The 103,292-nt window shown below is 43.0% G+C and overlaps 2 protein-coding genes across 3 annotated transcripts; both read left to right on the top strand.

Annotated features, from left to right (window-relative positions):
- The first annotated feature begins 11,056 nt into the window (after positions 1 to 11,056).
- Positions 11,057 to 35,451, top strand: selenol (selenoprotein L). 2 transcript variants are annotated; one of them, XM_060821410.1, is made up of 9 exons: positions 11,057 to 11,199; positions 16,061 to 16,139; positions 16,880 to 16,933; positions 19,607 to 19,652; positions 22,778 to 22,902; positions 24,017 to 24,131; positions 27,642 to 27,764; positions 32,421 to 32,558; positions 34,514 to 35,451. In XM_060821410.1, the coding sequence occupies exons 1-6, from the start codon at positions 11,058 to 11,060 to the stop codon at positions 24,087 to 24,089; spliced, it is 519 nt and encodes a 172-aa protein (XP_060677393.1). In that variant the 5' UTR covers position 11,057; the 3' UTR covers positions 24,090 to 24,131; positions 27,642 to 27,764; positions 32,421 to 32,558; positions 34,514 to 35,451. The 2 variants fall into 2 exon arrangements, with proteins under 2 accessions (XP_060677393.1, XP_060677401.1); XM_060821418.1 differs by lacking the exon at positions 16,880 to 16,933.
- An 8,770-nt stretch (positions 35,452 to 44,221) lies between these two features.
- epm2a (EPM2A glucan phosphatase, laforin) lies at positions 44,222 to 79,692 on the top strand. The gene is made up of 4 exons (XM_060821402.1): positions 44,222 to 44,840; positions 68,933 to 69,107; positions 74,857 to 75,098; positions 78,169 to 79,692. The coding sequence occupies exons 1-4, from the start codon at positions 44,600 to 44,602 to the stop codon at positions 78,447 to 78,449; spliced, it is 939 nt and encodes a 312-aa protein (XP_060677385.1). The 5' UTR covers positions 44,222 to 44,599; the 3' UTR covers positions 78,450 to 79,692.
- The last annotated feature ends 23,600 nt before the right edge of the window (positions 79,693 to 103,292 follow it).

The following is a 103,292-nucleotide window of genomic DNA, read 5'->3' as shown; positions in this document are numbered from 1 at the left end:
GATTTCAGCCATTACTTGAACACGATCACACAGAATGAAGGAGTCATACACCATTGAACTGGCCAACCAGCTTTCCTAAAATGAATTAGTACCATTTGCCTGCCTTTGGTGCATATCCTTCTATTCGTGTACCTGTCCAAATATCTTCTAAATGCTGTAACTGTACACACCTCTACTACCACCTCTGTCAGCTCGTTCCATATATGCACCATCCTCTGTGTGAAAAAGTTCCTCTTCAGGTCTCTTTTAAATCTTTCCTCTCTCATCTTAAACATATGCTCTCTGGTTCACCTTACCTATGTCCCTCATGATTTTATAAATCTCAAAGGTCACCTCTTATCCTGCCTTTCTCTAGGGGAAAAAAATGTCCCAGCTTCTCCTTATAGCTCAAACTCTACAGGTTCCATAACATCCTTGTAAGCCTTTTCAGCACCCTTTCTAGTTTAATAAAATCCTTCCTATAACAGATATGCAATACTCCAAAAGTAGCCTCACTAATGTCTTGTACTGCCACAACATGATAAGACCATAAGACATAGGAGTGGAAGTAAGGCCATTCGGCCCATCGAGTCCACTCCGCCATTCAATCGTGGCTGATGGGCATTTCAACTCCACTTACCAGCGTTCTCCCTGTAGCCCTTAATTCCTCGAGACAACAAGAATCTATCAATCTCTGCCTTGAAGACATTTAGCGTCCCGGCCTCTACTGCACTCCGTGGCAATGAATTCCACAGGCCCACCACCCTCTGGCTGAAGAAATGTCTCCGGATTTCTGTTCTGAATTGACCCCCTCTAATTCTAAGGCTGTGTCCACGGGTCCTAGTCTCCTCGCCTAACGGAAGCAATTTCCTAGCGTCCATATGATGTCAGATACCTATATTGAATGCTGTGACCAATGAATGCAAGCGTACCAAATGGCTTCTTCAACACCCCATCTACCTGTGATGCCACTTTCAAAGAACTGTGTACTTAAACCCCTAAGTCTCCCTGTTACCTCTGGGTTGAACTTTGAGTCATGTATTGCAGAGCCCTCACTATTTATTCTGTCAATAATTTCATATCAATGCAATGACTGATAATTATATAATTGCAGCAGTTCAAATATTCCTGCCCAAGGAAAACTACATCAAACTCAATAGAGGGACATGCCAGTAAATAACAATCTGGTTGTTTGTGTATCAGGATATTTTTTTTTTGAGCATAAAACAGAGTAGAGATTAAAACTGTCAGATAGACTTCAAATTATTTGCAAGATATCATGGAATAGACAGTTCTTAAAATCTTGTAAATCAATGGCTAAGTTTCAAGCATCATAATGTATTTCACATCAAGCGTCAACAACTCATAAAAAGGTTCACTGCTGTCCTTCAGGGAAAGGATTCTGCTATCCTCACTTGGTCTGACCAGCATGGGATTCCAGAGTCACAGCAATGTGATGACTCTCAACTGGCCTTTGAAATATCCTAGCAAGCCACTAAGTTGTATGAGTTGCTATAAAGATCAATGAGAAAATGAAACCAAGTGTATAACCTTGCATTGACAATGGGAAAAATAGTCCTGTCAATCCAGTAAAGTCCTCCTTACCAACTTCTGTGGGTTACTGCCAAAGTTGAGAGAGCTATGCAACAGCCTGACATAGTCTTACTCATGGAATCATATCTTAGAGACAATGCCCCTGACATCATCACCATTTCTGGATATATCCTATCCCACTGGCAGTACAGACTCAGCAGAGGTGTTGAAAATGTGGTAATTCGGTTAGGATGGAGTTGCCCTGGGAGTCCTCAACATTGACTCCAGACCCGGTGAAGTCTCATGGATTCGGATTTCCTGCTGATTATGGTGTATTGTCTTCTCTCGGTACTCCTTCTCTATGGTGAATATACTTACAAGAAGCACCTAGGGTGACAAAGGCACAAAATGTACGTTGTCTTTAATGTCCATCACCAAGTGTGGCCTCACAGCAGCGCTACTGATTGAGCTGATGGGGTCCGAAAGGACGTAGCTGCTAGACTATGTCAGCAGCAGGTGCTGAGAGAAAAGCACACTTGACCTAATTCTCACCAATATGCCTGCTGCTGATGCATCTGCTCATGACAGTATTGGTAAGAGTGACCACTACAAAGACATCTTGAAGATGAAGTTCTGCCTCCATTTTGAGAAAACTCTCCATCGTGTTGTGTGGTACCATCCTAAATGGGACAGAATTCAAACAAATTTAGCAACTCAGGACTGGGCATTATTGAGGCCCTGTGGGTCATCAACAGCAGATTCATACACCAACACAATCTGCAAATTTGTGGCCCAGAATAATCCCTCAAACAACCCTGGTTCAACAAAGAGTGCCGGACAGCATGTCAGAGCAGCACGAGGCACAACTAAAAAATAAACATCAACTTGGTGAAGCTACCAAACAGCATTACCAGCAAGTGATGGACAGAGCTAAGTGATCCCACAACTAACAGACCAGATCAAAGTTCTGCAGCCCTGCCATATCCAGGCTTGATAGTGGTGGACAATTAAACAACTCACTGGAGAAGGAGGCTCTACAAATACCCTCATCCTAAATGATGGAAGAGCACAGCACATCAAGTGCAAAAGATAAGGCTGAAGCCTTCACAACAATCTTCAGCCAGAAGTACCAAGTAGATGATTCATTGAAGCCTCCTTCAGTGGTCCACAGCATCACACATGCCAGTCTTCAGCCAACTTGATTCACTCCATGTAATGTCAAGAAACAGTTAAGACACTGGATACTGCAAAGGCTATGGGCCCTGACAACTTTGCAGCAATGGTACTGAAGGTTTACACTCCAGCACTTGCCACCACACAGGCCAAGCTTATCCAGTGGCGACAACAATGGCATCCATCTGACAATATCCCAGGTAATCATGTCCACAAAAGACAGGACACACTTGCACCAAATCCTTTTTCACTAATGACTTCCTGTTTAATGACAAACATCAAGTCCAGCTCAAGGAAAGTTTTGATTTTAAAATTCACATCTTTTTTGCAAGTCCTTCTATGGCCTGGCTATTCCCTACCTTTGTAAAAACAATGACTGCAGTTCTGGAAACCAGAGTTTAGATTAGAGTGGTGCTGGAAAAACACATCAGTTCAGGCAGCATCCTAGCAGCAGGAAAATTGACGTTTCGGGCAAAAGCCCTTCATCAGAAATACAGGCAGACTGCCTGAAGGGTGGAGAGATAAATGAGAGGAGGGTGGGGATGGTGAGAAAGTAGCATAGAGTACAACAGGTGAGTGGGGGAAGGGGATGAAGGTGATAGGTCAGGGAGGAGGGTGGAGTGGATAGGTGGAAAGGAAGATAGGCAAGTAAGACAAGTCATGGGGACAGTGCTGAGCTGGAAGTTTGGAGCTGGGGTGAGGTGTGGGAAGGGGAAATGAGGAAACTGGTGAAGTCCACATTGATGCCCTGGGGTTGAAGTGTTCCAGGGCGGAAAATGAGGCGTTCTTCCTTCAGGCATCAGGTGGTGAGGGAGCGGTGGTGAATGAGGCCCAGGACCTCCATGTCCTCGGCAGAGTAGGAGGGGGAGTTGAAATGTTGGGCCACAGGGCAGTGTGGTTGATTGGTGTGGGTGTCCCAGAGATGTTCCCTAAAGCACTCTGCTAGGAGGCATCCAGTCTCCTCAATGTAGAGGGGACTACATCGGGAGCAACAGATACAATAAATGATATTGGTGGATGTGCAGGTAAAACTTTGGATGTGGAAGGCTCCTTTAGGGCCTTGGATGGAGGTGTGGGCGCAGGTTTTGCAACTCCTGCGGTGGCAGGGGAAGATGCCAGGACAGGAGAGTGGGTTATTGGGGGGTGTGGACCTGACCAAGTAGTCACGGAGTGAACGGTCTTTGCGGAATGCGGAAAGGGGTGGGGAGGGAAATATATCCCTGGTGGTGGGGTTCGTTTGGAGGTGGCGGAAATGTTGGCGGATGATTTGGTTTATGCGAAGGTTGGTAGGGTGGAAGGTGAGCACCAGGAGGGTTCTGCCCTGGTTACGGTTGGAGGGGTGGGGTCTGAGGGCGGAGGTGCGGGATGTGGACGAGACACGTTGGAGGGCACCTTTAACCACGTGGGAAGGGAAATTGCCATCTCTAAAGAAGGAGGCCATCTGGTGTGTTCTGTGGTGGAACTGGTCCTCCTGGGAGCAGATAGGGTGGAGGCGGAGGAATTGGGAATAGGGGATGGCATTTTTGCAGTAGGTAGGGTGGGAAGAGGTGTAATCCAGGTAGCTGTGGGAGTCGGTGGGTTTGTAGAAAATGTCAGTGTCAAGTCGGTCATCATTAATGGAGAATGAGAGGTCCAGGAAGGGGAGGGAGGTGCCAGAGATGGTTCAGGTAAATTTAAGGTCCGGGTGGAATGTGTTGGTGAAGTTGATGAATTGCTCAACCTCCTCACGGGAGCACGAGGTGGTGCCAATGCAGTCATCAATGTAGCAGAGGAAGAGGTGGGAAGTGGTGCTGGTGTAATTACGGAAGATGGACTGTTCTATCTAGCCAACAAAGAGACAGGCACAGATGGGGGCCGTACGGGTGTCCATGGCTACCTCTTTGGTCTGGAGGAAGTGGGATCCATTCCCATAACCTTCTGAAATGTCAGTGCTTCTTGCGGGTCTGGGCAGCTGAGGGCAGCGCAACTACGGTGGAGCAATAGAATCAAAGCTCAAGTTCTGGAATACTTAGTTTCCTATCTTAAGGCATTCTTTAAAATCCATTTCTTTAACCAAGCTTTTGATTATGTTTAGATTCCCTACAGCCCAACAGGTCCACATCAACCCTCCGAAGAGTAACCCACCCAGACCCATTTCCCTCTGAATGATGCGCTTAGCGCTATGTTTCACTATGGGCAATTTAGCATGGCCAATTCACCTAACCTGCACATCTTTGGACTGTGAGGGGAATCCAGAGCACCCGGAGGAAACCCACACAGACACAGGGAGAATGTGCAAATTCCACACAAACAGTCATCCAAGGCTGGAATCGAACCTGGGACCCTGGTGCTATGAGGCTGCAGTGCTAACCACTGAGTCACCATCCTGCCCTGATGTTTTCTTACATAGCTCACTGCCTTATTTTGTTTAATAAAGCTCCTGTGAAATGCTTTGGGGTGTGTTTTAGGTCAAAGTACAATATAAAATTAAATTGTATTGCTGAATTTATTTACCATATATACTCATATATAAGATGAGTTTTGAAGACCATTTGTGAGCTGAAATTGGGTGGTCAGCTTATACATGAGGTATACTTTGAGGGGTTGAAATTCATGCTTGGGGTGAGTCAAAAAATGGACAAACAAGAGCCAGGTCTGTATATAAAATTGTAAACAACAAAAGGAAAAATAGTTATGGCCTTTATTAAATATCTGTGCACAAAATAACTGTCTCCATTCTGCCTGCTATGGTAGTACTGGAAAGTGCATGTAGGTCTACACGTATCAGTATGTACAAAAGTTAATACACACACCAGCAACGCACAGTTCATGAAATAAAAACAAAGAGCAGTAAAACAAAACTGATAGTTTTTTTTTGAAAGGACAGCATGAAACATTTTACATCAAAAAATTATATTCACAGCAAAAAAGCTCTTCTCACTGTATATCACAAATATTATGGGATAACAGCTTTAAACAAAAGTTACTGGTACATGCAAAAGTCCATTAAATCCTTTAAATTCACCGTCCTCATCAGTTGCAGCTCCAAATAATTCATTCCAGTCATCTGATCATCTTCATATGGATCATCTTCGTCTGCACTCTCAAGGGCATCATCAATTGATTTGTCATCACTCCCATTCTCACCATAAATAATTCCACATTTTTTTAAAGGCTTTCACAATAATTTCAGTTTTTATCTCCTTCCAGAACTCAACAATCCACTCACATACAGTTGCAAGTAATGGAGCACACATGTCACCACCCTTTGTGAAGCTTTTCTCCCCCTTCTTGCATCCAAGTGTCCCATTTTTTCTGTACTAAGTCTTTAAAAGTTTTATTGATGCTAACATCCAGTGGCTGCACCATGCTCGTAAGGCCTCCAGGAATTATTGCAATGTCAGTTTTATTAGTTTAAAGTTCACTGATAACACTTTTCACTCTGTGATCTGAACATATCCCAAACCGTTAAGCTTTTTTCCTTTTTAAGTCCACCTGGTTGCACATGCCAGACCTCCCTAATCCAAGTCTTCCAGCCACCTTCATGTTAGTCAAGGATAATATTACAGTTGCAAAAACGATGATTGAGGACTCGTAGTATGGGCTGAGATTAGAAACAGGAAAGGAGAGGTTAACCTGTTAGGAATTTTCTATAGGCCTCCAAATAGTTCCAGAGATATAGAGGAAAGGAAAGCAAAGATGATCCTCCTCGATAGGTGCGAGACTGACAGGGTAGTTGTTATGGAGGACTTTAACTTTCCAAACATTGACAGGGAATACTATAGTTCAGATGAGTTAGTTTTTGTCGAATGTGTGCAGGAGGGTTTCCTGACATAGTATGTAGACAAGCCAACAAGGGGCGAGGCCACATTAGATTTGGTGCTGGGTAATGAACCTGGCCAAGTGTTAGACTTGGAGGTAGGAGATCACTTTGGTGATTGTAACCACCATTTGGTTATGTTTACTTTAGTGATGGAAAGGGATAGGTATATACCACAGGGCAAAAGTTATAGCTGGGGGAAAGGCAATTATGATGCGATTGGGTGAGATTTAGAATGCATAGGATGTGGAAAGTAACTGCAGGGGATGGGCACAGTTGAAATGTGGAGCTTATTCAAGGAACAGCTACTATGGGTCCTTGATAAATATGCACCAGTCAGGCAGGGAGGAAGTTGTCAAGTGCGGTAGCCGTGGTTTACTAAGGAAATTGAATCTCTTGTCAAGAGAAAGAAGAAGGGTTATGTTAGGGTGAGATGCAATGGCTCAGTTAAGGTGCTTGAAAGTTACAAGTTAGCCAGGAAAGACCTAAAGAGAGAGCTAAGAAGAGCCAGGAGGGGACACGAGAAGTCATTGGCATTTAGGATCAAGAAAAACCCTCAGGTTTTCTATAAATATATTAAGAATAAAAGAATGACTAGAGTAACATTAGGGCCAATGAAGCATAGTAGTGGGAGGTTGTGCATGGAGTCAAAGGAGATAGGGGAAGTGCTAAATGAATACATTTCGTCAGTATTCAAACTAGAAAAAGACAATGTGTTTGAGGAGAATACTGAGATGCAGGCTACTAGACTAGATGGGATTAAGGTAGATAAGGAGGAGGTGTTAGCAATCCTGCAAAGTGTAAAAATAGATAAAACCCCTGGGCCAGATGGGATTCATCCTCGGATTCTCTGGGAAGTCAGGGAGGTGATTGTCGAGCTTTTGGCTTTGATCTTTGATCATTCTACAGGAATAGTGCCAGGAGACTGGAGGATAGCAAATGTTGTTCCCTTAGTCAAGAAGGGGATTACAGACAACCCTGGAAATTATAGTCCTCTGAGCCTTATTTTGGTTGTGGGTAAAGTGTTGGAAAGAGTTATAAGAGTTGGATTTATAATAATTTAGAAAGGAATAAATTGATTAGGAATAATCAACATGGTTTTGTGAAGGTTAGGTCATTCCTCACAAAACCTTGAGTTCTTTCAGAAGGTGACCAAACAGGTGAATGAGGCCAAAGCAGTTGATGTGGTGTATATGGATTTCAGTAAGGTGTTTGATAAGGTTCTCCAAGGTAGGCTATTGCACAAAATACAAAGGCATGGGATTGAAGATGATTTAGCGGTTTAGATCAGAAATTGACTAGCTGAAAGAAGGTGCTGGTTGATGAGAAATATTCATACTGGAGTTCAGTTACTAGTGGGGTACCGCAAGGATCTGTTTTAGGTCCACTGTTGTACGTCACTTTTATAAATGACTTGGATGAGGGCATAGAAGGGTGGGTTAGTAAATTCGTGGATGACACTAAGGTGTGTAGGATTGTGGATAGTGATGAAGAATGTTAGAGGTTACAGAGGGACATAGATAAGCTGCAGAGCTGGGCTGAGAGGTGACAAATGGAGTTTAATGTGGAAAAATGTGAGGTGATTCACTTTGGAAGAAGTAACAGGAATGAAGAGTATGGGGCTAATGGTAAGATTCTTGGTAGTGTAGATGAGCAGGGAGATCTCAGTGTCCAGGTACATAGATCCTTGAAAGTTGCCACCCAGGTTGATAGGGTTGTTAAGAAGGCATACAGTGTGTTAGCTTTTATTGGTAGAGGGATTGAGTTTCGGAACCATGAGATCATGCTGCAGCTGTACAAAACTCTGGTGCAGCCACATTTGGACTATTGCATACAGTTCTGGTCACCACATTATAGGAAGAATTCAGATTTCTCCAGCTTCCTCATTTCCCCTCCCCCCACCTTGTCTCAGTCGGTTCCCTCAACTCAGCACCGCCCTCCTAACCTGCAATCCTCTTCCTGACCTCTCCGCCCCCACCCCACTCCGGCCTATCACCCTCACCTTGACCTCCTTCCACCTATCCCACCTCCATCGCCCCTCCCCCTAGTCCCTCCTCCCTACCTTTTATCTCAGCCTGCTTGGCTCTCTCTCTCTTATTCCTGATGAAGGGCTTATGCTCGAAACGTTGAATTCTCTATTCCTGAGATGCTGCCTAACCTGCTGTGCTTTGACCAGCAACACATTTGCAGCTGTGATCTCCAGCATCTGCAGACCTCATTTTTTACTTATAGGAAGGATGTGGAAGCTTTGGAGACAGTTCAGCGGAGATTTACCAGGATGTTGCCTGGTATGGAGGGAAGGTCTTACGAGGAAAGGCTGAGGGATTTGAGACTGTTTTTGTTACAGATAAGGTTAAGAGGTAACTTAATTGAGACATATAAGATAATCAGAGGGTTAGGTAGATTGGATAGTGTGAGCCTCTTTCCTCGGAAAGCGATGGCTAGTACGAGGGGACATAGCTTTAAATTGAGGGGTGATAGATATAGGACAGATGCTAGAGGTAGTTTCTTTACTCAGAGAGTATTAAGTATGTGGAACGCACTGCCTGCAACAGTAGTAGACTCACTAACTTTAAGGGCATTTAAATGGTCATAGGATAGGCATATGGACGAGAATGGAATAGTGTAGGTTAGATGGATTTCAGATTGTTGCGCTGACCTGTGGGACCATCAGGGACCAAAGGGCCTGTACTGCGCTGTAATGTTCTACGTTCCAAAAAAAACTGAGGCAACAGCTGGAAGACAAGGTCGAGGGCTGCCATTAGGTACCCGAGGTGGTTGTTACAATGCAGGTATTGCATTTGAATCAAAAATATGCAAATCATGCCCTTAAAGGCTGTATATATGGTCAAGTAGGGACCCCTAAAAAACTGGGGTTGACTTATACACGAGGTACCTGGATATGAAAAATCCTGGATTTTGGGGCAAAAAAATAAGGAGTCTGTTTATACATGAGATCGACCTATACATGAGTATATACAGTATGTAATGACATAAGCTACATTTCAACATTACTCCAATGTTAATGGATTGGGCACAGTGAAGGCCTAAGTCTTTCCCAGGAATTGAATCAACAATGCTGGCATTTTCCTGAATCCATCTCCCATTTGACTTTTCTGGACACCTCTATTATTCATGTAATATAAACATTTTTTGGAAAGGTGTGAACGTCTCACTTTGACACCCAAATCATTTTCTGTCATTAGCTACCTGATGAAGGAGCAACGCTCTGAAAGCTTGTACTTTCAAATAAACCTGTTGAACTATAACCTGGTCTTGTGTGAGGTTTCATTCTATCCATCCCAGTCCAATACTGGCACTTCCACATCATCTCTGTCACTTGACAGACAACTATACTGCATCCATTTTTTTTCTTGAGTTTCTCACAACTGTGTAAGGTGAGACTTCTCCCCAGGTAAACAAATGTTCACCCCAAAGGGTGCATTAATTTCTAAACACCTAATTGTCAGTCAGTGTGCAAGGACTTAACTGAAATATCTTAACTATACTTTGACAGAACTGTCAATCAAATCTTAGATATTTGGAACATTTTAAGTAATAACAAAAATTAAGCCATGGAATGGCAATGAGAATTTAAGTATGCTTAGTGGAAATAGAAATATCTAGCAATGTTGATCTCGACAGGTACTATTCAATTCACTTTTAAACCGAAAACTGATTGGTAGGAATTTACTCACCACAGTAATTCTCTAAACTTGCATTTTCAATTGATTATTATAACATGGCAATTATTACCAGTCTTACAGGACAAAAATTTATTACATCACACATTTTGGGACATTTCTACAGTAAACATCCTTTGGTAGTGTTGATCACTTGGCCAGAACAGCTCGAAGTCGAGTGAGAACTCAAGACTACCATACTACGGCCAAACGCTGACCTTGAAACTAGACTGCAAACTGCTTTAGTCTTGTAATCCATCTCATTTCACACATTCCAAAAGATTCAAATTGAAATGCTTTTGTTACTTTTTTTCTTACAAATTTTATGAATGATGTATCCTTTGAGTGAGAATAAAATATCCCTGCAATCTCACTAATGTAGTATCAGGCACCAGATATAAGAAAAGTAACTGGCAATAGAACTTGAAGGAGATGAGGATCTTAACAGAACTTCTGAAAAGGAATACTCGATCAAAAAAGAACTAGGAAAGTACAGCCAGTAAACATCTGCATTGATATAGTATCTTTGAAAACCGCATCATCCTCTGTTTGATGTTAAATAGTCAAGGTGCTGGCACAGATTCGATGGCCCGAATGGACCTCTATGTTCAATTCGACTTATCCTTCCCTCCATCACAAAGCAAGCAAGATCAACCCCTCGACCACTGCATTGGACCCCCCCCCCAAAAAAAAACAGGGGGTTTGTCTCATCTGGGCTGTAACAGAAAATGTGACCGAAAATAAACTTGCAGCAAAAGGGGGAGTGGAAATAAAGCGGAACCAACATTATACACTTAACTGCCACCAGGAGGGAAACAGTGAATAAAGTTACAGAGAAACCGGTCCCGCCTTCCTCTCCCAGAGAAAGGTGCAGCCTGGCACTGATGGAGATGGAGCTGGAGCCGCAGCCGGAGCATGGCACCGCGGAGGAGCAGCTGCTGCGGGCCCTGAGCGAGCTGTCCCGGGCCGGCAGGACGATCCTGGCGGGGGCTAAGGCGGACAGCTGCGGAGGAGGAGGAGCAGCAGCTGTCGGTAAGAGACCGGGGTTGGAGCACGGGACCACTGGTGCTTCACGTTACACTCGGCAGAGTCTGCAGGCACCATGCTTACCCCGCCCCCAAATCCCAGCCTCTCCCCCTCCCCCAAATCCCAACCTCTTCCCAAATCCCAACCTCTTACCTCTCCCCCAAATCCCAACCTCACCCCTCCCCCAAATCACAACCTCTCCCCCTCCCCCAAATCCCAACCTCACCCCCTCCCCCAAATCCCGACCTCACTCCTCCCCCAAATCCCACCTCACCCCCTCCCCCAAATCACAACCTCTCCCCCTCCCCCAAATCACAACCTCACCCCTCCCCCAAATCACAACCTCTCCCCCTCCCCCAAATCCCAACCTCACCCCCTCCCCCAAATCCCGACCTCACTGCTCCCCCAAATCCCACCTCACCCCCTCCCCCAAAGCGCAACCGCACCCCCTCCCCCAAATCCCAACCTCACCCCCACAATCCAAACCTCTTCCCCCTCCCCCACAACCCAACCTCACCCCCCTCCCCAAATCACAACCTTTCCCCTCCCCCAAATCCCAACCTCATCCCTCCCCCAAATCCCAACCTCTTACCCCTCCCTCAAATCCCAACCTCTTACCCCTCCCTCAAATCCCAACCTCTCCCCCTTCTCCCAAATCCCAACCTCTTACCCCTCCCCCAATCCCAACCTCTTAGCCCTCCCCCAATCCCAGCCTCTTCCCCCTCCCCCAAATCCCAGCCTCTCCCCCTCCCCTAAATCCCAGCCACACCCCTCCCACAAATCCCAGCCTCTTCCCCCTCCCCAAATCCCAACTTTACCCCCTCCCCCAAATCCTAACCTCTTCCCCCTCCCCCAAATTCCAACCTCTTCCCCCTCCCCCAAATCCCAACCTCTTCCCCCTCCCCCAAATCCCAGCCTCTCCCCCTCCCCGAATCCCAACCTCTTACTCCTCCCCCAAAGCCCAGCCTCTTCCCCCTCCCCCCAAATCCCAGCCTCTTCCCCTCCCCTAAATCCCAGCCTCTCCCCCTCCCCCCAAATCCCAGCCTCACCACCTCCCCCAAATCCCAACCTCACCCCCCAATCCTGACCTCTTCCCCCCCAATCCCAACCTCACCCCTCCCCCAAATCCCAACCTCACCCCCTCCCCCCCAATCCTAATCTCTTCCCCCCCCAAATCGCAACCTCACCCCCTCCACCAAATCCCAGCCTCTCTCCCTCCCTCAAATCCCAGGCTCTCCCCCTCCCCCAAATCCCAACCTCACCCCTCCCCCAAATCCCAACCTCACCCTACCCGAAATTCAGCCTCTCCCCCTCCCCCAAATCTCAATCTCTCCCCTCCCTCAAATCCCAGCCTCTCCCCCTCCCCCAAATCCCAGCCTCTCCCCCTCCCCAATCCCAATCTCACCCCTCCCCCAAATCCAAGCCCCTTCCCCCTCCCCAAAACCCAGTCTCTCCACCTCTTCCAAAACCCAGCCTTTCCCAGACTGTCCCCCTCCCCCAAAACTCTGATTTTCCCAGACTGTCCCCCTCCCCAAAACACTAATTCTCCCAGATTCTCCCTCCCCAAAATCCCACCTCTCCCAGACTCCCCCTCTCCCAAAACCCAGCCTTTCCCACACTGCCCCCTCCTAAAACCCAGCCTCTCCCAGACTGTCCCCAACCCCCAAAACCCAGCCCCTCCCACGCTGTTCCCCCACCCCCAAAACCCTGCCTCTTCCAGACTCCCCTGCCTCTTCCCCCTCCCCTAAAGCCCCGCATCTTCCAGACTGTCCCACTCCCCGAAATCAAACTCCCTCAGATTGTCCCCTTGCCCAAAACCCAGCCTCCCCCATACTCTTCCCATCCCCCTAAACCCAGACTGTCCCCCTCCCCAAAATCAAGCCTTCCCATACTGTCCCCACTCCCCAAAATCCACTGTCCCCATTGCCCAAAAATCACCCTTCCCCAGACTGTCCCCATCCCCAAAACCCAATGTCTCTCAGACCCACCCATCCTCAAAACCCAACCTCTCACAGACCGCCCCTCTCCCCCAAAATCCACCCTCTCATAGACTGCCCCCCATCCCCCAAAACCCAGCCTCTCAAAACTGTCCCAATCCAAAACACAGCCAAACCCAAAACTCAGCCTCCCCCAGGCTGTCCCCATCTCTCAAACCCAGCCTCTATCAGACTGTCCCCTCCCCCAGAACACAACCTCCTCCAGACTTTTTCCCCTCCACAGACTGTCCATTCCCTCACCGACCTCCCCCCCACCTCTCTGCCACCCCCCATCATGAATTATCCACCCCTCATCAGACCTTCCCCTCCCCGCAGATGTTCCCATCCACCACCAACTAACCCCTCCCTCCCAGCCTTCACCATTCTTGCCCACACCCCCAACCCAGACTTCTCCTTAATAGCTCCCTCTCCCCAACCCAGCCTTCCACATCCCAGCCTCCTCACCCCAACCAGTCTTCCCTATCCCTGCCACCAGCCCCCAACCCAGCCTTTTCCATCCCTGCCCCCTACCCCACAACCCAGCCTTCTCCGTCCCTGCCCCCTCCCCCTAAACCCAGCCTTCCCTGTCCTTGCCCCCTACCCAGCCTTCCCCATCCCTGCCCCCTCCCCCCAAACCCAGCCTTCCCCATCCTAGCCCCCTCCCCCTAAACCCAGCCATCCCCATCCCTGCCCCCTCCCCCTAAACCCAGCCTTCCCCATCCCTGCCCCCCCTAAACCCAGCCTTCCCTATCCCTGCCCCCTACCCTGTCTTCTCCCAACTACCCCCTAAACCCAGCCTTCCCCATCCCTGCCCCCTCCCACCTAAACCCAGCCTTCCCCATCCCTGCCCCCTCCCACCTAAACCCAACCTTCCCCATCCCTACCCCCCAAACCCAACCTTCTTCATCTCTGCCCCCTCCCCCCAACCCAGCCTTCGCCCCCAACTCAGCCTTCGCCCCCAACTCAGCCTTTCTGCCCCAACCCAGCCTTCCCCATGCCAGCCCCTCCCCAACCCAGCCTTCCCCATGCCAGCCCCTCCCCAACCCAGCCTTCTCCATGCTTGCCCCCCCCCAACCCAGCCTTCCCCAACCCAGCCTCCTCACCCCAATCCAGCCTTCCCCAGACCCCAGCCTTCCCCACCCCTGTTCGCCCCAGACACCCCAGCCTTCCCATTCCCTGTCACCTCCACCCCGACCGCCAACCCCAACAATTGTACAAGACATTTGATAAACCTCATTCAGAGTATTGTGTATAGTTCTGGGCTCTACATTATAATAAAGATGTGCATGTGTAGACAGAGTGCAGAACAATTCATAAGAATGATTCCAGGAGGTAGTTTTCCAAAGTTGGGAGTGCTGTTCTTAGAGAAAAGAAGGGTGGGAAGAGATCTGATAGTTTTCAAAATCAGGGGCAAACTGGATGGAGTAGATAGGGAGAAAGTGTTCCTGCTTGTAAAAGAAAGGGCGGGAGGGCATAGATTGAAAGCTGTGTGGTCAAGTGCCCACATTCCAGAATTGGACAATTCTAAATTGACCCACAGCCAGAAAAATCAAGCCTGTTAATTTAATTTGGCAAATTTTCTAACAGAGCCAGCAGCTATTGGCTGCAGAGAACATGGAAACCAATGTTAAAGATGTTCAAGGGTAACTAGTTACATCCAGCCTGAGGATTGTGTATGGGAGCAGTGTCAGATGTTCTGGCACCTTGACTGCCTTAGTATGTGCATTTTATACCTCCTGGCATGGCAACGTGATGGGTGTTGGCTCAAATCCATTAGTTGATTTGATCCCAGTTCATGTCCCCATTGCTCAAAGGCCACAGAACATTCTGGAAGGCCTAGTGCAAGGGGTGATTTAAAACATACATACCTGGAAGCCAGGTCCACAGGGAAGATGCAGCGAAGACCTGACCTGGCCCAGAAGGGGAAGAGAAAGAGGAAAAGGATCCACCTGCACGACCCAACTTCAAGGAAGAGAGCCATTCCTGCATTGAAGAGGAAGAAGATTACTTCGGTCCAGCTTAGATATATAGATTTTTGCGGGTAATATCCTTTCTCAGACAGATAAAATTATATAGAATGGATATTGTGGGAATTTGGGAAACGTGAAATTGAGTTTAACCATAAGCTGAATTCTGTGTCTTTTCATTCACCTCACTGACAAGAGCACTTGGATAATGTTGTTAATGCTTAAACTAAATATGAAGTGTCAAAAGCATGAACAACAGTGGTGTGCAAAAGAAGAGGAGGAAGTGAGGAAAAACTTTTTCACTCAGCAAGTATTTAGGATATGTGATAGAAAGTTCATTTGAGGCATTCAAAAGGGCCATGGATGATCATTTGGATAGAAATGGTGTGCTGAGATAAAGGGAAAAGGCAGGAGATTGGCACTAGATAATAGACCTGGTGTAGGCATGATGGACTGAATGGCCTCTTGCACCATCACAATTTTGCGATTCTGTTTTCCACCCTCTGTCCCCACCCCATTGCCCCTGCCCACTGTCCCTATCATCACCTTCAGACGAAACTGGGGTGGACTAACTGAAGGCTGAAATTTGTGTTGGCAAAGAGTCTGCAGTTTCTGAGAGAGTAAAATATTTACCATGTGCAACCAGTGTATTAAGTTTGGGGGGGTGCGGGAAGTAAGAGTTGGGGTCCAAAGATTGCCCACATATGTTTTTACTGTTCTGCTGATTTCTCTTAAGATTAAGCCTTGACACGTTTTGGAACCACTTCACCAGAGACAGTCAAGGTAAACATTCCTTGCCTGCCTAGTTGTGCCCTGTACCAACCATGTATAATCTTAATCCCTTTTAACCCACTTCAGTTTCCCACGTTCCCCTGAATTTATCGAATTTGCCTGTCTTCCTTTGCCTGTTTTTTGATTTTTCAGAAGTGTTGCAAGAGTTTGTTTCTCGGAAGATAGGACGCATGGCTGGAATGATTCACTTGTATGTAAACTTTCTCAACAGGTAAGCAATGGGACCAGTTGCTTCAGCCTAACTGAACATTTGATGATTTTTACATGTTGGTCATCAGCATGAAGAATCTGTATTGATATCGCAGTGCCTATCACAACCTCAGGATGTCCCAAAATGTTTGTGGCCAATGATGTCCTTTTTGAACTGCGATAGTATAGGGAATATGGCAGCCAATTTGAATGTAGAAAAGTCCCAATGATCAGATAGTCAGTTTTAATGATGGTGGTCAAGGGATAAATATCGCCCAAAACTTGAAGGTGAACTTCCCCACTGTTCCTAGGGAACAAAGGGTGTCACTTCTGATGGTGTAGAATTCCCCTATTACAGGTTGTTCTTTTCTAAACCCACATAATAAAAATTTGCGCTTTAAAAACAGCACTTAAAGTGTTGGTAATGTAATCGCATTACATGTCAACACACGTTTTTAAAAGTTTGCGCTTTAGAAACAGTGTCCCTAATTTATCAATTGCATTACAGCAAATTCATGCGAACAAAACCCACATTATAGCAGAATGACCTGTACTGCAGTAGGATTGTCAGCTCAAGTGATACGTATGGGACCTGAACTCTCAACCTCTGACTCCAAGGCAAGAGTGCTCCTCACTGACACAGGACTGATACATATAATTTGTCGTGGGTGTCAGCTTAATGTATATCTCAACAAAAAAGAATCAAACTCTTCAATTTTTTCTTTCAAAACTAACCAAAGAATATTTTCTTCCTCACTAAAGTTTGCATGTGCACAAGAGAAGTGAGGCTGAAGACCTATGGGAGACATTTTATCAGTGAGTGTTCTGAGAGATTGTAAGATGCTGAAACGATGTGTGGGTTTATGTTGATTCTCTGGTCGGTGGAGAAATCATTGGAACTGGAGGAGGCTATTCAGTCCATTGAGCCTGTTCTGTCATTCACAAGATCTTGGGTAGTCTGTGTGTTAAGAGTCATAGAGTCATATAACATAGAAACAGATTCTTCGGACCAACCAGTCTATACCGATCATAATCCCAAACTAAACTAACCCCACTTGCCTATGCTTCACCCATATCCCTCCAAACATTTACTCATGAACTAATCCAAATATCTTTTAAATGTAACTGTACCTGCATTCTCTGGATGTTCATTCCACACATGAACCACTCTCTATAAAAATACTTGCCCTTCATGTCTTTTTTAAATCTTTTTCCTTTCACCTCAGTATGCAACTTAGTCTTGAAATCCCTCAATTTAGGGAAAAGACACTTGCCATTCACCTTATCTATCCTTCTCATGAGGTCACTCCACAATCTCTGATGCTCCAGTGACAAAAGTCTCATACTATCCAGTCTTATCTTATAACACAAACTCTCTATTTCCGGCAATGTGCTGGTAAATCTTTTCTGAACCCTCTCATATTTAAGAAAATCTTTCTAAGACAGGGTGATCAAAACTGGGCACAGTACTTCAGAAGCAGCCTCATTAATGTCCTGTATAACCTCAACATGACAACCCAACTTCGATACACAATGTTCTGAGCAATGAAGGCAAGCATGCTTAATGACTTCTTAAACACTCTGTTCACATGTGATGCAAACTTCAAAGAATTATGTACCTGAACCTCTAGGTCTCTCTATTCTACAACATCATCTATTTGCTCACTTTATTTCTGTAGCCATTCATTCATTTGCTGAATAAGATTGAACAAAGACAAACGGTGGTGGTGGGGGGTTGTTTTTCAGACTGGAAGCTGTGACCAGTGGAGTCTCACAAGGATCGTTGCTGGGCCCTCTACTTTTTGTCATATACATAAATGATATGGATGCGAGCGTAAGAGATAAAGTTAGTAAGTTTGCAGATGACACCAAAATTGGAGGTGTAGTGGACAGCAAAGAGGGTTACCTCAGATTACAACAGGATCTGGACCAGATGGGCCAATGGGCTGAGAAGTGGCAGATGGAGTTTAATTCACATAAATGCAAGGTGCTGCATTTTTTTTTAGATTAGATTACTTAGATTACTTACAGTGTGGAAACAGGCCCTTCGGCCCAACAAGTCCACACCGACCCGCCGAAGCGCAACCCACCCATACCCCTACATTTACCCCTTACCTAACACTACGGGCAATTTAGCATGGCCAATTCACCTGACCCGCACATCTTTGGACTGTGGGAGGAAACCGGAGCACCCGGAGGAAACCCACGCAGACACGGGGAGAACATGCAAACTCCACACAGTCAGTCGCCTGAGGCGGGAATTGAACTCAGGTCCCTGGCGCTGTGAGGCAGCAGTGCTAAGCCACCGTGCCGCCCAAAGCACGTTGCTTTCCCTGGGAAAGCAAATTTTAGCAGGACTTATACACTTAAGATCCTTGGGAGTGTTCCTGAACAAAGAGACCTTGGATTGCAGGTTCATAGCTCCTTGAAAGTGGAGTCACAGGTAGATAGAATAGTGAAGAAGGCGTTTGGTATGCTTTCCTTTATTGGTCAGAGTATTGAGTACAGGAGTTGGGAGGTCATGTTGCAGCTGTACAGGACATTGGTTAGGCCACTGTTGGAATATTGTGTGCAATTCTGGTCTCCTTCCTATCAGAAAGATGTTGTGAAACTTGAAAGGGTTCAGAAAAGATTTACAAGGATGTTGCCAGGGTTGGAGGATCTGAGCTACAGTGAGAGGCTGAACAGGCTGGGGCTGTTTTCCCTGGAGCATCGGAGGCTGAGGGGTGACCTTAGGGAGGCTTACAAAATTATGAGGGGCATGGATAGAATAAATAAGCAAAGTCTTTTCCCTGGGATCGGGGAGTTCAGAACTAGAGGGCATAGGTTTAGGGTGAGAGGGGAAAGATATAAAAGAGATCTAAGGGGCAACTTTTTCACGCAGAGGGTGGTACATGTATGGAATGAGCTGCCAGAGGACGTGGTGGAGGCTGGTACAATTGCAACATTTAAGAGGCATTTGGATGGGTATATGAATAGGAAGGGTTTGGAGGGATATGGGCCGGGTGCTGGCAGGTGGGACTAGATTGGGTTGGGATAGCTGGTCGGCATGGATGGGTTGCACCGAAGGGTCTGTTTCCATGCTGTACATCTCTATGACTCTATAATTGATAATGTCCACAGCCCACAGCTTTAAAAGCATTTTTGGAATGGAGACAAGAGGAAATATTTACAAATTCTCCCTCCCTTGTGTTTGGAGCAGTGCATTTTGATATTAATGCCTGAATAGCCGAGCACTAAATTTTAAGATTTATGACCTTTGTTCTGTACTCTCTTATGAAAGGGAATAGTTCCTCAATACCTTAATCCTTCTAATATTTAAAAATTCTTAATCTTTCTAAACACCTCAAATCAATCGGGCTTTAATCTTCTATCCTCAGAAGTGTATAAACCATGCAGGGTGAATTGGGAAGGGTTTGGTGGTTGTGAGTAAAGCAGTATTTTGGGGACCACTTTTATAAAACTATCTATTTATTTTGTAAATGACAGCTCAGCTTCTGTTCGTGATCATGTGGAAGATTTGATGCAATTTGAGGTAATATGATTTTAAGCTTTCTATGTATCGACTAATACACAGTTATTATTTTGAACGTTGTCATTATTAAAGCCATTCAGACTTGTTTGAACCGGGGCGTAATAATTGCTGTTCTCCAGTCCTCTAGATCCTTGCCTGAGTCTGAAAATGGCCAGTGCTTCCATAATTTCCACACTCTCTTCCCCCAATGTCCTTGAATGTATATTATCCAATCTTGGTGCCTTGACACTTCCGGTGGAAGCACCTATCCAATATCTCCTTTTCAATTTTAATCCCTTCCAGTGTCTGAAATACCTTCTTTTTCACCATGACCTGCATAGCATCTTCTTGCTTGGTAAAAAAACAGATGCAAAGTATTGATATAATGCCTCAGCTATATACACTGTTTTGGTGCATAAATTCCCTTATTTTTTCCCTAATTGGCCCCACTCGTCTTTCATTCACCTTGACTATTTATTTGCTTCTTCAAGACTTTGGGATTCCTTTTTATGTTTACTGCTAGTTTCTTCTTATGCCATCTCTTTGCTTCTCTTATTTACAGTCCCAAGTTGTCTCTGAACCTTCTATAATCAGCATGGTTCTCAGTTGTATTATCTACTTTTTCTTCACCTCAACCTCTACCTATTTTGTCATCCATAGAGCTCTGGATTTGTTTACCTCATCTTTTCCCCTTTCACCTTGACTGTGCCTGAACTGTAATTTCTTTAAAGGTAAAGTTTAACTTTAACAATTCAGTTACAGTGACTGATAATCTTTTGTTTCCAATAGATACAGGATAAATCCTTTCTTATCTTATTAATGTAGATTTCTCTCCAGTTGATTAGCCTTAATTTAGATTGTTCCTTATCCTTTCCTTGAGCCAACCTAAACCTTTTGATACAATGATCACCTTTGGCTAAATGTTCTGCTATTGACACTTGATCCCCCTCATTCCCAAGACTGAGGTATAGAAATTTCTCTTTTCTCATTGGATTACAGAACATTCTTCTGAACACAATCTAGAAACTTTTGCCTCTCTCTGCCCATTACACTACTACTGTCGCCATCAATATTGAGCTGGAATGAGTTGCCAGATGAAGTGGTGGAGACTGATACAATTACAACATTTATAAGGCATCTGGATGGGTATATGAATAGGAAGGGTTTAGAGGGGTATGGGCCCAATGCTGGTGAACAGGATAGACTTAATTAGGATATCTGGCCAGCGTGAATGAGTTGGACCAAAGAGTGTGTTTCCGTGCTGTACATTTCTATAACTCTATATATGATGCTATGTTTAAAGTCCCTTATTATAAATCCTCTATAATTTTTCCACATTTCTGTTATTTCCCTGTAAATTTGTTCCTCTACATCATTCACACTAGTGAGTGACCTGAAGGCTACACCAAGCAATGTAATTACAGCTTGCTTTTCCTTAGCTTGAGCCAAATAGGTTTTACCTTACTCATGTGGGCCATTTTTTGTCGACAGAATGGCAATCTTCTTGTTAATCAAAACAACCACCCGACCCCACCCCCCCTTTCCTTCCTTTTTTATTTATCCTGCAGACTTTATATGCTGAAATATTCAAAACCCAGTCCTGTCCAGGTCACTGTGATCATTACAATCTCTGTAGTAGTCCAAACATCCACTGATTTAACCTGTAATACACCCTACAACCATCGAGACTTGATGATGATAAGTAAACCCAATTCGAAGAATTAGCCACCTAGAACCTCAAGAAGAATGAAAGAACTTAAATTTATATAGCATATTTCACATCATGAAGCATTTTGTAGTCAATGAAATACTTTTGAAGTGGAGCCTTTGTAACGTAAATGGCTAATTCACATGGAGTAAGTTAGTTAGTCCTTTTAATTTCTTGCTTTTGCACAATCATCAAATTAGAGTATCTGTATGGATACGTTCTTTTATTGATGGCATGTTTGTTCTTGGGATTTGGGCACTATTAGCAAAGCTGACATTATTGCAATTCCCTAGTTGTCAGATGTGCAGATTGTATTGGTCCTCTCCATGACCTGCAGCCCTTGTGATATTGGAATTCGTCAAAAATCACACAAAACCAAGTTATAGTGCCACAGGTTTACTTGAAAACACAAGCTTTCAGAGCCTCCCCTCCTTCAGGTGCTAGTGAGAAAGGGCAACCTCAACACAGAGTGTATAAATAAAAGATCAAATGATCATACGATTGATGCAAATGAATTGAACACACCCAAGATGGCTGTTAAATCAGTTAGAATGGAGGTGCAGGTTTCAATTGAGTAATACGCAAATGCCAGAATTTCTTTCAAGTCACTGCCCTGCGATAACTTAAGGTTTTATCAGAATAAAAGAGGTGACATCTCAGGTCAGACAATGCATTTTAGGTATGAAGTCTTGTATCTTAACCTGGAGTCAGACTCGTTATATTTCCAAAGTAGGAATTTGTAAAAATGCCACATAGATTGACTGTCTACAAATTGGGTGCTTTTTGAACAAAATAGCATGTATCTGCAAATACAAATATGCAAGTGCAAATTCATCCCATAGATTTATGTGTGTGTGTGTGTGTGTGTGTGTGTGTGTGCGCGCGCGCGCGTGCATGTGTGAGGAAGTATATGTGTGTGCGTGTGACTATGTGCTTGAGAGAGAATGTGCGCGAGTGTGAGGGAGCATGTGCGGATGAGTGTGTGTACATGTGAATGTGTGTGAGACAGAGTGTGTCTTTAAGATAACGACTGTGTGTCAGTGTGTATGTGTGTAAAAGTGTATAGTGTGGTGGGGTCACCTGTAGTGTGACATGAACCCAAGATCCAAGTTGAGGTCATCCTCATGGTAATAACATTCTATCAGAGATGACTCTGCGTTATTGCGTATCCCGAAATCTGCCTTGGAGGATGTTGATCTGTTGACTTGTAACCTGGTGTTGTGTGATTTTTGACCTTGTCCAACCCAGTCCAACACTGACACCTCCACATTATGGATATTGGAATTTATAGGATATTCCAGGAGTTTACATATATCCAAGTCATTTATGGTCCAATGACATTCATGACCGTGGATCAGCACAGGGGACTGGATTGATTTTTCAATTAAAACCCTCTTGTCACACTAACTGGTACCTATTATGTCTCTGTTGATCCTAGCTGGAATGGAACAACTTCCTGAGTGAGGTGGATGCCAGATTAAAGACCAACTGTTTCCATGCCCAGCTGAAGTTGGGAACACAAGTTCCTATGCACATGACATTCACTGATGTGAGAAGTGGAAGGTAAGGGCGCATTCTAACTCTGGGTACACGATGGAAAAATATCCTGGAAAATTCTTTCCACATGTGTGATAGGAAAAATTGCCAATTAACCACCTAATAATCCATTGAAAACACACCTGCTTAGTAAATTAAATAGGTAACAATTAAAAATGACCAATTAACCACCTAATAATTCCTTTGAAAACACACCCGTTTTAGTAAAATGCAATGGCTGCTCGCCTAAAAAAAAATTCAGACTTTTATAAAACCATAAGCGCAGTCAGGATTGAAGAAAGGCCATTGGGGAGCCTTTAGTAGATTGTGGGAGACAGGTATTGTTGGAATGTCACTGTACTGATAATTAAGAGGCCTACACTTATACTGGGGGGGAAATGGGTTTAAATCCCATCAAAGCAATTGGTGGAGTTTAAGTTTTATTAAAATCTGGAATTGAAAACTAACTTTGGTAATGGTAACCATAAAACTTTATTGATGTAGAGGCACGATGTTGGACTGGGATGGACAAGGTCAGAAGTCGCATGACACCAGGTTCTCGTTCAACAGGTTTATTTGAAATCACAAGCTTTAAAAGCATTTCCCCTTCGTCAGGTGAAGGAGTACCACTCCAAAAGCTTATGATTCCAAATAAACCTGTTGGACTAGAATATGGTGTTGTGTGACTTTTGACTATAAAACTTTATTGCTTGTCGTAAAAATCCATCTGGTTCTTCTTGATGTCCTTTAGAAAGGAAATCTGCCATTTACTAATCTGGCCAGCATATAACTCTAGACCCACAGTAATGTGTTTGTCTTTTAACTCTTTGGAATATCCTAGCAAGTAACTTACGTCAGGAATGGGAAAGCTAGTTCTGACTTTGATCCATTCCTATCAAAGATAACTTTTGTTTTTCAAAATAATTTTCCATCAAAGTTCATCAATTTAAGTTTCACAGCTATTAAAGTCCAATTCTTCCCCTCCAACTTTCCAAGTAGATTCCGTCTCTTTATGTCCCTGCATCTCCTTTGGGAAATTCCTTTCATCCCTGAATTCCTATTCTTTCTTAGGAAGAGTGTGCAGTAAGTAGAAGCTCAGTGTTTTAACCTGGCTTCTTCTCATTTTTGGTTTCCATTTTAGAGAAGTTCGATTTGAGGAGATCCTCCAGCATCGGAAGAAGCTGCTGCTGGTCTTGCTCAGACATTTTGCCTGATTACCATGACGTGATCATTTGGCACAGCTTCAGAAGAATCAGGTACAATCTCCACCTCTTGAGAGTATCCACATGAAATTGAGCAGTTCTTTAAAATCGGACAAATAATACAAACTGTATTAAGTGTTAACTGTGGCCATTTTGGGCAGAGGTGAACAATTTGCACCTGGTTGTGGTACACATACCTTACCAGCTTCCTCCCCCTGCTAACTGGTATTGGGCAATACTGAAGATGTCTGAATAAATAGTGCACATTCATTTTCAATATTTCTGATTCAATGTTTAATTATTTCAGATTATTATGAGAGCACATACAATTAAAGTCACTCCTCCAATTCCCCTTGTTTACTTTCACAGAGTGCAAGATATCAGGTTTTCCAACAATATGGGAATTCTTTTATTCTTTCCTGGGATGTGAGCATTGCTGGTTAGGACAATATTTATTGCCTACCACCAATTGCTCTGGACAAGGTGGTGGTGAGCTGCCATTTTGAACCACTGCAGTAGTGACAACATGATAGTTATAGGGAGGGAACTGACCCAGCAACCTCTGAAGGAACGTATTTTTCAATATATTTCCAAGTCAGGATGGTGGATGGCTGGGAAGGGAATTTCCAGGGTAGTAGTGTTCCCATGTATCTGCTGTCCTGACCTTCTAGATAGCAGAGCTCTTGGGTTTGGACAATGCTTTCTATGATATGGTGAACTGCTGCAGTATATTTTGTACATAGTCTGCACTGCTGCTCTGTGTGTCAGTGAAGGGAATGAATGTTGAAGATGAAAGACGAAATGCCAGACAAGCAGGCTGCTTTGTCCTAGATGGTGTCAAACTGTTTGAGTATTGTAGGAGCGGATTTCATCCAGGTAAGTAGAGAGTATTTCATCACACCCCTGACTTGTGCCTTGTCGACGATGGACAGACTTCGGAAGTCAGGATGTGAGTTACCTGCTGCAGTATTCCTAGCCTTTGATCTACTTTGAAGCCACTGTATTTATATTGCCAGTCCAGTTCAGTTTCTGGAAAATGCTAACCTCCAGGATACTGACTGTGGGGGATTCAGTGATGGCAATAATATTGTATTTTAAGGGACGTGCATATATTGTAATCCACTGTATCCATTGCACCCAATGCGGTCTCCTCGACATTGGGGAGACAGGATGCCAACATTGGGTTGTTTCAGAGAACATCTCTTGGGCACCCGCACCAACTGATCCTACTGTTCCATGGCTGAATACTTAACTCCCCCTCCCACTTCACAAAGGATATTCAGGTCCTGGGCCTCCTCCATCGCCAAACCCTAACCACCTGATGCCTGGAGGAAGAATGCCTCATCTTCCGCTTTGTAACCTTGCAACCATACGGGATCAATATAGATTTCACCAATTTGCTCAGTTCCCCTCCCCCAACCTTATCCCAGTCCCAAGCCTCCAATTCAGCACCGCCTTCCTGACCAGTCCTACCTGTCCATCTTCCTTTCCACCTATCTGCTCCATCCTCATCTACCTATCACTTGCGCTCCCATCTTCATCTACCTATCACATTCCCAGTTACCTTCCCTCCCGCCCCACACCCCCCTCACCCCAGTCCCCTCCCATTTATCTCTCAGCCCCTAGCCCACAAGTCTCATTCCTGATGAAGGGCTTATGCCTGAAACGTCAATTCTCCTGCTCCTTGGATGCTGCCTTACCAGCTGTGCCTTTCCAGCACCACACTTTCAAAATTGTACAATATTTTTAATGTCCATTTTAATTTGCTGGTATAAGAAAAAAAAGCCTAATTTGTATCAGTATAAATGTGTAGACAAACATCCACCTGGATTTATACAGCACTTTCATTGACCAAATCACATCATAGATATAAGTTGACATTGAGCCACTTCAGAAGTTAGGACACATGACCAAAAGCTGAATCAAGGAAGTAGGTTTTAGCGGATAAGGAAGCAGTTGTGACTTTAAGGAAGGAATTTCATGACTTCATGTCTAGACAGCTTAAGACATGGCCACCAGTCATGGCGATTAACATTGTTTTGATGAAGGGTCACTGAATTTGAAACGTTAACTCTGTTTTTCTTCCACAGATGCTGCCAGATTTGCTGAGTATCACCAGCAATTTCTGTTTTAGTTTCAGATCTCAGCATCTGTAGTTCTTTGTTTTCTTAAAGTACTCTTTGAAGTTTTGTCATTTTAATGAAGTAACACAGCAGCTAATATTCTCACAGCAAAGTCTTACAAACAGCAATGTGATAATGACCAGACAATCTGTTTCAGTGTTGTTGATTGTGCGATCAGTATTGACTAAATCACCAGGGAAAACTCTCCTGGTTGACAAAATAATGCCATTGAATCTTTTACTTGTAACCAAACAGGCAGATGGGGCCTCAGTTTCATGTTTCACCTATAAGATGGCGCTCCATAGGATAGCGTATCATTTCAAAGGGCCGAATGGCCCACTCCTCCTATTTTCTGTCCTAACAGTGAAGGACTGTACTGCACCAGTGAGCCAGCCTTGGTTTTTTTTGCGTTGGAGATCTCAAGCAGACTTGAACTGGAATTTATGATTCAGTGATTGTGTTTTTTTCTCAAAATCATGAGGGAACTGGGCAGAGAAAATAGGGAGAAAATGTTCCCTCTCATAAAAGGATTGAGAATGTGATGTGAGAAAATCTTACCAAACAATACATGTTTCAGATATGGAACACACTACCTGAAGGATGTTTGTCTCTCACCTGTAGTCTCGATACTACTTTGAACTTGTACTAATTTTATGTTTGGTATTAAGCTGAAATATGTTTTTGAGAATTTGTTTCAGACAGAAGCTTTTTTTAATCAAATGAAGCTGAAAGTTTGTAGCAGTTCTGTTTTTCTCTTGCAGGAGTTTGGAGGCAAGATCAATTAGGGCAATCAAAAGTATGATATTTAAATTGAAACAATATTCAGAGTTATGAGGAAAAGGCAGGAGAATGATACTAAGTGAGAATGTTCATTCAGAGATCGACAGCAGAAACAATGGGCCAAATGGCCTCTTCTCTACACCATAACAAATCTGTAATTCAGAGGCAGGTCCAGATAGTGAGCTGTTGAAATTTGGTAGATGGTTGGGAAATTCAAGGAAGTTACAGAGATAAAGAGACCTAAGGCAATGGTGAGATTTAAAAATGTGAATGAAGATTTATGTATCGGGGCATTACAGGGCCAGGAGCCTTCAAAGCAGACAATGCCTAATTTCTGCTGCCTCACCATTGGTGGCTGCGTCTTTGGCCCTTTGCTTTGGATTCCCTCCTTAAACTTTGCCGCCTCTTTGCCTTCCTCTATGAGGTACCTCTTTAGCTCAAGCCTTTCTGTCCCAATACCTCCAAGTGACTTGGAGTTTCGTCTGATAACCAATGTTTTGCTAAACTAGGATCATGCTGCACAGTGCAGTGAACAGGCCCCACATAACAAAGAAAATTTTAAAGCAACATTGTTGATAGCATTCTGAGGTGCTACATAAATGCAAGCTGTTATCAATCGGGAAGCTCTGTTAATTATTGGTTTTTGTTATGTTTGGCACAGAGCAGTCTGGATGCTGTGCCACTGAAAGTTTTGGTGATCTCGTTTGGCTGCCGTGAAGGTGCACTCCAGTGGCTTCAGGAGACTAAGTGTTCCTACGACATGTTGTTGGATCCCAGTCGCCAGGTATTTCACTCTCCTCACAGTTTCCAATGTAAACACAGCAATCCCAGGAGATGTGATAGCATTTTATTGCACTCAAGGGGACCATTCTATTTTTAAAAATTAGTTATCATTTCTGGGCTGGTGTTTATTGATCATTTGTGCTTGAGAAATCTCTGTGATCTGGGTACAGGGACCTTCCAGGATTTTGAAGGGACGAAGGTAAATTTCTATATCAGGGTAATGAGAGACTTGGAGGAGACTGTGTAACTGATGGTGTTCCCATGTATCTGCTGTCCTTGTCCTAGTGATAGAGTCACAGGTTTGAAAGGTGTATTGAAGAAGCCTCGGTGAGTTGCTGGCCCATTGTACCTGGAGCAGTTGTTTACCTGAGCTACCCAAATAATTCCACTCTCCCTACTCTTTGAATAGCTCTGTAAATTTACCAATTTAACTGTGTTTTAAAAGTCTTCTTTGAATTTGCTTCAACCATTCTTTTAAGCAGTGTTTTCCAGATTATAATAACCCACTGTGTAAAAATACAATTCTCCTACATCCCCAGCTCATTTAGAAGTTATGTAACATCAGTGTTATCTGGATACTGATCTTTCTGCCGGTGGATACAATCCTCACCCACCCACCTCCCATCCATACTATCCAAACATTGTTTTCAACACCTCTGTTAAATATTCACATATCTGAAATCCTTCATTCCTGCTTATTACCTTCATATCCTATTGATGATTAATTCTACATGTTTGTCTCTCATCTGTAATCTCTGTACTGCTTTGACCTTGTACTAACTTTATGTTCGGTATTAAGCTGAAATATGTTTTCGAGAATTTGCTTCAGGTGGAGGCTTTTTTAAACAATGAAGCTGAAAGTTTGTAGCAGATGTGTTTCTCTCTTGTAGACTTGAGCATCTTTTCTTACAAGAATCAAAGAACTGTTGATACTGGGAATCTGAAACAAAAACAGAATTAACTGGAGAAACTCAGTAGGTTCGGCAGTGCCTATGGAAAGCAGAAGGGTCTGACGAAGGGACACCACCCTCAAAACGTTGACTTTGCTTTCTCTTCACAAATGCTGCCAGACCTGCTGAGCTGGGTAGCATGGTGGCTCAGTGGTTACCACAGCTGCCTCACAGTGCTTCGATTCCACTCTGGGGCGACTGTCTGTGTGGAGTTTGCACATTCTCCCTATGACTGTGTGGGTTTCCTCTGGGTGCTCCAGTTTGTTCCCACAGTCCAAAGATGTGCAGGTCAGGTGAATTGGCCATCCCAATTGCCCATAGTGTCCTGAGTTTTGTAGGCTAGGTGGATTAGCCATGGGAAATGCAGCATTACAAAGATAGAGAAATGGACTGGGTCTGGGTGGATTGCTGTTTGGAGAGTCAGTGTGGACTCAATGGGCTGATTAACCTTCTTCTACACTGCAGGGATTCTATGATTCTTTCCTCACACCCGCTTCATTTTTTTCCTCTACAACTTTTCGTTCTCCACTTTCATCTCTCCTGTTTTTATTTTGTGTTTCTTTTTTCTCCCCATCAGTCTTTCTTTCCTTTTCTCTCCTCTTTCTATCTCCTGTGCTGAGATCCTTCATTTTAACTGCTTTATAGACGATAGATGCAGGAGTAGGCCATTTGGCCCTTTGAGCCACACCACTATTCATTATGATCATGGCTGATCATCCACAATCAGTATTCTGTTCCTGCCTTATCCCGATTACCCTTAATTCCACTACCTTTAAGAGCTCTATCCATCTCTTTCTTGAAAGTATCCAGAGACTTGGCCTCCACTGCCTTCTGGGGCAGAGCATTCCATGTGTCCACTGTTCTCTGGGTGAAGATGTTTCTCCTCATCTCTGTTCTAAATGGCCAACCCCTTATTTTTAAACTGTGTCCTCTGGTTCTGGACTCACCCATCAGCGGAAAAATGCTTCCTGCCTCCAGAGTGTCCAATCCTTTAATAATCTTGTACGTCTCAATCAGATCCCCTCTCATCCTTCTAAAAATCAAGTATATACAAACCCAGGCGCTCCAATCTTTCTAGTCCCGCCATTCCAGGAATTGGCCTCGTGAACCTACGCTGCACTCCCTCAATAGCCACAATGTCCTTCCTCAAATTTGGAGACCAAAATTGCACACAATACTCCAGGTGCGGTTTCACCAGGGCCCTGTACAACTGCAGAAGGACCTCTTTGCTCATATACTCAATTCCTCTTGTTATGAAGGCTAGCATGCCTTTATCTTTCTTCACTGCCTGCTGTACCTGCATGCTTCATTGACTAATGTACAAGAACACCTAGGTCTCGTTGTACTTCCCCTTTACCTAACTTGACTCCATTTAGATAGTAATCTGCCTTCCTGTTCTTGCCACCAAAGTGGATAACCACACATTTATCCACATTAAACTGCATCTGCCATGCATCCGTCCACTCACCTATCCAAGTCATTCTGTATTCTCATAACATCTTCCTCACATTTCACCCTACCACCCAGCTTTGTGTCATCAGCAAATTTGCTAACATTACTCATTATCACTTATTTAATCATGTATGGTGGAGGTGGTTGCATTTACAACATTTAAATATATGAAAAGGAAAGGGCTAAAGGGATATGGAGCAAATGTTAGCAAATGGGACTGGGTTAGATTGGGATGTCTGGTTGGTGTGGATGAGTTGGACGGAAGGGTCTGTTTCCATGCTGTATGACTCTGATTCTATGACTATGTGAGAGAGAGAGAGAACTTTCTAGACTAGGTTTACTCCTGTCTAGTTCTAATTGGTTTCTATGACTACTGCATTCCACACAACATAACTGTTCGACCTTTTATGGTGCCCTATTGGACCCTGAGTAAAACTTGTAACTCCATATCTGCTGTGTTGCTAAGGCCACCAAGGACACCACTTGTGTAACATCACCCATCCCTGTCCCACCTCTTTGGCTGCGGAAAGCCTCACATCTACAGTCTCAACTGTTCCCATGATATCTTGTGATTACTTATGATATCCTTATACCTTCCACAAACTGAAGCTCATCCAAAAAGTAGCCGCCCTTATCCTAACTCACACCAAGCCTCGCTCAGCCACCAATATGTGCTCACTGACTCACATTGACTCCTAGTCCAATAACCTAGTCCAAATTTTAAAATTTGAGCCCTTGTGTCTAAATCTGTCCATGGCTGTTGTTTCAGTTTGTCTATCTTCAGTGCTCACCCTGCCTTGTCTCACAACAAAAGCTGCTCAAACAGTTCCATGGGTGATTGCACTATTTACCTTCACAAACGTTCTGAGGTGCCTAGACATGCTGCAAGGTTCTGTAGATTTGAGCTGGCAAGTTGACTGGCCTTAAGAGGAGGAGAAGATATAATAGAGGTGGCTTCAATCAGGAATGGTTATAGGATGTTGCTTCCAATGCTTGGGGGTTTTGGGAATAAGAGGAACATAGGTTTAATGTAATTTAGGTAAAGGAACCAGGAGCAAGATCAGAATGTTTTTCACAGAGTGAAGTGTTATGATCTCAAAGTTACTGCCTGAAATCGTGGTGGAAACCGATTCAGTATTAAGTTGGAAAGAGAGTTAGTTAAATATGTAAAAAAAAAAAGGAACATTTGCAAGGCTTTGAGGAGAGAGCAGGAGAAAGTGAGGACTGCAGATCCTGGAGATCAGAGTCAAAATGTGTGGAGCTGAAAAAGCACAGCAGGTCAGTCAGCATCTGAGGAGCAGGAGAGTTGACGATTCAGACATTCCTGATGAAGGGCTTATGCCTGAAACGTCAACTCTCCTGCTCCTCAGATGCTGCCTGACCTGCTGTACTTTCCCCGTGCCACACGTTTTGACTTTGAGGTATAATGGACCAAATGGCCTCGTGTGCTGTATGACTTGATCACGACAGGATTATGGCTCTCTGCCTTCCAGAACCCCTTCACTAGAGCCAAAGGTCTAGGCTAAAAGAAAGAGCTATGGAGATTGGTTACTCCAGTTGGGCTATCACCTGTAGGCCCTCCAAAGGTCTACATGGAACAAAAACATTTACATGCATCTCAAGATTACTAAACTGCCACTAATTTGGGATATTTTCCCCTTGGATCACACCTGATCTTGCTGGATTCAAATTAATTCTGGATTCTTGAGAAGGCAAGAATTAAAACCCGTTATCTGGGGACTGATTGAGAACAGCCAGGTTTGAAGGAAAGTGCTCACCTTCCTAACATAAGAACTTGCCTGATAACCCAGGTAGGAAGAGAAAAACGATGGCGACAGATTTCATTTTCATAGCACCTTTGAATGTAAAAAGGCCTCAAGTGCTTCACCTTCAAGCAAAATTTGACATTGAGCTCCTAAGTAAGAAGATTTTACAGTGGGTGACAAAAAGCTGTGCCCAAGAGGCAGATTATGACCAGCATCTTATAGTGAGAGAGATACAGAGAGGTTTAGAGAGGGGAAATTCCAGAGTGAAAAATCTTAACAGCTGAGGGTGTGGCTATCAGTGTGAAGTGATGAGAATCCAAGATGCCCCAGGTTAAAAGAAGAAGGAGCACAGTTATGTCGGAGAGTTAGAAGATTAAGAGACCTTCAGATTTATGGAAAGTGCAAGGCCACAGTCTGGGGTGAAACTTCATGCCCATCATGGTCTGCAGAGTTCCAGTAACACTTAAATCTCACCTGTTTCTTTTACAGTTGTATCATGCATTTGGTTTGGGAGCATCCGTTGAAAAGGTCTGGAATGTCAGCGTACTTACTTACTACGCCGAACAAATAGTATGCAGTCGCTCCTTACCACGGAAAATGGAAAACATTGTGGATGATCCTCACCAGGTCAGTTATGCACACCCAAATTAAATAGCCAAATAAAAAATATGTACTGACATCCCTGATACTTGGCATAATGTTGAATAACTCTGAACAGGCATTTCCAAAATAAAGAATCGCAAACCCGAGCCTTTTGTCAAGATTTTGCTGGTTGTTCCTTCTTCCTTTGCTACTGCATGTGATCAGCTGTGAGTTGTAATAAATGAAAATGGAGTGAGAAAAGATACAACATTATATGAATTTTCTAATGTTCCCAGTCCTTTGCTGTGAATGATAGTGTCACCCTTGGCCCAGTTGGGAACACTGTCACCTGATCAAGTTCTGCTCCAGCGCGAGCATGGGGTGACAGACCTGGGACAAATCGGGAAGAGTGCTACATTTTTGGAGGTGCCACCTTCCAAATGAGGTATTCAGCCAAAGCCCACCATGAAAGGTCCCACCACAGTATTTGAAGAAGAACAGGAGACTTATTCCAATGCTCTGGTTTATAGTTATTTTCAGTCAGATTTCTCGATCAGATTATTCTGTTATTACCATATTGTCATTTGTTGGACCTTGCCAGCTGCATTTCTTACATTACGTTGGAGTGAACACAGTTCAAAAATGATTTGTTTGACTGGAGATGCTTTAGGACACTCAGTGATTGTATATGGTGCTATATAAATGCAACTCTCTTTTAGAATTTACTTTAAAAACATGCCATAATCCGATAGATATCTACTTTTTCCCCTAGTTTATTACCTAAGTTCTTATCTGTCACTAGGTCATCTCTTTAGTATTTTAACTGAATTTCTCCTATGTATAACAAATGCATTGATGGTTTAGAGGCATGTAATAGAAGTATTCCAAATGATAAGTGGGTTTTGGTAGATTGAGTAGAGAGAAGCTGTTCCCATTAGCTAAGGTGTTGGTAACCAGATTTGAAATTTTTTTTTATGAAGTGCTTTAAGTCATCCTGAAATCACGAAAGATGCCATCAAAGTTAACATTTCTTTATGTAGCACTTTTCACAGATGCCAGATATCTCATCATTTGTCAGTCAAGCTAAATTTTATTAAATGTAGTTAATGTAGGAAACCGGCAGCAATTTACATTCTGCAAGCTCCCACAAACAGCAAATAAAGATAATTTAATATAAATTCATAGTCATAGAGATATACAGCAAGGGAATGGATGCTCAACTCATCCATGCTGATCAGATATCTTAAATTAATCTAGTCCCATTGCCAGCACTTGGCCTATATCCCTCTAAAGCCTTTCTATTTATATACCCATCCAGATGCCTTTTAAATGTTGTAATTGTACCAGTCTCCACCACTTCCTCTGGCAGATCATTCCATACACGCACCACCCTCTACGTGAAAAAGTTGCCCCTTAGGTCCCTTTTAAATTTTTCCCCTCTCACCCTAAACCCATGCCCTCTAGTTCTGGACTCCCACAGCCCAGGGAAAAGACTTTGTCTATTTGCCCTATCCATGCCCCTCATGATTTTATAAACCTCTATAAGGTCACTCCTCAGCCTCCGACACTCTGGGGAAAACAGTCCCAGACTATTCAGCCCTATAGCTCAATTCATGTAATGTGAGTTGAGGGATAAATATTGACCTGGTCGCCAGGGAAAACTTTCTGTTCTTTTTCAAGGTAGGAGCGAAGTAGCCATGGGATCTTTCACATCCACCCAAGCTGGTAGCTGAAGCCTTGAATTAACACATCACTTGAAAGACAACATACCTTTGACAGTACAGCGTTACAGAAAGTCTTTCCAAAATAAAACCAGAAAATTCGGAAAATATTTGGTAGGTGAGGCAGCATCTGTGTGGATAGAGGAACAGCGATCGTTGACTTTTCATCAGAATTTTCTTCCTGACATGCGCTGGTGTCTAAGTGATGGTTGGGTTTTGCTAATCCAAATCTCCCCCCAAGGTTTGAAGGAGAATCTCATATATTTTTCTTCCCAACAGCTTGGTGGTGACTTCGGTTTGAATCAAAATGGGACCGTGATCTTCTTCCATCCCAGCAGTAATCCAACTGACAGACCTGACATTTCGGAAATACTGCTTGCCATGCAATAAAGCTGCTCGTGTAGCACAGCAAGAAAATTTTTACTTGGAGAGGGGGAAAGGGTTTTCATGATTGTTCACTCCTAAGTTGTATTTAATTAATTAATTCAAGACAACAGTTATTTGGCTGACAAATAATTAGTGATAGATTTGACTGCCTTAAAGGAGCAAGGGTTGTGTTTTGTTCAGGGGTGCATTTGGCAGTGGGAGATGGTGGGATGTGGTTGTGATCCATTGACATCCTAGAGAAAATTGTGGTCATTTGATTTTCAGACAATTTCACTGGGGCTGATTCGTGTCAGAATTTCCTCATGGTTCTTCGGAAAATTGACTGGGATCAAGAAGGGTCAAGAATTACTTGCTCATTATGATCTTCTGTCTCTTTAAGCAGAACACTGAGAAAAACTGGAGTGGGCCTGAATATAGTATCTGAATTGAGATGGGCCAAGCATTTTGGCAAAATTGGCTTGGAAAGTTTAATTGTATTTTTCTTTGGTTGCTGTTCATTGAAAAATTAAATTAAATCATTGTCAAGAATTTGGTGTTTTTAGTAAGATGTGCAGAAAGTGGTGAACAGCTCCTAAATGGTGGTATAAAGGGTCCTGGCTTCTTTTGTGTGTATGAAGGCAGTGCTATCACTCAGGGTGTCTGAATGGTACTGCTTGATGTAATTGTAAAACAGGTCAGCATGACTCTTTAAAACACGAGGCATCTACTTACAAGTTCACTCACTGTGATTGATAACTTGGCATTGAAACAATTCAATATTAAAAGGTTGAATACGTCCTGACTTTATGACTTGATTCACTTTGCTGCAGCAAGTCAAAGATTATATCTTCTGTGATGGTCCTAAAATATTTTGTAGGTGAATCAATAAATACTTATTCACAAAGTGCTAACCATTCTCTGTCTGTGTGATATTTGTTCTATTTTCTCTCTATTGACTCAAAGTCTCTGACCGTACAAAAGTTTCAGTTTCAACACATTTTATTTCAGTTAAGCTGGCGAGAGATTGGACGTCAATCCCCAGAGTAGCAATCAAGCTATCTTTGGAGAACTATTAACAGACCTCTGGTCTCTAGCTTAAAAGCAATATGTTTTATAATCTTCATGTGTGTCACTAATTTACTCTTTCTCATTCCCACATGATTTAAAGTAGAGTTCTCATAAGTAAAAAGTAGATAAAGCAAGCCGATTAACAATGTTCTATTATTCAGCCTAATCATGGTACTGGGAAGAAGCATACACAGAAACATCTCCAAGGTTATGTAGAGACTCTTGCATTCTTGCAATTCATGTTCTCACAGTCACTGTGGCTGCAACTGCCATTTTGAACCTGTAAGACAAATTATTATTGCAAAATAGAGATTTACAAAATGGAGACTTTTAACTGTTGATTCCCCAATACTTTTTCATTCCCTCCTTTTAATCATTTTATGATCAACCAGGCTGTTCGTAAAGCTTATAATGACAGTAATCAGATATCAGTGGCCATAAGCATCTGAATGTGAAAATGTAGGCAATTACAGTAAGTATTATAATCCCAAAATGTAACAACATACCCCCAATATTCCTGAAGAGACCCCAAACAACCACCATCCCATGTCACTAATAAATCCATGTAAATCATAATCAACGTCTTGGAATTTCTGGATCTCCTGGGTAATGTGCTTGGAGAGATCAGTGATATTGGAGGATTTGTCAGGAACATTCCTACAATAGCACAAGTGCCGCTCACCCAGGTCTGGCATAACCATCCTGATGCTGTGTCTAACCAGGTTTTGCTGAGAACCCAATGGAACCAGAAGTACGGAGTGTAAGGCCACCTGTTTGGCAGCAGCATTTACCTGAACATTGCCCTTGGAGACCGTAGCCATTGCACCAGCGTAAGCCGAGCGCTGGCAATTGCAAAGCCTGTAAGAGGTTATGCACAAAAACAGCATTACTGATAGGCTGCCCCGTGAATTTAAAAATCCTCCATGTTCCCACAAAGCTCCATAATTGTGGGCCACGGCAAAAACATAACAAGAGTCAGTATACATATTTGCTGATATTCCTTTGCTAATGTGCAAGTCTGAGTGAGGGCAAACAAATTCAGCTTTCTGTGCCGGTAGTGGAGTTTCGAAAGCTGCTTGCTCAACAATCACAGAATCGGCAGCAACTGTATATCCTGAATGGTGTTATCCTATCCTAGGGAGGGCAAGAAGTTCAATAAAACTGCGGTATTGGTTTCACAGCTGGACACGCCATTGCTGATGAGATGGAAATCATCCACATACTGTACTACCTCCAATCCCTGCAGTAATTCCACCATGACGATAAGGACACTTTGCTCTGCAGTGGCCATTTCTCCCACAGTTAAAACAAGGGCCTGCCATTCATCCCTGGGGAGATTTCGCTGTCTTATTCTGTGTCCCAAAGGTGTAGCACTGGGGCCTGCCTGACCCCCTTTCCAGGGTCCCCTCAGAAAAAGAGTCTTTTGAAAAAGTAACAAAGAGGATTGATTAGGGCAGAGCAGTGGATGTGATCTATATGGACTTCAGTAAGGCGTTCAACAAGGTTTCCCATGGGAGACTGATTAGCAAGGTTAGATATCATGGAATACAGGGAGAACTAGCCATTTGGATACAGAGCTGCCTCAAAAGTAGAAGACAGAGTGTGGTGGTGGAGGGTTGTTTGTCAGACTGGAGGCCTGTGACCAGTGGAGTGCCACAAGGATCGGTGCTGGGTCCTCTACTTTTTGTCATTTACATAAATGATTTGGATGTGAGCTTAAGAAGCGCAGTTAGTAAATTTTCAGTTGAAACAAAAATTGGAGGTGTAGTGGACTGCGAAGAAGGTGACAACCTCAGATTACAATGGGATCTTGATCAGATGGGCCAAGAAGTGGCAGATGGAGTTTAGATAAATGTGAGGTGTTGCATTTTGGGAAAGCAAATCTGAGCAGGACTTATACACTTAACGATAAGGTCCTAGGGAGTGTTGCTGAATAAAAAGACCTTGGAGTGCAGGTTCATAGCTCCTTGAAAGTGGAGTCGCAGGTAGATAGGATAGTGAAGGAGGCATTTGGTATGCTCTCCTTTATTGGTCAGAGTATTGAGTACAGGAGTTGGGAGGTCATGTTGCAGCTGTACAGGATATTGATTGGGCCACTGTTGGAATATTGCATGCAATTCTGGTCTCTTTCCTATAGGAAGGATGTTGTGAAACTTGAAAGGGTTCAGAAAAGATTTACAAGGATGTTGTCAGGATTGGAGGATTTGAGCTACAGGTAGAGGTTGAATAGGTTGGGGCTGTTTTCCCTGGAGTGTAGGAAGCTGAGGGGTGACATTATCGAGGTTTATAAAATCATGAGGGGCATGGATAGGATAAATAGACAAAGTCTTTTCCCTGGGTGGGGGAGTCCAGAAGTAGAGGACATAGGTTTAGGGTGAGAGGGGAAAGATAAAGATATAAAAGAGACCTAAGGGGGAACTTTTTCACACAGAGAGTAGTATGTGTATGGAATGAGCTGCCAGAGGAAATGGTGAAAGCTAGTACAATTGCAACATTTAAAAGGCATCTCGATGGGTATATGAATAGAAAGGATTTGGAGGGGTTAGGGGCAGCACGGTGACTGAGCGGTTAGCACTGCTGCTTCATAGTAGCAGGATCCCAGGTTCGATTCCAGCCTTGGGCGACTGTCTGTGTGGAGTTTGCACATTGCGTGGGTTTCTTCCAGGTGCTCCAGTTTCCTCCCATAATCCAAAGATGTGCATGCCAGGTGAAATGGCCATGCTACATTGCCCACTGTGTTAGGTGCATTAGTCAGAGGGGGGGTTGCTTACTCTTCGGAGGGTCGGTGTAGACTTGTTGGACCAAAGGGCCTGTGCCACACTGTAGGGAATCTAACCTAATCTAATCAGGGATATGGGCTGGGTATTAGCAGGTGGGACTAGTTTGGGTTGGGATAATTGGTCAGCATGGACAAGTTGGACCAAAGTGTCTGTTTCCTTGCTGTACATCTCTATGACTCTACTCAGCAGTAGTCACTGGGCCAGCATCTGAGGTAGGTTCTGCCCCCAGTGGGTAACCTGGTCCCAATCAACCTTGTTGGGGTTGGCATAAGGATATAGGGAGTAAGGTCTCTGGACATATTCAGTTTGTACCTGTAACTTGGAATGTTGTTTGGGCTTGTTCTGGCCATCCCAGTAAAAGACCAACAGTCACCTCATTTGGGACTGGGAATTCTTGGACCAGTTCATATTGTTTGTCCGGATTGCGTCAGTAACACCAGAAGGAATACATGCAAAAGCATAGCATTAAACAAAGGTGAGTCATCTTCTCAAATAAAGGCTTGATCACCTGCAAATGTTCTGTAACAGGCCACAAATTGCTCCCAATAATCATCTCTCGAGCCCCCAGGTTTGGGTTTGCATTCCAGTACTTCACTAATTTTTACAGGTTGTTGTAAGGCTTATTCTAATGACTGGATTAAGAGGACCATGTGGGCATCATTGTGAGGGAATCTCTCCTTCATGACTTTTTAACTGTTCCTGCTCCTCAGATGCTGCCTGACCTGCTGTGTTTTTCCAGCACCACTCTAATCTTGACTCTCATCTCCAGCATCTGCAGTCCTCACTTCCACACCACCCTGGCTCATCTGTTCGTGCCACTTGGTATCAAGGCCTGAGGAGTGACATTATACATCTGTATTGCCTTTTGGACATATTGAGCAAATAGGTCTGGTTTCTCCTTGCGGTCAGGGGCTTGATTCATTATCATTATCATTTCTTGAGGTTTCCAGGGGACATAAACACCAAGAGTAGGTGGTTGGGTGGCTTCAGTAGCCCAAGGATTCAGAGGTCATAGATGAAAATTGCCCCCTGCCCCCTCAAGGTTTACTGGACTCTGTTTCCCCATGATGTCAGCTATGAACCCAGTGACAGATACCGGACCCTTCGTCTTCAGAGTAAGGGGGAGATTTAGAATCAAGGAGTGAGCTGGGACTATCAGGAGATGTTCAGGGCCCAGTGGGTATCCTGGGATAAAATCCCCATTCCTCATCCTTATCAGTGTCATCTCCTTCCTCACATAGTGTCAGTATATCAGACATAAGATCGAGATCCTGAGTGGAACTTAGGTTCTTTTTACAGTGCTGTTGCTTTAACCCTTTTTTTAATCTTCCTCAGCCTTATTGTCCTTACACTGTTTCTCCTGTTCCCTATTTCGGCTCCCATTCACACTCAGCTTTTAACATCTCCCAGCTTTTGGGAGTTCCATCTGCTGTACATACCTCTCTCCTCCTATCACACGTATTATTCCTCCAACTGGCCAGCAAGATATCTTTCCATTTACTATCGACTTTATCCTTCTATTCTTTAATTAATAATTTACACTTTTTCTCACAATTTCTCTTTCAAATTAGGTTTACCACTTGTTCACAAGAGACCAAATCCCAGGTCCCTAATTTCCTGACTAATACAGGGGGTACAGAATCAAGACTTTAATGTCATATAGGTAGTATAGTTAAATGTTTAAATAATAAATTTACAGTCATTAGTAACATTCCTAATGCTTCCATTTTACATTTTCTAAAGTTTTAGAATACTTTGATTAACTATTGTTCTGTCCTAAAAGTTTCAATGTGTCCACTGCATCTGATATTTTGCTGCTGATCAGTTTGTTCATGCTCAATGTTGCAATTTCCCCAAGAGTGACCTTTCTTTTGCAACTTTTGCTTTTAATTCTTTAAATTTTCCTTTTTGCCCAGTCATTAATACATTCAATTTGAACATCCAAGAGAATTCATGCCTCCACACTATCCAGAAACAGCTGTGTATTCGAATTACTTTAAAAAATTCAACATTTAGATTTTTCATACTCTAAGCAAGCTAATCATATAGAACAAAATCAAAATGGCTACGGCACAGAAGGTTATAAAACCTGTTGTTCCAGTGCCAATTCTTTGCATGAGGAAAACAGTAAGGTTCACTCTCCCTTAACGTTTCTTCTCTTCCTCTGCTTCCTACACTTTCCTCATATTGTTTTACCGTTTATTGCCAATTGCATGTACAATGTTCAATTTGTTTTAAAAGATGGTCTAGGTGAACATTAATCATTATAGCCATGCTTCAAATTAACCATGAGGCAATGACACAGATCACTGACAATGTATAAAGGTATAAAAACCAATCAAACTTGCAAATTAATTCTGATTTTGTAATTCAGGACTAATACAAATTGTTGAAACCATATTTTCTAACTGATAGATGGAAATTGAACAATTGGCTGAGGCATTTCACTGTTATTAATAAGAACAAACAGATTTTAATGTCACAAAATGATTCAAATCTGCTTAGGACAGTATACAGAAAATTGTATCAGGATTGTCCTATTATGTGCACACTAACCAACATGTGGTCCATATTAAAATAACAAATTCCACTCAGCTATTAAATTACACATTTTCCTCCAAAATATGTTACAGAAATATTATGTTACAAAATATTGATATTATAATTACAAAATTATAAATGTTACAAAATATGTTACAAAATATTAATCAAAATTAATCTGAAACACTTGTGCTACTTCCTATGGATCACTAACATAAGTCTAGTTAGTTAATTAAACTACCTAACATATCTCGAATGAAACTGGACAGTGCCAACCCCACAAAGCATGGATCCAACAATTAGAAATCCATTTTATACCACACCCACAATTTCCTTTTCCACTACCTTCAAAGAAAAAGCAATTTAAAGCATTCTGAACTGCTGTAGGTCTGATTTACACTACTGGCACTCCAATTTAACTCTCATTAATTTCACAGATTTTTAAAGGCACCAAACCCAGAAATACAAATCAATATGGTCAAGCCAACATAGGAAATGAATATTTTCATATCTGTGGACACAAACATACCAATTTAAACCTTAGAGATAGTTGGTTTATCATGCCTGTTTTTACATTCACAGTAATAGGACAAACTCAAAACTGAATAAAATGTTATATTTGCACAGCAACTGATCTGAAAGAGTCCAGAAGAAGTCACTCTCCATAACTAGGTATTCTGGTTGAAATGCCTACATCTTAATTCCACAGCAGCAGACTACTTTTTCTTTCCAGAAGAGAAAAAAATTTTTTAAGACTAGCTTAGTGAGATTTTTATTAGGCTAACATCACTGATTACAGATCTACAATAGCACTGACAAGGGCAGGAGTCCTGCATCCGGAATTAAAGATTAACTTACCCGTTAAAAGAGAATTTGGAAATTCACTCTGTCCAGAAAATGAAATTCCAAATGTGATACATTCCAATTCCAAGAGATAATTTTTACCAATCTTTACGACTGAAACTTTTAAAATCAACATTACGTGGCAGATTTTGCTTTACCCTAATAGTTCCTCAAAAGGACATTACATTAATCATGCATGATCCACATTGATACAGGCATATAATAAATTTCCAAATCAAAACACTCCAGGATCTCCAGCTCCAGAGAACGTGGCTGAAAAGCTTCTGGGCAGAGGAGATGATCTGGGGTCACCTTAACCTCCTTCCAACTATCGCATTTCCAATGCCCTTCCCCCAAGTCCCTCCTCCCAATCTTTTATCTTAGCCTGCTTGGCACACTCTCCTCATTCCTGAAGAAGGGCTCATGCACGAAACGTCGATTCTCCTGCTCCTTGGATGCTGCCTGACCTGCTGCGCTTTTCCAGCAACACATTTTCAGCTCTGATCTCCAGCATCTGCAGTCCTCACTTTCTCCTAGTTGACTTTAACCTACTGTGAATCCTCTTGCAAGGATGCCTTCCTTGAAAAAGCTCTCTTCCTCCCTCTACAAGGATTTCACTGAGTCCCTCTCTCGCTGAACACCCCAGGTCATCTCCTCTGCCCAGAAGCGTTTCAGCCACGTTCTCAAACAGACTCGCTACCACAGCCACATCTCCTTCCTCAGCACCTGTCTCCTAACCTGCAATCTTCTTCCTGACCTCTCCGCCCCCACCCTCACTCTGGCCTATCACCCTCACCGTAACCTCCTTCCACCTATCGCATTTCCAGTGCCCCTCCCCCAAATGCCTCCTCCCTACCTTTAATCTTAGCCTGCTTGGCACACTCTCCTCGTTCCTGAAGAAGGGCTCATACTCGAAATGTCCATTCTCCTTCTCTCATACACAGTCTGAAAGGGAGTCCCCATTCTAACTACATAGATGGATTATCCCATTATCCCTTATGACTCCTTACTTTACTATAAACAAATTTCAACCGGCCATATCAATACTACGGAGTGAGAAATTTACTGAGCCTGCCCTCCTTTTTCCAAGATCTCATAATTTCAACTGTCCATATCTGAGTGAGGCAACTCTCTAAGTTGAATCCATCAGATAGTGGCAAGTACAGGTCCCCGGTCCTGACTCTTTATCTCAGGAAATATAGAATAACCAATGTCACCCCGCAGCAGCCTAGGGCAACCTCATTAAAAAAAGACTTTCTTACCTTATAACCCTGGTCCGGGTAGTTTGTTCAGTCCTTTCAAGGTACCAGTCTCACTGGGCGAGGGGCAGATAGGCTGTTCGAACACAAGGAGTGGTCTGAGGTAAAATTCCTTGGGTGCCCTATCACTCTAATATGGTTGATTCAAACTATTGGTCACTTATTCAGCCCAGAGAAACATTCCTTACAAAATGGAGACTTTTAACTGTTGATTCCCCAATACTTCATCATCTCCTTTTTGTAAATGTGTTTTTCTTTCTAGAGGCTCATTCACTGAACTGAAACACTCTGCTGCTTTGTTATTGGTAGACTGTTAGTGACCAGCACCTGACCAGTATGTCTGTTAATGCCCACACTTAGTGACCAGCATCACTGATCCGTGTCTGTAACAGCGCAGTGTCACTGACCAGTGTCTGTAAGTGCCCACTTGTTATTGATCAATGTCAGTCAGTGTCACCTCTAGTGACTATAAGTGTGGTGCTGGAAAAGCACAGGCGGTCAGGCAGCATCTGAGGAGCAGGAGAGTGGATGTTTCATTAGGACATTCAGAGCTTATGCTGGGGACGTTGACCCCCCTGCTCCTCAAGTGCTGCCTGACGGCTGTGCTTATCCAGCACCATACTTTTCTACTCTGATCTCCAGCATCTGCAGCCCTCACTTTCTCTTAGTGGTCACCTGTTAGTGCCCAGCATCACTGAACTAGCAAAGCACCTTATCCATCTTTCTGGTCTAACTAGAATAGTCCTAGTTAAATGGTATAAAACCTGTTGCATTATGCACCTGTTTACAGTATATGATTTTAACTTGCATCACTATAGAGTTAAAGTGCTGCAGAAACTCAACAGGTCTGGCAGCATCTGTGGAGAGAGAAAAACAGAGTTAATGTTTCAAATCCAATATGACTCTTTCAAACAGTGGATTTGAAAAGTTAACTCTCTTTCTGAGGAGCAGCCTAATCCAGTTCTGCCTGTTCCCTCCCCTCACTGCTCGGCTGTGAATTTTGGCAGAATGGGCGAACCTCTATATTTGGATCACTTTCCTCAGTCAACCTTTGCAGGAGCGGGGTCAATCTTTAAATAGATACATCTGAGAGGGGGGGGGGGGAGGTCTGGTTTCAGAATGATCAGAGGATTACACACAGTAACATTCGGGGAGTAAAACTGGAAGCAATACAGACAGCAAAACACAAGAAAGACGCCATAAAGCTGGATAAATGTTTAGGAGGGGAGGGGAGATGCAGTAATGGTAGTGAGCACTGAGCAACTGCTGAGATCAGATTGTGAGCAGTGCTGGCACTCGTCCTCATGTGTTTCCCTGGAAGTATTTCAGCGTTATTTTGATTTGTTTGGGTGAGTTCCAATCACACAGTGCCTCCCCCCACCCCCAGCCCCCAGAGAGCCTGCCCCAGTGAGACAGGGCGAGGCTGGGAAGCCCCTGTGCTCCCTGAGCCTGGTGTATAGTTTGCAGACTGCCCACCCCTCTCCCTGGCCGGAGCCTGCCGTGTCGCCATGCTGCTGAGGTTTGGTCTGGTGGTGAGCCTGGAAGAGCACGGCGTGCAGCCCTTTGTGTGCGGATCCAGGCCGGAGCTGGGCCACTGGGACCCAGAGCGGGCGCTGCCCATGGTCGCGGAGAGCAGTGCGGTCAATGAACCGTCCTTCTGGACCGCCGAGGTCCTGCTGCAGGAACCCAGCAGGGAGACCTTCTGGTTCAAGTTCGCCAAAAAGATCCGCGGAAATTTCATCTGGGAAGGTACTGCGCACTGTCACTGCAGGCTGTCGCTGGGCATTCACTGGCATTGACACTGAACACTGGGCATTGACTGGCACTGACTCTGAACACTGGGCATTGACTGTCATTGAATACTGGACATTGACTGACACTGAACACTGGGCATTGACTGGCTCTGACACTGAACACTGGGCATTGACTGCACTGAACACTGGGCATTGACTTTCACTGGATACTGGAAATTGAGTGACACTGGGCTCTGGCTTTCTTTTATTCATTCACTGGATGAGGGTGACTCTGGTAGGCAGCATTTATTGCCCATCCCTAATTGTCCAGAGGGCAACTGAGAGTCAACAACATTGCTGTGGGTCTGGAATCGCATGTAGGCCAGACCAAGTAAGGATAGCAGATTTCCTTCTCTCAAGGAAATTAGTGAACCAGATGGGGCTTTCTGACACTTGGCAATGGATTTACAGTAGATGTTAGATTCTTAATTTCAGATATTTATTGATTTCAAATTTCATCATCTGCCATGGCAGGATTTGAAACCAGGACCCAAGAACGTTACCTAGCTCTCTGGATTAACGGGCCAGCGATAACACCACTAGGCCAGCAACTTCCCCTGACTCTTGGCTCTGGGCTCTGACTAACTGTGGACACTCTGAGTGACACTGGACTATGGCAGACACTGGGCATTGACTGGCACTAGGCACTGACTGACACTGGTCACTGGTACTGGGCACTGACTGACACTGGCACTAGATGCTCATTGACACTAGTCACTGATGCTGGGCACAAACTGACTGACAGTGGGCACTGACTGACACTGGCACTAGGTGCTGACTGAAACTGGTCACTGACACTGGTCACTGACTGACATTAGGCACTGACTGCGGCATTTGTGTGGAGCCGCAGAAAATGGGGGAGATACTAAATGAGTATTTTGCATCAGTATTTACTGTGGAAAAGTATATGGAAGATATAGACTGTAGGGAAATAGATGGTGATACCTTGCAAAATGTCCATGTTACAGAGCCTGGATGTCTTGCAATGCATAAAAGTGGATAAATCCCCAGGACCTAATCAGGTGTACCCGAGAACTCTGTGGGAAGTTAGAGAAGTGCTTGCTGGGCCTCTTGCTGAGATATTTGTATCATCGATAGTCACAGGTGAAGTGCCGGAAGACTGGAGGTTGGCTAACATGGTGCCATTGTTTAAGAAGGGTGGTAAGGGCGAGCCAGGGAACTCAGGACCAGTGAGCCTGATGTTGGTGGTGGGCAAATTGTTGGTTGGAATGTTGAGGGACAGGATGTACATGTATTTGGAAAGGCAAGGACTGTTTAGGGATAGTCAACATGGCTTTGTGCATGGGAAATCATGTCTCACAAACTTTATTGAGTTTTTTGAGGAAGTAACAAAGAGGATTGACGAAGGCAGAGCGGTTGTTGTGATCTATATGGATTTCAGTAAGGCGTTCAACAAGGTTCCCCATGGGAGACTGATTAGCAAAGTTAGATCTCACGGAATACAGGGAGGAATAGCAATTTGGATACAGAACTGGCTCAAAGGTAGAAGTCAGAGTTTGGTGGTGGAGGGTTGTTTTTCAGACTGGAGGCCTGAGACCAGTGGATGCCACATGGATCGGTGCTGGGTCCTCAACTTTTTGTCATTTACATAAATGATTTGGATGTGCGCATAAGAGGTACAGTTAGTAAGTTTTCAGATAACACCAAAATTGAAGATGTAGTGGATAGTGAAGAAGGTTACCTCAGCTTACAACAGGATCTTGACCAGATGTGCCAATGGGCTGAGAAGTGGCAGATGGAGTTTAATTCAGACAAATGCGAGATGCTGCATTTTGGGAAAGCAAATCTTAGCAGGACTTTTACACTTAATGGTAAGGTCCTAGGGAGTGTTGCTGAACAAAGAGACGTTGGAGTGCAGGTTCATAGCTCCTTGAAAGTGGAGTCGCAGGTAGATAGGATAGTGAAGAAGGCATTTGGTATGCTTTCCTTTATTGATCAGAGTATTGAGTACAGGAGTTTGGAAGTCATGTTGTGACTGTACAGGATATTGATAAGGCCACTGTTGGAATATTGCATGCAATTCTGGTCCTATCGGAAAGATGTTGTGAAACTTGAAAGGGTTCAGAAAACATTTACAAGGCTGTTGGTAGGGTTGGAAGATTTGAGCTATAGGGAGAGGCTGAACAGTCTGGGGTTGTTTTCCCTGGAGCATCGGAGGCTGAGGGGTGACCTTATAAAGGTTTACAAAATTATGAGGGGCATGGATATGGTAAATAGACAAAATCTTTTCCCTGGGGTCAGGGAGTCCAGAACTAGAGGGCATAGGTTTAGGTTGAGAGGGGAAAGATATAAAAGTGACCTAAGGGGCAACGTTTTCATGCAGACAGTGGTATGTGTATGGAATGAGCTGCCAGAGGAAGTGGTGGAGGCTGGTACAATTGCAACTTTTAAGAGGCATTTGGATGGGTATATGAATAGGAAGGGTTTGGAGTGATATGGGCCGGGTGCTGGCAGGTAGGACTAGATAGGGTTGGGATATCTGGTCGGCGTGGATGGGTTGGACTGAAGGGTCTGTCTCCATGCTGTACATCTCTATGACTCTAGGACTCTGACTGACAGTGGGCACTGACACTGGCACTTGGTGCTGACTGACATTAGGCACTGACTGACACTGGGCATTGACTGACACTAGGCACTGACCGACAGTGGGCACTGACTGACACTGGCACTAGGTGCTGACTGACACTGGTCTCTAATGTTGGGCACTGATGTACACTGGTCACTTATATGTAGAGGCCACTGACTGAACCTGGGTACATGCATTTGTCACTGACTGATATTTGACATATAACAGACACTGAAAAAATACTGACCTAAAGTGAATAATCTCTCTGTACATTGTTAAAAATCACACAACATCACGTTATAGTCCCAACAGCTTTATTTGGAAGTACTAGCTGTCAGAGCGCTGCTCCTTCATCAGGTGACTAGTCAGTCGATGAAAGAACAGCATTTTGAAAACTAGTATTTCCAAATAAACCTGTTGGGATTGTAATCTGGTGTTGTGTGATTTTTAACTTTGTCCACCCCAGTCCAACACCAGCACCTCCACATTTCTGTACATTGACCAAGACTGGATATTATCTGACACTGGGCACTGACACTGAGCTGAAAATGTGTTGCTGGTTAAAGCACAGCAGGTCAGGCAGCATCCAAGGAATAGGAAATTCGACGTTTCGGGCATAAGCCCCTGTCAATATAAATGACCTGCAGTTTGGACATTATTCTTTATGGTGTGACAGGGAGAGTACATTCTGAAAAGATTTTAATCTAAGATTGTTGAAAATCGGGCTTCTTTGAAAATAGAACTTTCCTAGTATTTACTGGGTGCTGCAGGGATCAGCTTAGTACAAGGACCCAGCTATTCACAAATGTGCTAATGATTTAGATAAGGGAGCTAAATGTAATATTCCAACATTTGCAGATGACACAAAGCTGGGTAAAAAGGTTAGCTGTGAGGAGGATGCAGACATGTTGCAGTGTGATTTGGACGGGATGAATAAGTGGGCAAATGCATGGCAGATTTAAAATAATGTAGATAAATGTGAGGTTATCCACTTTGGTAGCAAAAATAGCAAGGCAGATTATGATTTGAATGGCTGTAAATTGAGACAGGGGAATGTTGGCAGAGTCCAGAGCCAGGGGTCATAGTTTAAGGATAAGGGGTAAACCTTTTAGGACTGAGATGAGGAAAATTTGATCACCCAGAGAATGGTGAGTGTGTAGAATGTAGTAGCAGAGGAAGTGTTTGAGACCAAGACTTTATGGGTTTTCAAGAAAAAGATAGCTAATAGTTCTTGTGGCTAAGGGGATCAAGGGATGTGGGAGATGGTGAGTTTCGGATATTGAGCTTGATGATCAGCCATGCTCATAATGAATGGTGGAGCAGTCTCGAGGGGCCAGATGGCCTACTCCTATCTTCTGTGTTTCTCTGAGTTCATATCCAGATGGAAAATGGACCAGAGGAAGAGGATGAAGTATAGGGAAAAGTACCCTAACACACCAGATGGAGAGCAGGATAACTTTAATGAGACCAACACACAGCCTGTTTGTCATCTGATATCAGTGAATCATTCCCAATTGTCATGGTTTTTTTTTCAATAATCCACTTTACTGATGTATCATATCTAAATTTCACTTTTTAACAAACTCAAGAAATTTACGAATTGTTGACCTCCTATATTAGATAACTGTGACCATAAACTTTTTAATATCAACCAGCTCTGCCAGCAGGAGTCAGCAATTAACAGACGTAGATTTAAGATAATTGGCAAAACATTTAGGGAAAGAGCCAGCATAGGTACAATGGGCCAAATGGCCTCTTTCTGAACTCTATCATTCAATAATTCAATCATGTGCATAATTCCTAAAGTTGAAGTGGAATCTGAATATTCTGTCTCTGTTAGGATTATTGCAATGTGTACAATTATACAAACTTATTGAGAATCAGCTGTGGTCCAGTGGCTGGAGTTCTTGCCATATCTAATGGTCTTCAGTTCAATCCTCACTCCAGAGATGTGAGCACATGATGCAGGCTGGCATTCCCAGTATAACACTCACAGGGAGTGCTGGCTGAGAGAGATACTGCTTTTCAGAGGAAATGTTAGCAGGCAGATGCAAAAAGTGTCTGCAGCAATTTAGTGTCACAAAGCTAGTCCTTTTTTTTCTAAAAGCTGTTCTTTGGCTCAAGGAGACTCTGTCCTTGATTTTTTCAGAGGGGAAATTAACTAGGCCGGACTCCTATCAGACAGTTTTGGTGCAGAGATGGAAAGGATTTTGAGATGCCTTTTGTTTATATGTAAACAGATGAGACTTCAGGCCAAAGTGGTCACGCTTTAGAAGTGATCTGTGTAAAGAGAGGGGAGTGGTCAACTATTTAGCTAGCTGAGCTAAGCAGGTTTTAGTTCAGTCTTGAACTGGAAAGTTCAACAGGGAGCTGTGTTGAAACTCTCGCTCTCTTTTCTGCCCTTCAACTTCAACCTGTAAGCACATGATCCATTTAAACTGGGTTTTAAAGGGAGTTTGCTCATTGGGACTGTTCTGTGTATTTGGAACAGCATAATTAAGTCTAGCTGGATAGGTTGAGTTCTGTAGGCATTCTTTATTCTGTTCATTGTGTTTCATTGTGTGATTTTTTAAATAAATGTTTTGTCTGTTTTAAAATCTAGTGGTCAATCTTACTCCAGGTAATTTTCATTGTACACTCACCGAAACAAATTGCAAAGTTAGGTCTAGGGCTGCCTGCGTAAGAATGTTTTGAGTGGTCTGGTCTAATCCATAACAGTCTGGGGGCTCTTTGCAGGATTTTAAACAGCAAGTGGTAGGTGCTAGTGTCTTTATTTCTGGTGTTGGTTTGGTTGAGTAGACAAAGCTTGGGATAGTAATGGCTCTTTCAATCACCAAAAGTTTTCTGGATGGGGATACGGTGACTTTGGAGGTTTTGCAAAAAGTGAGTAAGACCAAGTTGCAAGAATTAACAGAGAAGCTGGAATTGTAACTGCCTACTTCTGTGAGGAAAGGAGAGAGATAATTACAATAGTAACTCAGCAATTAAACTGGCTGGAGAAACTATCAGAATCTATAAAGATGGCAAGAATTCATTTGCAAATGAAGCAGCTCGAGTTAGAGGCAAGAGATAAGGAAAAGGCAGCAGAAATGAAACAGTTTGAGTTACGATTAAAAGTAGAAGAGAGGGACTTGGCAAGATGGCGGCGATTCTGTAGAACTGCTGTAGACAGCTCTGTCTAACACCCAAGGCACACTGGTGTTTTTTTGCCATCCTTGGCCAACTTATGTAGTGGAATTATTATTATAAAACCTTACAGAACACATACTTGTTCATATTTGAGAGTGGGAAGGGTGCCAAAGAGAAAAGGTGTGAGTAAGCGGCAGCAGGGAGGACACTCCCCTGCAGCACCTACCACACCAGAGACTGCAGCGGGAGCAACCTCTCCTGAGCCCCCCGGGGACCTGACAGACTCACAGGAATTGGCTGCGGCGATGGAGAGACTTAACTTGAAAGTTGGGGCTGCGATTGAGGAGATCCGTGGGGAGATTCCTGCCCAGTCCAACCTATTGCATCCATGCTACGGAAGCATTAGCAGGAGATGCAGGGCCTCGGGGAGTGGCTGGAGGAGGTGCAGGATCATACTAAGGCTTCAGAAGCTGCGATGGAGTCCTCATCCAGTCGGATCCAGGTGCTGGAGCGAGAGGTGCGGGCCTTGCGAAACCATATTGACGACCTCAAAAATCAAGGTCAAAGGATAAATCTCCGAATTGTCGGGCTCCCTGAAGGTGAGGAAGGTGAGCAGCCTGTCAGTTTCTTTGAAAGCTGTTTGCCGAAGTTTTTGGGCCTTCACATCAAGTCCAGCAGGCTGCAGATTGAAAGGGCGTATTGGGTTACAGTGCACAGGTCAGGGTTAATGCAGCGCCCCCGCCCGGTCCCAGTGCGCTTTCACTCATATAAGGACAAGCAAAAAGTCATAGAAGCTTCCAGGTCCCTGGGAAATGATCCATAGGCACTGCTGTACAAGGGGTCTAAAAATCATGTTTTTCCAGGATTTCTCTTCAGCTTTAATTTGAAAGAGGAACTCCTTCGATTAAGTTTAGATTAAATTAGATTACCTACAGTGTGTAAACAGGCCCTTTGGCCCAACAAGTCCACACCGACCCTCCGAAGAGCAACCCACCCAGACCCATTTCCCTACATTTACCCCTTCATCTAACACTATGGGCAATTTAGCATGGCCAATTCACCTAACCTGCACATTTTTGGACTGTAGGAGGAAACCAGAGCACCCGGAGGAAACCTATACAGACACGGAGAGAATGTGCAAACTCCACACAGACAGTCGCCTGAGGCGGGAATTGAACCTGGGTCTCTGGCGCTGTGAGGCAGCAGTGGTTATCTCAGAGACCTTGATCAGATGGGCCAAGGAGTAGCAGCTGAAGTTTAACTTAGATAAATGTGAAGTGTTGTATTTTGGAAAGGAAAATCAGGGCAGGACTGAAACACTTAATGGTAGGGTCCTGGGCAGTGTTGCCGAACAAAGAATAACTGGGTGAAGATTCACTGTTCCTTGAAAGTGGAGTCACAAGTAGACGGGGTAGAATGGCATTTGGTATGCTTGCCTCTAATGGTCAGTGCATTGAGTACAGGAGTGGCGATGTCATGTTGCAGCCATACAGGATATTGGTTCGACCACTTTTCAATACTGCATTCAATTCTGGTCTCCCTGTTACAGGAAAGATGTTGAACTTGAAAGGGTTCATTAAAATATTTACAAGGATGTTATAGGGCTTGGAGGTTGTGAACTATAGGGAGAGGCTAAATACCCGAAGGCTATTTTCTCTGGAGTGTCAGAGGCTGAAAGGTGGCCTTACAGAAGTTTATAAAATCATGATGGGCATGGATAGGGTGAATAATCAATGTCTTTTTCCCACAGTAGGGCAGTCAAAAAACTAAAGGGTACAGATTTAAGATGAGAGGGGCAAGATTTAAAAGAGACCTAAGGGGCAACTTTTTCTTGCAGAGGGTGGTGCGTATGTGGAATGAGCTACCAGAGGAAGTGGTGAAGGTGGGCGCTGAAAAAGCGCAGCAGGTCAGGCAGCATCCAAGGGGCAGGTCAGGGAGCATCCAAGGAGCAGGAGAATTGATGTTTCAGGCATGAGCCCGGAACTCCTTCACTCCTGAAGATGGGCTCATGTCCGAAACATCGATTCTCCTGCTCCTTGGATGCTGCCTGAACTTAGTGGCCCTAAGTTGTTATTTTCTGGGTCTGTAGATCGTGAAGGAGCAAAAATGGCCTTCGCAGTGATATGTACTTCTTGTTAGATTGGGAGTTTAAAGAGAGTTTAAGGGTTACTGCGGATTATATCTGTCACAAATGCTGTTGGATGCGAATCTTATCGGATCGAGTGGATCGGTTGGAGAGACAATTAGAAGAGATGAGGAATTTGCCACAGCAACAGTATGTGATGGATGGCAGTTATAGGAAGGGGGAAAGTCTCAGATACAGTCACATAGATGGGTTAACTCCAGGAAGGGTAAAGAGGTAGGCAGCTAGAGCAGGAGTCTTTTGTGGATATACCCATTTCAAACAGGTATGCTGTTTTGGAAAATGTAGAGGGTGATGGATTCTCAGGGGAACGTAGCACGAACAGCCAAGTTTCAGGTATTGAGACTGGTTCTAATGCAACAAGGGGTACGTCGGCTTCCAAGCAATCAATTATGTTAGGGGATTCTGTAGTCCGAGGTACAGACAGACGTTTCTGTGGCCAGCAGAGAAAATGCAGAATGGTGTGTTGTTTCCCTGGTGCCAGGATCAAGGGTGTCTCAGTAAGGGTGCAGAATGTTCTCACAGGAGAGAGGGGTCAGCAACAGGTCATTGTCCACATTGGAACCAATGACATTGGAAGGGAAAAGGTTGAGACTCTGAAGGGAGATTACAGAGAGTTAGGCAGAAATTTAAAAAGGAGGTCCTCAAGGATGGTAATATCTGGATTACTCCCAGTGCTATGAACTAGTGAGGGCAGGAATAGGAGGATAGAGCAGATGAATGCATGACTGAGGAGCTGGTGTATGGGAGAAGGATTCACATTTTTGGATCATTGGAATCTCTTTTGGGGTAGAAGTGGCCTGCACAAGTAGGACGAATTGTACATAAATTGGAAGGGGTCTAATATACTGGCAGGGAAATTTGCCAGAACAGCTTGGGAGGATTTAAACTAGTATGGTGGGGGTGGGGTGGGGGTGGGGGGCAGGGGGGGAGGTGGGGGTGGGCAGTGGTGATGGTGGTGGGACCCAGGGAAATAGTGAGGAAAGAGATCAATCTGAGACTGGTACAGTTGAGAACAGAAGTGAGTCAAACAGTCAGGGCAGGCAGGGACAAGGTAGGACTAATAAATTAAACTGCATTTATTTCAAGGCAAGGGGCCTAACAGGGAAGGCAGATGAACTCAGGGCATGGTTAGGAACATGGGACTGGGATATCATAGCAATTACAGAAACATGGCTCAGGGATGGGCAGGACTGGCAGCTTAATGTTCCAGGATACAAATGCTGCAGGAAGGATAGAAAGGGGGGGTCAAGAGAGGAGGGGGAGTGGCATTTTTGATAAGAGATAACGTTACAGCTGTGCTGAGGGAGGATATTCCCGGAAATACATCCAGGGAAGTTATTTGGGTGGAACTGAAAAATAAGAAAGGGATGATCATCTTATTGGGATTGTATTATAGACCCCCTAACAGTCAGAAGGAAATTGAAAAACAAACTTGTAAGGAGATCTCAGCTATCTGTAACAATAATAGGGTAATTATGGTAGGGGATTTTAACTTTCCAATCATCGACTGTGACTGCCATAGTATTAAAGGTTTAGATGGAGAGGAATTTCTTAAGTGTGTACAAGACAATTTTCTGATTCAGTATATGGATGTACCTACTAGAGAAGGTGCAAAACCTGACCTACTCTTGGGGAGTTAAGGCAGGGCAGGTGACTGAGGTGTCAGTGGGGGAGCATTTTGGGGCCAGCGACCATAATTCTATTTGTTTTAAAATAGTGATGGAAAAGGATAAACCAGATCTAAAAGTTGAAGTTCTAAATTGGAGAAAGGCCAATTTTGTCAGTAATAGGCAAGAACTTTCGAAAGCTGATTGGAGGCAGATGTTTGCAGGTAAAGGGACGGTTGGAAAATGGGAAGCCTTAGAAATGAGACAACAAGAATCGAGAGAAAGAATATTCCTGTCAGGGTGAAAGGAAAGGTTGGTAGGTATAGGGAATGCTGGATGACTAAAGAAATTGAGGATTTGGTTAAGAAAAAGAAGGAAGCATATGACAGGTATAGACAGGATAGATCGAGTGAATCCTTAGAAGAGTATAAAGAAAGTAGGAGTATACTTAGGAGGGAAATCAGGAGGGCAAAACAGGGACATGAGATAGCTTTGGCAAATAGAATTAAGGAGAATCCAAAGGGTTTTTACAAATATATTAAGGACAAAATGGTAACTAGGGAGAGAATAGGGTCCCTCAAAGATCAGCAAGGTGGCCTTTGTGTGGAGCTGCAGAAAATGGGGGAGATACTAAATGAATATTTTGCATCAGTATTTACTGTGGAAAAGGATATGGAAGATATAGACTGTAGAGAAATAGATGGTGACATCTTGCAAAATGTCCAGATTACAGAGGAGGAAGTGCTGGATGTCTTGAAACGGTTAAAAGTGGATAAATCCCCAAGACCTGATCAGGTGTACCCGAGAACTCTGTGGGAAGCTAGAGAAGTGATTGCTGGGCCCCTTGCTGAGATATTTGTATCATCGATAGTCACAGGTGAGGTGCCGGAAGATTGGAGGTTGGCAAACGTGGTGCCACTGTTTAAGAAGGGCGGTAAAGACAAGCCAGGGAACTCAAGACCAGTGAGCCTGTCATCGGTGGTGGACAGTTGTTGGAGGGAATCCTGAGGGACAGGATGTACATGTATTTGGAAAGGCAAGGACTGATTAGGGATAGTCAACATGGCTTTGTGCTGGGAAATCATGTCTCACAAACTTGATTGAGTTTTTTGAAGAAGTAACAAAGAGGATTGGTGAGAGCAGTGCAGGAGATGTGATCTATATGGACTTCAGTAAGGCGTTCGACAAGGTTCCCCATGGGAGACTGATTAGCAAGGTTAGACCTCATGGAATACAGAGGGAACTAGCCATTTGGATTCAGAACTGGCTCAAAGGTAGAAGACATAGGGTGGTGGTGGAGGGTTGTTTTACAGACTGGAGGCCTGTGACTAGTGGAGTGCCACAAGGATCGGTGCTGGGTCCTCTACTTTTTGTCATTTACATAAATGATTTGGATGCGAGCATAAGAGGTACAGTTAGTAAGTTTGCAAATGATACCAAAATTGGAGGTGTAGTGGACAGCGAAGAGGGGTACCTCAGCTTAAAACAGAATCTTGACCAGATGGGCCAATGGGCTGAGAAGTGGCAGATGGAGTTTAATTCACATAAATGTGAGGTGCTGCATTTTGGGAAAGCAAATCTTAGCAGGACTTATACACTTAATGGTAAGGTCCTAGGGAGTGTTGCTGAACAAAGAGACCTTGGAATGCAGGTTCTTAGTTCCTTGAAAGTGGAATCACAGGTAGATAGGATAGTGAAGAAGGCATTTGGTACACCTTCCTTTATCGGTCAGACTGTTGAATATAGGAGTTGGGAGGTCATGTTGTGACTGTACAGGACATTGGTTCGCCTACTGTTTTAATATAGCGTGCAGTTCTGGTCTCTTTCCTATCGGAAAGATGTTGTGAAACTCGAAAGAGTTCAGAAAAGATTTACAAGGATGTTGCCAGGGTTGGAGGATTTGAGCTATAGGGAGAAGCTGAACAGGCTGGGGCTGTTTTCCCTGGAGCGTCGGAGGCTGAGGGATGCCCTTGGAGAGGTTTACAAAATTATGAGGGGCATGGATATGATAAATAGACAAAGTCTTTTCCCTGGGGTGGGAGAGTCCAGAATTAGAGGGCATAGGTTTAGGGTGAGAGGGAAAAGATGTAAAAGAGACCTAAGGGACAACGTTTTCATGCAGAGGAAGGTATATTTATGGAATGAGCTGCCAGAGGAAGTGGTGGAGGCTGGTACAATTGCAGCATTTAAGAGGCATTTGGATGGGTATATGAATAGGAAGGGTTTGGAGGGATATGGGCCGGGTGCTGGCAGGTGGGACTAGATTGGGTTGGGATATCTGGTCGGCATGGACGGGCTGGACCGAAGGGTCTGTTTCCATGCTGTACATCTCTATGACTATGACTATGACTAAGTGGTCACGGGCAGGGGTCCAATACCTATGCATTTTTATTACCCCCAAGTTTGATCTTTAATTTCGGACTAACTTTGCTCACTTGCTTGACAATCTTAGGTAGGATCTCCAGAGATCGGAGGCTCTTCCAATTTCATGGCTAGGCCGAATATCTCTCATTAAGATGAATGTTCTTCCTCGTTTGCTTTGTCCCATGCATATGCTCCCTATAATGTTTCCCAGGTCAACGCTGCGGAAGCTTGTGGGGTGGTTTGGTTCCTTTGTCTGGCATCATGTGTGGCCCCTCATCAAACTTACTAAATTGCAGTTGCCTCAAGGAGGGGGAGGAGTTGATTTCCCAGACATCTGGAGGTATCAACTGAGTTCCCTGCTTTCCTTTGTCAATGATTGGGTAGGTAACGATCCAAATTCAATACAATTGGATATTGAGGCCTCCCAGGTAAAGTGCCCTCCTATTAACCTGTTGTTCATGGATAAGATGAGGACAGTTATGGACCACTGCCGGAACCCTATTGTCATTAGTACAGTCAATGCATGGAGGGCAATGTGTCAGAGTGAGGGTTGTTTATCCAAGACTTCGCCACTTACTTCTATAGTTGGCATGCCAGGGTTCCGACCAAGGATGATGGACTTAGGGTTCAAACTATGGGCAGCGAGAGGAGTTTCTAGTTTGGGAGACTTATTTGAAGGGGGGGTTATGACGTCTGTTAAGCAACTGAGCCACAAATATGGGTTGCCCAGCAGAGATGTGTTCCGTTTTTTTCAGGTTAGGGATTTCATCAAGAAGAAGACTACGCTTCTCACTCAGCCCTATAAGCCCGATACAGAGAGGATATTGCTACGTTCCACAAGCACCCTTTCAGTTGGTACCATCAATCGCCTGCTGGGTAGCAGGGTCTGGCAGGATATTAACTGGTTATATAAGGTCTAGGAGCAAGAGCTAGGAGTGGAGATCTCTTCTGAAACTGGGAGAACATATGGGAGAATGCTCAAAAGATCGCAATTTGTAATAGGACATGCGCTACGCAATTAAAACGTCTGTCAGGGTTCATCTGGCACTAGAACGTCTGCATTTCTGCCACCTCCAAACGGACCCCACCACCAAGGATATATTTCCCTCCCCTCCCCTATCAGCGTTCCGCAAGGACCACTCCCTTCGTGACTCCCTCGTCAGATCCACACCCCCCACCAACCCAACCTCCACCCCCGGCACCTTCCCCTGCAACCGCAGGAAATGTAAAACTTGCGCCCACACCTCCACACTCACTTCCCTCCAAGGCCCCAAGGGATCCTTCCATATCCGCCACAAGTTCACCTGTACCTCCACACACATCATCTATTGCATCCGCTGCACCCGATGTGGCCTCCTCTATATTGGGGAGACAGGCCGCTTACTTGCGGAACGCTTCAGAGAACACCTCTGGGCCGCCCGGACCAACCAACCCAACCACCCCGTGGCTCAACACTTTAACTCTCCCTCCCACTCCACCGAGGACATGCAGGTCCTTGGACTCCTCCACCGGCAGAACATAACAACACGACGGCTGGAGGAGGAGCGCCTCATCTTCCGCCTGGGAACCCTCCAACCACAAGGTATGAATTCAGATTTCTCCAGCTTCCTCATTTCCCCTCCCCCCACCTTGTCTCAGTCGGTTCCCTCAACTCAGCACCGCCCTCCTAACCTGCAATCTCCTCTCCGCCCCCACCCCACTCCGGCCTATCACCTTCACCTTGACCTCCTTCCACCTATCCCACCTCCATCGTCCCTCCCCCAAGTCCCTCCTCCCTACCTTTTATCTTAGCCTGCTTGGCTACTCTCTCTCATTCCTGATGAAGGGCTTATGCTCGAAACGTCGAATTCCCTATTCCTGAGATGCTGCCTAACCTGCTGTGCTTTAACCAGCAACACATTTTCAGCTGTGATCTCCAGCATCTGCAGACCTCATTTTTTACTCGAAGTTTAAAAAAGGGTCATCTTCAGTGTGCCTCAAATGTAAAAAAAGTGTAGGTACACTTACCCATTGCTTCTGGACATGCCACAGGCTCCGTGTTTATTGGAGCACTGTGGCGGGAGAGATAGGGAGGGTATTGAGGACTGAAGTCAAAGTAGACTGCATATCCCTCCTCTTAAGTCTACCGAATTTACCATCTGTAGACACGCATGGGAAGAAACTATTTAATATTCTTGCATACTGTGCACAGAAGAATATTCTGGTGTCTGAGAACCTGCCAGCCTTGCTGGGATGGCAGAAATTAATTATAGTGCACATTCCCTTAGACATTTTTACAAACATGATGCACTATACAACAGACCATTTTTATAACAATAGCAGCCCTACTGGTATTATTTGGATATACATTTGCCAGTTATCTTGACTAGGGTGTTTGTTTAACCAAGATGGTTAAGTTTGTCGAGCCCTGGACCATGGAGGGGATCTCTTGAGTTAATACAGGTATATATGCAATGCTCCCATTGCTTTGTTTGGGAGCTTTGCACCGAGCATAGCTGTTCTGTATTCTGTGTCTTTTTTTGTTTTTCTTTCTTTTTTTTGATCCAGTAGTTATTTACTTCTTTATTGCTGTTGCTTTGCACAGTTAGGGTTTGTTTTGTATTATAGGGTAGGTTAGTAGTTAGTAGACAGTAGTTGTATTGTAATTTGTGTTTTTCTTTCTTTTTATTATATTGATTTTGTTATTGATTGTATTTTTCAATAATTTTATATGTTTGTAAAGTTAAAAATATTTGCTAATATTTACAAAAATAAAGAGGGAAAGGAGAGAGCAGAGAAAGAAAAAGAGAGAGCTTTTGAACTTCAAAAACTGTCACTCGAAAAGGAAAGTCAGCTTAAAAGACTGGAGATAAAGGCTGAAGGTAGGCTCAGTGAGGAAGTAGTGCAAACCCATGTGGAATAGCAGAGAGTTAAAACAGCAAGGTTAGCAGCTGAAGTAGCTGATGATAATGAGCTGATGCATAAAACACAGTTTGGCTTCTAAAATCAATTTCAGTCCATGAGGGATAGAAACTAGGTCAAAAGAGAAATCCTCACGTGAAAAAGGAAAGGTAGATCTCAGTGACGATCTTAAGGATAATTTACCGTAGGGTAAAAAAGAAACCCTTGAGGGGGAAAAATAGGTTAAAAAGCTTTGTTGTTTTCATTGTAATAAAGTGGGCCACATGAAACCACAGGGTTGGTGGGCTAGCAGAAAGCCAGATGTAGGAAATCCAGACAAGCCTGTATGTTTTCTTGGACTAGTAACAAAAAGCGCAAGGGAAGCTAAACAACTGCCTCACAGTGTACAAGATGATCAGAGGTTGATTAAGGAGGCAGTGCCAGATCTGCTTAAAAAATATACATGCAAGGGTATTGCTTATTCACATAGGCCAGGAGTAGCAGGTAAAGAGGTTACAATATTGAGGGACACAGGATCCTCTCAGTCTACGAAATTGAAAAATGAGGAGATATGTGGGATGAGGGATTATTGCCAGAAAAGGTACTGGTAACAGGAATTCATGGTGAGACAAGAAGTGCTCAATTATGTAAAGTGAGGCTAGAGAGTGCAGAGAAGAGTGGAGAATTGGTGGTAGGAGAACTAGACAAACTCTCAGCTCCAGGAATACAATTTGTCCTTGCAAATGATAGAGCTGATTCACCGGTAAGTGTGCTGTCTACTCTAATTGAAAAGCCAGTGGAGACGGAGGCAACTGAAGATATGGAGAATGTTTATCCAGAAATTTTCCCTGATTGTGTGATCACAAAATCACAGAGTCACAAGCTGATGCAGGAGGGAAGCAAAAGGCACAAATAAGGAAGCTGACCTCGTGTTATCTGAGACTTTTTTTGATCAGGTAAATGGCACAGAGAAACAGCAAATAGGTAAACATGCAAGTATCTTTAGCTCTGCTAAGCTGATTGAATTACATCAAAAAGATGAGAACTTAAAACAATTATATCAAAAGGCATTTACAGAGAAGGAAAGTTAATGCATTCCTGTGTGTTATTATTTAACAAATGATGTCTTAATGAGGAAATGGAGACCATCACACATTCAAGCAGATAAGAAATTAGATTAGACTTACAGTGTGGAAACAGGCCCTTCGGCCCAACAAGTCCACACCGACCCGCCGAAGCGCAACCCACCCATACCCCTACATCCACCCCTTACCTAACACTACGGGCAATTTAGCATGGCCAATTCACCTGACCCGCACATCTTTGGACAGTGGGAGGAAACCGGAGCACCCGGAGGAAACCCACGCAGACACGGGGAGAACGTGCAAACTCCACACAGTCAGTCGCCTGAGTCGGGAATTGAACCCGGGTCTCAGGCGCTGTGAGGCAGCAGTGCTAACCACTGTGCCACCGTGCCGCCCATATTAGACTTACAGTGTGGAAACAGGCCCTTCGGCCCAACAAGTCCACACCGACCCGCCGAAGCGCAACCCACCCATACCCCTACATTTACCCCTTACCTAACACTACGGGCAATTTAGCTTGGCCAATTCACCTGACCCGCACATCTTTGTGACTGTGGGAGGAAACCGGAGCACCCGGAGGAAACCCACGCAGACACGGGGAGAACGTGCAAACTCCACACAGTCAGTCGCCTGAGTCGGGAAATGAACCTGGGTCTACAGGCGCTGTGAGGCAGCAGTGCTAACCACCGTGCCGCCCACAAAAGGCAGAGATTCATCAAATTGTTTTGTCAGTAGGGTATAGAAAGGAGGTGCTGAGAGTGGCGCATGAACTTCCACTTGGAGGTCATTTAGGAGTGAGGAAAACACAGGCTAAAATACAAAGACATTTTTACTGGCCTGGACTACACAAGAATGTAGTTGAATTCCTGAAGAAGGGCTCATGCCCGAAACGTCGACTCTCCTGCTCCTTGGATGCTGCCTGACTTGCTGCGTTTTTCCAGCAACACATTTTCAGCTCTCTTCTCCAGCATCTGCAGTCCTCACTTTCTCCCTGTAGTTGAATTTTGCCAGATGCATCATACATGTCAGCTAATCGGAAAACCACAGGGAGTAATAAAACCTGCACCTTTAATAACATTCCAGGATTTGAGGAACCTTTCACAAGTGTCTTGATTGATTGCGTGGGTCCCGTACCTCAAACAAAAAGTGGGAATAAATATTTATTAGCAATAATGGATGAGGCAATCCCATTACGCAACATCAAATCAAACTGGACAATGAGGAAGTTGTCAAAAATTGGGATATTTTATTGAGTTACCTTCCACAAGAAAATCAAAATGACCTGAAAGAATTATTACTGTCACATGGGGTTTATCAGAGAAATTAGCCTAATAAAGCAGAGACCACACAAACCAGATCGGGTGACATTGACAAGCTGTTTATTACAAGCCATATCACTGGAAGAGAAATTGACTAGGCTGACCCAGAACTGACAGTCTGTACAGGTAGACCAAGGATTCTCTACCTCAAGCTGAGGATGAAGCCAGGTTTTATAGGAATCTTGTACAATAAGATTAATTAAAATGGGGAAAGATACAGTGTATCTGGAAATGGAGTAGTCTAGTTACAGTGATGATAATTGGAAAACAGTTATTGGATGAATGTCCTAATTCTTGATATAGTGCAACATCCTGATGGTATCAATGGATAGGAGATTCCAGTCTTCTTCACAGGTAGGTGAGTAAGTTGCTTCCATTGTTCCCATCCTGGGGGTAGGGTCCTTTAGTGCCACTTTGTCTGACCTTTCTTTTGTGTGGCTTTTGTATTGCTCTGTGATGAGACAGCCCTCAGGGCTTTGGAATAGTTGTGTTAATCTGGTATTGTTAGTGGGTTCTGGGAAGTGTATTCCCTTGTTTGTGAGTGCGGTCTGGTTTCACTTGTCAGCCTGCTTGGTCCCTGCTGAAGCATTATGGGTGTTTTTGGTATAGTTTGGCCAAGTTTGCTTTCCTATGTTTTGTGTGGACCTATTATGGGTAGGCAGGGTGACAGATCTTTTCCCACAATTCCTCTTTTTTTTTGTTAGGGGAATGATGAGAAAGGGGAAATGTAGTCAGAGCCTGGAGGATTGTCAGGTGGGCAGGGGGTGCTTGGTATCATCAGATAGCTCTCGGTGTCTGAGCCTGGTTCAGCAGAGGTTATCTCAGGGACAGGGATGTTCTCCCAGTGGATCTCTGCTAGCTGAGTGATGAGGGGGGCAGAACGTGTTAGTATTGCACAAAGGCATGCAAATGTCTCGCCGCTTGTCCCTGTTTACCAACAAGCCACAGTGTGATGGTCAGACAGGTCAGGCTGAGGGTGATGATGGTGATGGCTGCAGCGAACAGCTGGATCCATCCTCGATTTTCCAAGTGGCATCTTCGTCTGTCTGGTCCCTGTTCATTGATGGTGGACCCCTCTTGCAGCAGGTGGCATGTATCCATTCAGGCTGTCCTTCCAGTTTCACAGCTGTCTGGGTCATCATCAGCATCAGCCTTTCCACCTAGGGGAGAGAGAATCCTTTTCTAGTGAGTTCACCATGACATATCCCCAAGTCGGAACAGATGAATGGGCACTGATTGGGGTGTAGGCAACATGACCCTGACCTGGTCATGTGTAACACTAATACTCCTGCTAAGGGCCTGGACATAATCTAGCAGGGCCTCTTGCATCAGGAGAAGGGCTGCATCCATGGAGAGCTTTGGGGGTCTGGTAGCAGTGGGCATAGGCTGTCCCATAGGCACTTCAAAAGGGGTGAGCGCAGTCGTGTGATTTGCCTGCACACGTATAGTATAGAGAGTAAGTGGCAAGTGTCTGGCCAGGTCAGTCCTGTTTCCTGGGTGATTTTGATTAGTGTGGTCTTAAGGGTTCCTTTCATCCGTTTGACCATGTCTGATGACTGGAGTTGGTAGGGGATGTGGTGTCGCCATGGTATCTCTAGTGTCTTGCTAATGCCAGTCGTAAGCCTAGCAGTGAAGTGAGTCCCTCTGTCCGACTCTATGCTACTGGGGACCCCAAATCTGGGGATGACATCCTTTAGGAGGCATTTTAGTACCGTGCGTGCGCCGTCCTTTTTTTTGTGGGAAATGCTTCCACCCACTTGGAGAATATGTCCATGATGACCAGGATGTACTTGTCACCCTGTTTTTTTTGGGGCTTGTGTGTGACGTTCATCTGCAAGTGGCTGAAAGGCCCCTCAGGAACTGGCAGGTGGTCATATTTGGTAACAGGCTTTCCTGTGTTGTTCTGCAGGCAGATAAGGCACTGTGACAGCAAGGCTAGGGCAGCGGCAGTGAATCCTGGTGCATACCAGGGCTGCGTTACAGTGTGTATCATGCCCCTCTTGTCCGTGTGGCCAGTGCCGTGGGCTGCTAGGGTCAGTGTGTGTAGGTGGGCTCTTGGGCAAATGATGTAGCCATCGGGGTGTACCAGCAGCTGTAGGGAAGGTGACTGCATGGCCCCAATGTGGGCCCAACTGTCCTTTTCTTGCGGGGGATCAGCCTGTTGGGCAGCTCGCACTGCCTCCATGGGGGTCAGGGAATACTGGGGCCTGTGCTATTGTGGGTCCTGCAGGACATGGGTGGTGGGGTTCAGGGCAGGAGTACGTTGTAGAGACAGATTGGCTTTGGATAGTAAAGTGACCTCATAGCCAGTTCTCCAGGTGGCAGTAAAATCTTGGTTGCTGCTGAATTTAGCAGCAGGGAGACCGAATAGGGAACCAAAACAGTGCATGGGTAATCCAGCACAATGGGGGTTGCCTTCTCTACTGTTACCACGGCTGCTACCACAGCTGCTACCACAGCTCTCAAACATGCTGGCATTCCCCTTACAACAGGTGGTAAGTGCATAGAGTAAAAAGCAACAGGGCTCTGGAGATCCCCGTGAAGCTATGTTAAGATGCTGAATGCAAATCCCTCAGAATCGTTGACATATAAGTAGAAGGGTTGGGTGTAGTCTGGGACTCCCAGGACAGGAGCAGAGGCCAGTTGCTTTTTAAATGTAGTTCCTGTCCCATCTTTGCTGTCCAGGTCACCTTTGGTGAAGCTGCCAACCGTATGGGCTCATGAATGGTACGGTGGTCTGGGATCCAGTGCCTGCAATAGTTCACCACCCCCTGAAAAGTCTGCAGCTGAGTTCTTGTGGCTGGCCAGGGGAAGCTGAGTGATGGCTGCGACTCTCTCTCTAGCCAGTGCCCTGAGGCCATGCGAGGGTTCGTACCCCAAGTACTGTACTGTGTGCTGGCAGAGTTACATCTTCTCCATGGAAACTCTATGTCCATCTTTTGCCAGACAGCAGAGCAATGTGACAGTGTCCTGCATACATGATTCCATGGAGGTGGAGGGCAGTAACAAATCATCCGCATATTGCAGGTCTAAAGTAAAGAGGGTATGGTGTACTGCAGCATCACAGACTGTGGGGCTCTCCGTGTAATCCTGGGGAAGCCTGGTCCATGTGTACTGGCAGCTGCCATACGTAAAACTGGCTTTCAGGGGACAATTTAATAAAGAAAAAGGCTGAGCAGTGGTTGATTGCAGAAAAGCAGGTGCCGGAGGCAGGGATGCTGGTCAGTATGGCATTAGTGTCCACAGTGGTAGGGGTCTCCACTGTTGGGGTTTCTTGCAGCGGTCTTTTACCTTAGGGGGGGCTGATGGAGTTTAGCAATGTCCCAAAACTTTGTGAGACACTGCAACATGTAGACAGTGTTCCATGAGGGATCCCCTTACCCCCCCTGTGATGGCCGAGGTCCAGTAATCTATTTTATCAAATTTAAAGGACCCCCCATATAGCTAATTTCCTTGGAACAAGGTGTAAAGGTCCCTGTGAAGGGGATAATGTATTGCCTGTCCCCTGTCTTTCTGCACAGTGTCTGCCGGTGAACCAGGTGTAACAAGCACATCTCCTATCTTATTTTTGAAGTTCACGTATTTGCCATGCCTTTTCTGTGTATTCTTGTTCATTTTCGGCCCTGGGCCGTTCTCACCACATGATTGGGGTTTCCCAGCTCCCACAGCTGGCATCTCCTGGCCAGAGGGTGGATGTCCGCGCCCTCGTGGCGCCCTGGACATTCTGGGTTGATTTCTATGTGCTGTGCTTCGGCTTTCGAGGAAAACAAAACAGAGACAATGCTGGCAGAACACACAGGCAGTAAGTGGTTGACAGGTTAGACTGTAAAGGGTAATCAAGCGTGTAATCCCTGACCACAACGTAAACAAACACTGAATCACTGAACAATCACAGCTCTCAGTGACTGCAGAACAAGCAGAGAAAGGTAGGAGCATTAAAACCTTATTAATAAAACTTATGCAGAACTTTCATTTCATAAGCACCGATGGTTCCTTAAAAGTAAAACCATCTTAGATCACCAAAATGCAAAATTAATCAAGTCATCTCTGGATCTTGAGCTGCAGGGATTGAAACAGACATTCAATCACCAGTAGGCAAATGTGCATGCAAGGCTGAACGCAAAGAGTCAAAGTTCCTCCAAGGTTCAGTGAAGAAGCATTCAGGCACTAGGACCCTGTTGAGTACTAACATGAATTCTGACAGGCTGCCAGCTAGTCTCTCTCTCTCTCTCTGCTGCCCTGTGCAGCTGGGAAGCCAATAATGCAGCCACCTCATCCCACCCCCCAGGATCAAGTTCCTCAACAACAAGGTAACTGTGGGGTACTGCGGGAAGGGGGCTAGGAGGGGGTCCTTTGTTTTTCAGAGTTTTCGGGACTCCATGATTTTGGGGGGAGTGCTGACCACTTCCCTAAACTTTTTAAAACTCAGGCCATGAAGAGTTGCTGAATCTACCTTCCCTATTCTGTTCCCAAACAATATTGGCTGGTGACCTGTATAAACAGGTATTCCCTACCTCACTTTCCGAGCGTAAGTGGTTACCCTGATGCTTGTTACTTCCTTGAGCAAGTCGGTGTCCACAGATCGCTGCCTCAGCAGGGCAAGTTAGACTTGTCCCTGGGGCGGTCCTTCTCCCAAGGGTTGGGGTCCCACAACCTCATGGACCTCTAGTTCGAGCCTCTCTGTCTGACCTTTGTGTGGCTTTGGTATTGCTGTCATGAGACTGCCCTCGAGGCTTTGGGACAGCTGTGTTGATCTGGCATTTGACAGCCTAAAAACTGTGATAACCAGTATTGGTCACACCAGATTACACGAAGCCTTTCAAAGTGGCTATCAATGCCAGTGGTGTGGGTGTCGGTGCAGTGCTCCTGCAGGAGGATGACAAGGGAATAGAAAGACCCATCGGGTAGTTGAAAGTTGAACATTCATCAACAAAAATATTCAACGGTGGAGGAAGAGACTTTAAGCTTGGTGTTGGCATTACAACATTTCAATCTTTATATTACCAGCAATGTATCTGAGACAATCGCTTACACTGATCACAAGTTCATGTCCTACTACAGCAATTGGTGGAATTTAAATTCAATTGGTAAATCTTGAATTGAAAGCTAGTCTCAGTAATGATGACATTGTGGAAAATTTAAGGACAAAAATGCCAGACTGTTTAGATGTCATTGTAGCCATTCAATTTGACAATTGTGCATGTGGCAGGTCATGAAAATGTGATTGCCGATGCGTTATCGAAACCTGAATGAGATATGGAGGCATTCAATGGTGGGTGTACTGCGGCCTGAATGTTCATGTAGTTGCACATGTTTGCATGGTTATAGTTAGTATAGCGTATATGTGTGTTTAGACCACCAACTGGGTTTTTGAAGGGTTAAAAATGAAGCCATCTTTTGATATTGATGTTTTTTTTGGGAGGGAGGTGTCACAAAGCTCGTCCTTTTTTTCTAAAATTTGTGTCGTGGTTCAAGGAGACTCTGTCCTTGATTCTCCTTCAGAGGGGCAATAAACCAGGCTGGGCTCCAATCAGTCTGGTTTGGTATAGAGATGAAAAGGATTTTGAGATGCCTTTGTAAACAGATGAGACTTCAGGCCAAAGTGGTCATGCTTTAGAGGTGACCTGAGTAAAGAGGGGGGAGTGGTCAGCTCTTTAGCTAGCTGAGCTGAGCAGGTTTAGTTCAGGCTTGAACTGGGAAGTTCAACAGGGAGCTGTGTGGATCCCAGGAACCATAGTACTGCTTTTTTTGTCGACGGTGTAGGAAATTCCCCAATTACTTTCGTTTTCGCATCTCGTGGGGCCCTTTGTTCCTGTCCAATAACATGGTTCAGGAGGGTGACTTAGGCTTTGGCAAATTCATTTTTAGCTAGGTTTACCACCAAGCCTACCTTCTGAAGTCGATCGAATAAGTCCGATAAATGTTCCTTCTACGAGTGACTAAAAATTACCAGGTCATCAATGTACAGGCACAGTTGTGTAATCTGGCAATGACCTTGTCAGCCCTTCAACTTCAACCTGTAAGCATGTGATCCATTTATACTGGGTTTTAAAGGGAGTTTGGGACTGTTCTGTGTATTCAGAACAGTATAATTAAGTCTAGCTGGATAGGTTGAGTTCTGTAGCAGTTTTTTATTCTGTTCTTTGTGTTTCATTGTGTAATTTTGTGAATAAATTTTTTGTCTGTTTTAAAATCTAGTAGTCAACCTAGTTATCTTACTCCAGATAATTTTCGCCGTACACTCACTGAAACAAGTTGCAAAGTTAGGTCTAGGGCTGCCTGTATAAGAATGTTTAGAGTGGTCTGGCCTTGTCCACAACATTAGAAGAGCATGGGAACTCTCCTGTGCTCTGCCCTGGGAGATGGCATGGACAACGGCTCTGAGGACACAAGTTCATGTCCTGCTACAGCAATTGGTGGAATTTAAATTCAATTGGTAAATCTGGAATTGAAAGCAAGTCTCAGTAATGATGACATTGAAGCTATCAGCAATTGTTTAATAAGTCTATATGCCTTCACATATGCCTGTAAGGGAAGCAAATCTGCTATTCTTACTTGGTCTGTCCTAAATGTGACTCAGTCCCACAGCAATGTAGTAAATTTTTAATTGTCTACTGAAGCAGACTAATAATCTAGAACAAGGAGCTTATTGCTGCCAAAGTGATGATGATCAGATAATTTGTTTTACAGATATTGGTTGAGAGATAAGTATTGGTCAGTTTACCGGGGAGAACCTCCCTGCAATTCTTTGAACTAGTGGGGTCTTTACGCTCACCTTTAAAGAGCAGCTAGAGCCACAGTTCGGCATTTCATTTGGAAGATGGCATCTCCTCCAGTGCAGCAACTCATTAGGACTGCATTTCCTTGACAATGGTTGATTTCTGAACACACCGCTTAACTCAGAAAAATGACTTTTCTTTATCCGTTTTAGGAAATGGACCACTACACGATCGCTGTTGTGAATACGATGACAGCAATTTGGTGGATGGTGTTTACTGTTACCCTGTTGGGCATTTCATTGAGAAGAGTGGGTATTCAAACGAAATGAAACACACCACCGATTTCTATTTTCAAATTGCTGATCACCAGGCTATGCATTACTCCAGGTAAACCAGCCAGGAATACCAAATCTAGTCACTCTGTCCAACAGTGCTGCACATTAATACAGGATGCTGACAGGTTAGGGATTACAATAGATACATAGAATGGTTAATTATATACAGCACAGAAATTGCTCATCTAGCCCATTCTGACATTTATACTTCACAAGAGCCTTCCTTCTAGATTTCTTTAATTCACTATAACACTATAATGTTCTATCTCTTTCTCCCTTTCGTAATTATCAAGTTTCTCTTTAAATATGTCTGTGCTACTTGTCTTAACCATACCATTTATGGGATGTAGGTGTCACTGGCTGGCCAGCATTTATTGCCCTTCCTTAGTTGCCCTTGAGAAGGTGGTGCTGAGTTGCCTTCTTGAACTGCTGGAGTCCATTTTTTTTCAAAAATATACTTTATTCATTGAAATCTTTGGTACCTGTACAGCTGATGATGCCTTTCAGATGTTTACTTTACATGTCTTTACATTCAGAGAACAGACTGAGTCATTGGTATTTACAATTCTGTACGTTAACCATCCAGCCTCTTGGCATTTAGCTGAGGCATCAGTGGAACCCAATTACTGAATGGACCCCTTGTTATTTGTTGGCAAAAGGGCTTTATGCAGTGGTCTTTCCCCACCGCGCTGTGGCAGCAGCTGTCCCAAGCTTCAGCGCAAATCTCAGCAGTTAGTCTTGGACCTTTGGAATGTGCCAGACTGCAACACTCAGTCAGGGGTCGACTTCTTCAGCTGGAAGACCAGCAAGGGGTTGGGCAGACCAAACAGAATTGATGATCCCCCAGGCAAGTTGATATTTGTCTCAGTGTACATCGAGGGGAACAGACCGTAGAGCAAGGAGTCCCACATCACAAAGCTGCTCAGGACAAACCTTAACAAACACCACTGCATTCCTCTCCAGACTTACCTTCTATAAACACACTCCAGAAGGAGGTGTGTGACAGTCTCATTCCCTCTACAGCCGCCTCGAGAGCAGTGTGAGGTAGCACAACAAATCTGGGCATGCTGAAAGGATTTCACAGGCAGAGCCCTCCTCACTATTAGCCAAGCCATGTCTTGGTGCTTGTTGGAAAGTTCTGGCAATGAGGCATTCTGCCAAATGACTTTGACAGTCTGCCCAGGGAACTGCTCAACAGGATCCGTTCTCTCCTTTTCCCAAAGGGTCTCCAGGACACCACGTGCTGACCACTTCCTTATGGACTTGTGGTCAAAGGTATTTTTCTTCACAAATTTCTCCACAAAGGACAGGTGAAACGGAATGGTCCAATTACTTGGAGCATTCCACGACAGTGAGGCCAGGCCCACCCTTCACAATGCCGGGGACAGGTAGAACCTCAGTACGTAGTGACACCTGGTGTTTGAACTGCTGCAGTCCATATGATGTAGGTAGACCCACAGTGTTGTAAGGGAGGGTGTTTCAGGATTTTGATCCAGTGACACTAGAGGCACAAGAGCTATATTTCCAAGTCGGGATGATGTGCAGTTTGGAGGAGAACTTGCAATTGGTGGTGTTCCCATGTTTCTGCTGCCCTTGTGCTTCTAGATGGAGGTGCATGTAGGTCTGGGAGGTGCTGTCTAAGGAGGCTTGGTGAATTTCTGCCATGCATTTTGTAGGTAGTACACACTGCTGCTACTGTGTGTCATTAGTGGAGGGACTGAATGTTTGTGCATGTGGTACCAATTAGGGCTACTTTGTCCTGGATGGTGTCAAGTTTCTTGAGTGTTATTGGAACTGCAATCATTCAGGCAAGTGGGAGAGTTTTGTTTTGGGGAGTCAGGAGTGGGTTACTCACTTCGAGATTCGACTAATCTCGTTTAGTTTATGGTCAATGGTAACCCTTAGGATGTTGATAGTGGGGGATTCAGCAATGGTAATGTCATTGAATATCAAGGAACAATGATTATATTCTCTCTTGTTGGATATGATCATTGCTGTTGTAGTGTGGTGTAAATGTTACTTGCCAGTTGTCAGCCCAGACTTGGATATTGTCCAGTTCCTGCTGCATTTGGATATGGACCGTTCATCACTCTCTGGATTAAAATGTTTCTGCTGAATTCTGTAGTGAAGTGATTGGTTCTCAATTTCTTCATATTAACTTTTGCTTTTTAAGTGAGATTCTACTGAAAGAATGAATGAAAAATGTTGTAAAAGTTTGCTTCATTTTGGATAGGTATGTTTTTGCAAAGTCCAATTAGTCAATAGGAATTAGAAGTTGTTTCAGAGAGCTTTTGTCAATAAGGAATTATGATGTAGGCTTCTTTCATTCCTGTGTAGATCTCACTGTGCAGAAATATGAATTAGGTAGTATTTTTATGGAACTTAAAGATTCTTCAAGCATGTTTCTTCCAAAATGACATCTGGAATGGAATGTAGTTACTTGATATCATAACACGTAAGGGAGACTTTTTAATTAATTGTATGATTACTCTCAGCAGTTGAATTATTTAATTTTTCAATCAAAATTAAACTAGAATGTTCAAAGAATTATTCTTGTTAAAACTTGGCAAGGGAGAATGGCTGATTGAAAATAAAGATATGAAAGATGGAATTATGGCTATAAATATCTCTATGTATCTTAATTTGTGTGATAACTAATGCTTTGGACGCCTATTAATTTGACAACCACCTGATGAAGGAGCAGCGCTCCGAAAGCTAGTGCTTCCAAATAAACCTGTTGGACTATAACCTGGTGTTGTGTGATTTTTAACTTTGTCCACCCCAGTCCAACACCAGCACATCCAAATCGTGACATCCATTCTTCAAGTTATTCTTGGGACCCATTTTTTTTAATAACAACCAGCTCTAACTGTTCTACACCTATATTCAGTGACTCTGTAATTCCAATTCTTACTTCAACTGTGAGAACCGTGGTTATAAATTCTTGAAATGATAGACTACAGAAAGGCAATCTAGCCTATTGTGTCTGTGCTGGCTAAGATACAGTTATCTAATTAATCTGCTCTCTTCTCAAATGCTCTGTAAATGTTTTTCCAATATTGCAATCTGTGGTGTTAGAAGTTGAATTTCATGATTTTGACCCAGTGACAATGAAGAATACGAATTTTTTCCTGCCACTTGACTGGCTCTCTGTACCAAGGTGCTATGACAATTCACCCATCCTCCCTGCAGTCCCTGCTCTCGTCCACATGGTTTGCAAGAATCTCATAATTGTAGGGACTGAGGCTCCTCAACAAATCCCGCAGTGTTCTTACACCTGCCTCATTGCAAACTAAATATGAATAAGCTAGTCTGAGGGTGTGACTGACTTCTGGATAAAAGTGTTCAAGTAACTTCCCCCTTCCCTGAGCTGGTGCAATGTTTTCAGCTTTGAAATCAGCTCCTCAACTAAGATCTGAAGTTCCTGGACTTGTAAACAATTATTACAGTTATGTTCACACTGGATTACATTGATGTCTAGCAGCTTCCACATGCTGCAACAGGAATACATCACCCATTCTGTCATCATGATTATATTTTATTTAATTTATTGATTAACTATTGTAATATCTCTGCTCTTTACACTAGAAGCCCCCACTCTTTACACTTCATTCTAATTAACTTTCATTACATTATTATCAATCTTTCATTAATAAGCTGTGTGTAAGAGGGAAAACAGAATAGAAACTGAAACACAAAACTAAATAAAACTTATTTTTTTCTTTAAAGACAAGAAATACTCACCAATCCTACTCAGCAATAAGGTGCCTTTTCTGCATTAGTATCACATTGTAGCTCGTGACATCAGATGTACTATTTTGAGCCTTTGAAATAGAATCAACGTAATCACTTACCAGATAGTGAGTGGGTGTAGAGTTGGCAAAGAAATCATCAGGCATCATTTGACACTATCGAGAGGGAGTAAGGTCAGAATTTGAGATGTCAAGGGCAAATGGTCCAGGGCAGGCTCATACACATCAGAGATCAAAAGGGTACTTCTTGTGTAGTGTGAGTCACTATGCACATTAGCTCACCTCATCTTGTGACCCAGCAACTTCCAACCACTTCCAGTAGAACAGTCCTAACATGTGAGAAGCAAACGATTTTCAGAATCTGATGTATCTCACTTGGCCAACAATAGCTTTTGTTTAGAAGGACATGCCTGGTTGCTTTGGATCTAGATTAACAGGGTGGTTGGCCAATAAACAGGCACCCCCCCAGAGACATAAGTCCTGGTGATCATCACCTTCTGTAACCCCTGCTCCTGGGCTCTGGCCCAGTTAAGGTGGAACCCTTTTTTTTAATCATAACTTATTTTTGTACTTAATACTTCTACATTATAAAGCCCAGGATCCCATATGTCAATTTAACCAATTTCTGAACCTACCACATGCCCTCAACAATTTATTCTATACTGTCACAGGTCTCTCTGCTCCTGCATTAACATTAGAACTGCAAGGTTTATGTTATATTGTCTGTCATTATTGTTTCATCTAAAATGCATCAGATTTGCTTCTCTGCATTAAATTTTATCTGCTATTTATACATTCAATCTGTAAATCTCTTTTCATCTCCTGCAAGTCTGATCACAGTCCTTTTAGTTCCTAACAATTGCTAGTTTTGTGTCATTTGCTGACTTTGAAATTGAACCTTTACATGCAAGTTTAGGTCACAAATGCAGATCAAATGTCTACTGAGTAATTCAACTTCCTTCAGGATAGAAAAACAATTGTTTACCACTACTCTCTGCTTCCCATTACTCAACAAACTTCACACCCATGCTACTACTATCCCTTCAGTTTCAAGGGCTCCAACCTTGCTGTCAAGCCAATTATGTAGCATTTTCAAATACCTCTTGGAAGTTCATACACTCTTCAGTTCCATGTCATCTTAACAAAATGTAATCAAATAGTTAAACACTTCAACACATCTGTACTGTTTTTTTCTCAATTAAACCACAGTAATCTTGTGCTGAATTATCATTTCTGAAAGCTGTTGCTCCAACTGGGGTTAAAGTATCTGGTTTGTAGCTGCTGGGTTTATCCTGGTAGCCTTGGTTGAACAAGGGTGTAGCATATTTAATTCTCCAGTCTTCTGGCACCATAATCTAAGAATTATTGGAAGATTATAGCCAGTCCTTCTGTAATTTCCACCTTTACTTCCCTGAGCATCTCAACAGATGACTTATTCATTTTACAAAGCCAGGCTTTATATTACTGCTTCTTCGTCAATTTAATTTATCTTGGGCAACATAGAGGAGTGTAGGCATGAAAGACTTTTGGCTGACTTTTGTTGCTGTGTTTCGTTACAATATCATACTTTGTGTATGAAACTGAGAGAAAAGATCATTTGGTTCATTGTGCCTTTCCCATACCACAATGGGCAGAGGCACAAAACTCAATACCCTTTCCACACCTTAACAACCATTAGCCATAAAATATCTTGTGAGAGGCATAAATCCCAAAGCCGCTAACTGAAAAAAATACTTTAGAAAATTCTTCTTCTTCAAGTGATTAAGACCAGACCAGGAGATCACACAAATCAAGTTTTACACACAAAGACACCTAGATCGCTGTAGATGCCTTTATTAACAATTGAATAGGGGGTTTTTGAAAAGCATATATTGGAAATTTAATCTGCAGGTATCCATCTAGTTATTTTAAACATATGCTGTACTTTCTTCAGTTCTAAATGGGTGTAAACTGCCTTTTGTTTTTCATTTTAAAGTGGGTTGCTTCTATGTGACATAACAAGTGGAATACATTCACAAAGAGCTGAATATTGTTCTGATTCCCTTCCAGGATTCTGCCCAAGATTTGGCTTGGCAGCTGTCCACGACAGGTGGAACATGTGACCATCAAACTCAAGCATGAGCTGGGAGTGACTGCGGTGATGAACTTCCAGACAGAATGGGATGTGGACCACAATTCATGGGGATGTAACCGCAAAGCGGAACCAATGAAACCTGAATTTATGATGGAACTGTACAAAGATGCAGGCTTAGCCTACGTATGGATGCCAACTCCTGACATGAGTACAGAAGGTGAATGCACATTGGTCTTAACTATTGTTCTTTACTGCCAGAAACTTTATAAAGTCTTCAGGAGTGAGTGATTACAACATATAGGAAAATAAATAGAATGATGAACATATTATATGGGCTCACAATTAATTAGTAAAAGTTTTATATATACAATGACTTTAGTCTAGTGAAACATCCCAAGTTTCATCACAGGAATGTAATTAAACCATTAACTTGACACTGACCTAAAGAAGATGACCAAAAGCTCGGTCAAGATGGAGAGGCAGAGAGGTTTGGATCGGATTTCCTGAATGAAAGCCAACACAGCTGGAAGGCACACCCATCAATGTTAATGTGAAGGAAGTGAAGGGAGGACAAGGGTTCAGAGATGGTGGAGCACAGAGATCGAGGTTTATAGGTTTGGAGGAGTGACAGACTAAACAGTGGGAAAGCCATGGAGGGATTTGAAAATAACGATAAAAAACATTTAAATCAAGACATCCTGAGATCAGGAGGCAGTGAAAGCCAGCAAGTACAGCAAATATAACTTCTAATATAAGAAATTTTCACTTCTTCCTTTGAACGTTCTTATTTCACAAATTCCCAGGATATTTCAAACATTAAAACTTCTAAAAGACAAAGTAAAATTAACCTGAATGCTTGTTGTCAGGTTGTAGATTGTCTGTACCTCTGGTAGTTTGGCTGGCACCAGACAAAATATCCTCTCAAGAATTTGTTTTTCTTAGTAAACAGCAGACTTGGAAACCTAGTCTTTGCTGTTGAGTAATCCATCAGGATTCAGAGAGAACTTTTTGGAACTGAAAGAAATCATTCACCACAGCTTTACTATACACACTGTTAAATCTTATTTTTTGTTTTAAAAGTTAGTTTTGGGAGAATTAACATTATGTTGTCACCAGGGAGTGGCTGCAAATGTTGATTATACTGAAAGAATTTAAGAAACAAATTTCAGAATTACAGAGACCTCGCAAAGAAATGTCTTCTGAATTACTATTAGGAAGACTAAAGCTCTTATCTTCCATCTGGACTACAAATTCTATTTCTATCTCCATCTCTCTCAACAATAATTGTTGGAGACTGAGCCAGACTGTCCACAACCTTGATTTTGTATTTGACCAGACAGCATATCAAAGGCATCACTAAGACCTATTTTCAACAACATAACGTTGCCCAACTGTACCTGTGCCTCAGCCCACCTGCTGGAATCCTCATCCTTACCTTTGTTATATTTCAACTTGACTATTTTAATGTCCTCCAGGCTAACACCTCACATGCCTTAAGCCTGAGGTTATTCCCAAACTCTGTCTTGTCCTTATTGCATCAAATCCTGTTCACCCATCACCCCTGCATTCACTGATTATACAATGGTTCTGGTTAAACAGTGCCTCCATTTTAACATTTAAAATCCCTGTTTTCAAATCCATCAAATTCTCACTTCTTGGGCATCATTCTCTGTGAAACACTGTATAAATACAAGTTATGTTTGATAAGTATGATTTCACAGTTCTGTTATTACACTTGTAAATCTTTTAATCCAGTCCAATGCTCCACATCTTCTTTAAAATATGGTGACCAGAACTGTACATAGTACTCAACAAGTGTTTCTTATTCACATTGAAATTAATTTGCAAATTATGTGCCTTTCTGCAAGTTTTTTTTATGCTTGTAAATTCTTGCAATCCTCCTGAGTATTGACCAGCTCTCTGAATTAGATGACATTTGGAAGTTTAGAAATTGTGTTTTGATTTCAAAGTCTAAATCATGAATATAAATGGTGAAAAATCATGGTCTCAGCACTGATCCTTATGAACCACCATATTAAACCTTCTGACACTCCAAAAGTATCATTTTCTTCTATTCTCTGCTTTGTAAACAGTTTGCTCTCAATCCTATTTGTTCTGCTTAGTTTATAATTCACTATCTAATCCAGCTCATCAAATATTTTTTAGAAATCTAGATATACAGTATCTTGGTTTTCCTAAGATATGTTCAAGGGCAGTCAAGGCAGTGATTCCTGAAAAATGCAGAGTAAATAGGGACACAGGGACAGATAGCATATTGATTGATGCTGACGCAACCTGCAATGCCCTTATTCCAATAATTGGAACAAAAAACATACACTGTCCAAACCACAGTGGAGCAGAACACCTGACTGTGAGAGAAATTTCAAAGAATGAAATAGTAAGTAAGAATACAGTGTCTTTAATAGACAAATACTTATTTGTTCACATTGTTTGTCTTATCAAGACTTACCTTAGCCAAAGTTTACACTGTTCTGACACTTCTAATGAAAAAATTCTATTTAGCAAAAGTTTCTGGGGATTTGTTAGTTAATTCGTATAACTGCTTGTTGAAATAGGGAAGGGGCACTGCTTGCAAACAGCAATTCCTGATATTTAATGAATGACCAGTTTCCTGGTAATCATCAATGAAAGAAAATTCTGAAAATTATGCAGAACTTTACAAAGAAGTAATTTGACCCAACAGCATATATTCAGTACAAACTCATCCCACTTTTATCTTGCTGTATCCTTGTATACTTTATTGTTAAACCTCTCACGTACTTACTTAGCTTCCCCTTATTCATCTTAACTATTCCTTCTGGGGTAATTATAATCGTACTCTGAATAAAGAAATTGTCTTACGTATTATGTAATTCCTTGCAGTGATAGCCTTGACAAACTCCATAAATTCATTCAGCATCCTGGTAATGTTTCAGCTGCAATTAATAAATTAAATGCATATGTCCAAGTTATAAAATGCCAAAAGTGCACAAAGTGCAATATTACAATTGTTACGGTTAGTTTTCCCTTCTTCTATTGCATTGAACAATTTAAAGGATTAAGAATGAAATTTGAGGCTTCCTTTGACAAATCCTCAGTGATACAAACACTACCTGGGTTAAACATATCTAGCTCCACAAATATTTCAAGTCTTTCTTTCATTTCCTCAATTGCCGTTGCAGATAAACAACAAAATATTCAACTTGCTCTTTTTTTGATTAGTTATCATTTCAATCCGATGAAACTGTCTCACATTTTTTTGATTTCTCTGGCTTGTTTCACATCAGGTCGGGTGAAGATGCTGCCTCAAGCTGTGTACTTGCTTCATGGATTGCTGGAAAATGGCCATACTGTCTATGTCCATTGTAATGCAGGTGTGGGTAGATCGACTGCTGCAGTATGTGGGTACCTAATGTACATAATTGGTTGGAATCTTAGAAAAGTTCAGTACTTTGTAAGCGGCAAACGACCTGCAGTGTACATAGATGAAGAGGCTTTGATTCGTGCCCAGAATGAATTTTATCAAAAATTTGGACATGTTCACTCTTCTGTGTGTCACAACTGTTAGATAGAAATTACTCTTTGAAAACATTATATTTAAAAATAGGTGTTGAGTTTTCTTTTTAAAATGAGTGCACATTTTGACATTAATGCTATGATAGCTCAATGCTTTGAACGTACTTGCAACTAACAAGAATTATAACTCCATTTTTCATTTTCCAAGCAAAGCTATTGAGTTCATACTTTTACTTCACCTGCTGGTGAAAAAATACAAGTGTGCAGTTCTGAAAACAGCAGCTATGTTTATTCACCAAGGTCACTGGATGGAAACTGATTGTTTGTTCCTTTCATTTCCCCTAAGGGTTTATTTAATTATTTGGAGTACTGCTTTCCAATGACCTTAATAGAGCATATTGTATTTCTGAAGTTCAATCTTGTTTGGTAACTAGCCACTGGGAAGTATGTGAAATGTTGGATAGGAGATTTGCCAAATGATTTTCTCCCCTTCCCATGGAGAGCATCCAGGTTCCAGACAGCATGCCCAAACATGGAGTGACAAATGTTAAGACATCAAGTAGTTACTTACTTTCAGAAAATAATAAACAAACATCACAGAAAGAATCATACTGTGTTGCACAGAGAATTTAAATGGATTCATACTCATAATCTCCAACATCAAATATAGAGTTTATAGTGCATACAGGGTATTCAGCTTGATATTTATCTTCCACATGAACCTACTCCTATTCTTCTTCTCACATTTTATTAATGTACCCTTCTAATCTGTTCTCCATGTTTTGTTCAACTTTCCAAGGCATCTGTATTGTTCACATCAAGTACTTGATTTGACAGTAAGTTGCTCATCACTCTTTGAGCAAAGGCGTTCTATTGAATTCCCACCAGATTTATTCATCATTATCTTACATTTATCACTTTATACTCATTTTCAATTCCCTCCCATGGCTTCAACCGCTTCACCTTTGTAACTTCCTCCTGATCTTTGAATTTCTTGAAGAAAAAATAAAAGTACATTGCTCGTTTTTTTTTCTGTTCTGCATTCTAGTTGCTGGTTATAGAACAATATTACCAAAGGGCTGGTTGACAATCTCTGTTCATCCTGTTAGCCAAGGAATGATAGATGTAATTAAGCTTAAAGGAATGACAAATCAGGTCTTTGATAACATACAACAATGCAACAATGCTAAGCTACAGTGATGCTAATTTTAATGATCATTGTCACACATTTGTAAATACTGGCAATTTAGAAAAATATCAAATATGAATGTTTGACTCTACTGTTTGAAAGAAAAAGTAACAATAATACATTAAAGATTGTGCCTGTGTGGACATCTTCATAGTATCATTTTATATTTAAGATTGCATTTACAACTTGTAATCTGTGGAAACTTCAACAGCATAATATATGAGGAAATGTAAAATCTCTGGCAGGAAGACTAGATTTTCATGTTTAACTCCACATATGCAGTCTAGAATTTGCTGTCAATATGACTATTTTACCATTATTACATCTACAAAATCCAAGTTATTTAAAACTCAATGACCATATGCAATGCTGAATGGAGAAATCGATAATAAATGTGTGTATATATTAACAAGGCAATTTTGAGTTAATAAAATGTTGACAAGTGAACTTCAGTGAGAATTTCACTTCACAAAGCTTCATATCTTGCCCATTGATGTCTTAAAGCATCAGGTATACTGTTTATTTTGAAATTGAGTTTCATGCATTTTCCTCAGCTCAAAGAGACAATTTTTATCACTCTATTAAATCTCGACCCATTGTGTTAGTTAGTACAGTTTGCAATTATGTAGTACCTCTAATGGATTGAAACATCCCAAGGTGCTTCATGGCAGTAATATCAAAAAAACATCAACATAAAACTTCATTAGAACAGATAACCAAAAGCTTGGTCAAAGAGATCTATTTAAGGAGTGGAGAGAGATGGTGAAATTTAGGGAGAGAGTTCCAGGTCTTAGGGCCCTGGCAACCTATTAGTTGGCTGTCAATGGAACAGTGAAAATGGGGAATGCATAACAGGCCTGAATTAGAAGAGGGTACAGACCTCAGAGAGATGTAGGAGGTTAAAGAAGTATGAAGGGTGATGGTGAGGGTTGAGGCCATGGAGTAATTTGAAAACAAGGAAGAAAGTCTTAAAACTTGAGGCATTACTAAAGTAATAGCCAGTGTGGGTTAACAAATGGAAGATGGGTGAATATGATTTAGTGCAGTCTTGGATACAGGCACCACTGTTTGGAATGAACTTATGAGTTTCTGAAAATAAAGACCTAATAATGTTCCAGAACTTCCAATTAACTATGTTATGATTTTAATCAGAAGCTTTATACATACTTAAGAAATGATGGTTCAGTGAACCTATTTCCAGCACACATGTAAGGCATGATACACCTAAAATCTCTCAGCCCTGTCCCCAAGCTTAGCTTCTTCATATGCCAGCAGCCAGGTAATATCCAATGGGAGCAAAGGTGCTCGCATACCATAATCCCAACAAGTTCGATTTCAACTCCTAAAGTTAATCCAAGCAAATTGACAACTCCAAGTCATCAATGAGGTAATAAACTCCCTGCTGACCATTTGCAAGGAACCCACACACTGACCTGTTAATGACCCTACAAAAAGAAATACTTCCTGACCACTTAGTTAAAAGCTTACATATTTTATACTTGCATTCCCTATGTTTTCTTTTATATCCAGAAGTGTTCATACACACAACAGAATGGTTTTCCCACCACCAAGTCACCATTAGTAATCACCCATGCAGGCAACTAGAAGTTTACATGCAAAGCCCATTATGGTCATTACAAACCAGCAAAAGTGAGGGGGGTGCGGAGATATCTACTCAACCAGAGATTGGATGCCATGAGCAAAATTAAAGTTAGCGTGATGGAATCTACTAATCTGCTTGGTGCTACTCTTACAACAGAGTTAAAATACAGATATGATTGCTTCATATACATCCCATACAGCTTAGAATCATAGAGTCATGGAGATGTACAGCATGGAAACAGACCCTTTGGTCCAACCAGATATCCTAACCTAATCTAGTCCCATTTGCCAGCACCTGGCCCACATTCCTCTAAACATGTCCTATTCATACAGCCATCAGATGCCTTTTCAATGCTGTAATTGTACTAGCCTCCACCACTTCCACCGGCAGGTCACTCCATACATGTACCACCCTCTGTGTGAAAAAGTTGTCCCTTAGGTCCCTTTTAAATTTTTCACTTCTCACCCTAAACCTCTGCCTCTAGTTCTGGACTCCCCCAACCCAGGGAAAATATCTTGTCTATTTATCCTATCCATGCCCCTCATGATTTTATAAACGTCTATAAGGTCACCCCTAGGCCTCCGACGCTCCAGGGAAAACAGCCCTAGCCTATTCAACCTCTCCCTGTAGCTCAAATCCTCCACCCATGGCAACATCATTGTAAATCTTTTCTCAACCCTTTCAACTTCCACAAAATCCTTCCAATAGGAGGGAGACCAGAATTGCACACAATATTCCAAAAGTGGCTTAACTAATGTCCGATACAGCCCCACGATCTCCCAACTCCTATACTCAATGCACTGACCAATAAAGGAAAACATACCAAACGCTTTCTTCACTCTTATCTTCCTATGACTCCATTTTCAAGGAACTATGAATCTGCATTCCAAGGTCTCTTTGTTCAGCAACACGCTCCAGGGCCATACCATTAAGTGTATAAGTCCTGCGCTGATTTGCCTTTCCAAACAGCAGCATCTCACATTTATCTAAATTACATTCCATCTGCCACTGCTCAGCCCATTAGCCCATCTGATCAGGATCCCGTTGTACTCTGAGGTAACATTCTTCACTGTCCACTACACCTCCAATTTTGGTGTCATCTGCAAACTTACTAACTATACCTCTTATGTTCACATCCAAATCATTTATATAAATGACAAAAAGGCAGTGGATCCAGCACCAATCCTTGTGGCACTCCACTGGTCACAGGCCTCCAGTCTGAAAAGCAACCCTTGACCACCACCCTCTGTCTTCTACCTTCAAGTCAGTTCTGTATCCAAATGGCTAGTTCTCCTTTTATTCCATGAGATCTAACCTTTCTAACCAGTCCCCATGGTAAACCTTGTCAAATGCTTTACTGAAGTCCATATAGATCACGTATCTATATGGACTTCAGTAAAGCATTGATGTACCTTCATCAATCTACTTCGTTAATTATTCAAAAATCTCAATCAAGGTCACGAGACATGATTTCCCATGCACAAAGCCATGTTGTCTTTCCCTAATCAGTCGTGGCCTTTCCAAATGCATATAAATCCTGTCCCTCAGAATTTCCTCCAACTACTTGCCCACCACCAATATCAAGCTCACCAGTCTATAATTCCCTGGCTTTCCATTACCACCTTTCTTAAATAGTGGTGTCATGTTAGCCAACCTCCAGTCTTCTAGCACCTCATTTGTGACTATGAATGATACAAATATCTCAGCAAGGGGCCCACCAATCACTTCCCACAGAGTTCTAGGGTACACCTGATCAAGTCCTGGGGTTTTATCCACTTATGTGTTTTAAGACATCCAGCACCACCTCCTCTGTAATATGGACATTTTTCAAGATGTCAACATCTATTTCCCACATTCTATGTCTTCCATGTCCTACTCCACAGTAAACACGGGTGCAAAACATTCGTTTAGTATCTTCCCCATCTCCTGTGGTTCCACAAATAGGCTGTGTAGTGGGGAAAATTAGCAGTCTCAGAGTCAGAATCTGGATTGAACGACAGAGTTTATTGTACAAAGGAACCGGAGCTCTGGGGAGGAGAGACTTCATCAGCATGGCAGTCTGCTGCAAGCCTCCTCGCACTCTTGGAGCACATGTCATGATATTTTATACATTTTGTGGTACAATAGTTCAAGTATTGAGTCTTTGTACAGCATGGTTTGTTTACAGAAAACCATTACAAAATCATTGTCAGTTTCAGTGGTCGTGATCGTTCTTCCTCAGAAGGAAGATTGTTTTCCATTACTGCAGATCTGAAGTATTAACACTTGTATACATAATTTGGAGATGCCGGTGTTGCAAATAGGGTTAAGGAGAATCCAAGGGGATTTTATAAATATATTAAGGACAAAGAGATAACTAGGGAGAGAATAGGATCCCTGAAGGATGAGCAAGGCAATCTCATGTGGGAGTTGACATGGGGCATGCTGACATGGGGCACACAGACACAAGACAGCCACTGAGCAATAAATTGGTCACTTCGCTCACAGGATGGTCACTGAGCCATTACATGGAAAAATATAGCAAAGCATGGTGTTGTGTGATTTTTCACTTGTATACAAGCAGTCTCAGGTAGTTAACATTTCTATTGAAGGTAGTGGCTGGAATCAGACACTTTGGCAAGCAGTAGACGTTACTGATATGTATTCTCTCCCCCACCTGCCTTAAACTAATCATCCATGCTCTGTGTCTATAGTGCTTGCATCCTGTCAGCTTCAGGCAGTATCTGTGTATGCTTTGCTATATTTTTCCACGTAATGGCTCAGTGACCATCCTGTGAGCGAAACGACCAATTTATTGCTCAGTGGCTGTCTTGTGTCTGTGTGCCCCATGTCAGCATGCCCCATGTCAACTCCCACATGAGATTGCCTTGCTCATCCTTCAGGGATCCTATTCTCTCCCTAGTTACCTCTTTGTCCTTAATATATTTATAAATTCCCCTTGGATTCTCCTTAATCCTATTTGCAAAAGCTATCTCATGTTCCCTTTTTGCCTCCTGATTTTGTTCTTAAGTATACTCCTACTGCCTTTATACTCTTGTAAAATCTTAAATAGTGGTGTCATGTTAGCCAACCTCCAGTCTTCCAGCACCTCATTTGTGACTATGAAAGATACACATATCTCAGCAAGAGGCCCACCAATCACTTCCCACAGAGTTCTAGGGTACATCTGATCAGGTCCAGGGGTTTTATCCACTTAAATGTGTTTTAAGACATCCAGCACCACCTCCTCTTGTAAGGATTCACTCGATCTCTGCTGTCTATACCTGACATATGCTTCCTTCTTTTTCTTAACCAAAACTTCAATGTTTCTAGTCATCCAGCCTTGTCTTTCACCCTAAAAGGAATATACTGTCTCTGGACTCTTGTACACTGTCTCTGGACTCTTGTTATCTCACTTTTGAAGGCTTCCCATTTTTCAGCTGTCCCTTTACCTGCAAACATCTGCCCCCAATCAATTTTTGAAAGTTCTTGCCTAATCCCATCAAAATTGGCCTTCCTCCAATTTAGAACTGCAACCTTTAAGTGTGGTCTATCCTTTTCCATCACCAGTTAAAAATTAATAGAATTATGGTCGCTAGGCCCCTGAGTGCTCCCCCACTGACATCTCTGTCACCTGCCCTGCCTTATTTCCCAACAGTAGATCAAGTTTTGCACCTTCTCTAGTATGTACATCCGTATACTCAATCAGAATATTGTCTTGTACACATTTAAGAAATTCCTCTCCATCTAAACACTATGGCAGTCCCAGTCTATGTTCGGAAAATTAAAATCCTCGACCATAACCACCTGATTATTCTTACTGTGTTTGGAAAATTAAAATTCCTAACCATAACCACCCTATTATTCTTACAGTTAACTGAGATCTCCTTACAAATTTGTTTACCAATTTCCCACTGATTATTGCGGGGGGTGGGGTGGGGGGGAGGTCTATAATACAATCCCAGTAAGGTGATCATTCCCTTTCTATTTCTCAGGTCCACCCAAATAACTTCCCTGAATGTATTCCCAGGCATAATGCTATCCCCTATTAAAACTCTACTCCCCCTCCTCTGTTGCTCCCCCCTTTTATACTTCCTATAACAATTGTATCCTTGCTAAGAAATTCTACCAAACTTTATTTAGTCACATAGAACTAGAAAAACAGGAAATTTGATTTGAAGTAATTTTTCAGCTTAATCTTTTCTGTACAATCTTGGAATCTCATGCATCTCCCTTCTTGAAAATCTGACAAGCCTAAATTATTCAACTATTAACTAACCTTAACACTGACACTAACATTTCAATGCCTTGATGATCAAAATGGACATAATGTTGAAGATACTCTATAATTTGATTATGACTTTCACTAACTTGTATTCTATTATTGACAAAGGGAATGCGACTTGTATTTCTCAAACATCAGTTATTTGTTGGTCCATATTGGCCAAACAGATCACCCCTCATGATCTTATATGTTTCAATCAAGTTGCCTCTTAGTCTTTTAAACTTAGGCAGATACAAGCCTTGCCTGTTCATCATTTCCTCATATGATAACCCACTTATTCCAGGTATTACTCTGAACTGTTCTCAATGAATTTACATTCTTCCTTAAATAAAGGTTACCAATATGGTGCTCTGTACTCCAGTTGCAGTCTCACCAGTGCTCTGTATAACTGAAAAATAACCTTCTTTTATATTTAATTTTCCTTATGATAAATTATAACATTCAATTAGCTTTCCAAATTATTTGCTGTGTCTGCATACTAACCTTTTGTGATTCATACCTGATCTCTCAACATCTCAGTTCTATAATCTATCTCCATTTAGTTTTGTTTTTAATTCTTTCTGCCAAAATGTATAATTCCACATTGTTCCATTTGAAACTATTTGATAGATCTTTGCCCATTCACTTAACCTATCTATATCCCTCCGCAGCTTCCTTTTTCTTCCTCACAACTTTCTCTTTCCTATCTTTGTGCCATTAGTAAATTTGGCAAACATGCCTTCCATCCCTTCATTCAAATCATTTGTATAAATTGTAAGCAGTTGAGGTCTCAGGACCAATCGCTATACCACATCATTCATTACATCTTACCAACCCCAAAAAAGAGACATTTATGCCTCTTCTCTATTTCCTGTCAGCCAGCCAATCTTCTATCCATGATAATACTTTAACATCTATATGATAGCTTTTATTTTCTGCTGTTGTGCTTACCAAATCATCTGGACCATGTGATCATCTTCATTCATTCAGCTTCATGCATGGAGTAGCTATTATTTCCATCTTTTTTTGATCCAGCACTTTACAGACCTCAACTCATTTTTATCTGTCATCTTGGCATTATTAAAGAATAATTGCAGCTAATCATATTTAAGTCTGAACATTGAAATTTGCATTGGTGGAAAGGAAAATCAAAAGACTTCCTGCATGTTAAAATTATTCATTAAAAATAGGTTTCTAATAGCAACCTAGCAATCCATAGTGTACACACAAAGAATTGAAGGTCATCCATCTGATTGTTATACAGATTGTTGGGAGTGATGTATAAGATTGCCAGCCAAAAATCAATGATGGAAAAACTATTATCTGGAGGAATGTTTAAACTACTCATCAATATACATTACAGCAAACTTTAGGTACTTACTTGAGGTCACCTCAAGATTCAGAGGCACTGTACAAGGAACAGAAGTTTGAACTTCAACATGGTGATGAGAATTGCAGTTGCATTTTAAAAAGAATAGTATCTGGGATCAGAAAACAGAAATGAAACTATCAGATTATTATAAAAGCCCCAATTGGTTCACTAAAGCCCTCAACTGGGTCCAACCCATCTCCTGCACTTCCGCTCTCTCCCCCTCTCTCCCCTCCCACAAGTGATAGGGTTCCCTTTATCCTTATTTACCATCCTGCCAGCATCAACACCCAAGGTGCCATCAATAAACACATATTCCCTCCACTCCCTTGTCTATCTTCCGCGGGGACTGTTACCTCCGGAACACCCTGGTCCACCTTCCTTCACTCCCAACACCCATCACAGCCCCATGACAGCTTTCCCAGCAACCACCAAAGGTGTAACACTTGCCCATTTACCTCCTACCTCCTCTGTATTCAAGGGCTCAAACATACCTTCCGAGTGAAACAACACTTTGCCTGCACTTCTCACAATCTATTGCTCACAATGTGATCTCCTCGACATCAGGGAAACGAAGAGTAGTCTGGGTGACCGCTTTGCAGATAACTATGTTCTCCCACAAAAAAGACCCGGAGCTTCCAGTTACATGTCACTTCAACCAACCACCCTGTACCCTAGCCAATATTCTGTCTCAGGTTTGCTGCAGTGGTCTAGTGAAGATCTGTGCAAGCTGGAAGAACAACACTTCATTTTCCACCTGGGGACCCTAAAGCCCTCTGGATATTAAGTTCAATAATTTTAGTGCCTGAACTCAATGTCCTAGTCCCCTACCAAATACACTAGGCCTTGTTATCACACAGTCTGCCATTACATACTACCTATTGTTAGCCACTAACAATCTCCATTAACAGCTATTCACCTTCCCAACCAGATCCTTATCGATTCCTTTGTCTGTTCAACTGTTCTTGTCTCACTTTGGGCTCTATCCTTACGTATCGTTTACTCCTTACCCCCTCCCCCAACGTATCTTCTATGTATAAACCAACATTTTCCTAGCTACCATTAGTTCTGAGGAAGGGTCACTGGACCCAGAACATTAACTATGATTCCTCTTCACAGATGCTGCCAGACCAGCTGAGCTTTTCCTTCAACTTCTGTTTGAGAAGGCAGTGGATAACTGTTCCCAATAAATTTACATCCTTCCTTAAATAAATAGGAAATCACATGATTGTGAAAAGGCTTCTTAAAGGAGAACATGGAGGCAGCATGTGAAAGTAGCTCAGAAAAAAAATCCAAGATATAAGGGAAGAGCAGCTGAAAGCTTTGGCAGTCGTAAATGGTGCAATAGAAGAAACAGCTAGTTCTAGTGACTGAATAACTACATAAAGATGTTAGGTTGGCCATTGGCAGGATTAGCTATCTGGCCATCATTGTCTCTTAGTTCCATCACATTTTGTGGGAATGAAGGCATGATTGAGTGCTTTTCACCATAACTGCTTAGAATATGTTCAACTCTCCACAGGAGAATGTGCGGCTGCTGGGGACAGACAAGGGCTATGGTGAGAAAAATTACATTGTGCCACTATAGAAGAAAAGAAACATCCCAATTGGTCTTTAGCTGACCTTTTATAGGTTTGGTTTACGGGCAACATTCCAACAATCTTAAAAGGAATATCTTTCTTTTAAAAAATGCTATTTTTAATTGTATTTAAAATGAAAAGAAAGCAATTTTTAAAAGTAACATATTCATTCTTAGTTCCCTTAGAGAATTGCAGGTTCAAGATGTGAGCACGCTATGGCTTTAATAGGAGTATTTTTTTTTGTTAAGAGAGGTTGAGGTGGGAAGTGCCAATTAGTCTGCTTCAAAGCCCATAAACAGTTTATGAGGCAATGATAAAACCTCAGGCACTGATAAAATCAGCACTCTTAAGAACCATTTCCACATTTGAAGTTATAATCAATTGTGTAGGACATCTGCCTAAAACAAAAAGTGAAAATTAGTTTTTGTTGACCATAATGCATTTGTCTACTAGATTTCCAGAGGTCATTCCATTATGCAGTATTATGGCTCAAAGGATTGTAGAAAAGTTACTCAAATTCTTTAATAAATATGGATTATCCATAGAGACATAATCAGAACAAGGGCAAAATTTTACATCAAAGCTATTCAAGAAAGTTACAGATAGCTTAGGAACAAAACAACTCAAATCCACTCTGTACCATCCAAAATACACACAGCATTAGAGTGGTGGCATCATAATTGAAAGATCATGTATAGGATTTATAGTCAAGACTGTTCAGAGGATTGGAATAAAGAAATTCCATTTGGATCTTTTGTAATTAGGGATGCACCGAATAAATCAATTAAATTCAATTCATTTGAATTAGGGCATGAGGTGAGAGGACACTGAAATTAATTAAGGTACAATTGGTGAGCCAAAGTTTAGAATCCACACATTTGGATTATGTGTCAAATTTTAGGGAATGGTTAAATAGAGCGGGTAAGTTGGCTAGACAGCTAGGAGAAAGTGAGGACTACAGATGCTGGAGAGTCAGAGTCAAAAAGGGTGGTGCTGGAAAAGCACAGCAAGTCATGCAGCATCTGAGGAACAGGAGACATTTTAGGCATAAGCCTTTCATCAGGAATGTACAGCTTGAGATGAAACAGGTGTGATGATGCTGCTCCTTTAACAAGGTTATGTTGTCCTTTTTTTTCCAGAGATGTCATGAAAGACACAGTCTCTGAAAAGTCTAAGTTGAAGAGGTTTTGGGCCAATTTGATTACAGATAACAGATACTATCTTGGGCAAAAGGCTTCTAAGTCTAAAAAAAACTTTTACAATGAAAGGGAGTGGCCAGTTCTCCCAGCTCATCTTTTCTCTGGTTTGGTTTTAGCACAGTACAGTAGTAAAAGCTGCTGGATCCAAAGAAGCAGGTCTAGGCTGATCCTCCTCTCTCTCTGACTTCTCTCCTATAAGACCCTATGTTTGATTTTACCTTTTGTGCCAAGGGGTATTTATGGGGATTATTGCAAGCATTTGGAACAGCATCATTAAGTTGGGATGATCTGTTGGGTTTTGAGATAGGTTAACTATTTGATATTCTCTTCCCTTTTGTTGGTGCTTCATTCGATAATCTTGTAAATAAATTGTTTTGTTTAAAACTATGTGGTTTGACCAACTGCATCCCTCCTGGATTATCTGTGTTACACCTGCTGAAAACAACTAGCAAAGTTAGGGTCTAGCCTAGTCCATTTCATAGGAAGCAGTCAATAAATCAAGTATTCATAATTTTGCTACTGGAGATAAAGTTACTTCCAGTGGGAGGTGAACCTTTAAGGGCAATATTCAAATTGACAGGAAACTGAGGTGAACTATTTAAGAAGCATTTCAGATAGAAAGCAATCTCACTGTTTATCATGTGAATATGCTGTAAAGGTATTTGAAAGGGAAAGAAAACAAAAGGAGAATGTGTTACAGAGTGAAGAACCAAGTTTAAAAGATTCTGAATTAAACATTCCTCAGATTAAATTGGACAATGAGAAAGTTCTCAAAAATTGTGAAAAATTGCAGTTACCTTTCAGAGGAAAATTGAAATGACCTGAAAGAGTTATTACAATCACGTGGGGAAATATGTGGGAATACTCTCAGATGTACTAATCTAATTATGCATGATGTAGATATAGGCTGTTCCAGTTAAGCAAGATCCTTTAAAGTTGGCATAGGTTCAAAAATAGATTGAACACATACTCAGAGTAAACATAATTGTGTGAGTTACAGTGAATGGAACTCACTCATATTCATGGTGCCAAAAGCTCAATGATTATGTCGATGCAGTTACAAAATCTGATTCATATCTATTCCTCATTTGGAAGACTGTATTGAGAAGGTGAGACAAACAACTTATATTTCAAAGTTGGACTTACTCAGAGGATACTGGCAGGTAGCTTTATCCAAAAGACCTAAGGAAATTTTGGCTTTTGTGATGCTGAGTGGATAGTACCTATTTAATTAGGAGAAAGTGAGGACTGCAGATGCTGGAGACCAGAGTTGAAAAGTGTGATGCTGGAAAAGCGCAGCAGGCCAGACATTCCTCATTTCCCCTTCCCCAACGGCCTCGGGCGACTGTCTGTGTGGAGTTTGCACATTCTCCCCGTGTCTGCATGGGTTTCCTCCGGGTGCTCCGGTTTCCTCCCATAGTCACAAAGATGTGCGGTTCAGGTGAATTGGCCATGCTAAATTGCCCGTAGTGTTAGGTAGGGGGTAAATGTATGGGTATGGGTGGGTTGCGCTTCGGCGGGTCGGTGTGGACTTGTTGGGCCGAAGGGCCTGTTTCCACACTGTAAGTAATCTAAAACCTTATCTCAGTCCCAACCCCCAGATTCAGTACCACCCTCTTGACCTGCAATCTTCTTCCCGACCTCTCCGTACCCACCGCCTCTCCAGCCTATCTTCCACACCTCCTTCCACCTATTGTATTCCCAGTGCCCCTCCCCCAAATCCCCCCCACCCCCCCACCTTTTATCTTAGCCCACTTGGCACAACAGCCTCATTCCTGAAGAAGGGCTTATGCCCGAAACGTCGATTCTCCTACTCCTTGGATGCTGCCTGACCTGCTGCGCTTTTCTAGCACCACACTTTTCAACTCTATTTATTTAATGTCATGCCATTTGGTATGGAAAATGCACCAGTTACATTTCAAAGATTAATTAATAAAGTTATTTCAGGTTTACCCAATTGTGTAGTGTATATTGATGATCTGGTGATTTTCAGTCACACATGGAAGGAATGTTTGAAGCATCTAGGGAATTATTTGATTGACTTTGGGAGGTAGGCTTGGTGACAAACCTAGTTTTAGAGTGAGTTTGCAAAAGCCCAAGTCACTTTGGGTATGGAAAGATGGACCTATATGAAACTAAATCAAAAGTTGTCGGGGAGTTCCCATACCTTTGACGAAGAGAGTAGTACTACAATTCCTGGGACTAAGTGGTCTTTATCAGAAGTTTGTACCAAATTTTAGTAGTGTTGTTCCACTGATTGACTTGTTGAAATGCAGAAAATTTCAGTGGAAAGGGAATGTCAGAAGGCATTCTGACTGCCTGAAAACTGTGTTTGCCACTCTCCATGTGTTAGCCATACCTAATTATGCAAAGTTATTCAAAGGGGTGTCAGTGCTGTACTTTTGCAAGAAAGTGACGAGGCGATAGAAAGACCTGTTGGGTATTTTTCCAGAAAATTGAAAACTCATCAAGAAATATTCCACGATTAAGAGGGAAACCTTGAGTTTGGTGTTGAGGTTGCAACATTTACATTGCCAGTAACGTGTCTGAGACGATTGTATATATTAATCATAAGCCCTTAAAGTTTTTGGAAAAATTTAAGGATAAAAATACCAGATTATAAAGTGGAACTTATTATTGTAGCCATTCAATTAAAAAATTATACATGTGGCAGAATGAGTGAATGTAATTGCTGATGCATTGTTACAAATTTGAAGAAGAAAGATGGAGGCATTTGCTTGTGGGAAAAAGTCTGAAATGGATCACAGTAGTGAATATTTACATGCTTACAGTCACTGTAATGTACTAATAGCATAAGACTAGATGCTTTAAAGATGAAGCCATCTTTGTACATTGATGGTTTCTTTTTTGTTAAAGCAGGGAGCGGGAGGTGTGATGATACTATGGCTTTAGAGAGGTGCATTTTGTCCTTTCTTTGTGAAGGTTGCGAACAGAAGTGCCAATTAAATTGCTTCAAAGGTTGTAAACAGTTTGTGAGGCCTTGGGATTTTTTCTAAGGTGGAACAATAGAAGAAATCTGAATGGGTGCCAGGATCTTTAGTTCTGGTTTTTCAATAATGATTGTTGGGGTCTTGAAACAGGGTTTGGAAGCTGCAGTACATCTTGCTACTAAGTTTTCTCTTTATGTTTGTCCTGTTGGATTTTAGAATTATATGTGAAACAATCTATTTTATTGAATTCACCTTTGCCAAGGACATATTTATGGGAGATCATTATATTTGTACAGTTAATTAATTAATACATCTGCTATTTTGTTAAGCATTTTAATAGAGCTACAGTTAAAATTAAAATAAAAAGCATTGGTTTGTCCATTTTAATTGTAGTGAAAACTAAAGTTTGTTTTGCTTAATGTCAAGTAGTTTGACCAATCAAATTGCACCCAAAATGCAACACCTCACACTTACCTTTAAAATAAGTGATTAGGAGCTAGACAATCTTTTGAACATAGTTTGAGGTGGCTTGGTGTTGTCCATAACAAAGACATCAGGATTCTAAGTACAGAACCCAAGGAGGATTACGTTTTCAGAGGGGTCATTCTTTGGACAACAAGGAGGTAAAAATCAACTAGGTAAAAACAAGGGCTGCAGATGCTGGAAACCAGATTCTAGACTAGAGTGGTGCTGGAAAAAAACAGCAGCTCAGGCAGCATCCGAGGAGCAGGAAAATCGATGTTTCGGGCAAAAACCTTTCATCAGGAATAGAGGCAAAGTGCCTGCAGGGTGGAGAGATAAATGAGAGGAGGCTGGGGGTGGGGAGAAAGTAGCATAGAGTACAATAGGTGAATGGGGGTGGGATGGAGGTGATAGATCAGAGAGGAGGGTGGATTGGATAGGTGGAAAGGAAGATAGGCAGGTAGGACAAGTCATGGGGACAGTGCTGGGCTGGAAGTTTGGAACTGGGGTGGGGTGGGCGAAGGGGAAATGAGGAAACTGGTGAAGTCCACATTGATGCCCTGGGGTTGAAGTGTTCCGAGGCGGAAGATGAAGCATTCTTCCTCCAGGCGTCAGGTGGTGAGGGAGCAGTGGTGAAGGAGGCCCAGGACCTCCATGTCCTTGGCTGAACGGGAGGAGAAGTTGAAATGTTGGGCCACAGAGCAGTGTGGTTGATTGGTGCGGGTGTCCCAGAGATGTTACCAAAAGCACTCTGGTAGGAGACGTCCAGTCTCCCCAATGTAGAGGAGACCGCATTGGGAGCAATGGATACAATAAATGATATTGGTGGATGTGCGGGTAAAACTTTGATGGATGTGGAAGGCTCCTGTGGCGCCTTGGATGGAGGTGAGGGAGGAGGTGTGGGCACAGGTTTTGCAATTCCTGTGGTGGCAGGGGAAGATGCCAGGATGGGAGGGTGGGTTGTTGGGGGGGCTTGGACCTGACCAGGTAGTCACGGAGGGAATTGTCTTTGCAGAAGGCGGAAAGGGGTGGGGAAGGAAATATATCCCTGGTGGTGGGGTCTGTTTGGAGGTGGCGGAAATGTCGTTGGATGATGTGGTTTATGCGATGATTGGTCGGGTGGAAGGTGAGCACCAGGGAGTTCTGTCCTTACCAGGCCTGACCTACCCTCTTTCGTGAAGGTAAAAGTTTTTTGTGGCAGTTCTTGAAGAGGAGGGGAGCTCAATCCAGTACCAAAGTGAACATTTATTCTTGAACCAACACGATCAAAGCGGACTTTCAGTTCATTAATCTCTCTTCGAGTCATAGAGATGTACAGCACAGAAACAGGCCCTTCAGTCCAACTCATCCATGCTGACCAGATATCCCAACCCAATCTAGTCCCACCTGCCAGCACTTGGCCCATGTCCCTCCAAACCCTTCCTATTCACATACCCATCCAGATGCCTCTTATATGTTGCAATTCTACTAGCCTTCACCACTTCCTCTGGCAGCTCATCCCATATACATACCACCCTCTGAGTGAAAATGTTGTCCCTTAGGTCTCTTTTATATCTTCCCCTCTCACTCTAAACCTATGCCCTCTAGTTCTGGACTCCTCCACCCAGGACATAGACTTTGTCTCTTTATCTTATCCATGCCCCTCATGATTTTATAAATCTCTATAAGCTCACACCTCAGCCTCTGTCGCTCCAGCCCTAGCCTATTCAACCTTTCCCTATAGCTCAAATCCTCCAATCCTGGCAACATCCTTAGAAATCTTTTCTGAACCCTCTCAAGTTTCACAACATCTTTCTGACGTGAAGGAGACCAGAACTAGACACAATATTTCAACAGTGGCCTAACCAATGTCCTGTACAGCCGCAACATGACCTTCCAACTCCTGTACTCAATACTCTGACCAATAAAGGAAAGCATAATCATACTCCTTCTTCACTATCCTATCTAACTGCGACTCCACTTTCAAGGAGCTACAAACCTGCACTCCAAGGTCTCTTTGTTCAGCAACACTACCTAGCACCTCTCATTTATCTAAATTAAACTCCATCTGCCACTTCTCAGCCCAGTGGCCCATCTGATCAAGATCCCCGTTGTGATCTGAGGTAATCTTCTTCGCTGTCCACGACACCTCCAATTTTGGTGTGATCTGCAAACTTACTAACTATACCTCTTATGCTCACATCCAAATCATTGATAGAAATAATGAAAAGTAGTGGACCCAGCACTGACCCTTGTGGCATTCCACTGGTCACAGGCCTCCAGTCTGAAAAACAGCCCTCCACCACCACCTTCTGTCTTCTACCTTTGAGCCAGTTCTGTATTCAACCCTCTTCAGTTAGTCTATAGGATGGAAAGCAATCAAAATATGCTAATACGGCATCTTTACACGTAATGAAAATATTTGAGATGCCCTGAACATTTTAAAATAGCACACTTCACATGTTTACAGTCAGTGAAATTGCAATTTAAATTGCAACTTTCAACGTGCATAGTCAATTTGTAATTAGCAAGCTCCCACAAGTATATTGATCAGTTAAATCTGATTTTGGATGTTAGTTCTTTGTGGCCAGTACAGACAGAACTCCCCCACTCTTCTCCAAAATTGTATTCCTGGATCTTTCATTTCCATCCAAAGGTGCACTGGCAGGTCAGCCTAGATTATGCTTATATCCCCAAAATGAGATTCGAAATCCACAAATTTCTATATTCAGAGACAGGTAAGTCAACATTTGGAACAAGGGAATTAAAAAAAAGTAAGAATTCAGGACCAGCTTGTCCTCTAAGAGTGAAGGGACCCTGGATGTCAAGGAATAGAGAGTTTGATAAAAAAAAAGGAAGTTTTGGGCGGCACGGTGGCACAGTGGTTAGCACTGCTGCCTTACAGTGCCAGAGACCCGGGTTCAATTCCCGCCTCAGGCGACTGACTGTGTGGAGTTTGCACATTCTCCCCGTGTCTGCGTGGGTTTCCTCAGGGTGCTCTGGTTTCCTCCCACAGTCTAAAAATGTGCATTGGTGAATTGGCCAAGCTAAATTGCCTGTAGTGTTAAGGGCAGGGGTAAACGTAGGGGAATTGGTCTGGGTGGGTTGTGCTTCGGCGGGTCGGTGTGGGCTTGTTTCCAGACTAAGTAATCTAATCTAATAAAAAGGAAGCATGTCAGATACAGCACATTAGAAACAGAGGATGCCCTTCAAAAGTATAATGAGTTGAAGAGGTTTCTTAAAAGGAAAATTAAGAGAGCGAAGAGGGGCCACGAAATATCTTTGGCTGATGGTATCAAGGAAAACGCAAAGCTTTTTATAAGTATATGAAGAGCAAGAGGATTACGAGGGAAAGGTCTAGTGGGACCTATTAGAAACCAAAGGGACAACCTGTGCATGGAGCCATTGAATGTGAGTGAGGTCCTCAATAAATACTTCTCATCTGTATTCAGAAGAGGAGAAAGGCATTATAACTGGGATGTTCAGTTTGGAGACAGAGGTTCAGGCGTATGTTAAGATTAATGAGGTGGTATTAGATGTTATTGCACAAATACCCAGGGCCCGGTGAGTGTGTCCCAGGCTGCTATGAGAGGCAAGAGAAATTTCTAGGGCCCTGATAGATATATTTAATACTTTGCTAGCCACAGGCGAGGTACTAGTAGAATTGAGGATAGCTCATGTGGTTTCTTGGTAAAAGAAAAGGAGCAGGGATAGGCCAGATTAGTCTGATATCAGTGGCAGGGAAATTATTGGAAAGACACTCTTTAAAAAAACAGGATTATTCAATACTTGGAAAGGCAGGCATTGACCAGATTGATCAGCATGGATTTGTTAGAGGGAGAGGGTTGTGCAGTTGATATGATTCACATGGATTTTAGTAAAGCCTTATACAAGGTCGCACATGGAAGGGTGGTTCAAAAGGCAACAGCTCATGGGATCCAAGGCAGTTTGGCAAACTGGCTCCAAAAGCCTGTGAACAGCACTATTCCACAGGGATTATATTGGGACCAGTGCTCCATGTTATGTAAATTATCAGTCTGGGCGTGAACGTAGAAGGTATAATAAGTTTGCAAACGACATGAAAGTTGGGAGCACTGTTATAATAAGGGGAATGATTTAGGCTACAGATTGATATCGATCAGCTGGTAAATTGGACAGAGCAATGGCAGATGGAATTTAATCTGATATGTGTAGAGTGATGCATTTTGGGAATCTAATAAGGGAAGGATATATGCAATGATAGGCAAGTCCCCAGGGAGTGCTAAGAAACAAAGTAACCTTGCTCTACAAGTCCACATATCTTTGAATACTTCAGCAGAGGTAGAAATGATGATGAATGCAGCATATAGGATGCTTGTTTCATTAATGGGGGTGTAGAATATAGAAGCCAGGAAGTCTTGTTATAACCTTATAAAATACTGGTTAGGCCACAAATGGAATACTATGTGCAACTGTGGACATCATACTTTCTGAAGGACACGATTGCAATGGAAAGGTACAAAGGAAATTCACCAGGATATTGCCTGGGATGAGAAGTCTGTTATAAGATGAGACCAGATAGACTATGTTTGTTTTCCTTGGAGAAGAGACAGCTGAGGGAAATATGATGGAGCTCCATGCACATGTTGTCCCTTTAGTTTCTATATAAAATTGAGAAGCACAGACAATTCTCCCCCGGGACAGCTGCGACTAAGACCAGACTGTACAAGTTTAAGGTGAGGAGCAAGTGGTTTAGAGGAGATCAAAGAGAAAAAAAAAATGTTTTTCATCCAGCGGGTAGTAGATATGGAACATGCTACCTGACAGGGCAATGGAGAAGGTGCTCTCACAATATTTAAGCATCACCTGGATGAGTACTTAAAATGCTAGAGCATAGTAAGCTATGGACCAAGTACAGGTATATGGAACTAGTTCAGTTTGGTGTTTGTTGGTTGGCATAGACATGCTGGACTGAAGGGCCTATTTCTATGCAGCACGACTCCGACAAAGGTGAGATGATCCAAGCCACAGATGCTACCTGTATAGAGTCACAGAGATGTACAGCATGGAAACAGACCCTTTGGTCCAACGTGTCCACGCTGACCAAATACCCCAACCTAATCTAGTCCCATTTGCCAGCACTTGAACCTTATCCCACCAAGATGCCTTTTAAATGTTGTAATTGCAACCAGCCTCCACCACTTCCTCTGGCAGCTCATTCCATATACACACCACCCCCCTGCATGAAAAAGTTGCCCCTTAGGTCCTGTTATATCTTTCCCCTTTCACCCTAAACCTATGTTCTCTAGTTCTTGACTCCCCCACCCAAGGGAAAAGACTTTGTTTATTTATCCTATCCATGCCCCTTATGATTTTATAAAACTCTATGAGGTCACCCCTCAGCTTTCAACACTCAGGGAAAACAGCCTCAGCCTGTTCAGCCTCTCCCTATAGCTCAAATTCTCCAACCCTGACAACATCCTTGTAAATCTTTTCTGAACCCTTTCAAGTTTCACATCTTTCAGATAGGAAGGAGACCAGAATTGCATGCGATATTCCAAAAGTGGCCTAACCAATGCCCTGTATAGCCACAACATGACCTCCCAATTCCTGTACTCAGTGGTCTGACCATTAAAGAAAGCATACCCAAATGCCTTCTTCACTCTCCTATCTACCTGTGACTCCACTTTCAAGGAGCTATGAACCTGCACTCTAAGGTCTCTTTGTTCAGCAACACTCCGTAGTACCTTACCATTAAGTGTATAAGTCCTGCTAAGATTTGCTTTGCCAAAATGCAGCACCTCGCATTTATCTAAATTAAACTCCATCTGCCACTCTTCAGCCCATTGCCCCATCTGATCAAGATCCTGCTGTAATCTGAGTAGGCCTTCTTTGCTGTTCATTACACCTCCAATTTTGGTGTCATCTGCAAACTTACTAACTATACCTCTTATGTCCATATCCAAATCATTTATATAAATGATGAAAAGTAGTGGACCCAGCACTGATCCTTGTGGTACTCCACTGGTCACAGGCCTGCAGGCTGAAAACAACTCTCCACCACCACCCTGTCTTCTACCTCGAGCCAGTTCTGTATCCAAATGACTAGTTCTCCCTGTATTCCACAGGATTTAACCAGTCTCCCATAGGGAACCTTGTTGGCCTCTTTATTGAAGTCCATACAGATCATGTCTACCACTCTGCCCTCATCAATCCTCTTTGTTACTTCTTCAAAAAACTCAATCAAGCTCGTGAGACATGATTTTCAAAGGCATGTTGACTATCCCTAAATCAATCCTTGCCTTTCCAATTACACCTATCCCTATCCTATCCCTCAGAATTCCCTCCAACAACTTGCCCATCACTGACGTCAGGCTCACTGGTCTACAGTTCCTTGGCTTGTCCTTATCACCTTTCCTAAATAATGATAGCACGTTAGCTAAGCTCCAGTCTTCCGGCACCTCACCTTGACTATTGATGATACAAATATCTCAGCAAGTGGCCCAGCAATCACTTCCCTAGCTTCCCACAGAGTTCTATGGTACTCCTGATCAGGTCCTGGGGATCTATCCATCTTTATGCATTTCAAGACATCCAGCACCTCATCCTCTGTAATATGGACATTTTTCAAGATGTCACCATCTATTTCCCTACATTCTGTATCTTCCATGCCCTTCTCCATAGTAAACACTGATGCAAAATATGCATTTAATATGTCCCACATCTTCTGCGGCTCCACACAAAAGCCACCTTGCTGATCTTTGAGAGGGCCTATTCTCTCCCTAGTTACCTTTTTGTCCTTAATGCATTCATAAAAATCCTTTGGATTCTCCTTAACCCCATTTGCCAAAGCTATCTCATGTCTCCTTTTTTGTCCTCCTGATTTCCCTCTTAAGTACACTCCTACTGCCTTTATACTCTAAGGATTCATTCAATCTCTCCTGTCTATACATGACATATGCTTCCTTCTTTTTCTTTAACCAAACCCTCAATTTCTCTAGCCATCCAGCATTCTCTACACCTACCAGCCTTTCCTTTCACACTAACAGGAATATACTATCTCTGGACTCTCATTATCTCATTTCTGAAAGCTTCCCATTTTCCAGCCGTCCCTTTACCTGCGAACATCTGCCCCCAATCAGCTTTTGAAAGTTCTTGCCTAATACCTTAGCCAAAATTAGCCTTCCTCCAATTTAGAACTTCGGCTGTTAGATCTGATCTATCCATTTCCATCATTATTTTAAATCTAATAGAACTATGGCTGCTGGCCCCAAAGTGCTCCCCAACTGACATCTCAGTCACCTACCCTGCCTTATTTCCCAAGAATAGGTCAAGTTTTGCAAGTTCTCTAGTAGGTACATCCACATACGGACTCAAAGTTTTCTTGTACACTCAAATTCCTCTCCATCTAAACCCTTAACACTATGGCAGTCTAAGTCTATGTTTGGAAAGATAAAATACCCTACCATAACCACTCTATTATTCTTACAGATAACTGAAATCTCCTTACAAATTTATTTCTCTATTTCCCACTGACTATTAGGGGGTCAATAGTACAATCCCAATAAGGTGATTATCCCTTTCTTATTTCTCAGTTCCACCCAAATAACTTCCTTGAATGCATTTCCAGGAATATCCTCTCGAAATACAGCTGTAATGCTATCCCTTATCAAAGACATCACTCCCCTCCTCTCGACTCACTTTCTGTCCTCCTTATAGCATTTGTATCCTGGCACATTAAGCTGGCAGTCCCATCCATCCCCGAGCTATGTTTCTGTAATTGCTATGACATCCCAGTCCCATGTTCCTAACTATGCCTTGAGTTCATCTGCCTTCCCTGTTAGGCCTCTTGCATTGAAATAAATGCAGTTTAATTTATCAGTCTGACCTTGTCGCTGCTTTGTTCCTGCCTGCCCTGATTGTTTGTTTGACTCGCTTCTTTTCTTAACTGTACCTGTCTCAGATTTATCTCTTTCCTCAGTATCTCACTGCCTGCCCCTCCTCCGCACCCCCATACCAGATTAAATCCTCCCAAGCAGCTCTAGCAAATCTCCCTGCCAGTAAATTAGTCCCTTTCCAACTCAGGTGCAATCCATCTTTCTTGTCCAGGTCACTTCTACCCCAGAAGAGATTCCAATGATCCAAAAATGTGAATCAGTTTTTCATACACCAGCTCTTCACCCAAGCATTCATCTGCTCTATCCTCCTATTCCTACCCTCACTAGTTCGTAGCATGGGCAGTAATCCAGATATTACTACCTTCGAGGACCTCCTCTTTAAGTTCCTGCCTAACTTTCTATATTCTACCTTCAGAATCTCATCTTTTTTACCTTACTATGTCGTTGGTACCAATGTGTACAATAACTTCCTGCTGGTGCCTCACCACTTGGAGAACATTCTGCACTTTCTCAGAGACATCCTTGATCCTGGCAGCAGGGAGGCAACACGCTATTCTGATTTTTCACAGCTGGCCGCAGAAACGTCTATCTGTGCCCCTGACCAGAGAGTCCCCTAAAATAAATCAATTGCTTGGAACCCGATTACATTAGAGTTTAGATCAAAGTGGTGCTAGAAAAGCACAGCAAGTCAGGCAGCATCGAAGGAGCAGGAAAATTGATGTTTCGGGCAAAAGCCCTTCATCAGGAATAGAGGCAGGAAGCCGCCAGGGTGGAGAGATGAATGGAGGGGGTGAGACTGGTGAGAAGGTAGCAAAAAGTACAATAGATTAGATTAGATTAGATTAGATTACCTACAGTGTAGAAACAGGCTCTTCGGCCCAACAAGTCCACACCGACCCGCCGAAGCGCAACTCACCCATACCCCTACACTTACCCCTTCACCTAACACTACGGGCAATTTAGCACAGCCAGTTCACCTAACCTGCACATCTTTGGACTGTGGGAGGAAACCGGAGCACCCGGAGGAAACCCACGCAGACACGGGGAGAATGTGCAAACTCAACACAGTCAGTTGCCTGAGGTGGGAATTGAACCCGGGTCTCTGGAGCTGTGAGGCAGCAGTGCTAACCACTGCGCCACCATGCCGCCCTTAAATAGGTGAATGGGGGTGGAGATGGAGGTGATAGGTCAGAGGGGAGGGTGGAGGGGATAGGTGGGAAGGGAGATTAGCAGGTACAACATGAGGACAGTGCTGAGCTGGAAGGTTGGAACTGAGGTAAGATGTGGGGGGGGGGGGAAATGAAGAAACTGGTGAAGTTCACCGATTACTTTAGAGCCAGTCTTGATACCAGAAGCTTGTTTGTGCTACATTCCCCTGAAAGTCCATCACACCCTACATTTTCCAAAACAGCATACTTGTTTGAGATGGGGATAGCCACAGAAGACTCCTGTACTACCCTTCTACGTCTTCTACCTTTCTTGGAATTAACCCATCTATGTGACTGTATTTGTGGCTTTTCTTCCTTCCTATAACTGCCATCCATCATACCCTCAGGCTCTTGTAAATTCCTCAATGCCACTCCAACCAATCCATTTGATCTGACAGGATTGCAGATATAATCCTCAGTAACCCTTAAACTCTCCCGAAACTCCCACATCTGACAAGAAGAGCATATCACACTACTAAAGGTTATTTTGCTCCTTCCAATCTACAGACACAGAAAATAGCACCGTCGTATTGATCTACAAAATACTGCTTCAGGCTTACTTAATACTTATGGCTTATATTTTTACTATTTAATCAGGAGACAGAGTTCAAAAACATATAATCAAGAAAGAACCCAGTCTACTCACTACTGTAGATTTACAGCAAGGCTATACTTAAAAACTATTTAAGTAACTGTTTCTGTGCTGTGACCTCTCCCAAACAGGTTCCTCCCAGATCAGTTGTAAGTTTTGTTGTTTGTTAAGTTTTTCTAAATACACTCCGATGTCCAGCGATACACAAATTCAAACAGCAAAGGCAGTTACTGTGCAGATTCATGGTTGTGAGAGGTTAGCAATGTGGGTTTCTTTCTCTCTCTCCTTTACATACTATGTACTTGCTGCCTTTGTCTGTATTTCTCCCTTTTAAAAGTGCTTTAGTTTAGATTTTTTTTTAAAGTTTCAAAATAACTGCAACAACATAAAAACAGTAATTGCTACTCCTGGCATTCGAGGAAATTACCTCCAAAACCTAAAATACCTCAATAAAAAAGGAGCAGCCTGTTACAGTCAGAAATGTTTCACATCCTCCATCTTGGATTACCCAGAATGATCCTCTGCTCCCAACCCAAAGAGAGAAGGGTTTGAACCCATCACCATTGAAAAGAGAGAATTTTGGCTGCATAGGAACACACAAGACTGGACCAAACATAAGCTGCTATTAAATGAAATTGTGGCC

Source organism: Hemiscyllium ocellatum, chromosome 3, assembly GCF_020745735.1.
Source record: "Hemiscyllium ocellatum isolate sHemOce1 chromosome 3, sHemOce1.pat.X.cur, whole genome shotgun sequence".
In the NCBI taxonomy this organism is placed as follows: domain Eukaryota; kingdom Metazoa; phylum Chordata; class Chondrichthyes; order Orectolobiformes; family Hemiscylliidae; genus Hemiscyllium; species Hemiscyllium ocellatum.
Note: the sequence above shows the minus strand (reverse complement) of the source record. Positions and strands in the feature narration are given on the sequence as shown.

Coding starts and splice junctions, on each gene's coding strand:
- selenol (XM_060821410.1), top strand. CDS start 11,058: ATGGAGCTGGAGCCGCAGCCGGAGCATGGCACCGCGGAGGAGCAGCTG. Junction 11,200..16,060: donor AGGAGGAGCAGCAGCTGTCG/GTAAGAGACCGG, acceptor TTGATTTTTCAG/AAGTGTTGCAAGAGTTTGTT. Junction 16,934..19,606: donor CTATGGGAGACATTTTATCA/GTGAGTGTTCTG, acceptor TGTAAATGACAG/CTCAGCTTCTGTTCGTGATC.
- epm2a (XM_060821402.1), top strand. CDS start 44,600: ATGCTGCTGAGGTTTGGTCTGGTGGTGAGCCTGGAAGAGCACGGCGTG. Junction 44,841..68,932: donor CGGAAATTTCATCTGGGAAG/GTACTGCGCACT, acceptor TATCCGTTTTAG/GAAATGGACCACTACACGAT. Junction 75,099..78,168: donor TCCTGACATGAGTACAGAAG/GTGAATGCACAT, acceptor GTTTCACATCAG/GTCGGGTGAAGATGCTGCCT.